Here is a 115677-nt window from a genome sequence, read left to right as displayed (position 1 = left end):
AAAGTCATTCCGAACATAATTGTGTGTGGGCACGGTGAATATGTAGTTTACTAATATAGCTGAGTAGAAGGGTTTCAGTTACCAGCATATATAAATATGGATTCCATGTCTGCAAAACATTTTAATCTAAATACTGATAACTAATCGATGTTGAATCGAATCAAAATCTAAATTGAATCGAAGCGAAACCATCTAAATAAGAATCGAATCGAATCGAATCGAATCACCAATTTGGTCGCAAAACCCAGCCCTACAAAATATATTTAAAAATGTTTTTTTTTTCATTTTAAAGTATCATAGTAATGTTGTATTATGTCTTTAATACCATGTTTTTTGACATTATCCTATATTCACTGCACTATCTGTTAGATCATCACTGTACATGGTACCCTGATCAGATCAGAAGGCAAAAATGAACAAAAATAACCTAAATATTAAGACAAGACCAAGATCTGTATTGAAAAAATAAGCCTTTTAGCCTCACCTGCAGGTCAGAGCTGTCCTGGTATATCAATAGCAGGTTGTAATAGTGTAGCAGGACTGAAGATAACACAGCTATGTTTATGCATGTATCTTAAAGGGGTCATATGGCGCGAATACGTGTTTTTCTGTGTCTTTGGTGTGTTGCCCATGCATGTATTAGACATGTAAAATTGCAAAAATGAAAGTGTCAGAACAAAAGATGCATTATATCTAAAAGCGAGTGCCCACCCAGACCTGCCTGAAACGCCTCGTGTAACCACACCCCCACAAATCTACGTCAGTTTGTGGTATGATTTGACTAAGACCGCCCAAATGTATACTCAAGTAAGGTGGGCGTACCTGTCAGTACAATTGCTTTGGAACCTGATGTTCCAAATATGGTAAGAGGCGTTACAATTCTGTCACACGCTTGCAGTATTCGACCAATCACTACGCACTGGTTAACTGGCCATTTTCAGAGCGATGAACATTGTAAAAAATCTGTCCGTTTCAGAGAGGCGGGGCAAAGAGGAGATACAAACACGCACGGTGTGTGGAAAATACAGCGTTTTTGAACCTTAAATCGTGTATACACATTGTATTACATCTAAAACAAACGATAATATTCGTTTTAGCCGTGTCACCCCTTTAACTATAAAGGGAATAGTCGTTCTGCACTGCAGCAGAGACAATAGGCAGGTGGTCTGCATTAAACCATATTCTCACAGCACGGTTGGGTGGTGCGAGGAGCAAACCACTGCGATAAAGCTTTAAAGAAATTGAGCAAAAGTTGTAACAGTTGTTTTTAATCATGGTGGAAGAAATCACAGGGGAGCTGCTATAGTAGAATTTCAATTTAAACTTAAAATAAAGGAGCTAATCCGATTTTATCTTTCTTAACGCAGTTTAATGGATTCATTAATGGTGTTTGCTGCATGAGGCAAGCATCACTAATACTATTGTTCACATTTAAGCTTTGGGATACAACATTTTTAATATATTTAATTTATTATAGTATTTCTTATTGTTCCATTAACCATATGTTTCTTTCTTAAATTATAGAGGCTGTTATATGTGAATGACTTCGTTTAGGTAAGTAACTCATCCTGTGCTGTTTGTGCTACAGACGTAAATGATACAACGTAACATCTGTACTCCATTTCCTATTCCTTTGCAGTGGCCTTCATTTCCTTCTTGCTTGGCAAACACATTTTTTCTTAGAAACATTTCAGGAATACACTGCCGCTGAAATCGGGGCTTCGACATGACATTTCTGTGCCACTTACAGGACTTGTTCTGTTTTGTGTGCCTCCATAACCACTTTGGCTATCTCCGATTTGTATCTCCCACCACACAAACCGCACAACAACCAAACAGTGATTAGCCTTATGAATATTTATGATAACAAAGACTTATGTTAAATTGCATATTAAGTGACCACTTAGCGAGTAGCGACCACAACATCCAGCATTGTGATGGTTAGGGCTGTCACGATTATTACAGACTATAATCATCTGATCGCAATTATTTGACCCGACCGCATTTATTTCAGATAGATGCAATTATTGTGCACCTTCAGAAGACAAAAGTAGAATCTGTAGTATGTACAGCAGCCCTACATTGACCATCCCTTACTGTTGGCTTCAAATGATATTTCTCAGTTTTTTAAGTCATATCAGCTTTGTATTTTTGTGATGATGAGTATCAGTATGATCAGGTATAGTGATTGTTTGGGTTATTTACAGAACTTTCACATTTTAAAAAGATGTATTTTTTCATTGAATCAATACTGTAATATTTTAAAGATAAGTGTGTTAATCTGATACTGCAAGTGAAAATTGACAAAGGATTCAATTCGTGACAAATATATATTGAATGAAGCGCACAAAGTATTTATTTCTACAATTAATTGTTTGCCACATTTCATAATTGTGGTTGAGCAATGGACTAGTTCCATATTCGTTTTTCGATCAGCAAGTGTGGGCAGGATTATTTCCGGTCGTATTACACTGTGTGGGAAAATACATTTCTTATTTTTATCTAAAAAACACCCATATTTGCCGGCCAAAAATACTTATTTTCCCACACAGTGTAATACGACCGGAAATACTCCTGCCCACACTTGCTGATCGAAAATCTAATATGGCAGCTTCATGCAACTAGTACATATCACTCACCCCGCTGAACAACAACAATAGAAACCATCACAGTTCTATTGGTTTCCATTAATTACCATTATGAACCATTAGCTTTTTCCATTAAAACCATTTACAAAATTCCTTTTTGTAGTGTGTTGTGTGCATTATTTCTTTAGGATTAAATGGTGTTCTATTGGTTTCCATCTGCCAGATAACATCCCACCAATAGAATTCATCACATAACAGTAGAAACCATAATAGTTTCCATTAAAACCAACACAATTCCCATTATAACCATTGAATCCATTATATTTGTTATTGTAATTTTGTGCAGGGTTCTATTGTTATTTTCAGCTTCAAACAGTTACACATACTCTACACAAGTTAGACTATAACACCTAATACCTGTAATGCAGTGTGCCTTAATTCTTTCATCCAGCTGTCTATCGCTCTTCCTTTCCTATTCTTTCGGCCCTTTGCCTCCCGTTTCTCCTTCTCTCTACGTCTTTCTTGACCTTGGAGAGCACTCATGATTGATGGATTGGGGAAAATGTTATGGCAGGTTCTGCACGCTCTAGATTAATGGTGTAAAGGTTTGGATTTACAAGTATACGGGTGTAAAACAGCCTCTGCTGAGTGGATATTATAGATTTCAGTGCAATTTTTAAAGTAAAAACTGTGGAAAGCTTATTTAGGATGGAGGGCAGAATGGGTTCCTTTGTGTTTTTTCTGCCCCCTTCTGGATAGATGTAGATATGACAGATGCCTAATTGGAGTTACCGCCCCCAAAGTGAAGCCCACCCTGTTTGTAAGTCAATTGGTTGTCGCAGTACCCAGACAACACTTCACAGACAAAAAAGGCCGGTCTGGGAACAGGCGTGCATTGTCGACAATTTACCTTATCAGCTTGGCCTGCAACCCAAAACTGAACCAGGAACTGCAGTTGTAGTCTGACAGGCAGCAGGGGGCATGACTCCAGACCTTATTTACAGTCTGCTTCAGACAGGGTGCTGTGTGTTGTGACGGACGGCATGATCTGGGCTGAGGCGGGTGGGGGGATGCACCAAATGATATTTGTCTCTAAATATCCAAGAAAGCACAAAAAAATCAAGTCATTAGTATTTGTCTTCTGTGTGGACATAATTTGTTTGGGAGACCTGATTGTGAGCGCCTCAGTTTTCATAAAAAAATCTAACATACATAATTCTATTATATTTTATTAAAAGTAAAAACATTTTTACTAGGAAATTCATATTTTTTCATGCAAATCTTCTTCCGAACAAAGCATTTGTTGTAGGGAAGTTGGGATCATGCACTATTTACAGTGTTTATTTATGGAAATTGCTTAATTTTCTACCGTATTGTGCAATACAGTAAATGCATGTTAATAAAGGCAAAAACATAAAATAAGTACATAATAAATCAAAACAGAAAAGTATGAAATAGAATAAAATATAGATCTATAAAAATTGTATTATAGCCATTTTTCATAAGATATATAATTGGGGTACTGTTAAAAGAATTCTGTAGATTGCTGTAATGCATTCTTTCTTCACTAGATGGCGCCACTCCGAAGCATTTCATGCCGTGGAATGGGACGTGTGCGACTCTGATACAGTGAACCTGTAGTCATGAATGTCATGTCCAGTAAGTCATTGCTTACACTAGCCCAAACTGTAATATGGCAAAATCTGCACAAATCTGCAAATGTATATGTATTAGGTCTAGAGGCTTTCGTTCCTGAGAGTTTCTATAGCTTATTCGGTACAGCGTTGTGTTAGTGGTTGTGGATTTGATTCACTTTGGACAAAAGTTTCTTAAAAATGTGTCAATGTGAGTAAATAAAGCAAGGCTGAAGAAATATAAAACTCTAGATAATATAAAACGCTATGCTGCTGCTATAAAACACAATATAAATATTTTCGCACCTAAAAAAATTAGACTGAAAACAGTACAGACTCAAACGGGTTTTTTAACATTAATGCATTTGTTCCATTAGCAAAAATATTAGTACAATGGCTACAAAGCAGTGTCGATCCTTTCTTAAGAAAAAGTGTCACACCGATTTGCACAGACCGTGAACCGCTGGCCATTGTGTGCCGTGTGTTTGTGAGTTTGTGTGTGTATTGTTTAAAACAGACTGTCCAAGATATTGACGTGAATGGATGACACGAATGCTTGATATCATATACTGTATGTTTCCTGATGTGTGTTTTGTCCACACACAGAGGGGACAGTAGAGCAGATGAACGGAGGAAGGAAAGCAAAAATAATAGGGGTGTGTTTCTCATGCTGTTTAATCTCCAGACATTCCCTAATTTCTCTAATTATCAAGCGGCTAAGCAAACAGAGGCAAGCGGGCAGGAATTGGCCGTCTCCTGCGGCTTACACTTCGGGGGGTCGTGTCTAATTTGAGCGAAGACCCGGTACGTCTCTTGCAAAAACACATCTAGGCTAACGTACTCCTACCAGCACGGCCCCTCCCTATCGACCCCTGCCCAAATGCACCAGCTTTATGGCAGATGGCGTAAATTCACCCTCCCTCTGAACTTCCACTCCACCCCCATCCTCGGCAGCTTTTGTGCCCCTGTGCGTGCGGTGTTAGGGGGCTGCGATAACAACAGCCCCCCCCAATGCTTCCTCCCGCCTTGCCCTGCTATTGTAAATGGGGTTCAGGCTTTACGCGCGATCAGGTGCCCTAACAGGGTTGTCAGCACCCGAAAAATCATTTTAATCCCAACAGTGATGCGTCATGGCCGCTGGAGTCCATAGTACTGTCTTGTCACACTTGACCGGGTTTGATCTCAAGGCCCGTTGTAGAAGCTTGCTTCGCTAGAGGGGCCACGCTAAATCTTTCAGTTCACTTGTTATTGACTTGTTTGTTTAGTTGTTGAGCATAGGGATGATAAAACACGACTGAAGGTCTTAACAAGTCACAGAGTTTTACTCGTCAATGTTTTCGATTGAAGTTTGGTTGCCTTGTGTTTCAGTAAACAATCCTCCTTCAGCACCTGCTTACATCTATGAACCCAGAGGATAATTATTGCTCAGAGGTTTCTCTTTCATAGCTCTGGAGATTTACATTTTCAGATATGCTTTTTTTCAAATGTGTTTCAGATTTGTTTCTCTTGAAATTGCAGGATAAATAGAAAAACATACAGAAGACAATCAATTAAATAAAGAATATGAATGTGAAGCTTTAGAATTAAGCTATTCTGTAGATTAGATCACTGGTAATTGCATGAGTTTGAGTTTATAAATAGGGTTGTTCTGATACCGATACTATCAGAAATGCCACCGATACCACATAAAATTCTGGTATCGGCGAGTACTTGAATCAATGTACCGATCCAATACCGTTTTCTTAAACAGGACCTAGTTACGCCTGCTAGCTTTGCTTAACGCTGCAAATGGGAAATCACTTCTTCTTCGTAGACACAGGAAGTCGTGCTGTGTCGTCACAAGCAACCACTGTTTAGAGAAGAAGAAATGAAGACGTGCTTGCAGTATCTTCGGCAGTATTTCAGAGTGAACCAACCAGCCAGTAAAACTGCGACTTAAGAAAAATAAATAATATTACTGTGAAATGTCTGTCATATAATAAAAATACTCTAGTTTACTGTACTGTATGTATTTGTTCATGTTTTATTAAGGGATACATCTGAAACACACCATAAAATAATTTTATCAATTCATATAGGACTAGTAGTATATACAGCTGTACACAGATACACACCCAGGTATCGGATCAGTATCGGCCGATACCCTGAGCCCATGTATCGGATCGGTATCGGGAAGGGGAAAAGGGTATCGGAACATCTCTATTTATAAATTGTAAATAATATTGACTTTTAAATACATACTTTGAATTGCAGATCTGAGCATAATTTGTGACATTGTTAAGATATCTCTTGAAGCTTTTGTGGAGACAAAAAAAAGTATCTGTAGGATACTATAGAGTAGGCCTGTGTATCGCCAACCACTTCACGATACGATACGCATCCCGATACAAGTCCACGATGCGATACGTATCCCGATACGGGTCAATTTTTTATTACATATCTCATATAACAGGTTTACAGCAAAATATACTTGCAGATAATTGCCATTCATAACTACTTATCAGTTAATCTGACAAATCAATGCATAAAGTAGTTTTGAGAATGAGTATTAAGTTGCAAAGATACAGAGTTATACAGTTATACAGAGACCGTCGTTTCTAAAACAGTGTTTCTTGGCTACATCATATGTACAGTATGCATGTGTTTTACAATTAGACAATATGTATAACGAATAAATATGAAAATATGGATAAACGTGCAGTCAGAGTGAATAGATTTAATTAAAAAAAGACATGTGTTGAATTGAAATAGATGACAGATTTCTAGATGTTGGATTTCTAGATATAATAATATAAATGTGACAGATGCTGTAAGATTTAAGCAGGTCTTTGTTCTTCACTTTCTATTACACGCATATTTACTGTGGCTCTTCCACGTCTCACTTTTCAAACGCGTTACTGTAGCGGCGGGAGTTTCATTGATGTTAATCGCGTGCAATCGTTTTACAGTGGAAATGCAGAAGCAGTGCACTTTGCCTTAAACGCAACCGTTTAAGTGAATGATACGAGAATGCACTTGCATGTATACTGCGCTCACGGATGCAGAGAGAAGGTAAGAGAGCGCGCTCTTAAACTTTAACTTTATGATGGTGAAACTTTTCAGTTAATCGGCAGGTCACATGCATATAGAATCGTGAGGGGCGTAAGGAACACGGATACACTCTGATCAGATCCTTTACAACACTAATAATTGTTACACAACATTTTTGCATAATAATTGGCTCATTTCAAAAGTGCTGCAGAATCGATAGGGAGGCAGGTGTATCGATGCGCGCATCATCAGGAGCTCATGACGATGTATCGCCGTATCGATATTTTGAACACTAGAGTATGTGAGATTTCTGGGATGCATTGCATGCAATGAAGTCGTTTACAGTGTTACATCATATTTGTTGTAAATGATCCTCCGCCGAAAAATGAAAATTTAAAAACCAGAAAGCTCCCGGATTTAATTTGTGTTCTGAAGATAAATGGAGGTCCTCGGGTTGTCGAACAGCTTGAGGATGAGTAATTCATGACAGAATTTTCTTTTTTCGGTGGAGTATCCTTTTAAGGTTGCTTAAGATTTTAATCTACACTCTATTGAAATCTAATCGCTGTCTTAAAAAAATATTAGAGATCTCATGTGTGTTCTTTCTAAAGGAAAAGCCTGGTCAAAACATCAACTAAAACAGACAAAGATTCTGATGAAATAATAATACAGTACATTTTAGAAAACATATATTTTTTAAAGGTTTTAAAAGTTTCAAAAATGAAAATAAGAAAATGATTTCATAATTTACTCAACCTCACCTGTATTTCATTCTTCTTCAAATATTTTGCAGAACGCTGGTAACCAAACAACACTGGAGCCCATTGACTTCCATTGTATATGAACCCAAAACCACAGAGACATTTCTCAAAATATCATCTTTTGTGTTCCACAGAAGAAATAGTCATATACAGATTTTGAACCACGTTGAATGTGAAAAAAAATGATGACATTTTTTTAATTTGGGGTGAACTATCCCTTTAATCGAAGAAAAATCTATTGTTTGGAATATGCCTTGGTTTGCCGTTTTACATGTAATTTAGTCTAGCTTTAGCCTCATAATCATGACACTACATTATATTACAGGTTGCTTATGTATTACAGATATGTCGACAAATATCTACTTATTATTAGTAAGTAAACTGAATTGAAATGACATCTCCTATTTACAAATCTAAAGAAAAGAAGAGAAACTGATTTGTCCTTTTGAAATAGAAACCCACCTCATAAAATGATGCTAATGTATTTTTATGATATTTTATGATTTTAAAGAAACTGTCCATCATTTGAAAAGGGGAGTGTAAGGATGGTAACAGGATTGACATACGGGAACATAACCTGGGAACACAACTTTCAAATCTTGCAAATCTAGAGAATTAAAATCTAAATCTAAAAATACTACTGTATACAGAACGATAATATATGATCGATTCTAGCTTCTATTTCAATTTTCCTACTTGAAGAGAAGTTAAAACTCAAGATGGAGACAGAGCTAAAACACAAAAGAACGGACTTAAAAGTTATTGTGGAACAATCCCTCTCAGCTCTTCCTTAAAGCTTAAAACTTGATTAAAATGTCAATTGCACAAGGCAAGATTTTGCTTGGTCATGAGTGTTATGTAACCGCTAAGGGAGTTCTGTATCCCTTAGGTTATCTCCATGACAACAGGGTTCGAGTCTCTTGGGACCCCTGGCACACGCGACCCTTCCGCAGGGCAAGACCCCTGGGACCTGGGGGTGGGGACACGTGTGGGTTAAAGGTCGCTGGACACCGCGGACACTGAAAGCGAATTGGGGAAGGGTTATGGCGACACGGGCCGAGGTCATCTTAAAGAAAGCCTCGCATCTCCATGCCATTAGTTGCGGTCACAGACTCAAAGAAGTGCTTTCTGACTATCAAAAACGTGATGACCCTTAGAGCGGATGACACACGCCGCCAATTTAATCTGATGGACAGCTGATTCACAATCAAGTTTCACCCTCAGTTTAGTTTGAGTATGTTTTCTTTGGCTACTTTGCGTCCTAAATTTATAATCGGCTTCTTTTGCCAATTGGGTGAATCGCAAGTTCAGATATTTCTTTTCATATCTGACGGTGGTTGTAACCATCGTCGATCACTATGAGCTTTTCAATGAACAATTTCTAAACCAAGTTGGTCAATCTTGAACATTGTCCCTTATTTTTGCAGTTTTAACTGCTTTTTATGGTTCTGTCCTCACATTGTAGGCAACAGAGCAAGGAAGCAAATAGACGCTGGACAGAAAAAATCAATACTTTGCGTGTCCAGTGGCGTACACGGATGACAAATGCAGCGACCGAGGACGCCAAGATCAGTTGGCCAGTGCAGGGAGAGAAAGAAAAAAGACGAGGTGGGGGCGAGTTGAGAAAGGAGTTAGCGAGGACCGTTTTCGTAAAAGGGCCTCGCTCCCTCCTCCTTCCTCCTCCTATTGTTTTTTTCTTCTCTTTTTCTCTTTTTGTGAACTGTAACACGTTCCTCGGTACGCTTTATGGCGTTATGGCGTGACAACCTGCTGACAAACTCGCTGAAATTTGAACCCTCTCCCGTTTCTCTTCCCTTCATATTTCTTGCTTGCGATATCATATTGTATGGTTACAATGTATTACTTCTTCTACAAGTTAAACGAGTCCAGGACACATTAAAGAAAGAGCAGATCAAATAAAAAAGCGTCGGGGTGAGATTTGTGGCCATTCCGCCAGCTCTTGCCCCACCTGCCATCCGTCCATGATGGAGGGGGTGAAAGAAGAGTAGAGCGGGGAGCTGCATCTCTCTTTCCCTCGGCTAACTCACCCTGACAGGCCGGGAACGCAGACTGCAGAGAGGAGGCGGATGAGGAGGCGGGGTCTCTGCCCCCAACCACCAATCACACGCTACCCTCGCTCTCAGCCACTGGCAGCAGGGCAAAAACAGTAGCAGGGCTAAAGCTAGTGGTCCTCTCTTCTCCTCTCCTCTTCTGCCTTCTCTCTTTCCAACACTCTAGGCATGGAGTACTATTCCTCCATCTCCCGGGCGTCACGCCTCTCTCCTCCACCCTGGCTGACCACTGCAGTGCAACCACGAGGTACTCTTCTTCCCTCTCTCCTTCTTATTTCCTTGTCTCTTCTTTAGGCTGTCGCTCACGTATATTGTGTGGCTTGTTGCTATCGTAGATTGTCCAAAAGAACTTTTCCGTGAACGTGCAGCTGTGTGCGATCTTGTTCTGTTACACCCAACAGGACGTCTAAATGTTGGAAAGATTGCCGATGACTATAGTCAAATTTTGTTAATGGCATGTAACTTTTTTAAAATGCCTTCGTTCTAAATGAATCATGTTTATTTATTGTTTTGCATATTTAATACACTGCATGGCACTCTGGGTCGTAAACGCATGTTTATGTTTTGATCCCACTATGAACAGCAGGGTGCAAAATTCTACATTTACGAAACACTCATTCTCATCAACTTATTTAGTTGCACAACTTTACTATTTTCGATTTCATATAATGCTTATGTTTTTAAACAATTTAATCCACGTTCTAAAGAAACCTCTTTCTTGTGATAGAAATAAGCAGAAGGAGCATTATGCAGATTTTTATTTACAAACGCATCTTCTTATTCAACAGGGCGCAAATATTTACGTCCCTTATACGATAAAAAGCAAATTCCACTCGCTAATCAAAGTTAAGCTTTGATATCAAGATATTAGATCAGCATGGCACACTTCTGTAGGGCGAACCCGTTTCCACCGAGCACGTTTCTAAAACCAGTGTGTCCACCCCCTCTCCTGTCTCTTGTATTGATTGGTTAATGGCATTATTTGTGGAGTGTGCCTCTCTGGACATAAGCCCGTTTCGGCCCCCTCGCTGCATTTGTGTATATGTGGTTGGTCAACAGAAGGCCATTGAGACCTGACCAATGGTCATCTTTCAGCATTATTCGCTTTCACACCGAAGGTCAGGGGGGTCACAAGAAGTCAGGGGGTAATAAGTTTAACCCTGATAGGGGCAAGGTCACTCGTGGCGTGACTCCAACGATATCTAATCAATACACCCCTCACGCAATCCTCTTCCTCGAATTCGGAACAGGACTGTTTGCCCATTCACTATAAAGGTGCTAGAAATAAACAAGTATGTCGTCTCACCACGTGCAGACCTAAATGCATTCAAAACGTTTCCTGAGATGTGTTTTATATGTGTTATTTTCAGTGCTAAGTCATTAATTGGGAAATCTCAGTGTTTTGTGAATGCACATTGCAGAAATTCGCGTTTAATCCAAAGTATCTGTGTAGATGCTCTTGGGTGCAACCAACCAATTGTTGGTGGCAGCGCAGGGCAACACCCACCCGACAGATTTGTGAACCTTCTGGAAATTATTCACTCTGCGCATTTGCACCTACATGCCTCTATGTTTCTAAAGTTTTCTGTGTATTTTCAATTATTATTTCTAACAAAATATAAAAACACTGTTTGAATTTATTCGTGTTCCTATAAGGGGTGGAGTGAAAAAAACGATATTTTCAAATGTCGCCTCACAATACTCTATTGATATTCCCATTCCAACATTTCTCATAGAAATTTTTGTGAAAAAGGAGATTAACCGCCATTGAGAGCAAGAGCTTCGAGAATGCGAAACGCACTGTAACTGGTTACCGTTGGACAATGCACACTTTAATATTTTACTTCAACCAAAATCCAAACTCAGAATGAGTTACGAATATAATAGAGCAAACCACCAAAGTCAAATGCGGTGGTAGACGGACAACAGAAAAAGCATATAACACAAGATTGAATAACTATAAACATAGTCATATTGATCGTGACCCAGATATAAATTTAATATCGTTGTTGGTTTTTCACACATCGAGTTCCTATTTGAACAAAGCCAGTGGAAATTGAGTTGCATTGCAGTTCAGCAAAGAAGATTTCAAAATTCCTGGGTGAAAAACAGCAGGTGTGGCTGCGCCGTACCTTGCGATAGAGACAGCCTGAATGTTTAATCATGAACGAACGGCAGTGTGGGAAGGCCACCGGCTGGGCCGCCTCACGTGATAAGAACCTCCATCTTCAATGAGTCAGCCATTTTACTACTAATCTCTTTCACTACATTTTACAATTAAGATGGTTGTCTGGCGTTCGGTACACACCCTGACAGTAATCTTTGCATTTTTTTTTTATTTACTAAATTTCTCGCTAAAATATGCAAATGCAAAAAGTAAAATACTTTCTTAATTACGCACAAAAACAAAACACACAGCATGACCACGAATGTCGATATATCTCAATTTAAATTCGGTTTTGCATCAAATTCGTGAGAAATACAGTAATAAATGTAATGTACAGCAGTATATCGTAAAGGTTGAACCCTTCCCACAACCCCCTTGTGCCGATTGTTCATCATTTGCGAATTTAATGAAAATTCAGTCTTTTAGATTAATTTATAGCTTTTCTGAATTTGTTTTGCAGATGCAATTCGATATGGGTTGACGAACAGGTTGACGCACATCAACGATTAAAAAAAACGAACTATTGCGCATTGCGTTGCAAAAATAACTCCAAATTTTACTTCATGTTTGTTTGCGTACACCAGGCTGGAACTCTATGTCTTGCTAAGGAAAAATTTAGAAGAGCTGCGTTTCGATATAAGCTGTGTAGGGTTAAACATCCATAAGCAGAACCCTGCTAGACAGTGTCACCCATTTAACCAGGCCGCGTACACTCAGGGCTCTTTAACATGCAGATACTACATTCCTTCCGTCCCACTGGAGAGAACGGGGGGAAGAGGCGAAAGGGATGAGCAAAAATCCTTCTTAGGATTGCATCTTGGTAAAGAAACCCAAGCAACGGTTAAACAGTAAGAAAGTGACCTGAATGGTGGAACGCCATCGGGTAAGCAGGAGGGAGCGAGATAGATCAATGAAGGGGGTGCTTTGGAAGGGGGAGTTTGCTGCTTTACAGGCAGAGAGATAGGGTGGGATTTCGCAGACTGGGAGCACATGCTCTCTCCACAGCAAGAGCCAAGATACGCTTATGTATAGTACACGTGTATATGTGTTTGCATTGGAAGGCCCAGGGCAGGCATCCTGAGACGGTTTAAATGTGAGGAAAAGGCAAGGTAAGACGCCTTTAAACGCTATACTAAAATTGCACGTTGAGGTTTTGGATAGGGATCGGCATGTGGAGCGATTTTATTTGGTGCCTTCTTTTCGAGAGCAAACTGTTTTTTTTTCAGGCGACATTATTTATATGTGGATTGTGCATTTTGCCGATTAGTTATTTTATGATGAGTTTATATTTCTCAAAAAATGTGCTTTGTCATCACGGGCAACTGGCCCATATGGCACCATCAGTTATTCAGTTGATTGCAGTAATGCATTCATTCATTGATCAGTGAAACCACTACTGTACTTGCACATCTGCTCCTTTTCACAATGAGCTCGACCAACTTTAATAACTGAATTAGTAGGCTTTATTTAGTTATCAAAAATAAAAATATATATTTTTAAAAATTGTATTAAAAACATTTTTAAAAGCAGTCTTTTAATAATTTTTGTATAGATGCGGGCATATCATTTATTAATTTATATCAATGCAAAATATATTAATTAATAATTCGAGTAATAAGTCATATTTTCATAAAAATGGCAGTGCATGGTCATGTGTGTGAATGTGCAAGTTTGCATTGTAATATGTACAATATACATACAGTACAATACAACACACTACCATATGCAGTTTATTGTCCAATATAAAATATAGGCCTATGTTGTCATATTGTATGTCAGAGGAGGAGCTGAATATGGTTCAAATGAGGCAGGGGGTTCATCACGTTAGGCTTCTCATGTGCGTGAGCGATCACTAATTGAAGATGACTATTACTCTAATTACAGAGTATAGTCCAAGACGTCCAGGGTAAGAGAGTAACAAAACCTAAGAGAACACAATATAACAGCCCTCATTAATGAGACAAGTGCAACATCAGAGATCCTTCTTTCAAGGTCTGGCCATATTGTCTTTTTTGTTTTCAATTCTCTACCAGACAATATAACGACCGAGGGGGTCCCCGGCCACATCCACTGCCAGTCAGGCTGTTCCACTTTTTTGATTGTTTTTTTGTCCTTCGATCCCTCTACCCCTGGTGGGAAAGTATTTAGACTTTGGGTCTGTGACAAATAAAATGTCATCCTCGTTCAAGTCCACCGGGATTATTCGTGGGCAAGCTGGTGCTCGGATGTCTTGAGATGTTGCCTTACGGTGAGAGGAGATCCTGGGATGGGTCCCCTTTGCACGCCAACTCTGGTCGAACACCGCTGGTCTTTTCTAACAATGCCGTTTGCAGCGCAGGGGTCCCCCAACCCAAAGCTCACGCAAATTTACATAGAAACACCATTGTACAGTCTTCTGAATATGGCCACCAACTGACACATCTCATCTCAGTTTAATGGGGTAGGAATGTGGAAAAAAGATAATTACACAAACCAAAAGCACAAATAAAAACGGACTTTGAAGTGTAAATGTGTAATAGTGTAGATTCAAAAAGATGGATAATTTGGCAAATGGCGAAACAAGAAAAAACAGAACGAAACTTTTTAGTAGAAGTATTCCAAAACTAAAAATTCAATAGATTTTTTTAATTCAAATATTACGCTGGACATCTAAAAATAATTGAGTTGCAGGAGTAAGTTGGAATATAAACATAATATAAAACAAAGCCTTATGATAGTAAATGGGAGAGGGATGTTTTTATTTTAACTCAATATGATGCTCATTTATTTCATTAAAAATCAATAATTTCATTATAAGTCAAGTAGACGTCAAGCTGTGGATTCACATTGTAAAATTTCCTTCTGTTTCACTGTGTTGCTTCAGTAGGTTGAAAAACAGCCACATTTACACTCATGTGAAGTTTGCGATCTTTGAAGACAAACCCAAAATTGTATTAAGCACAGGACAGATGAAATACATTTTTACTAAAATATGTAAATGATATATAAAATATGTGTACAGATATTCATAGCACATAAGACACTGAGAGTAAATGGGAGGGGCATTGTTTTTGTTTTGAAATGACCCAATGTGAAATACGACTTTTAACATTTGAATGGCCTCCTTTATAAATCAAGTAAAAAATTAGTTGTAGATTAAAATGGCTATATTTCTTTTAATTTCATTACATTCATTCATTAAGTTTAAAAAGAGCCACATTAACCCCCACTGCAAAGTTTCGGATCTTTGCCAACAAACCATAAATTCATAAAGCGCAAGGCAGAACGGAGACAAAAAAACACAATATTTTCGAATGAGCAATGTAATTTCAGTTTATCAAGACTGACAGTAAAAATGGACAGTAAAAAACATCACTGTTTTTGCAGACAGCCTCATCACAGTAAAATGAAAACAAGGGCAGATGTTGTTCCTCCATTGAACTCTTTTGTTCCCAGCATGGGCATTCGCTGACCCAGTTTCAACTGTCAACATTATCCTAAATGTAAACTAGATATTGAATAAAAATGAAGTTGAACAATCGAGGTGATTCTGTTATCATTTGCCCTATATTAAACTGCATAACTGTCGTCCATGTAAGACATGAGAAGAAATTCTGCAGAATGTTGATGCAGCTCTCAACCATTTTGCCAAACATCTCTTTTTGTGTTCAACAAGATAAACGTATTCATGAGGTTGAGGAAATAAGCAAATTGTGCAAGACAAATTAAAGATTTGGAAATGTATAATGATAATTTTTACACAATAATTATATTTTACACAATTGCAAAAACATGTAATTAAACTTAATGAAAACATGCATACAAACTGGAACACACTGTAACGCTCATGTTTTCTTTTTGTTGTTTCGTATCAGGTGCTCAAGTAGTAAATCACTTTTTTAGCCATGGTTCGAATGGTCAGTATACATAACTCTCACAAAAGCTAAGGCCATCAAGCTTTGTAAAAGGTCTGCTAGTTTTGGAAGAACTGGCCTTTGATCTGGTCTACAAGACTTAGTCTAACAAACACAGAACTTGCCACTCTCTCTCTCTCTCTCTCTCTCTCTCTCTCTCTCTCTCTCTCTCTCTCTCTTTCTCTCTCTCTCTCTCTCTCTCTCTCCTTTCTTCTAAGCTTTGACGCCGTCTTTCTCAATTTGTTGCAGCGTTCAGAGGTGTCAAAGAACCCGAGCCGTGACTCTAAAGAAGAGACAGCAAGTGGGACATACACATCGGACGCTTGGACAATGCAGGCACAGGTTCCTGTGGGTTTGCCATGGCGACCGGTGGGCCCTGATGACAGCGGGGATTACAGCCTCGCCGAGCAAGGGTGTGTGTGAGTGCTGTATTTTGGGGGGGGGTGAGGGGTTATTGGGGGACACACGCCAGATGCCTTGGGGAGACGCCCTGCCCCTTGCCATCGGATCTCTGCCTTAATGGATTAGAGTTGTTGTTTACGACACACTTCGCATGCGATTTTGACAAAACACACACATAAGCATGTATGCATGTGCAAACTCAAACCAATTTTTTTTATCATTTAGCGACCACGCGACTAAAGATACAATGAGCTGACTGGGTAATCTCTGCAGGCAACTGTGATGTGATTACAGTCTCACATTGACCTGTAGGGGTTGAGTAGTCTGTTTACACCTAAAACCTGACCCGCAGACAGAGAAAACAACTTGATCTTGATTTACCGCAGGAGTAGATTGATGCTAATCTGTTGATGCTAAAGTGCTAATCTGCTGGTTTACAATAACAGCTTCAAATTCCACTAAACCCAAACATTGTTTTTTTTAACCGTACCAATGAACTAAAGTTCTTAAATCAACTACCCTCCCCGAGACGTGACCATCTTTGCGCCCCCTGCTGATAGACTGTGATACCGAACGGCTGATTTTTGGCATAATCTCAGCTGGCAACTGTGAGTAGCGTGTCGCCCCTCTCACAGGTGCTGCTGGGGTTTTGTCACGTGCAGCGACCTGCTACCTTCATTCACAGCTGGCAAACACCTTCACTGGCAACAACGACTTCACTGGACGGGGGAGAGGAACGTAACGAAAGAAATTCTCATATTTAATCAAATCCAACTGAAAGAAATGTAAAGTAATAGAATCTTCCTTTTTTGGCTACACAGGGTGTAGCTGTGCTGCAAGGGAAGTTTTTAAAGTGCTTGAGTTATTCAATTATTCATCGATTTACAACTCAAAGAATCACTCATTTTCAGTTCTTCCATCAATCCATTCATCACCAAATGACCACACTTGGTAAAGCGTATCTGATGTGATGATACTGGAGGAAGTTGAGTGGGTCTGATGTCTGAGAACTTTCTGATGTTGGTGTTACTGCATCAGGAACTGATTGGATGATATATGGGAGCCATCAGTTCTTGATGCACTGCCTTCAGCATCGAAAGAGACGCCCCATCAGCCAGTCTTTACTGTTACAATCTAGGTCTTGACCCCGTAGGTCTTGACCCCGTAATTGCTGCTTGCAGCTATATTTTGTTTTGAGTGCCATGCAGTGAAATTATAAGCACACTGTGTACTGTTTTATTACATATTATATTTTAATAAAGTTTTTATTATGGTCTATCTTTCTTTGAATACAAATTATTTTAAACAACTTGTTTTTAAATAAAATGATATTATAATACTTCCAGTGTTTGGAAATGCACAAAAGAAAAAATGAAATGTGATACAGCGCCCACTATTGATTAACTTCATTTTGATTGCCAAGTCATTGCCACAGTTTGAGATGTAAATGTTGTAAGATGAGAAAACAAAAATGTAGAAAATAATTGCAATAATAATACGTTATATCAGTGAGATAAAACGATACACGAGAAAAACAAAGAACTGTTTATATCTCTCGAGAAAAACTAACAACGTGATAGAAACGAGCGCTACAAGTGTCTTGTGTTGAATGTCGCCCTCTGGTGGTCATCATATGCCACCGCCACCTATCAGCACTAGGCTCGTGATTGTGAAACGACTTGCAGTGTGTCAGTCTCAGGATTGAAGCTTTGTTGTTCAAGTATCACCAGATATATATTTTAGGAGCTAAAAATACCGACAGCTCATATGAGCTCGAAGGGAGGCAGACATAAACGCACGAAAAATGTGCGCAAACTGGATGCGCACGATGCGCCCTCATTAGATCAATCAATCATCGACAAACGTCTGAATATTATACCTGAGGGACGACAGTTAGAGCGAACACCTCCATCCAAAATTGAAAGCGTCTCAGACCAAATAACTAAAGCAGAAGATTCAACAATATCACAGCAGGTGATCAAAGACGAGCCGTGCACACAGGTAAACAAACTTTGAGCCTTTGTGTCCATCATATGCGTAACTTATGTGTAAACTTAACTTTCATTGTGATGTTTTGCTAAACACAAACAAAAGTCCAGCATATTGATGTAGGCCTACCCTTATTTTACTTAAATTGATTTATTCTTAACATATTTTATTGTGTTCGTCTGCTGCTTACTATTTTAAGTATACACACTTATAAAACAAAGGTATTTGAAAACGAAAGTGAGCATTTTGTCTTCATTATCTCCATTTGACGTATATTTGATACGCATTTTAAAAAGGAAAGTTGTGTCCTCAAGTCAGGTCAAGGATCCTGTTACCCTTATATTAAGTATTTTACCACTTTAACATTTATTTTGACATCATCTTAATATGACAACCTTTATTTTGTATAGTAAATAATCGAAGAGTGGATTTTAGCACAAAAAAACAGTAATTTCCTTAAGAAGCACCTTGAAATTTGATGACCAAAGTTCAGGCCCGGATTAAGAATTCGGAGGTCTCGCGGGGCAACACTGGCGACATCCCACTGAATAAAAGCTAAGGTCTAGTCAAGAAGTCGCTAGCTTTGTCGCTATGCGCTTCTTCGGAAACAAAAGCCTCGTAAAAGTGACTAAATCAAAAGACAGACTAACTAATTTAGAAACAATGTTTTGTTTTTCGCGGGCCAGAATGAATATAGCGGAAACGCTGTTATGTGAAAATTTCTTCCCTTGCTTGGGGCCCCTGGGCCTGTGCCCATAATGCCCATTGGATAATCCGGCCCTGCCAAAGTTAAAGGCAGGGTAGGTGATCCTGTCCAGAAACATTTTTTATCATGTTGGTTGGAAATCTCTTTACATCCTGATAGCAATCAAGAAGTATAGTGGTCAAATAATATTTGTATAATTATTTTTCGTCTGTGAAAGGCGTAGAACCAAAAAATGTTTGCCCAATCAAAACGTTCTGGCCGAACGCTGTGACTGGTCATGTGTACATTTTCAGCCAACGTATTTTGCATCCCACTGCGCACCCTGTTCACGCAGACATCATGCGTCATCAGCGCGCTCACGTCCGCTGTGTCAAGGCAGGGAGAATGGCGGACAATCAGCAACAATCTAACTTTACTGCGGAACCGAAAACAAGTAAATCTTCCAAACGAAAGTCAGTTTTTGAAAAAGCAGTGACGAAAAATCTTCTGGATCATGAAAGAGGAAAAACTCGAATTAACATCGGTTCAGTTTTTACACGATGCAGACAGCTCCGGCAGGCAAAGGCATGGTTGCTCTCTTTCTTTAGGACAGGTATGTACATGCTTCTAGAAGAATTTAATGGATTTAGTTTGTAATTCGTTAAGTGGATTTACGAAAGGAGTTTGGAGGAGGTGTGGCTTTGGATGGCGAATCGCATAGAGGGTGGGTGCTAGCAGGCTAAAGTTAGCACCTTTCCACATCAACCACCCCACCTTTAAATTTAAGTTCAATTAAGCCCTGTATTATACAAAAAAATATATAGATACGTAACGTAAAGAAACAAAAACAAAGCATAGTACATTTTTTAACACCTGAACATGTTTTGGCTGATATAATGCTTAGTTTTGTACAGAAATGTTTTTGTAAAATCACTATAAACGAAAAAAAACCCACCAATTTAATGTATAATTCTTTCTTTTCAAGGAAATGACTATAAACAGTTCCTTCAATGGATCAAGTGAAGTTCTCAAGCAAGCTAACGTTAAAGACGAAAGGAAGTCCGTCAGAAGGTCCAGTTTAACAGCTGCAACAGGTGTCGATATGTGAATCTAAACTTGCTTATATATTTGTATTATATATCGTTGGTTTAAAGTCTCATTTACGCATTGACTGATGGAATTAATATTCACTTTGTGTTTGTGGATGTCAAGCGACATCTGGGAATGCAGATCCGGAAACCTTCATCCAGGGAATGCAGGGTTACCAGTGGACAGACACGGACCTGGAATTTGTCTATCAAACTAAATGCAAGAAGAAGGTTCAGAAGCTTCAGGTGAACAATTATGCCTGGAATAAAATACTTATGCATTCTCAAAAAATATATAATATGTAGGGATGTAACGATTCACCGTGAGCCGGTTGAAAATCGGTTATAATGAGTGACGATTCAATTCGGTTGAGGCTTGAACTGAATCGCAATACATTCTTTGAACAGCAGGGGCCGCTATTTTCACTGCAAACCTAAACGTGGATGCTGATATTTCTTAAATGCAAAAAAATCCAAGAAAAGCACAGACAGTATTAGTTTGTTTATATTAAAGAGACTTTTTCTATTATTAATTTGTTATAAAATCGCAGTTTACTTTTGTTATTTGAAATAAAACATTATTTTATTATGCAAAGAAACGTAAAGCATTTAAGAAATAATGCAAGGGAAGTTGTTCATTTCTAATTTGTTTCAACTCATTTTTTAAAAATAAATCGTGAGTAAATCGTGAATAAATCGCATCGTGAGATCAGAATCGCATCGCATCGTGAGCTGAGTGAATCGTTACATCCCTAATAATATGTATTGCTTAAGATTCGCTTGTCGCACTGGAAATGGAAGATCGGACGCATTGCACATATTATTTCAGTATTGTGTTTGTCTGTGTACTGCTTTAAAAAAATGCATGCTGGGGCAGTAAGCAATTTTTATGACACTGTTGGTTACAGCAAGAGATAAGTGATGTGCTGAATGCTCTCAAAAGCACTAGGCAAGTGCGGGACGTGGCTGTTGCTGCCCATGAAAAAATACAAGAAGAGCTTTCGAAGGTGATACGAGATCATAATGCCAGCACACACGTTTCTTACACATTCGTAATTTGAAATTTTCGCACAGACTTTTGTGCATTTTCGTAATGCAATGATCACCCAACGCATATATTTTTTGAATGGATATTTCAGATGTCGTCGTGCGAACGGGTGCAGGAAATGTCTAAGGAGACACTCCTCAAGTCACAAAGCTCCGTTGAGCTCGAAGGGCTCGATTTCAAAGGTCTTCTAGCTCAACTGAAGGTGTCCGATGTGCAGCATTTTACTTCTGAAGAGAGGACGAACATCAGCAAGCTCAACCCAGAGGTGACGAAAGCACAAGCAATGAGGTATGAATCCAACAGATCCCGACACGGTTTCTGTTTTTGAACTTTGAACGGGAAAGTTTGTCCGTGATGTTTCAGATTCAGTTCACTAGTTTCATTTGGTTACAGAGAAAATCAGGAGCAATTCACAAAGGACATTGACACCTGTAAAGTGAACATCGACCAAATCAAGGTGATTAGCTGGATCATTGTGTGAAATCGATCTCATTGTAACACGTTGCACTTAAAATGATCTTCTCTTTCGATTAAAAAGGTAAACATACAGACAATGACTGCGGCTGTAGCTGCTCTGGAGTCCCAGCTGTCGGTTAAGGAGGTAAGCGTCCATCATGTGTCTGCTGTTGGCGCTTTAGTACTTAAGGCCCCGGTTTCAAAGACAAGGCTTAAGACTAGTCCCAGACTAAAAGGAATTTTGAGCTGTCTTAACTGAAAATATCTTGCCCTGACATATCTTAAAATATGTCAGTGCCATTGTTTTGTCTCAAGATGCACATCGGTAATATTGTTTCTAAGGCATTTTAATAAAAGCGACTTAAATAGCCTAAATTAACCAAGGCATAGTCCTGACTTAGGCTAAGCCTTGTCTATGAAACCGGCCGAGATGTTTTTTTAATTCAAATTAAAATGCTATTTTTGACCTGTAGGCGGCGGCACTCTCTGCCAAACCACGAAAAAAAGTCCAGAGAGGTCCTAAACCAACCACCGCCCCATCTGCCCCAAAACCTTCTACTAATGCCTCTTTCGCTCCAAAACGTTCTGCTGACTCCAAACCCTCCTCTGTCCCAAAACCCCCTTCTGCTCGATCTGCTCCAAATGGATCAACTGCCCCCAAACCGCCTACATCTGCCCCAAAAGCTTCCACTGCCCCTAAACCCTCCTCTGTCCCAAAACCCCCTTCTGCTCGATCTGCTCCAAAAGGATCAACTGCCCCCAAACCGCCTACATCTGCCCCAAAAGCTTCCACTGCCCCTAAACCCTCCTCTGTCCCAAAACCCCCTTCTGCTCGATCTGCTCCAAAAGGATCAACTGACCCCAAACCGCCAACATCTCGATCAGCCCCAAAAGGATTACTTTCCCCCAAACCGCTGACATCTCGATCAGCCCCAAAAGCCTCAAAAGCTACCACCGCCCCAAATGTCCCGGAGGGTGATGTCGGGGGTCTCCGGCGCTCTAAAAGAATCGCTGCCAAACAAGACAAGTGAGGTATCTTCTCAGAAAATACTTTAAATCGCAAATATTTCTTTTTTTTTTCACCTCATGTTCATATTGTTAAAGGTGTTTATTTTATAACGAGTGTTGATTAAAGGTCCTATCTAGGACAGACTTCTTTTTGAAAACTTGTTTTAATTCATAGCAGTAACTTTGTTTAGACTTTAGAGGAACCCAGTTTAGACTTTTAGACTTTGTTTGCTGCCCTCTTGTGGATATTTGGAGTTTTGCGTTTATGGACACTGAATGGTGGTATTCACAAATCAAGCGCAATTATGTTAGTTTACCCAGCAGTTTACGGTAATACGTAAAAGCGTATTACTGTAAAAAGCGTCTGTTCTGCACGTTGTATAATGTATTATTTTTTCAGGACACCTCATGGTGAGAGTGTTTTGCTAAGCACCCTCTTGTAATGGTTTTCTTGTGGTCTGTTCAGTCCTGACATTAATGTTGGCTTTGGTTTTGTGTTTTTGTCTGGAGATGAATAAATGTTTTTCAACTGCTCCTACATGTATCTGGGTTTGTGTTGTGCAGTGTTTAGTCTTTTCAGTAATATCTATGAATTGCCACAGTGTATGTTTGGTATAATGTGTGGTTGAACTGTGCAACCCAGCAGCCACTCTGGAACAGTGTTGTTTTCCATATTTAGTGATGTTGGGTTAAACAAGCTCCTTTTGTGTTTCATCAACAGATTTTGTTGATTTAGGTATTTATTACTTAAATTAGAGAGATCTGATGTGTTTATCAAAACATTTCCCCTGGTTTCTTTTAACACTGTGTACAATACAAGGTTGTTTTCACAAGGTTGTTTCATCCTCAAGTTGTTCCAAATCTTTGAAAATGTCCTTGTTCTAATAAACACAGAAAGATATTTTGAAGAATGTAGGACAGCAAACAGTTGGCGCAATTTTGACTACTTTTGTAATTCTTCCTACTATGGTAGTCAGTGGTGGCATTCTTCAAAATATCTTTCTCTGTGCTCATCAATGTTGTTGGGGATAACTGTGGAGATTATTAGGGTTTTTAGTGGAATGTAACGCACAAATGACTGCTACAAGGTTTGAATTTTGGTGAAAGAGAGAGAGCACATTAACACTTTGCTGAATCACAGCTTCTAGTTATCATTGGCGTGGAAACAGTGGTTGAGACTGTGAGAGACTCCAAATGTGGTTAACAAATTATCCAAGCCTATGTGATTTTATACGACGGGTAACAACCTCCCTCGGGCTTACATCAACAGATTTCTGCTGGATCTGATAGAATCGGTGTTGAAGCTGGTTACACTTTCAAAACAGTTGATTTTGGAAATTTTGTTTAAATTTTCTCAGTCATAATGTCTTTCAGACCCTTTCTGAGGAAATGCTTTCAGACTGTACTGCACACTCATACAGAGTAAAGACAAGATCATGTCCCACCATTGTTTACCAAAAATGTGTTATCAAGTATTAGAGCATTTGCAAGTATTTCAATAAGTCGTACATTTTAGTGTTTTAAAGGTCCAGTATGTCATTTTTGGAGGATCTATTGACAAAAATGCAATAAAATATACATAAAGACCTTGCATAATAAAGTGTTATGTTTTTATTATCTTAGAATGAGCTAGGGCTGGGCGCTATATATCGTACGATTCTTTTGCTCTGTTTCTCAATGACTTACGGTTAAATGCCGCCACATCCGAAAGCCAGAGGGCGCTCTTGTGCAAAAACTCCGAATATGGGAAACAGAAGAAGAACAATTCCAAGAAATGCCTGTGGTCATATTCTATCGCTGTTCTTCAAACCTTTTCAGGTATTTTAATGATAATAAAGTTGATTTATAGTAATGATGATAGACGAGTGTTGCTTTTTCAAATACACGTTATAAACGATTCAATCTCGTAGTGATTTTAGATCGAGCAGTACTTCCTATTGATCAAACAGATAAAACATCGAATCGATTTCAGAATCGATTTAGAAATGTATAATTAGCGTGAATCGCGATATATATCGCCCAGCATGAGTTATTTCTATCTACAAGCACCGCGGGTCCCCTTACATGGAATTCAACGGGTTGTTTCTACAGTAGCCATAAACGGACAAACTGCTCTACAGAACGTGTTTCGTAAATATGTTATCTTCCTTCAGCAAAGAAGCGAAAACGTGACAACATCTTAGTCCTGTATCAGCCACCGTAGTGCTTCAAAATGGAGGGGAAGGGGTGAAGTGAGCCGTTGGTTGCAATTCGCGACCTCACCACTAGATACTGCTAAATTTCATACACTGGACCTTTAAAGAAATGTATAAAATTTACTAGCGCTATTTACTAAAGCAATAAGAGTGCTGTGAGACTGGAGCGTGGTTGTGATTCGGCTGCAGGAATGTTTGTGCAATGTGTCACTGGCACAGTTCTTTTATTGTGTAAATAATAGAAGTCAATGCATAATAATGAAAAGTCCTGTTTGTGACCATTATGTATTTCAGCCATAGGGTAGAAAAAAACAGCAATTAAAAATGTATTTGTTGTTATTGCCCTAAGGCACCATAAACTGCACAAAAATCATTTCACATTGTTGTTTTTATCATACACTCAATAGAGAGAAAACCAGCTCTATCTATCTAAAGAAATACCTTGCTGATAAAAGTCGATATCTGGATAAACCATTTGTGAATCTCAAAGATCTAGATCACATTTGGCCTCAAACTTCGAATGAACTTTTTAATGGTTTAAAGAGGCCAGGATGTGAAATTTAGCCTTGATTGTTTTTCTAGTGGACAGACGTTGCTTTGGAACAGAAAGTCTTTGCATGTTAGACCAAGATGGGAGCCTTAAATATTTGAACCAGTTTGGTGATGCCTGGAAAAGTCATCCAGCTGTACCAACAAGTTTGTTTCCAGTGTCCACAGCTATCAAAGGCCTTTATAGAAACACAGGACTGTGGCGTTGAATCATACACCTTCCTCTATGATGTAACTTGCATGGCATAGCCGTCACACGTGACTCGGTCGAGCAGATGTGTCCCGATGACCTCATGACTGAGATGGAAAGATTTTTGTGTTATCACCAACCATCTGCTATTTGCTTTTAATTTTATCGATTGAACTGCGTGACAGACCCATAGAAAAGTTGAATTCCTGGTCCAAGTGTAGAGCAGAGCTTCGGTTTACGACAGATCTTTTGATTAAATCCGAAAACGCTGCGATACAACAGATTTTAATATGGTAAAGTAAAGAATGAAGGCAATTTAAAGAGGTAGTTTAGACACATTTCTTAATGATGTGACTTTATTCTGTGAAACACGAAAGAAGATATTTTGAGAAATGTGGTTTTGTGTCCATACAGTGGATGTCAATGTAGTTGGGTTACCAACATTCTTCAAAATATCTTCTGTTGTGTTCTGCAGAAGAAAGTCACACAGGTTTAGAATGACAAGAGGGTGAATAAATGATGAAAGAATTTTCATTTTGGGTGAACTGTCCCTTTAAAAACTCTTTAACATTCTGTCCAAATACAGTACAGTAACGGTGAGATTCAGGAAGAAATCCATCTCTCCGCTTCCAAGCCAAGCCGACGCTGCACATTCCGCCGCAATGAACTGTGGGAAACGTTGAATTGATCAGAGTTTGCTTCGTTCCAGATTTCTCGGATGTTTGACCATGCCTCGTTCATTACTCGGTCAGGCGGGTTTCATACTATCCTTGTTCTGAACCTGAGAAATATATGTCCGAACAAACACCTTCTGTCAAGGCCGGTATTGTGTGAGGCCCAATAACTCGACCTTGTATTTGCATTTTCTGTCTTTTTCCGTGATTTTCAGTTTAGCTCTATAACAGGAAGATATTCATTTGAGTGCAAAAATAAATTGAGAAAACATACCCGAACTTTATAAAGGCTGAGTCGGTTTAGGGTGCAGTTGCATGCTGGGATATTATGAAAGGGTATTATTATGATGATGAATGTGTAGAGCTGGTAGCCACTTATGTTAGCGTAGCAGATTAGCTTGTGTTTTTCTAGCATTAGCGGTAAGTCTTAAGACACGCTCGGCACAGGAGATCGGCAGTAAACGCAGAAAGCCAATGGTCTTGTCCAACAGATACCACGGATCTCATTTAAAACCCATCGCGCCATTGCGAGCACGACTCGTTTATTATTGAGGTTACTCTTGTTTAATCGACCACAGATTTAGATTCTCTTCCAGTCCAAATAATCACATTCCATTGTGTTGCATAGCGAAACTGATAGGTGACTGTCGAAACCAAGTTTTTATCTCACACGCTGATCCTTTTATTAGAGTTTTTATGCTCTAGGATTCCAAACCGCATTGCATTTCCCATTGCCGCCACTAGAGGCCACTGCTGCGTATGAAGACACCCATATAAACTTCCACCAGAGCAGACATACAACTGCACAAAGTCTGCCAGTCTCACCATGTAATGTTTGTCGGTTTGGAGGCGGTCTGTGGTCGTCTACCTAAGCCAAGTAAAATCTCATAAAACTGCATTAGAGCGACAAAGAGTGTTTGAAATGTGGCACCGGTCGTGCAAAGTCTAGCCAGAAGGTGCAAAGTGTGAAACCAGCCATTCCAAAAATGAAAGCCCTGGTCGTGAAAAACCGTCTGACAGCGCTATTTGATGGCCCCTTAAATTCCTTGCCGAAATTAAAGCGATATTCCTCTGGAACTGGTTTGAGGTGGCTTTATACTAGCCAGGCGCACTACTGGTATTACACAGATACAGCATTAAATCCACGCTAGTCCTCTGGCGGCGCTGAAAACATTGTTTTGCGTGAGTTTTATTTTTGCTTTAAATCAGGATGGGCGTTTATAATGGGGATTCTGCTGCGGGACATTTATCGCTCCTGTATTTATACGCCAGGAAACAGACTGACTGATATGTCAATAGAAATACTCGTTTTTACTGCGATAAAGCAATTTTGACTTCTGTTTTTATTATAGGCTGAGTTATAGCGCACGCACACCGAGTTGGAGAATCATTTGAAAGTCTGTTTGCTGTGAGGAACTCCAGAACATGCGAATCATGTTTACGCAGTTCATTCCTCATTTGAACTATTATATGTTTTATTTTTACGTTAAGTGGGGGATTGGAACAAAGATGTTTTACAAAAACACCACAATTTTGACACGCATGACTCTGTGGAAGATATTTTGAAAAATGTGTCGGTGGTTTTGTGTTCATACAATAGAGGTCAATGGGGTCCAATGCTGTTTGGTTACCAACATTCTTCAAAATATCTTCTTTTCTGTTCTGCAGAAGAAATAAAGTCGTGGTGACATGAGGGGCGTGTAAATGATGGCCGGATTTTCATTTTCATATATCGAATGTTCCTGTATTTTTTTTATTTACCCCCTTCACACACCTGTTTTTCTCTTCCATACACGCAATGTAGATTTGTATTTTTTCTGTGTTTTTAATATGGTGAGATATACTGCTAAGCCTTACAAAAATATTTTTTCTGAAAAGATTTTCTGAATGAATCTAATGAAAACAGAGCTAAATTTAAGTTGCTCAGATCATCTTCTGTGCCACTCATTTTGGTCCATTTTAGAGCTTAAAAATAGAAACCACAATCTATTCTTTCAAATTTAAAGTGCTTTATCACACAATCGTGCTTATCAAATAATGTAAGCGAATAGTCTTGCGTGATGGGCTTCTCGCATGCAAGGCCTAAAAGCAAGGCTGCAGGAAAACCCCTGAAGTCATTTGTTTTACTACTTCACGAGGAATGCTTTTCAGGAAGAAAGCGGTTTCGGGGGAAAAGGCAAAAAAAGGGCGTTGAACGAATGCTTTAAGGTGCACTGCCAACAAATAATGAAGGCAGCAGAATAAAACATCTGAGACTAAACATTTGAGTACACGCTCTCCGGCGTACAATGAGGTGACGGGGGTCACATCTGAGAAACTCTTAGACCCCTGCATTCTTCAAATCTCAGCTGCAGAATTCACGAGGTGAAATTTTGTTGTGTTGTGGATAATTTGCTTCCCAGTTATTCTGGAAAAGTGTATCGTTACATACCAAGCAACGAAAGCCTCTATCAGACTAAACATTTTGAACGGTTGGCCTTTAAGAGGTACACACACCAGTTTGTATTAGGTGAGAGTGTGAACATTGTTCTTTACAGGTTTTCTCATCATGCGTAGAGCCTACTGTATCTGCCACCCTAGTATCAAATGTAAACTCCATCTTATGCTGCCGTTTAATACTAACACTGGCCCATTGTTTTCAACGTGTGTTATAGGCTAGTGAATTGGATAATGTTTTTTTCATATTTATAAAATGCCAGTGGCTAGGTGGTAATGTATTGCTTAAAGGGATGGTACACCCAGAAATTAAAATTCTGTTATCATTTACTCACCCTCTTGTCAATTTAAACCTGTATGACTTTATTTTTTCTGCAGAACACAAAAGAAGATATTTCGATGAATGGTGGTAACCGAACAACGGCGGTACCCGTTTACTTCTATTGTATGGACACAAAACCATCGCAAATCAATGGATACCACTGTTGTTCGGTTATCAACATTCTTTGAAATATCATCTGTCAAATGCATAAATGAATAAAAATGTCCATTTAAAAAATATGTAATGGTATGTAATTGTGTAATTTTACATTTTGATAAAACTATTCAATTTGTTAATTTCAATGTAATTTTAATAGGGAAGTTTTACATTTTGTAACGTGAAAAACGTTTTCATCAATAACAGTGGCTACATAAAGTTCTCGTAATTTGTTGTCTTTTTATGGTGACATTTATTGTCGGCAAAGAGCGTGCACTTACCATTAAATGTTTAAATTAAAGCCAAAAATAATTACTATTTCAAATCGGATCCAAAACACTCCCACCGTCTACCATTGTTGATAACAAAACAGAAACCAATAAACTAAACTCAAAATTTGGTTTGACTGGCTGCTTGGGACACTAATGTAAAGCGTTAGTTTGAGCAAAAATAAATATATACACGTTCAATTTTTGTTTGCTTAAGTATGTGTTAATCGTGAATAAACATTAAGCCTAAACTATAATACGTAACTTTTTATGGTTAAATAAACAAATTCAATCACTGAGCAAGAACATAAAAAAATAATAATGATTTATAATTTGAATGGAAATATATAATTCGACTGGAAATGTCAGTTTGAAGTCATTTGATTTCAACGTGGAAAAAGATGAGGACTAACCTGCAATTGAATGTTTCAAACAGAGAAGGCGATATAGAAGGAAAAAGTGACTCATTTCAGCTTTAATGTAATATACTGTAATTCATTGATCTTGTAAAAATACTGTTTTTTTACTTGTTCGGCCTTATGTGCATATAAACAATATGCCATGCAAATAATTCACTCTATATTGTAACAAATTGTACTTTAGTGTGATGGGCTGTATTTTGTTTCAGAATATCAATAATAATTTCATTTTCCTAGTTGCTGTAAAAAAAACCCCATCCACCTCTAGTTCTACAAAACATACAGTATGTACAAACTGAGAGACTGAGCTCATAAAACATACATCGAAAATGGTATGGAATCAGTATTGTGACAAAAAAATAAAATTAAACACTGTGTGAATCCAGCGGTGAGGTTTCGCAAGGAGACGGATTGTGTCTGCTTCTGCTGAAGAAGCTGTATGAGTCCCTGTAGACTTCTCCATCACTGTTGTTAACCCTCCCCATACAGTTCCAGATCGGCCAAGATGGACTTCAATGATCATAAATCTCCTGCGGCACAGTGAACCTTCCAGGGAGGCTAGAGAGTGAAGAGCTGTGTGATGTGTACACTGGAATGTGACTAAACTAGTATGTGTGCAGTGTGTTTGCGGAGCAGTCTGATGTTCTCACGGCCTCGGGATTCTAAAATAAGCGTGCAGCAAAGAGACAGAGTGCTGATGAGGAAAGGACTGTGACACCAAAGATATTTACGCTTAAAGTGAATGTCGAAATAAAAAGCTTTTGACGCTGTGTCTGTCTGAGTGCCTGCTTTCGTTTACAGTGTCTGTGTGTGATCTCATGCCGGAGGTTGTGCGAGCGAAAACACACACGCTGTCCAGTTCACACTGCCAGGATAAATGTGTTGCATGGAGAAGAAACCTAATTCATCACATGCTTGGTAAATAGTGCCTCTCTGTGATTCTCAACCATTTCCTCCTGAGGGCCTTTGACTGATGACCAACTGCGTTTGCAATCCGGCTAAAAGCACAAAGCTGGTGCAGTTTGAAATGGTTGATTACGTTCATGTAAATTGATTCAAGTTCATTTACAGCGCTTAACAAATTCATTAGACCACCATCCAATGAAAGATTTGTGCCGCAGCTTCCCTGAATTTAACAGTATCGGTGGATTACCAAATCATTTTTTTGTTAATGGTTAATCCACCTGTATGTGTAAACTCTTTAGTCACAGTAGTATTTCTAATACTAAAATATATTTTTTATATATAATATTTATTAAATATTTAATATTAATATTAAACATATTAAAATATACCGTTTTACAAAAAAGGGAGAAAAAAATTGTAAACCACTCTTTTTTTATTCAGATGCCCAATTACAGTTACTTACAGTTCTTAACATAAAAAATATGTTTTAATGGCTGAATGCTCTGCTGGATTGATTTTCGACTTCTGAGAGCTCAAATTTGGGTCTAAAAATCTGAATAAAGACTTTTTTGTTATTTTAGGTTTTTGACCTTAAATTTTTAACAAATCAAAAATATTTCTTATATATTTATATATAATAAATATACACTAGGTCCTTGAAAATACAGATATTACAATATTCTTAATGAAAGCACATAGACAAAATGTGGAGATGTATTGTTTGTTTTATTTTCATATTAGTAAACATAAACCTAAAATTTGCAATCGAGACAATTTCTCCTTCTGTTGACCTGTGGTTGCTGTGTCTGAGTTGGGGATGATTTAGCTTTTTTTTCTCTATATTTAAAAAGATGACCTCTAACTCTCCATTTGTTGGGTATTATTGCTTCTGGTTTGTGCATTTTAGTTCACAGAAATCCTAAAGTATGTTGTCTGTCAAAAACGTGCGTCCTTTTTTGTCACATCCATAACGCTAATCCATAATGTTAATTTTTCACATTTTTCACATTTTTATTAAAAAAAGTTTTTCTGATGTCTTAAAAAGAGGTTTTGAAAAAAATAAAAACATGGTTATATATTGGTAATAAATATGGTACAGTCTCCGAGACTTTATATTTCAAGTTTTGATGAATAATGTCATATCCATAACGCCATATTGCTCTGAATGTTTATATATGCTAGGCAAACATGATCCTTTCTATATTAATCTAAATTAATCTAATTGCTTGAAAATGCAAAAACACATCATCTCATAATTCTGTGAGGTAAAGTTTCTTTCATGTGCAAAAATAGTTCAATTTTATTAACATTTTATTGGGATTACTAGTCTCTCTGTCCTACATGAACATCAACACACACTCTGTCATCACACAAGCATCAGTGTTTTAATTTCCATGTTTTGTGTAAACATACATCATCAAACTGATGGCCGAGTCACTTGTGTTTGTTCAGATGGAGCCGGGCTATGATACTGAAATTAAAGTTCTTCAAGTTCTTAAGCCAAACTTTTCTACACAACATGGGGATATGACAGAACTTTGGTTCGGTATCAAAGCGACATCTGTTCGGACCATTAAACACTTGCAATTACTGAAAAGGCCAATATAGAACAGACCTTTACAAGTGACATTTATACAAACCTGTTTGCATAAAGTGGAACCGTTTTTAGTATTTTCTTAAGTGTTTTAATCAGTTGAGACAGGCGGTGGGTGGTGAAATGCTAAACATGTTTGTATGTGTAATTGTCTGTGAATGTAGTGAGACGTGTAGTTCGTAAATGCGTTGAACTTGTCTCTTTACTAATCTCTTCAGTACCTCTTTAGCAGTGTGCAGTAATCACATTTTCTATCCAGATGCAGTTTATTTTCATTTCCACCCACAATCAATTCTTTTGACGAATCAGACGTGTTAGATGCAGTGGTTTTAGGATCCGTGCCGTCATGAATATTTTTGACCTTTGATATTGCAGGTTTGTTTGAATCGGTCTGTTGAAAGTTTTGAATGTCTTGTGTTTTTGTTTACATTTATGGGTCATTGGCGAGGAAAAGACCAGATTCAAGACATTCGGCCATCGGTCAGTGCAGTAAAACACACTCTTGATGGTTTATTGAGTAGGTAATGCTTGCATTAATATCTGGGGATTCCTGTAGCTCAGTTGGTAGAGCATTGTGTTAGCGACGCAGAAATCGTGGAATCTTTCCCAGAGCAGCACACATTGACCAGTTGTTCCTTGCCAAATGCATCCAGTCAATGTAAATCTCTTATATGTGTAACTGTGTGATTTTATTATGCAACTGAGGCCTGCACATTGAGCCTTGATGCTTACAGTATTTGGGCAATGCCAGTTTGAATCCAGCTGTTTTGTCTCCAAATCCCATTCCTTTGGTGAGAAAAGTTGTCCACTTTCCTATATGGGAAAGTGGCACAAAGGCCAACGTTTCTCTATCGACTCTCGAATGGAAACAATTGAAATGTTCTAATTGTTTGGCTGTTGGAATGAAAGTTTTTGTAAAGATAACTAGAATTTTTTTATATTTCCAGACATAAAATTGTAAAACAACCCTTGACAGGGTTATAAAGACTCAACCTGATGAAGACTACATATCATTTAGTCATTTAGCAGACGCTTTTATCCAAAGCGACTTACAAAGAGTTCAGGGAGCAATAAGCGATATCACCCTGAAAGGTAACTTGACATGATATGGTATGTTATGTTAACCTGGTTATTTTATGAATACCAAATTGTTGAATAAATAAATGTTTTAAACATTCAATCTGAGTTTAAATCATTTTAAGGCTGCAGTGTATTGTTTGACCCTATAACATCGCCACCTGTTTGAAAAATAAAACCACAGGTTAAGCATTTATCTTAATATGAGTTGAAGCAAAACCTGCACCTGACAGCTAAAGCTATCATTTTTAAAATGATAATCATTAATCATTTTTAGAAGCTGAGTTATAAATAAGACTTCAACACAAACATTACGAACTGGCTCAACTATTTTTTGTTTATTTTTAACCAAAAAAAGTTATGGAGTGAATGAATAGACACTATGTACTGCTAATACGTATAATATGACCTTGGTGTCATTACGTCAGGTGTTTTCCTAAGGCTGTTATGCCTGTGCGTTTTCATATCTAATGGCTTGTCCACATCGCCAGCGTTTATCGTCAACGTTTAATGCCTCGTGACTAAACAAAGGCCGAGAATGTGAGTGTGCACACCGACGCGCAAAACGGCAGGCGTAAAAGCATCATTTGTTTTAAACGCCTTGGGCAGCGTTAAAAACTGGCCGACCAATGAGATTTTTTCACGTGCATGGAGCTGCTGAAGTTACAATAAAACACAACTTTGCACACATTGACAAAGAGGAAGCAAGATGAATTCTTCTTCTGAGTGACAAGCGAGTGTCAGAAGCATAAAGTTGCGCAGTGCCACCTTGTGGACCGGGGTATTTCTATTTTTCATTAAGAGTCATCTCCAGTGAAAATCGTTTGGGTAAATGCCGAAAAACGTCTAGAAAAATGCTGGAGAATCGCATGTGCGATTATCATCCCGGTGTGGACAGGCCTTGAGGTGTTGCCAGATAGGCTTTCCTCATCGTCATGGTAAAGGTTTATGAACAGTCAGATGACATCAGGGTTTGTTGGAAGAATACTACACTACTCAAAAATTCCAAGTCACAACAAACTCATGATCACACAAAACCCAACAACTAGACCTTAAACACGTGTTCCTTTCGGTTTTCAAAACAGATAAAACACACTAAATACTTTGGTTATCTCCTCCCTACAGGTTTCCATATTTGCCCAAGCATTTTGACCTCACAAAATGGAATTCACAAAACCAAAAAAGGAATTCACAGAACCAACAATCTAGTTTATATTGCGTCTTCTTGGTCCATTTCCATGGGCAAATACTTTGGAGAAAAGCACAGGAGATGAACGCTCTTTATATGTGACCGTCTGTACGATGCTGTTAGTTAAAACGACTGCAGGGGATTTGGCCAGACAGCCATCAAATGAACAGACAGTGACTCAGCAGTCGTTGACTTCATGGGGCTCCGCACCAAACACCTCCAAATATCCATTTCATTTAAGCAAACAAGAAACTCCGGTCAAAATAACCCCACGCTGCCACTGCTTCCAGCCCACAATGAAATAAGATACCAGCTGCATGTGCAAGCCAAACAAATAAGAGGCATTTAATAGAGAAAAACAGATGCCAAGGTAGTCTGGCTGTAATTTTCGCATGGCAGCAATGTTCCCATGATATTAGGCACGAGTTATTTCCCAAGAGTACAACTGGATCTGAAGTTTTTCTGAGACAGTTCTCAAGAACGGTTAGTCATAGCTTCTCTGTATTTAATCCTCGTCAAATCAAATTATTCAGATTTTAATAATAACAATAATCAGACATGCTTCAAAAACATGTGCGCGTTTTTTTGAAGCGTCTACATTTGCTTGTTTAATTTGCGTCATTCAGCCAAAATTAAACCCGGGCTTCTGTCTTTCCAAAACCAAACAAAACATACATTTTCTTAAGACTTGGCACCAACGTCCCTCTAATTTTCATTTTGCTGAGCAATCCTGAAACTGATGTTAGAACGTTACGGGCAGAGTGTTATCCTGGAAAAGCAATCAGAAATGAATTTCGATATGCTGTTTGTAGTCATAAATACACACATCATGCTTAAAGCTACGTATAAGGACTTAAGATGTCTTATAATTATTAATTTCTTCATAATAATATGTGTGAGAGCCAGTCATTGAGCCAGGACAGCAGATAGCCGGTGAACACATGGACAGGCCCAGGGGCGTTTTGATGGATCATCAGTTTCCTTAGTGTCTCTAATATCTTCAGCGTTTCATAAATAATGGTTGTACTTTGTTGAGATGCCTTAAAAAAAAACTCCATCACTTCCTTCCTACTTAAGAGAGCTTCTGAGTGTATTAACAGATGTTGTTTTTATACACCGCACAAAGCGCTTAAGAGCTTAACCCTCAAATTCAATCAAAATAGATTTCATCAAGCACTTCCAACCAGCAGTTTGAACCTTTGCGTGCACCCCTATCCCTTTATCGTGTTCTCCCGTCAGCTGACCTGCGTTCGATCCGCTCTCGTCAGCACATGTGTTGACTTTCCGCCATTAAACTGCCACTCGGTCTCAAATTTAAAGGTCCGGAGGGGAGTGCATTTCGGTAATAGACTCGACACAAGTTCACCTCGAAGCGTTGCTGGATTCAGGACGGCGTATTCCAGCTCATTTTTCATTTCTTGTCACCTTCATCCACTATGGCTGACATTAGCGTGCACTCCTGCTGCTCCCGTCTGGTTTTAACATTCGACGTCGTGATTTGAAGAGCCCGCAGGCGCTATAAAACAACTGCGAATGTTTCTTCGTGAAGGAAAACGTCTTCCATTTCGCGAACTTGAAGTTTGTGATTGAATAAACTACCAAAATGCTGACTTTTATTCTGTGGGCGAGTTTTGGGGAAGGTGGAAAATCTACAGAATGATATGTAGCTTGTCTGATATAGTAATTCAGTATTATGACATGACTGTCCTATAGCATCTCTCAAAGTATGCTGAAGATATATGAAAAGACAAATATATGGGTAGTTGACAAATGAATTTATGAGTGTAAATATTTAGAATATAAAATAATATTTTATGAACAGTTTGATTTCTTAATATTTATCATAATCATAAAATGTATTAAGGACACACACGGTCTACAAAAAAAACAAAACACAATCAATACAAACAGACAGAATCCACAATATCACTTGTGTATACATACACTGTAAAAACTGTAATTTTACAGAATTTTACTGTATTTTTTCTGTATTCACGTATTTTTGAAATACGGTATAAAAACAGCGAATTACAGAAAAAGCCTGCAAATTTACAAGGAAACCATAAAAACATGTAATTTTACATTACATTTTTTTTTATTTTACAGTATTTTCTGGTGCCCCCACTGCCAAAAAAGACCGAACTTAGTGCCGGGTTCGTCAATTAATTATGTCTTGGCTGTTATTGCCTTTGTAATGCCATTGAATACGGTTTAACGTTTTGAAGGTCCAAAAAGCACATCCATCCATCATGAAAGTAATCCTTAAAACTCCAGCTGGTTTATAAATGTGAAGCGAAATGGTAGGTTTGTGTAAAGACCATATTCCAAATTTTTTTTACATTTGCTTTCTAGTACTATTGACATTTTCAATTACTAACTTTTGAAACCTCTGTTACGTTTCATCAATGTACATTTATTGAGAAAAATGACAATAATTTGATGTATTATAATACTATGTATTCCGTCTCCTTTATCTTTCATAATTAGATTATTTTATTTTCATTATTATAATTTCACATGTTTTCATAATTTACAACAGTATCTAATGAACGTAAAGCTTTAATTAATTAAATACCTATTTTATTGAATACTATATCACTCTAAACAGTTTGGTCTATTAATGACCTCAATATTTGTGTGATCCACATTGTTCGGATCAACTAAGCATAAAAATATTCAAATCAATTATAAGTGGAGTCTCCAGTGCACTTGAGACTATTTGAATGAAACACTTGTTGACCATGTAGATTATTCCAAATTAGTCACTTACAAGGTTCCATTTCAGTTCACATGCTCCATCAGAAGGCGGCTGCCCATGTACAGGTCACCTTAATAATGGCTCATTGAGAACCTCCTCTATGACTCTTACGTTACATGTAATGGATAGTTTTCCAAAGCGTTTCCTGTTTTGAAGTACAAACAGAGCACTACGTTTTGGATGTCAGCGGAGGGGAACAGTCCGCAATTACGTACTGAAAAAATCCATTCAAGTATGTCTGACGGGAAAATTGGTCATGAGTTTGGTTTGCAGCTCGGTAAAGTTTTTTTTGTTTTGTTATTATAATACTTACGCTGTAAATATACAGGATGTGACACGTGCTCTTACAGTATAAGAGCGCTCACAACCAAGATAATACGACCTCTGTAGTGTTTAACTAATACTAAATACTAAATGTGCTTTTCTGTAATATGTGGCTTGTGTCAGTATCAGTTCACCCAAAAGTCAAAATTCTGTCATCATTTATTCACCCTCAAAACCTGTATGTGACTCTTTCTTTAATGGAACACAAAAGAAGATATTTTGAGAAATGTGGTTTTGTGCCCATACAGTGGAAGCCAATGGGGTCAATGTTGTTTGGTTACCAGCATACCTCGAAATATCTTTTTTTTGTTCTGCAGAAGAAAGAAAGTCACACAGGTTTGAAATGACATGAGGGTGAATAAATGACAAAAAATGACTATCCCTGTTTTCAATTTAATGTATGTGAAACTGTGTCTTTGGTGGGCGGGGCTCCGTAAAACCATTTGCGGACGGTAATAATGTGTTTGCTTTCAAATGCTGTGTTTTGTTTTACTGTAACTGGTCCTGGCCTCCTTTACCTCGGCGGAGGTAGACCTATTCAACACAGTGATCTTGTTCTGTTTTCAAACACTTCACGTCCATTATCACGTGCGCTGGCTCATGAGCGGAGTATAAATGCTCCACGGTGACAACATTTATTATGTTTACGGATTCAGAGGCCGGAGAGAAACATCAGTATGCTACCAAAAACTGACAGGGAGACGGAAAATAAATAAGGATGTTGTGACAGACTCATTTTCCCGAAAACATGGCCTGACGCCGACACGTTAATGTTCGCCGTGGACGTCTGGAAGGGAACATTCGTACGATTTCAGAATGTGTGAACTACTGATTTATATAACCTGTAAATGACTTTACTCAGACAGGTCTTTATTCACAGGAGAGACTGAACAGTAATTTCACACCGGGAGCCCTCAACGTCGTTGAGTGGAAATATTTTTTTGTGTGACAAAGTCTGAATATAATTTTTTGCAAAAGGCCTCTGGAGATCATCACATGTTATATTGTGTCATATTAACAAAAATTTGACCACAGGCCACATTCCTCTCTAGATATTGTATTGTTTTGTGTAGAATAGTTGTAGAATGACAAACAAAAATCTGTTTTTGAGCAACATAAAAACTGTGCTGATAACTGTCTTCTTACCTTACGCACAAACAGCAAAATCGCCAGTGTTAAAAAGGGTCAAATTAACACTCACAGTGTTTATATAATTCACACTTTGAGAGTGTGGATTATATATACACTGCGTGTGTCACGATTCTGCTCTGTGTTTCCGTGTTATGTTGGACTTTTACTTTATTTCCTGTTGTGTGCCATGTTTGTAGTCCTTTGTAGTTTTTCTTGTTAATTAGTTTCCCCAGGTGTTTCTTGTTTCCTTGTTATCCCAGTGTGTATATAAGCCCTAGTGTTTCCTTTGTTTGGTGTCGGTCTTTGTTTCATGCTTTGTTTTTGTGCCGCCTATGGTCTGTGGAATACCTTGGTTTGTGTTTGGCTTTGTTTATTTAATATAAATCTACACTGCGCTTGGATCTACTCTCTGCCTGGTTTCCTCTGATGTTACAGCGTGTTAATTCGACTTTTTTTAACACTGGCGATTTCACTGTTTAAGATTAAAAGTAGGTTTATTAGTTGGTAATGGGAACATTATTTTATGGAATCCTCGTAAAGATAAGTACAATTGTAACCTGCAGTTTTATGTTTTAAACAGAGATGGTGATATAGAGGCAAAAGTTGCTGCTTTATGTAAATGGTTCACCCAAAAAATACAAATTCTGTCATATTTTTTTCACTCTCTTGTGGTTCAAAATCCATATACTCTTTCGTCAGTGGCGCACAATTAAAAAAGATGTTTAAGAGATGTCCCAGTGGTTTTGTGTCCGCACAATGGATGTCAATGGGGTCCAACGATGAATGGTTACCAGCATTCTTTTCTTTAGAGTATCTTATTTTGTGTTCTGCAGATGAAAGAAAGTCATACATGTTTGAAACGACATGAGGATGAATAAATGATGAAATAAATTTTTTTAACATTTTTGGGTGAATTATCATAACATGAGATTAGTAACCCCAAAAATATTTCAAACCCCTATCATGTTTCCAAGGAAAAAACGTAGACTTTGGCAAAAATCTTTTGGTTTTACCGGCGGTTTGAGGAAGCTTTATCCAAAATAGATTAAACTCAGATAAAAGTTGTAATGAAAACAAGTGAATTTAAATTAAAAAATCAATGACTGTGGGTGGTCTTAGACGAACCCCAACCCAAATGAACCCAGACCGACCCTTTATTGGTTTATTGGCTCTCTTTACGCTCCAAGAATGCTCTGTCTGCTCTACAAACTGGATCTCAGGAGGCCTGCAGACAGAACTGCTTTATAGACATCAGAAGGGAGATAAAACATTTCTGTCCAAACTTCTCTGATGAATCATTTCCCAGGGTGAAGAAGAATAGGTTTGCTCATCGTGTTTTTGGGTGCTTGTGGCATTACATCAGATGAGAGATCCTCCAAACATTCCCCTAGAATAAAACATCAACCTGTGACATTGCTCTCTGTGGAGCTTTTTGTACGCAATAAACAAATATAACAAAATAACCCGTGTCCCAAAAGCATGGAATTATTCATTTTGGCAGTGTTTGGGTGAATATAATTTTATCATAAATCTAACTGAGCTTGATAAATTGATGAAACATTTACGGCAATCTGAGTTCTAAACAAAATTTGGTTTATAAAGGCAAAAAAATATGAATGCGAGCCTCAGTTAAGGCAAAGCGTGCCAAACAGTAGTGACGCATCATGTCTAGTTCAAACCAATAATATACAGATTGCTTACATACATAAGCCTGTGGCTACCATCAAATGTTGCGTTTCAATGTCCACAAGTCAAAGAGTAATGATGTCATCTAGTTTTGGTGTTTGTGCAGTAGTCCACGGTCTGGTTCTTAGTAACAGTGACATCATGAGTGTATAACATGAGCTGCGTTTAAGTGGCTGATGACAGACACATCCTTTCAACTTAAAATTACCCCCGAAATATGTTCCACATGATTTCTCCTCAGCTGGGACATAAACCAGAGGCCGGCCGTGATAGCAAACACCGCTAAACTAATATGAGCCTTCGGAGAATCTCAGACTCAGGCTATTTACAGAAACCTGCATGAAAGCTTCTCTTTGTTGTGTTTCGTTTAAATATGTTTCTCACATTCACAAAGCGAGATCTGTTTTTTACAACTTTTGGTCGTTTTGTCATTTGAGGCACTTTTTGTAGTGTAATTTTGAGCATGTTCAGCCATTAAATATGAAATATAGTGAAATGATATCCCAATTGAAATCTAGCAAAAGCTGGTTATTGCCCATCCAAGATGGTCATTGGCTGATTTAAACCGGCCATTCGTTAATCCAGATTTGTCATTTCCTGGTTAAAACAGGTCATTAGTCGGTTCAAACGGGTCATTGGCTGGTTCAAACAGGTTATTATGTGGTTTAAACTGGTAATTAGCTGGTTCAAATGAACATAAAATTAACATTTATTTCTCTTAAGACGTGTAATCATTGTAGTTTCATTCTTACCTTGAAATATAACGGTTGCTTTTCTGAAATAAAAACAAATGCAACCTCCGGACAAATGCAACCTCCGGAGGTCGCACCCGAAATCCTAAAAATTGTATGTTACACCTTACATTAGTTGGTTCAAACAGGTCTTTCACTGGTTCAAACGGATCACTGGCCGTTTCTCAATTCAAAGAACGGACTTGTGTTCATGTGGAGACCGGTCTTGCGAGGCGGCCTCGGAAGAACGAACTTGGATGGATACGCCGCAGTGACTTCGGGGACTTCAAGCGGGTCCCGTAAGCATAAGGCTGCATTCAATGCATCCTTGATATCGAGAACATGTCCGGGAACTTTCATGCGTTCTCTGTTCTTGTGTTCTTGAGTATTGGAACGGACTTTGACGGTTAGAACACGACGATACAAGACCGCTGAAGAACGCATATTGAGAAAGGCCACAAGCTGGTTACAAACCAAATAGGTTATTAGCTTGTTCAGATGGGTCATTAACTAGTTCAGACGGGTAATTAGCTGGTTTAAACTGGTCATTCATTAGCTCGGGTTACCATACGTGCCATTTTTCCCAGACACGTCCTGGCCAGGAATTCAGGTGCGTCCTCCGGAGGTTGCATTGGTCGAGTTAAAAAAACATAAAATTATAATTTATTTCTCTGAAGACGTATAATCATTGTAGTTTCATTCTTACCTTGAAAAAACAATTGCTTTCTGAAAAAAACCCTGAGATGACAAACCTCGATGACGTATGCAATTTCGTAGACGTGTCCGGGAACGTGTCCGGGAAGACTAGCACATAGCTCACCCTACATTAGCTGTTTCAAACGGGTCATTAACAGATTCAAACAGGTTGTTAGGTGGTTTAGACTGGTTATTTGCTGGTTCAAACTGGTTATTAGCAGGTTTAAACAGGTCTTTTGCTGGTTCAAACGGGTTAGCTGGTCTAACCTGACAAGTTCTTGAAAGTAAACGGTGGTTGCAGAATTATACATGTTTGAGTGGTGACACTTTTGGAAAGTCATATTAAAAACCCCATCAAAATAGACTTCCTCTCGCCAGCTGGGAGAACGACTACGCTGCTTTAAAAAACAGCTTAATCCAGCCAAAGGTGGTTAACTGGTTTCTCAGCCTAGCAATGTTGGTCAGGTGGTCTGTTTGATGGTTTAAATAGGGTTTTGGCCACTTTTCAACTGGTCACACTTGGCGACCAACAAAACCAGTTAAAGAAACAGAGCCATAGGCTTGTTTTCATTAGGAAGAAATAACACTTCCAGTTGATTTCAGAGTATGAAGTTATACATGTTGGTATACGTAAGAACTTGATTATTTAATAAGCACTATATATAAACAAACACAAAGTGGGGTGAATATTATTTGTCACAGCCATTATTCAGTACATAAAACACATTTTTATGATTTTGATTCAATTAGTTATCAAATAAATTGATGTACCACAACTGAAGTATATATCTAAATTTGTAGCATTGGAAGATCGAGACTCTGTTTGGTTACCCTTTGAAAAGTAAAAGAAGACCTTAAAGGGATAGTTCAACAAAAATGAGAATTCTTTCATCATTTACTCAGCCTCACGTCCAACCACTTTCTTAATTCTGCAGAACCCAAAGCTTTTTTGCCTTTCTTTGACTTTCATTGTATGGACACAAAACCACTGAGACATCTTTTGTGTTCCGCAGAAGGTTTTGAATGACACAAGGGTGAATAAATGATGACAGAATTTATTATGTGAGTGAACTGTCCCTTTAAGAGAAAGCAACTCTGGGACAAATGTGCTGTTGTTAGCAGATGTTTTCTGTTGGGTTTGTTCATTTACAGATGTCTGTTTACCTCTCCGAGTCACTGGCTATCTGAAAATACCTTGCAGACATTTTCTGACTTGGAAAAGTGGTTCAATATTTCACTAATGGTCCAGTTGAGAGTGTCATTATGTTTTTATCTGAGCTTGTTTTATGGACTTTCTTCAGGTCTCTGTTTGTACCGAGGAAGTAAATATTGCAAAAAACTGAACTAGGAAATGATCTCCGATATTTCCACAGCCGCACTGCTGCCAAAGTCAAGCATTTTTCACAGTTTTATGAGACAATTCTACAATTTCTATTATTTTACACCCCATATTGGTGTAAACAGCATAGTGTGTTTACTGCCTCACAGAAGTGGACTAAGTGTAGGCTATTACCACAGAATCAAAGAATGCAGGAAACAAGTGAGAGGATTTGGGCGTGCCACCAATCTGGCATACTCAATCATCTTAATTGTGATTCGTGGCCCTCTGAAAGAGACTTTGTTTAGGAAATATGACTAATATGTGCCTCTCAGTTTATAAAAGTTTCTCACAGGCAAACTGAACGTTGCCTACAGGTCAGCCACATGGTTAAGATGCATTATTATTTGTTGGGGCTGTAGACTGTACATACTGAACAGAAGTGACACAAGGAACACTTCAAAGTTTGACTTACCACAAGACATGTTAAATTTGATGTGTATGTTTTTATTAATGTTTTTTTGTCCATGTCTTTATTTTTTTATTATTGCAAATTTTTAGATATAGATCATTGTCAATTTTCTGGCTATAGATTTTAGAATCAGGAATGTAGTTAAGGCTGGTTGAGTTTGGCGCCAACAATTCCCATCGTCATTTTCATGTCCAATGAATGAAAGAACTGATCAATTACCCACCGTTGCACTCTAAGTTGATTTAAATAAAAGCATCTGGCAAAAATTCTTGCGTGTACTGTGGAGTGTCACTTTTAGAAAAAAATCTGTGAAATGTAAAAAAAAAAATGATGCATTTATTGCGCCGCTACTTATTTGCAAAACACACAATGAACAAAATAAACCTAATTGTACTTTTTTAGATCTAACTAACAGTGATAGTTCACCCAAAAATAAAAATTCTGTCATCATTTATTCACCCTCATGTCATTTCAAACCTGTATGACTTTCTTCCTTCCGCAGAACACTAAAGATATTTTGAAGAATGTTGTTAACCGGCACCCATTCACTTGCATTGGTTGCATTGGACAGTGCTGTTCGGTTACCAACTGTCTTCAAAATATCTTCTTTTGTGTTCTGCAGAAGAAAGAAAGTCAGAAAAGTTTGAAATGATAAGAGGGTGAGTAAATGATGACAGAATTTTCATTTTTGGGTGAACTGTCCCTTTAATACAGTAAACTAAATTCTAGTTTATTCTGCTTGTTTGAAGCTCAAACTGACTTAATTTTGATAGTTAGTTTTAAAAAATCAAGACTAAAAATCTTGTCATTCATCTTCTCAAGTAAATGTATCTTGATTTAAGATTTTTGTACAAAAATACTACGGAATTTTTTTTTGCTGTGTGCCAACAGTCCTTCGCACTCTTAATTGCGGTTTCGTCAACTCTCACTATTCGTTGCTTTCTCGCTTCAAATCGTTGTATGTACGGACACCTCTTGACTCACGCTAAATGACATCTTTTTTAAACACAGCTATGCGGTGTCTCAGCATCTTAACATTTAAATCCAACACATTGACTCGAAAGAGCCCACATTCTTGTATTTACTTGTAAGAGTTGTTGAAACAGTGAATAAACAGTGAATTTTGAGAATGTGAACTACCGTCATTTTAAAATACTTTCAGCACATAAGAATGATTCCTAACTTGTTCGCTTGTGTATTCACACATAGACTGCGAACTGTTTAGCTATAATGAATTCAAACAATGTGATTAAAATCTGAGTGTTTTTAGAAGCGTATGGTAACTCCAAATAATATCCGGCCATACAAGGCAACATTCCAAAATGCAATAGCACAAGCTCCTTAAAGGGAATATTGTTTTCTTTCAAATCTGGCACTTTGTTTTGCCAAAAGGATGATTTTTGGCCACCCAGCTTTTGGGAAACACATGGTTTGGTGTTTGAAAACACTGTTCTCTTGTTTCTGGATTTTAGGACGGATGGTCCTTTAGGATATGTTCATTCACCCGTCTGCAACTACAAAGAAACAAATTTCATCTCGGTCAAATATTTCGAAGTTGTTTTTGAACCAATGTCAAGAAATCTCGCCCCACAATTTGTTCCCGGCCTCTTGAAGGTTCATGTTTTCCGTCGTATCGCAGGAACAGTCCAAAGCCTTCACAGCAGACGTTGACTCATCCAACATCAGGAACAAGCGGAGGTTTATATCCACCTGTTAACATGAGTCACCGGATTGAACTGCCAGTCTTAAAGCCGTTTCATCACAGGAAGCAGAACTTTAATAACAACACAGTTTCTGGAGCAGCTTTGTGTGGCTTAGATCAAACAAATTGAATGTAAAGCTCACATAACTAAAGCTTGTCACCCTATACACATTTAAAGTGATAGTTCACCTAAAAATGAAAACTATCATTTATTCACCCTCATGTCCTTCTAAACCTGTATGACTTTCTTCTGCAGAACACAAAGGAAGATATTTGCAAGAATGTCAGCAACATTTACTGCCATAATAGGTATAAAATAAATACTATGGGAATCAATGGGGGATAAGAGCTGTTTGGTTACTGACATTCTTCCAAATATCTTCCTTTGTGTACAGTATAGCAGAACAAAGACATTTATACAGGTTTGGAACAACCTGAAGATAAGGTCATTTTTGGATGAACTGTCCCTTTAAGACAGTGGTTCTCAAACTTTTTCGTTGTAAGACCCCCTTTGTGTAGAGTGCTTCGCTTTGCGGCCCCCCGAATAAAGACTTATCATCTTAAATTTAACATTTTTATTTAAACAAAAACATATTCGGTTATACAATGCTGAAACATCAATTCTTTTGTCTGGTGGTCTTATTTTTCTGATGTTTGCATAAAATCTATGATCAATTTCTGTATTTCATAAAATGCCACAAAATCTGTGGCCCCCTGGATCCATCTCGGGGCCCCCCCAGGGGCCACGGCCCCCAGTTTGAGAACTACTGCTTTAAGACATTACTCATCGGTTTTTCTCTCAAAAATGTGAAGTATTTTACTTGGAATGAATTCGTAACATACATTTAAAGCAGCAAATTACAGTATAAACAATCATAACTGAACATAATAGCTACTGCATCAACGCCCTGGGTGGAGGACTATTTGATCATCTCCCTCCCTCCCTCCCTCTCTCGCTCGCTCGCCTTCTCACTGCCCACCTCCTTTGAGAACGTTGCCCCTCCTAGCTGTCCATAAAAGTGGAAAGCATGTTGCCTTAAGCCTTTAACTACTCTTCTCTGACTTCTAAATATTCGTTCTTTTACTTTTCACTCAGAGAGATAAACAGAAGGCGGAGAGACCTTGTAAAGGAGAGAGTGCGAGAAAAAGAGAGAGAGGTGAGTGCTGTACATATTTAATACACGAGTCTGAAACCTGTTTGGCTATTTGAATATCTGTGAATATTGATCCAGCAGTGGTTGTCTCCAGCTGAATATATAAATGCAATTTGAAACATACTAATTTGCGTGTCAGTGCAATTTTGAATGGGTTGGAAAGAAAAATATATAAGCAAAATGAAAATGTGCATGATAGACATATGTTTCATTTATTGTCTGCTTGCTGGATTGATGCTTGAAGATGCACTTTTCTGGCTTATTCGTAATCTTGAATTTGTGTAGATTGTATTTTGGGTTTATGGAAAATGTAATAGAAATGAATCACATTTTAAAAAGTAATTGAATTTATTATAGAAAATATATATTTTTATAGTAATGCTCTGCCTTAAAACATTCAATTGACTATCAATTTGAATTTTCTATATATATTTTTCTCAATGTAATATAGATGTAATATGTATATGTATGTATATTTACAGTATATATACATATACAGTACACACACGCACGCACGCACACATTTTCTACTGTACATACTGTATATTTTATCCCCTAACCCAACCCCTAAACCTAAAGATCATAGAAAACTTTTTGCATTTTTAAGATTTAAAAAAAATATTGTTCTGTACAATTTATAAGCTTTTTTGCCCATGGGCACCTCAATTTTGGTCCCCACGGTGACACGATTCCCATGTGTTGGTGTGCATTCAGGTTTAGGTCCCCACCGGGATATAAAACATGAACACACACACACACACACACACACACACACAAACGAACATACACATGCATATATACATATAAATTGTTCTTCATCAGCTGTTTTGCTAATTTTAATCTTAATGGTAAATATACTTTAAAAAAATCTAATAACGCATAGCACTTCAACTCATTATATATATTGTATGTATATATATATATATCTATATCTAATCACAAATGACTAGAAGTGTTATTGAAATGAATCAAAAAATGAAGTGAAAAGTGAGACCTTGTTTTATAGAATTTCTGTTTATTTAATAAACTTCTTCATAGGATAATAAAAAGTTAAATACTGTATGCGTAAGAATATGTAATAGTAAACCCTACTGGCTGTTAGATTCTTTACACAACATTTGACTTTGATTTTGGATTATAGAGAAATCTCGAGTCAGACACCAGATTCGAGCAAACTCATTTCCTGCCGCATACCACACCTGCTGTTGTGCGCGAGTCTTTACCGAGCTTTGCTCAAGGGGTTTGTATGCTTCCAGAGTCATATTTACTCTAGTTTCACTTTGATTTCTTGACACGGGGCATTATTGAGGGCCGGAGGGCAGCTGTACGACCAGCGCTGACTGTTATGTCTCTAAGGTTCAAAAGATCCATCCCTGAGGGCATTCAGTCAAAGCTGGGGTGTTTGGATCCTCCTTCTTGTTTTCTCCCGTTACATCTCTTCCGTCTCTGCTTCAGATGGATTTGGTTGTTTGGATTTTTTTATCAAGATCTCCTTGTTTTTGTTTACGCTGGGTTTGATATATCTAGACAGATGACATTGTGGCTGCAATTTAATTTGTGACTTCGTCTTTATCTAGAAATCATACTGTTATTTGTTTGACTTTCTCTTATTTGTTTGGCATTTGCTTTTTACGTTATAGTAAACAAAATTGTGTTTTGTTTCCATTTAAAAAAAAAAAAGTTTTTTCTTAGGCGTAGTATCTATTTTTGGTTTTATTTGATTGAAGTTTATAGTAAAAATCTTCTATTGACCTACTTCTTTAGAATGGTCACCATTCCGATTAAGTGTAACTTTGGCCTCTCTATCGCCATCTCTGTTTGAAACATAACATTGCAGGTCACTTTATGTAAATATAACTATACATTTGTCGAAGTCAAAGGATGTCAAAGTGACATTTCCGCAAAATCACACCCAACAATTCAACTTATAAATCATTATTATAAGCTTTGCATTGTGTAGCAATGAGACCACTTGAATGGTTAGGTTTATGTACTTGCTCAATAACAGATTTTCTTTATTTGATAAAGAATAAAGAATTCTAATTGTGATTGGTCCAAATGGTTTGGTCGTGGATTCGTTGTAAAGCGAAAAAAGTGATTTAAACACCAACAATTTTGTGTTGGCATGTATGCAGCAAAGGGGAATTTCCATTGCAGAAATCTGTTTGTGCCCTTTTGAGCCTTTTAGGTACGGCGTATTTCTCCTTTCCACGCAACCTGATGTTGATTAGAAGACTGATCCCGCTGCTTATGTTGATGCTGTGATGAACTTTGTGAACTTTGCTATCTTATCATTCAGAAGTTTCCTAAGCAGATTTATGCTTCTCCAGCTTTTCCTCTATTAACAGATCGATGTTTTATAACTCAGCCAATTTTTATCTAAATGGAAGACATATGCTCTCTCACAAACAGGAACAGATCACACAAAAGCGAGAAGGCGAGGCTTGCTCAAGATTTTGTCAGGTTTATGGTAGATTGGGCTGCTTCATTCTGCAGAATTTGTGACAGACAGGATTTGAAAAAAATATGGATAATACGTTTTTATGCCACGTAGTTTGGATGCATGAATGCAGCTATTGTCCTGACCTCTGTCCTGAGGGCCAAAAACGGTGTACAGTACAAATCTTCTCCATCGTAGACTATAGAATTACAGGTCTTCTCTGGCAGCAGTTTCTCATGTCAAATCAGCGTCGTTCTGAAACGAGAACACCAAACTGCGGTGGGCCAGGGGTCCTCTGTTTAAAGAGAGGTTTGGCTGAGCGCCCCCTTTTGGCTTCTAAGACGCCAGATATTTGCGAGACTGACAAAGCTCAGGGTTAATCACAAATGTATGCATTTATTATATAGGCTTTCCCCAGGATGACTGGAAAAGACCAGTTTTGCTTGTCACAGACGAAAAGAAAAACAGGAAAGAGTTTGATCGTTGAGAACTTAGTTAGCTGCCTCCGTAGGCAGAAATGCTGAGGCATCATAGGCGCTCTTCCAATGCTTAAGCTTTTCCAAAAGGTTGGCCTTCTGAGGTACTTTATTTTGGCCAAATTCTGAGGCTGTATCCTTAGTGAAAAAGGCAATCCCATAATGCAAGAGGTTGGTGGAAAAACAAATCCAAATGACCAAAAGAATGATACAAAGGAAGCAACATCAGATGTTGGAGCAAAAGTTTTATTTTGTTCATGTTATTTAGGAGTGATAGTCTTTTGCTGGAATGAGTTATTTTTAATGTTTAGTAGTGTGGTTGTCATAATGGCGAAAATCCAACCTGTTACTTTTGTGTGGGTTATTACACTCCGGGTATTTTCAAGCCAGCATTGGGTCGAAAAGAGACAAACACAATTGTTGGATTGTAAATTAACCAAAGCTCGGTTGTTTAACCCATTGTTGGGTCAAATATGAACATTTTATGGGTTAATTTAACGCTGAGTAAAAAATAACCCAGCATTGTTTAGGCCACATCCACACGAAGCCAGAGCTTTTCCTGTCCGATCTTTTGGTAACACTTTACATTAAGGTTCCCTTTATAAAGCACTTGTAAATATGTTCATTAATGATTAATATGTCATTTACAAATGCATTATAAAGCTGTTATACAAATAGTGAGCCATTTTTAACTCACATGTTATTAATGCTTAATAAATGTATTTATTAATTATTTATTTGACTCAAAAGCAGATTCATTATTATCTTGATATTGTTTGACATTCGGAATAGGATCAGGTAAGCAACATGGTTTGAAAAGTGACATAAGATATGAAATATACAATAATAAGAAAAACCAACATAACACCCTACAGTCTCCCGTCTGACAGCCTATTTTGCAAACAACATCACGATAATAATGAATCTGCTTTCGATTCAAATAAATAATGAATAAATACATTTATTAAGCATTTATAACATGTGAGTTAAAAACATGGCTTACTTTGGTATTTCGTTCGAATCCCCCTTTTTTATTTATGCAGTTATAACAGCTTTATAATGCATTTGTAAATGACTTATTAATCATTAATGAACACATTTATAAATGCTTTATGAAGGGAACCTTAATGTAAAGTGTTACCGATCTTTTTTTTTCCTTTTCACGGCGTCGTCTCAAGAAATACCTGCGTACACACGAAACCGCTAAACCGACTCAAAACGATGTAGTATACACGCCAAATCAGTATGTGGCGCTGTAATTCTGCAACAGAGATGCACTGCAAACGGAGAAAAAGATTTGTAGCATGCGCATAAACTTACGCGCTGGGGTGATGACATCATCGTTTTAGAAAATATACGGATTGGCTGTACACACGAAAACGCAAGGGTGGCGTTTTCAGATTTATCCACTCTGGGACCCGGTTTTAAAAAATAGCGGTTTCAGGCTCCCAAAACGTCGGATCTGTGTGGACGAAACGCTGATACGATACAAAATCTTTACGTATACAGCTAAATGCATCTCTGTGTGGATGGCCTCTTAGACTGTATCAAAACCAGTGAAATCGCAAAAAGTAAAGAAATGTGTTGCATCTTCTTATATACAACCATTGATATAGTGGCAGATTTTTTTTTAAATAGCCACTCAATGTGCTATTGTTCTTTTAATAATTTCTTAAAATTAATATTTTACATCTCAGTATGAGAAAACACTCAAGATCAACAAATCAAATAGACTAGAATCAACAGATGATCCGGCAAAATATTTAAGACCAATTTTTCATGAGCTCCTTACTTTTGTGATGTAATGTCAGCATCGTCCTCATCACTTTAAAACAAAACGATGCACATGATGGTGAGATACGAAAATGTCGGGGATGTACTATCTCCAGTACTTCACCCTACTGATTTAGGGTCAGTTGTGTCTCATCTACCTTTCGGGGTCAAGCCGAGTTGATCTCAGCACAAAAAGCAGTGAATGGACGAGGAATGCTTGGAATTGGTGCGGGTAATTGGTTTGAAGACTGTAAGGCCCTCGCCTCTGAACACGTGGGAGACTGTTAGCTTGGAATCTGACACATACACTCACAAATACACCAGCGCACCTCTAACCCTGGCACATGTCTGGAGTGCTGTAAATCAACAGCATCAGTGTCCAGCTGGAACAAAAGATAAAAAGATGTATGGGTCATTCAAGGTCAATGGTGCTGATAAAGTATGAATATTCAGATGAAACCTAAAAGTGGAGGTGTACCATAGACTAGACCTTAAATAGTTTGTTTGTGGTGGTATGTTTTGTGTATGCAAAAGAAGGTATGAAAGTATTTGTGTTTTATTGGAACTCTGGGTCTCCAATCGTCACTAACATATGTTTGTAATGGGAATAAGTCAAATGATTGAATTACAGTTTAAACAGGGTAGCAGTATTGTTTCAAATTAATAATGAAAATAACTATTGTCTCTCATTTTTTTCAACTCCTTGAATAAAGATGAATTATTGTTTTCCTCAGTGTCACTTTGCATAAAAGCATCTGCTAAATGCCTAAATGTGAATGCAATTGCTTGTACAGCCTAATGCGGAAGGATATTAGTTCGTTAAAGTGTAGCAATGACCTTTTAAATGGTGAAATGAAATGAAAGTAATAAATACAGTTTTTTTCTCTGACAACCAGCCATGCATCCATGCATTTTTTTCAGAGCTGGATAAAGTCTCTCATGGTTTAAATGCTGCCCAAAACCTCATTTTCCTCATGGAGAAAAACATATGCTTACATGAAAATCTTCCGCGAGAGAGAGAGAGAGAGAGAGAGAGAGAGAATATGTTTTACTGTCTCGGGCTGTTCTGGCTCACGGTCAGTTTTGTCAGCTGATTCTACATTCCTCCGTCCTGAGGAATAACTGCATGCTCCATCTCAGTGTATACATGATTATAAAATATATATAAATACATCATCCCCCACATCATTCCCAAACATTCCTTTGTCTTTAGAAGGTCATTGTGATTTTTAAAATAAAGGGATTTGATTATATTGTCCTGTTGCAAATAGAATGTCCAATATCTTGTCAAGTATGTCCATTTAGTGTTTGTGTATGGGTTTACAGGCCCTCACTATTCTTTGGGACTGATTTGCTAGATATGTTAAAGGGACAGTTGACCCAAAAATGAAAATTCTGTCATCATTTACTCACCCTCAGGTTGTTCCAAACCTGTATAAATGTCTTTGTTCTGCTAAATACAAAACAAGATATTTGGAAGAATGTCAGTAACCAAACAGATGCCATTCCCCATTTACTGCCATAGTAGGGAAAATAAATATATGGGAGTCAAAGGGGGATGAGATCTGTTTGGTTACTGACATTCTTGCAAATTTCCTCCTTTGTGTTTAGCAGAACAACGACATGTATACAGGTTTGAGATGATAAGAGGGTAATAAGTAAATCAGGGATGCACCGATACCATTTTTTTAAAGACCGAGTACGAGTACCGATGTTTTTTTTTGGTACTCGCCGATACCGATACCTATAACCGATGCCTGTATAATGTACAATGATGTTAATAAACTAGTATCTTACTGGTACATTTTCTTTTTTCTTTTGTTTTTAGGTCTACTTAAATTTAAGTAATATTTTTTAATCAAGTTCTATTTTTTAAGATAAGCAGCACAATTTTACTAGCACATTTACTTCAGTTTACTAAAGTAAACAATATACTCTGTGGTCAAATTATAAAAAAATTAAGGGGGGTGGTGTGGTAAAATGTGAGTGTATTATAACTTGTTCAAGTCAACTTTTATTTTGACGGGACGCCGCAAAGAGCGTTTGTTTAAGTTAACCGGACTTTTATTTTGACGGATTGCCGCAAATGGTGTTTATGTGTTCGTGTCCTCGTGCAGTGAAACGCTGGCGCTGAAAGCTCCACAAGCACAATGCGTTCAGTACACGCAACCGCACCATTCTTTCACACACAGTCACGCAAAACAAGCAGAATACATATTTAAACAGTATCTGAATATTTCGTTAACTGTTACGTTAGCTGTTAGCTGTTCAGCGCTAATTTCTTGTTAGGAAATGCCTGGATTCCTCGATTCCGTCCGCGTTTTCCGCATTGCGGAAATCATAGGGCTCTATGTATGTCATGTGAGGTATCGGTGTGTCATTACGAGTACGAGTACGAGTACATGAGCTTGGTATCGGGCCGATACTGGTATCGGTATCCGTGCATCCCTAAAGTAAATGATGACAGAATTTTCGCTTTTGGGTGAACTATCCCTTTAACATAACTAGCAAATCAGTCCCAAATAGTCAGGGACTGTAAACCCATACACAAACACTAAATGGACTTACTTGACAAGATATTGGAAAATCAGACAAAAATATCTCATCCCAGCCTATATATAATAAAAACAAACCGAAATATGTCATTTTTAATAAAAAAGTCTAAGTTTCTCTTATAAGATTATGGTTCGTCAGTAATATTTACAGCATAATTTGCTGTATATGAAAAAATAGACATGTGTTATTGGATCTGTCCATTTTAATAGGTAAACATGTTTGTGTGTCTATATTTCATAGGGGAAATGTCTCACTTTCAGCCTTCACTTTTAAACATGATTGTTATTTCTGAGTTTGGGAGAAAGTTGTGAAATAGCTGTAGGGTGGGAACATGGAATCATGTGTCCGTGTCCACGTGTCTCTGTATTTTGGCATCTGCTGCTGCTGTTTACTGTCAGCACCTCATTATCACCGGTTTGCAGATTGTAAAACACAGTAAAGTTTTTCTAATTACCCAGAGCTGAAACAGCAGTCTCAACACACAGAATCATGAATACAGCATTTTTAGAGAAAAACACTCACCCCAGACTGACCTCTGTTTACTGGAGTTTGGTATAACTGTGACATCTGTATTTCAGTAAGAGATAGATTACGTATATAGCCCACAAACTTAATGCTTTGTGCCGCAGTGCTGATCTTTTTGCTTTTTCATTACCTAATCTTTCACTGTTTATTCTTTTTTCAGACTTTATAAAATCATATCTTGATATAAAAACCTGCATCCAATCCATCTTCACAAATTTGTAATGAAAATAGCCAAGGGAAAGAAACAGATTCTCTGCAATGTTACACACAACATTGGGTCACTTGACATGTTTTAGATGCGTTTTTATCATAGGCCAGACAGGTATAAAAGCCTTATAGGATTTTTTAATGTGTTTTTCTTGAAATAGTGCATTTACGACCCGATTACAATCTTGCAGACACGTTTTCAAAATGTTTCATTTAATCAGCATTTCTAGATGTTTTGTGGTCATTTCAGTCTCTTGAATTTCAACAAAATCAATCCTCAGGAGTGACATCAAGTCATCCAACGGCAAGACTGACAGCATGACAAAACACATGAAAACTGTGATAAAAATATTTTGTTTACTTTTCCTAAATCAGTGTTCAAATATGACTGTTGTGTTGCTTAAAAGTGAATCTGAACTTGTTTTCTTTGCCGTATTTGAGGGCTGAAAAAATACAGAGCATCTTTTCTGTTATTTTGACCTGTTTCTCCAGTTTTCTTTTTCTGCAAATAAATGCAAATAGAAACAGTTTTATCTGACATTTGAGAGAAATATTGTTTGTAGTTCACAGAATTCAACAAAAATATCATTTTACCTAAACACATACCTATAAATAGTAAATTCAGAAAAACGGTCTCTTAATTCTTTCCACGGCTATGTCTTTTGAAACAATGTGATAAATTTGCCTCGATCAGAGGCTAAGCAATCTTCTTCTCATGCCACCCCATGCATCAATTGTATGGTGGACACCCAACTTGTTCATTCGTTTATTGTGAATTGAACTTAACCATCTGGAAGCAGTCAGAGAAGTTGAAATGGAAAATTTATTATTTTAGAATCAAGGCGATAACAGAGCTGCGGCGTGAAACCAAGCAGACAAGCACTGCGGTTGTAAATTTTGGCAAAAACCACAGAAACACCAGGGGGAAACATTGGTTCCTGCTTTTTCCAGTGGACGTGTATAGGGTTGCTGTTGTTCCATCATGCTTGTCTTTGTGGTTGTGACCCTTGTCTGTTAACACACTTCTTGTCTTTTAAAGAGATGTGCAGGTTTGTGCCTTCAGCACTGAAAACTATAGTTTCTACCGGCATGCTTGTACGTCTAATGTAGGCCACAGGGAACAAAGTGAGAAGCTTATTTCGGCTTTGTGAATTTGGTAAATAAGCATGGAGAATTACACTGGGCTAGGTTAAATTCTGCATTTTGGACAAACCTTCAGTTTTTACGAGGCATGTTTTTCCCGTGACCTCCCCTAAACACCATCTCCTTGATGCTTTATGCAGGATGGGGATCTTATAAGAGTGTGCAATTGTTTTTGATGTTCTGTGTCATCTAAAATGACTCAGACATGGCTGCCGAAAAATGAGAAATTTTGTCTATGAATGAGATCTCACAAGATAGTTCACCTAAAAATATTATAATATTATTCACCTTCATATCATTCCAAACCTGAAGATGTTTTTCTTCTGCAGAACACAAAAGAAGATATTTTGAAGAATGTCGGTAATCAAACAACATTGAACGCTATTGACTTCCATTGTATAGACACAACACCACTGAGACATTTCTCCAAATATCTTTTGTGTTCTACTAAAGAAAGAAGTGTTACATTGCCTCTTCCCTTTATAATTTCTAGTTCAAGCAAGATCTCTTTTTCAGTCGCTCAAGAAAGAGAATCAGGGATCCGACAACCCAGCCTCACACTGATCTCAATATGTCTTTATGTATTACAATCAAAAACGATTCTGTAAAAATAATTCAAGCTTTCACGATTTTTCCATCACAGGAGGAGGATGCCGCCTCATTGAGGTTGGTCTTTCAGCATAGTTTATCGGCTGGGCGCTAAAGCACCAACGCTCTAAGAAACTAAGTGAGAGGCTGGTTTTACCATTCATCACTGTTTCACACGGCCACAGTAAAGAGGACAGAACCGAGAGGACGTGGCTCTCATATATCAAGACAACAGAAAGACGTAGACACAGAAGTAAGGAACCGATCAATGTTTTCTTGAAACTAGGCAATTGTACCATTGCAGTGCAATTACACGATGTGCAACGATGCTGTGGCAGTTGAATCTTGGGATTTTTGATAGTGCTCTGCAACATTCAATTTGCTTTTATAATTGTCATGTTTAAATGAAACAAATTGAATTTGATTTGATAGTTTTTCATTGTTGCTGGCTCGAATTGTGTGTGGTTTTTGAAGTTTATACTTCGTATACGCAATGGACCTTCTTCACAAGCCTGTGATGATGCGTTCCAACGGTCATCGGCATCGTAAATCCTCCAAAGTTTTTTACATTTTCATTTAAAAAAATGTACGTATGTTTATAACACGATAGTTTGTATTATATACCTTTGCATCAAATTACAAAATAAAAAACACCAATGCGAGGGTGTTCCCTATACAGTGTCTGTGGAAGTCATGGTAAATTTGACATCATTCTCTCTTTTGACTGCCGTTATCAGACTCTCACTATTATTTTTATTTTGTTGAAAGTAGTGAGAACACTATTATTGAGTTTTTTTTTTTGCTACTTCAGCAAATGAGAATGCCAAAAATATGTTTGTGGTAGTCTCCCATTCACCGCTATAGAAGTTTACCCAACTATGATGAGTTCCGCTGCTTATAACACGGGAATGTGAAAAGGTCTATACAGTGCTATAAAATTGTGCAATAAGAAACTAAACAAAACTCTCAATACTACCTGATAAGCATGTGTGTGTAAAGTATGAGTGTATTTGCACCTGTTTTTTTTAAGTGGGGAGTTTTGAGAATGCCAAAATAGACTAATGAATTATGAATTACGTGTTGTGTCTATTAGAAAACTGATCTAGCTGCTTTCTGTATGAAACAAACAGTAAGACGATAGCGAACACATTTACATGTGCTCATCCATAACCATGCAAAAACTTGCAAATTTTCCAAACTTCTTGCTTTACGGGTAGGTACTGCCCTCTAGTTGTCAAATGTCTCTTCAAATACTATGAACTTTTTAAAGAAATGTTACATGTTTTATATTTTAATTATTTGTATGTGTTGACTAAAAATAAGGTCTATAGTTTGCAACAGGAATACATCAGGCATACAGTGAGACGGTCATTATTACAAATACTTTGTACTACTCAGAACCTTTGTGAAAACAGAAATCATACCACACAAACATCATATTCGTTCCTGTGCCTCCAGGTCACATACGACATTCAAGGATACCTATAAAATACCCTGACAACATCATAAAAAGAACGGATGTTATTAAAAATGGTAGAATTCAATAAAACCCATGCATGCAATCTAATATTTACAAATGCTATTTCTCAAATCTCAAATACAATTTACTGTATAAAAAACTTTGTGCCTTAAGAATAAACAAACCAGAAGACATGATGGTCCGTGTATGATGATGCTGACAGTACAGTTTTGCTGTTGCTGGTTTTCATTTACCTTTCAATTTAGTTATTTTATTTACTCCCCTGTGGTCATGCTTTTAAAAGTCACAAGATCCAAAAAAATTCTTAATTAAAATTTTAATTCATAATCCATTAATAATGGTTTTCTATTCATGCATTAACTAAAATATTTGAGATTTTAAGTTTTTTATATTTATAGTTATTTTGTTATGAGTGCTTAATCCAGCTACAGTGATATGATGCTAATTCTGTCATAAAGTGACATGCATATTTATTATTGGCATAACTATTTCAAAACCAGATAACACGTTTTAGCAATAAGCGAATTGATTACGCAGTGTAACAAATTTTGGTTTATTTTTATAGTTCTTGTACAATTCTGTGGTGCTAATTATAGTGGTAATATTTATTTTCATGTAGCATCAATGTTTAGTGTATTTTTAGCTCAAGTAAATTTTGAGCTTATATTATTAATTACGATATATTTTTAATTTTTCCAATTGTAACAGTCTGTAGCAATTCTAGAAATGTCTGTAGCACAGGGAAGATGGGATGAAGCGATGATGCATGACTACGTCTGGAACTTGGTTCGTGAGGACAGTATTAGTCATAAAAGACAAAAACGGTCAAATGTACACTTCTGAAGTTTTGGACGACTCATTTTTATTAACTGTTAAACTGTTGGTTTGAGCTCAGTGTAATTCCAGTACCTTGTAATTTTTGCGTATGAGTAATAATATAAAAAATGTATAAATGTGTGAAAATATTTTAGTACTGTCGATGGTAAAAAATTGTATGTGATTTTCGTATTCAGCGTGTTACACTTCATGAAGAAACAGTAAAAATTAAAGCGAAACAATTAAACTGAAAATTAAACCGAAACAAAGCGAAAAAATGTGTTACTATGCATTGTGTTATTGGTGAGTCCTGGTAGGAACTGTATCCAAATGATCTCTATATCTCTAAATTTAGTCTCTGTATCCAGAAGTCTCTAAAACAATGTGCTGCTTGTGCAAAGAAGGGGTTTGTGTTTTTATGTCTATGTCAATGAGCACCAACTTCCTCTTCTCTGCTCCATTCCACAGGACATGGCTGGGCCTCTCCTCTCTGCCTGCTTGTTTGTACTAGTGGAGCATCTTTGTCTGCTACATCATATCCATGCAGGGGCATTTTATAGGCACCAGCCATTGCCGCAACAGCACCAACCTCTGCCACAACTGCATCTCATGCCACATGGCAATGAGGGGATACCCCAACACCATTACTATGGAAAAGAAATGCCACAACTGTCATATGGAAATGAGATGCCTTTGCTTCCACATTATGGAAAAGGAAAAGAACGTCTACAGATTCCCATGCACCTGGGTAAACCCAATATAGGAAAAGGTAGGTTTAAAAAGTTGCTTGAAACACATTCTAAGAAATGTATCAGCTAAGGAATGCTTTAATTTATTAAATATTTATTATACTTATTAATATATTATTATATTTATTTAATGCAGGTGAAACAATTCCAAGGGGAGAGAAAGGTATCACTGGTGAGCCTGGTCCAATCGGGCCTCCGGGGCCTCAAGGTCCACCAGGACTTCCTGGCAATGGTATGCCGGGACCTCCTGGAAAACCTGGTCCCCAAGGTCCACCAGGATTCCCTGGGATTGGAAAGCCTGGAATGTCAGGATTGCCAGGAAAACCTGGAGGCTTTGGTTTACCAGGACCAAAGGGCGAGATGGGACCAATTGGTAGTAAAGGATCAATAGGATTACCAGGAGCTCCAGGTCTTCCGGGGCCCCATGGCCTACCAGCTGTGTCAAAACCGGGTGGACAAGGACTTCCAGGACAACCTGGGCCCCGTGGCGAACCTGGACAAAAAGGCCTCCCTGGGATCCCTGGCCTCCAAGGGCCACAAGGTAGCAATGGGAATGGTCATCCAGGGCCGCCAGGTTTAAGGGGACCTTCTGGGCCTCCAGGGCCACCAGGACAGCAAGGACCACCAGGGGTTGGCAAGCCAGGACAGAATGGACTACGCGGTGCTCCTGCAGAGCCAGGTAAACCTGGTGCTCCTGGAGAACGAGGGCTGGCAGGAGTACCAGGGGAAAGGGGACAAACTGGGCCACCAGGACTACCAGGTCTGGGTAAGCCTGGGTCAGATGGGTTCCCAGGGAAACCAGGTGTACCAGGTGGAAGAGGTGAGCCAGGTTCCCCTGGTTTACCTGGGGGTCCAGGACTGCCTGGATTCGGAAAGCCTGGTTTTCCTGGCCCTAAAGGTGAAAAGGGGTATGGTGGCTTGCCTGGGCCTCAAGGTCCAAAAGGTGAGAAGGGTCACGGTGGTCTTCCCGGAATTAAGGGACCACCAGGTCCAAATGGCCTTCCGGGTGCTCCAGGTTCAATTGGATTTCCTGGAGGGAATGGTTTCACTGGTCCAAAAGGAGAGGGCGGTGCAGTAGGCCCTAAAGGACCAATAGGTCAAAATGGTGAACCAGGGCCTCCAGGACTTCCAGGAAAACCAGGATTCCCAGGTGAAATAGGTCAACCAGGACCTAGAGGCGTACCTGGCTCCATGGGGCCTAAAGGTGAAAATGGACAGAGAGGCCTACCTGGCACACCTGGTGTCCATGGAAAGCCAGGCACAAAAGGAGAAGTTGGATTTCCAGGTGAGAAAGGTCAACCAGGGCCCATGGGAATCCCAGGATTAGTGGGTCCAGCAGGACCATTAGGCCCACCTGGTCTCCCAGGGCCAAAAGGGGATTATGGGTTGCCAGGAAAACCAGGACCACCGGGTGAGGGAAAACCAGGATTTCCAGGCCCAATAGGTCCCTCTGGTAATTCTGGACCTGGTGGGCTACCTGGTCAACCTGGAATACCTGGTCCTCCTGGCCCACCTGGTCCACCTGGACCTCCTGCTCAGTCTCCTGGTTTTGGGCAAATCCTTCCTGACACAGGTGCTGGGTTAGATGGTTATAAGAAAGAAAAGCCTGGAGGAGCCATAATTGGTTTGGACGGCCAAGAGATGCCTGCATTTACTGCACAACTAACAACACCATTCCCTTCAGTTGGGCAACCTGTTGTCTTCAGCAAGATTCTGTATAATGGCAACCAGAATTACAATCCTCAAACAGGCATCTTCACTTGCAAAATACCTGGAATTTACTACTTTGCCTACCATGTTCACTGTAAAGGAAGCAACGTATGGGTGGCCTTGTACAAGAACAATGAGCCAGTTATGTATACGTATGATGAATACAAAAAAGGTTACTTGGATCAGGCATCAGGGAGTGCAGTGCTTCCCTTACGAGCTGGAGACACTGTTTATGTCCAGCTGCCATCAGACCAAGCTGCTGGACTTTATGCTGGTCCATATGTACACTCATCATTCTCTGGGTATTTATTATATCCTATATAAATATGTGAAAAATCTTTCAAACATCAACTGTGTATGTGCCATAATTGCTGAGACATTTCTTTTTCTTATATGTTAAAATGTTTAAAAACACAGTTAGACATTAAAATACCTTTTTCAGTCAACCTGAACTGAAACATCATTTTGATGTGGAATAGACACAGCACATATAAAACAGACATGGTTTTGGATGAGTTGATTTAATGTGTTCTTTGTAGCATATTGTGCTAAAGTGGAATTGCAAATATACTGAGACTATTGTATATGTGTTGAGCATACACAACTACATAATTTCAAGCAGGCTTACCATATTTTACAACATTCAGTATTCCATTCAAATTGTAAGCACTTTGATAGATCTCTTATTACATTATTTATTTGCATATTTCTTATTGTTTGGTACTATATTGGTTGAATATAGCTGGGGTCATATTGACTACATATCAGTATAAAATGATACAGTATTCAGTTTGTGAGGATGTTTTCTTAGCTAGATTGTTATTGTTGGATATGCACTATGTTTCTGCTGTCTTTGATTTTTCATTGTACCATCTCAATGAATTTCATTAGAGTATATGGGCACTTAAGGGGGTTGTTTGTTTTTGTTTGTTTATTTAATGTAGCCTACTTTTTTTTAAATGATCACGTAACCTAACACCATCAGAAATGTTTCTTTCACACCACATTGTTTTAACATTCAAGGTCATTGTTTATAAAAACAAACTCGAGGATGTTTATTGTTAATACAGTAGGTACTGTGCAAACACACACACGCCAAGTTACAATGAATTTTTCTTAGAGTGTAGACACTTTTTTGTAATTTATTTTTACTTTTACTACTGAATCACTAAATTTGTTTATGTTCAAAGTGATGGTGATGCACAAAATGAAGGAATTTATTTTTGTGTTTTTAATTTCTGACAATGGTGCTAAACTGTTAAACAAATATGGAGTAACGTTGTATGCATTTGTAAAACAAATAAAGAATGCTGACCGTCTAAATGTTGTGTTATTTTGGGGAGTTTGCATCAATGAATTCTATACATTTGACCAGACACGGCGATAATGTTCACAATTCAAAGTTTATTAAAGTGTATTTAATAAAGTCAGTGGATGACAACCTGGATGCCATTAATTCAACCCATTTGGGGTTCACTGTTTTTGATCATATTATTGACTGGGATGTTTTTATTTAATTCCTTAAATTTAATTTTAACCTTTAATTCCAATGTTCAGTCTATAGTTTCAGTTTGAGATTTTTACTTTTCTTAATGATATATATTAACCTTATTTTTTTCATTTATATATTTAAGTTTTGTTTGCACAGTCTGCAGAGATGATCAAAATAACCTTTAGCATTTATACGTGTATAACTGTTCTTGTAACATACAATCTTGAACCTTGAACTTGCAGTTACTAGAAGTTTATTCGATGTCGTTTCCTCTCCACACCAGGGTTGGCGGTAGTGAAGTCTAATGTCAAGACGAATGCGCTTGTAGAATAAAAGCTGCTGTAGCTCACGTAGCTGACGCTACTGACGCTACTACTGTATGTATGAAAGAAGTTGGCTGGTTCATGTCAAAATAAGGTATGTTTTTGTTATCTTAATCTGACACATAACAATGCGCTTCTCATTATATATTAAGTCGATTATGAATAATTGCACTGGAATTTGTACAGAAATGTGTTTCTCATATACAAATATTTCTGCTATGAGACGTCAGCAAAATCTAAAGTTGCCATGAAGATCAGACTCTTAATTTGACCGATTTTTGTTGTTTTAGGAACGAAAGATACATTGTTGATCTGTAAAAGAGTGTAAAGAATCGTACTGTGGGTGAATTAGTTTGTTTACCAGGTGGTTAGTAACGTTAGTTCAGGAACTACAGCGAAATGTATTAGTTAACGTTCGTTTTAAAATTGAGAAAATATGTTTCATTAAAGTACTTTGTTTTAATATTTATATTTGGTAAATTTGCTCAAATCATTTATGAGAACAATTTACGAGATTCTATATAAGGGCAAACGTTTTAACTTCTTACAGTATATAAACAATAATGTTACTAATGATTTACTAGCATTAAAACATTACAAGTATCTGCTAACTTTAAAAGAGTACCATTCCATAAATTATTTCCGGGTTGAAGTGGGAATTAATGAATTTCCGAGAGCACGTGATGGCAGCATAAGGATAACGTTACTACCCACCTCAACCAGAGTTATTATAGTTTTGATTTTAGTTTTATTTAGTTTTATTGTTATTTTAAATTAGCTTTTATTTGTAGATTTTTAGTTTTTGTGTTAATTTTGTGTTTTGTGTTCCAGTTTTAGCAATTTTGGTGTATGCTTTTGTCATTTTATAATTTATTGGTTTATTTTTAATGTTGCTATGTAAGATTAATTAATTTTTATTTTAGTTTTTGCTTTAAACTTACTTCAGTTTATTTTTGAGGCAACATTTCACATTTTCCTTGAGTTAAGTTTTCCAATAATTTTTAGGTCAATATTTTATTTGATTTCAATGTACAGGAACGTTCAATTTAAACCGTGGTTAATGTTCTTAGGGGAAGATAGTTTGCATTCAGGTTGTAAAGTATAAATTTAATGTGGGTTTGGGTGAACCTTTGCCATTTGTGATTTAACAATTTATTTTATATCCGTCTGTAACACTTGTATGGTCGTAGTTTAAATGTGTATCTTTTCAACGATGTTCTTTGGATCTCAAGGATTTTATACATACTTTGTAATTTAACTTGTACAGCTTTACCTCAGGTTAAAGGTAGTTGGTTGCCATGGCATCACGATCAGGACCGCGAGCTGCAGGAACTGATGGCGGCGACTATCAGCATCGCGAGCGTGTGGCGCTGCACTATCAGATGAGGTAACGTTGCGTGTCCGTTGTCCTTTGGTGTGTTTTGTGTTCAGATAAATAATATGATTCATAGGGATATTTTAAGCTTTATTTACTGTGTACTGTAAGCTTCATCTCTTCAAGTTTTTCCAGTTTTTTGCAGTACATTTTAAACTTTCAAAACGTAGGATATTTATGAAGATACACCCAGAATATATAATATAAGTATTTTCTATATTTCTTTTTAAACGTTAGTTCATAGAAATTGGAAAAAGCTAAAAACGGCCATATTCCGCAATCAAACCAAAGTAATAATGATTCAATGGTTTTAAATTGATTTGCATTTCAGTAGGCCAGTATGAAATGTTTTTATGTATAAAACTTATTTTTTTTATTAACAAACATATGGAAAATTGTGTAAGCACATTTCAATGCATTATCCATATTTTGTGCGCACGCATCTCCTTAACTTCCATCTTCATAAATTTTTCCATATTTTTTAGTGTTTAATATTTTGGCATAATGGAGAAATGTTCAGCATAGTTAGAAACGAGCTCATAACACTTTAAAAAGGTGACTTCAAATCCTTTACAGGATTAAGTTCTGAGGTTGCAAAATCGCTCTAATCTCGTTCATCCGACCCTCTGTATCCCTTCCTCCCAGTGTGGTGCTGAAGTCTGAGATCAAGAAGTTGAACATCGCTCAAGCAGTGCTCTGGTTGCTTGTAGCGGCACAGGTGGTGGTGAGCCAGCTAAACCTAGTACCGCATAAAGTGGTGGCCACTCCGTACCAATGGGAATACTTTTATCTCCTGAGCATCATACCAACTCTCTTCAGCTTCATGGCTCTGCCCAAAAACAACATCAGCTACCTTGTCATCTCAATGATCAGTGCTGGGCTATTCAGTGTCGCTCCTGTTCTTTATGGAGGAATGGAGATGTTCCCCATCGCTCAACAGCTTTATCGACACGGCAAGGCTTATAGGTTCATCTTTGGCTTCTCAGCCGTGTCTGTGATGTACTTAGTCATGATAATTGCAGTTCAAGTGCATGGCTGGCAGATCTACTACAGCAAAAAGCTGCTGGATGCGTGGTTCACCAACACACAGGACAAAAAGAAGAAATAAAAGACTGCAGAATTATTGTGACATGGTTTTGTGTCTACATCCTCTTTTTGAGGGCTCTTTGATGACATACATTTTGATTATTACCTAAATAACTAATTGGAGCCTTGGAGGAGATCAAAATCCTTGAATTATTTTCTCACATTGACTCTGAGCCAACATCAAGACCTCAGTGATTTGCATTTGCTTCCAGGCTTAGATGTCACTTGCCATTGTAATCACTGATTTCACAAATCTGATTTTACTGCCACACGTCAGTGTCTGTTTTCTACCGGATACCTCAGGTCTGTCCCACAAGGGAGTCGATGGGATAGAAGCATCCCTGGGAAATATGTTCAATGATGAGGAACCAGGGAGTGCATAAGACCAACACCTGTCAATGTAGTAAAATAGTATGCAATGATATTTTGCGCTCTCATTTGTCTATGTTGATTAATAAAATCTTGACTTTAAACACAAAATATAACAGTGTTTGAATATTTTTAATTCATTAATTATTTATAGAGATGCACCAATACTAAATTTCCACCCATATAGCCGATTATTCAGAGTGATGTCTGCCAATACCAATTCTGAAGATTAAATGAAATTTTCTTAACTTTCTGAATGTTATTAATTCATATAATGACTATTAGTATTGAACATAAAAATGGTGATGATTCTTAACATTGTCTGTTTACAGAGCACAAATTCATTGCATTTTCCTGTCATCTTTTGATTGACAGGATAAATCAGCCCTGATCATCGGCTGTTTTTAGACTATCGGCCGATTTGTGGCTTTTATCGACCGTTAACGATTATTTTCCGATATAATCGGTGCATCTCTAATTATTTATAAGTCGAAACTATGCATGAGTTAGTATATTAGTTATATAGTTGTATATTGATTACACAATTTGTCATAATTATAAAAGTGATATCTAAACATTTTTTGCTGTTTTAAATGTGTTGCATACTGTGCTATAGTATGCAAGTATGCAATGCTTCAAAAACTGTCATATTAGTATAACTTTGAATTTTGTGCGCTGCTTAGTGGCTCTTAAATCTGACATGAGTTACTTAGTATATCGATTACAAAAATTGTAGTAAAATATTTTTAGATGCTTATAAAAAAGCTTTGCATACTGTGCTTCAGTAACTTTAGCACATTATGCAATGCTTTAAAAACAAAAATATAAATATAAACCATTGAATTTTGTGAGCTGCTTGATGTCTCTTAAAATTTAACATGTTCGAGTAAATACTGACAAAATGTATCTGTATTTGAAAGAAGATCTGTTTTGATCTGTAAAGTATGAATGTTACACATGTTTTGACCTGTAATGTACTTGTGCTTTGAGTCAGACATTAACAAGAGAGCAAATAAACCTAAGGCTGTGTTTTTAATAGAAATATTGAGCAGATAATTAACTAAGGGTGAGGTTTTTTAATGTCTCAAAAGACAAACTGATTTTAGTAAGTCATTAATATGAACTGAAAATGAAACCTGAATCAAAGGGTAATTGAACGTTGGGTTTGGGGTAAATAAAGGCTGGTTCACTACCTCAAGAAACACCCCATTTCAACCGTTGTTTGGTTTTGTTGGCTCGAACAGTGTGAACCAGTCCGGTTTAGAATGTCTAGTTCTTTTGGTCTCACTATTTTAACCCCCTTTAGCCGTCAGGATACCAGTGATGTCTGCCAACTAGGTGGAAGGGAACAGGTGCTTTGGAGGTTACAAGGTACGTGCATCCTCCATCACTCTCACAAGTTTCCAAAGCTTTATTAGCTTACACAGATTAAGGTGTTTAACCTTTGCTCTTGTCTTGTTCAGCTTTATTCGTGTCCTTTGAAAGTTCTTGAGGTATATGTTTACCTTGATGTCATTTCATATATGCTGTCACTAATGTTACTTTGTAGACTTGGAGATGGAGCTATTCACACTTGTATTTCAAAGCCATTCACATTATTATAGCTATTATATCTTGATTTGTTTGTGGAATGGGGCAATCCACATGCGAAAGATAGAAGTTCAGTATAGAAAAGTTATGACTTTTATTTGTGAACTGGAGTTGTTTAGGGTAGGAAAGCCGCTGGCCTGTGTGTATGAAAATATTTCTTAGAATTCTCACAAAAGCAAACAGGTGTCCGGCATAGTGCAACCCATGAAGGAACCTCATGTCAACCTCATTTTGGCCATTAGTGAGCATTAGCCGTATAGAGATGAGCAGTTTGCATGTTCAGATGGTGGATGTCATTTATATTCAAATGGATTGTCATTTACAGCGATGCCATAGAAGAACCAGTTCCCCAGTACTATATTATTTTATATTATTAATATTTATAATATACAATTGCATAAGATACATTTTATTTGACAACATTTACAATTTTGAAGGTGGAACTTTCAAATTTAGAAAAACACAAAAGTAAGCAAGAGCATGATGCTTAACTCATTTTCCACCAAAATACCATGTAGTTACAAATAGCAGGACATATTTAGTCTGCAGTGATTTTCCTTTAACATTAAATAAGTGCTTAAAGTTTAACATCAAACAGTGACATCACTTTGACGTCAAATTGCACCACTATAAAATCGAATTTTTACCTTTCTCGTGATGAATTATATGTAATAGCCTACTATCAGCCAAATACAGGCAAAGGATGTGACCTGCCTAGCCATATCTGTTTCATGTCATATTTGGTTTTTGCAATACATTGCCTAGTACCATGTCCATATTGTGTCCATTTCCCTTTTTAAATGCAAATATATATGTCAAACAGGACATTTGAGATCCTCCTATACATAAGTTAACAAACATGCTGAGGTGGAGACCCAGATTTGGATCATTAACAGATGCATGATGCATATGTTGGTGCACGTATTGGTTTCAGGTAAGGGTGTTTTTGTTACATTATAGATCCATACAGAGGAAGGTAACGAAAGAAAAATATTTTAGGGCAGGGTCCAGCCCACCCAAACTCTTAGCCATTTCAGGGTCTCCTAAGTTATTTTAATGGTGAAACGATATGATAACTTTTATTAATAATATTGACAAATATTTTTAACAAACTTTATTTAATTGTAATGGCGCATTTAGTAAAATAATATATATTATTGAACACAGAACCCTAGGGGTCCACAGGCCTCTGGTTAAACCCTCCAGGTTTGAAAAATACATGTAATTGAATTAATTTATTAACCTATTGATAATTTAATAGCTAATGTCTAAAACACTTGAACTCTTCCATTCTCACTAAAACGTTATGTACGAATGTCTTAGTGCAGTTCAAAACATTTAGCAATTTTTCTGTTTCGCTGTTGACTATGTTTGTTTGTTTTATTGCTTAAATATGAATTATTAATCCTAGAAACCGGCGTGGTTAATTCTTTAGTTTCCTGATTTATTAAATATAAAATCAAAAAAGAAAAAAAAAACGGATTTATTTATTTTTTAAATTATGCATCAATATAACGTTACAAATTGTATAGGTAGTACTGACTAGGTAGTCAGTGCGTGTGTATATTGTGCTCTGTGCATGTGGAGTTGTGTGTTATCTACAGTATGTGGGAGTGTATGGACCTGTGTGCGTGTCTTTATTCTGTGTGTGTTCACTTTTTTTTGTTTTAACTTGTATAACTTTAATGTTTTGCATATAGTCAATATGTTTCATGTACAGCTGCTTTGTAACAATGAAAATAGTAAAAAGCGCTATATAAAAAAAGTTGACTTGACTTGACTTGACTATGTTCATATTGCATGTTAAATTGTACTATCATGAATAAAAACATCCTGTATGTACTGTAATGACATATAAATACAGTCATATGGAATTATGAGTAATGTCAAAGAAAATCACCAATGGTGTGTTGGGTGCAATAATGCAGTTCAGTTCTTAATTGATCAATTTACAACATCAATTAAGGAATGACAAAAAATACAGCAAAGATCTTAATTTTTTTAAATTCATTTTTTCTGGTTTCTTAAATCAGATGTTACTCTCTGATGTAATAAAAACATCAGCACAGGTTGTAACAACCTCAGAACCTCTGAAAGTTGGAAACAATCAATGGTGTCTAAATGTTCTCCAGTTTTTACAAGTAAATTAAATGTTCATTCTGTTTCTAATCTCTGTTGTGTTTCTCTGTGTTGTTTAGGTAGCGTCCCACAGGCATCAGCTGTCTGTCTGAACTCCACTCGCTCATTTGATGAACTTTAACTTATGAACTGTCTCTCTACACTGGAGAACCTTCAAGACATAGTCAATGCAAGTCATCATTCCTTCTTTATATTACAGCATGTGCCCGGCAATGTTCTCTCTATGACTGAAAAAAATTGTGTATTCAGCCAGTTGAATAAAAACTGTAATTATGTAGGATAGGTAGATGTTAAAGGCATGTTCACCCAAAAATAAAAATGATGACATCATTTGGTTTTGATTGTTTCATTTAGGTGACTGGCACCCCTATGGAGGACAACTGGTTCATTGCCTCCACCGCCCAGATGCTCACATCCGAACCAGAGGAACTAGCAAGAATTCCTGAATGATATATTATTGACTTTTAACAGCAATGTACAAATGTAGCTAACACTTCAGGGTAATATTTGACTATATTTGTTAACAAATACACTAATTATAGATTTCCTGAATAGACCCCGTTTAGTTTGACAGTCAATGTGCACCTCTTAAAACCTGCTTATGCATTTGTTATGAAACAGGGTTTATTTGTCAATGGCACTTGTTTAAATGTTGTCACGGTTTCCCTATGTTTCTCCCCCTGTTTTCCCCTGGACTACATTTCCCACGATCCCTCACGCTCCCGCACCTGTGTCCCATTTGTAATCCCCACACCTGTCCGTCATCAACCTTATCACCTATGGACTATGGGCATTCTGTTTACCCCATCATGGTCCGGTATTGTTAATGTTGAACGTGTTATTCCGTGCCTGTTCTCCCAGTGGATTTAATAAATACCCTTTTTGTTTGTACTCCTTGGTCATGCGTGTCTCTTCCGTAGCCGCACTTGACAAATGTATTAAAACCATATTTTTTTGTGGAGACGATTGCATTCTCAGTGGTGGCCACCATTAGTCAACTGATGGAATACTCTGAAGACTCTTACACAGCTATTGAGAAGTATTTACACTCTACACACTACACAAACGCACACCTTCCCCACACAAACAGAACAAATGGATGTGTTTATGTCTGTTATGACTGCACAGTGGTGGCAAATACCATGTTAATGTTGTGCTATTTTGGCAACTGAAATCAATTCTGAATCAGTGACTCCGATAATACTCGCACAGTGTTTTTGTTAGTATGAAATGTTCAGTCTACTGGTCATCATCACCAAGTAAAAATAAGCAGCCTGACACTAAGCATCTGTATAGTTATTATTGCATGTCTGCTATACCAAATAAATACATTGAATACAAAACATTGAAACCACAGAGAGACATGAAACTAGCTCAGCTATGTTAGGAATCATTATAATATGCACTCTACATTTGCATCAATCATTAAAAAAAAAATATTTGACCGCAAAATGCAATTATCGGCCAAAGTTAACTGAATCAATTTCAGTGAGGCATGTAGAAAAATGTGTTTTCTTTGATCTTAAATATCTTGAGAGCCAAGCAAAATAAATAAATACAAATGTATTTAATTGAGTTATTTATGTGGAATTTATTCCTGATCTGACCGTTTAAGTTCTTTAAAAAGTACAAGCATGCAATTCAGTAATATTATCAACGTCTAAATGTGTATATCTTATGTATATTGTGTATATACACTGTCCATATGTGGGAAGGGGCAGGCTTGGCTGCCGGCTGGAATGCCGACTGGACTGGACAGGGTGCCGGACAGGATGCAGGGCTGGGTGCCGGCTGAACTGCCGGCAGGGACGGCGGCTGGAGTGCCGGCTGGACAGGACTGGGTGCCGGCTGGATCGCCGGCTGGTCTGAAGTACACTTAATCTTCAAACTGAGCAGATAAAAAGATGTTCATGGTTCAAACCAAATTCAAATGTATCCATGATATTTGTGGGAAAGTAAACTCAAGACATTCTGTACTAATGCCAATGTCATTCTGTACCAGCTGAGAAACATTGTGCATAAATGCTTCATGTCAATAATACAGTGCAAGCATATGTTGCAGTAATGTAAACATTATGTATGTTTCTTAAGTTCACGGATGACTCCTTTGATGAAGAAGATTCTGAGAAGTTTCTCTCTGGCTGTGGTACTCGGTTTGTCTTGGGTCATTGGATACTTTGTGCTTTACATAATTCTGAGTGCGCTCTTCTGTCTCTGTAATACAACACAGGTGTTAATGCACTTTTATTTCCTCATTTTCAATTTACATTAATGTCGACTTTTTATGCTGACTGACTGTTCGTTTTGGTCTTTTAAAGGGTGTTCACATTTTAATTTTTTTCACACTGCAGTCTTTTCTGAAAAAGAAATCTTGCAATAAGCATCGGACCTGTTCCATGAAGCTCAAGATGGATTTTATGGCAAACATTTCATATTTTCGTTTTTTGGGGAGGTTTGTCGAGTAAATGTAAATCTGATTTAATTCTTTCATTTTAAATGATGCTTTCTTCATCTCTCGATTGATGCTTATTTTCCCATCTACAGGTGGCTCAAATGCTCAACTTTGCCCAACTAATAAGAATTCCCAATGCATATTATGTACATAAGCACAGCAAAAAAAAGATAAATGTACTTGTAATTTTCTGTTCATTATTTGTCCATTTTATGGACATTTCTGTTCTGTAATTATTTTGTGCGCATTAGAAATAAATTGTGTCTTATTAATAACTCAACTTTCTTTTCTTTAAATTAAGACCGATTACTTTTTTATTATTAAATAAGGAGAAATTTAATTGGTAAATAACTCAAAGTCTTTATTATGTTGAAACATTATAAGCTGTGCTTGTTATTCTTGAAATGTCCAGTGTGTAATTTTTTGGAGGATCTATTGACAGAAATGCAATATAATATACATAACTATGTCTTCAGAGGAGTATAAAGACCTTACATTATGAAACTTTTTATGTTTTTATTACCTCAGAATGAGCTATTTCTATCTACATACAATACACACCATGTTGTTTCTACAGTAGCCCTAAACGGACAAACTGAAGTGCATTTCGTAAATACATTATCTCCTTCAGCAAAGAAGTAAAGTCAGCCACCATAGTGCTTCAAATGGGAGGGGTGGAGTGAGCCTAACACTGGACTGGTCTAGGGACAGTGTGTTCACAGATGTTTTCAGACTGTAAAACAAAAAGAGCAAAAAAAGCAAAAGTTCTTTATACTTTCCCAAGCCACAATATTTATTTTTCATGTCACACCTGTAATATTTAAGCTGAGTTGAGCTGTTTCAATGCATTCCTGAACTGCATGAATACATAAATTCGGTGATACAAAAACTCGGTGACATGCTTTAATCCTGTACACAACTCTATTTTTTAACATTAATTAAAGTGGGCGATACATTATTATAATGTTCGCTAAAAGTACAAATCATATTTTGAAGTTTTATTAGTCAAGTTTTTGTTAATTTATTTAATGATTTATAATAGTTTCCTGTGTAGTTTTAGGATTGGCATTTTAACAATTTGGACAATTTAATTATGCATCTCATGTGATTTATACTAAAGATTGTAGTAATACTGAAAAAATAGGAAAAGATGAATTAACCTTTAAAACCTTTAAAAAGAATTTAGAAAAATATTGTTGTATAGTTCCAAATATATTCATTAGTCATTAAAAAAGTGTAAACTTTTTTGAGTTATGATGTTCCCAATTTTAAGTAAGCAAAACTAGTAAGTTTTGAGTTTGTTGTACTGTTGTTGACTCCTTTTAATTTTGAACAATTTTAAGTAAGCAAAACTAGTCAGTTTTGAGTTTGTTGTACTGTTGTTGACTCCTTTTAATTTTGAACATTTAGCAAAGTAACTTTTTTTATTTACAGCTAAATAAATGAAAGGTCTTAAGACAACCTAAACAGTTCAGCTGCATCAACAATTAACAAACAGCCTTCACAGAGAGTGATGCAACACACACGCGCACGCACACACACACGCACACACACACGACTGCTATTGCACCTCCCACAACCTAAGCATAAGCACCACTCTTCTGAACGATGGTAACCCCAAAAGTCAAAAACACAACAAACTCTTCTAAATATCCAAGATAATTGAACATTCATCATTAACAAGGCTTTTTCCTTTCTAAAAACTCATAAAATAACACTTCATTTCAAAATTTACTTACAGTCTCACGCAAAGCATGCTGGGAACTGAATTTCATTCTCAACAAATCATCTTGAATTAACTTGTTGAAATTAAGTTAAACTAACTCAAAAGTAAGAATTAGTTACAGGAACTCAAAACATTTAAGTTAGGAATTTTTTTATATAAAATTAAGTTTACACTACTTAAACTGTTTAATTTCTTTGAACATTCGGGTTTACAGTGTGTAAAGTGGCAGTAAATGTCAAATTCCATCAGATGCAATTGCGTGATAAATTATACTCCCAGCCAAATAGAAGCAAAGGCTATAATCCGTTTCTTTACATGTATGGTTCTTGCAAAACATTGCCCATTTACGCCCATTTTTAAAAAAAATGCAAATATGTCAAACTAAACATGTGAGATCCTCCTACAGAAGTCAATAACAGACATGCTTAGGAAGAGAACCAAACTTTGACCATTAACAGGAACACGATGCATATGTTGCTGCTCATATTTGTTTCAGGTAAGTGTGTTATTGTTACATTATAGATCCATACAGAAGTTAACCGACAAATAGTGTAATATTTAGAGAAGAGGTTTCTACTTTTACAGATCTAGAGACCCTTGAATTGCAAAACGTCCTTTTTATTGGTGAATACAGTATTTCTATCATTATAATTCCACATTTAAATCAACTTTATATTTTAGAAAAAAAATGTTTTATATATATTCCATAGAATCCAAATTGTGTGTTTTATTTCTTTAAATGTGAGTTATCTTTTTTTGGTTTTATGGTTATGTTATCTATTTTTCCCATTTATTTTAATAATAATTTTTAGAATGTTGTTATTTTCTTATTTTCTAGAATCTTGTTATTTAAAAAGAAAATGGAAATATTCCATTCTTTAAAAAAACTGCCTATTAGTGGTCTATTTCATTATTTTTATCCGGAACACAAGGCTTATAGATATAATATCTGTCCTTTATAGTGAACAACATCCAACAAATGTTTATGTAAAAAATGTCTGCATGCATTTCTATTTAAATTCCATTTATCCATTCATGTGGAGAGATTGATGGGGCATGTACATAAATATAATTTTCCAAAATTTGACAGCCTACTTTAAATGTACCTAAACCGCACAGATTCTCTTAATATGAAATATAACACTCTACTTTGCATGCGCGGAAAAGTCTATGCCATTTACAATTATTGGTTGTAGTTATAATATGGATAGTCCTAAATTCGTGCAATTTGCATGTGTCACTGCCATTTAAAACATATGTGCATTCGTATGAGTTTCGTGCAATGGGCCCAGTAGAAGTGGAGCCCACCCATAATTATGAATGAAATCAGTCCAGTTTAATCATGTATTTTATAGATGACTTCGGATGATGTTATCAACGCTGGTCAGCAGAACTTCCTGTTTCCGTTTTTTAACACTACACAAACGTTTGAACAAAATTCAACCAACAGAACATTTTTAATCGAATCAAAATGTTAAACGATATATTTATGATTTGTGAAAGTAATATTTTAAAAAACAATAAATAAAAATGAATCCGCGGAAGTGCCTCTGGGCCAGTGTTTACACATCTTGCGAAGTGGTCTATACAGAATGTATGGGATAATGTACACACAGCCGGTTTAATAAACCCATCAATGATCTAAATCCATTTTTTTTCTTTTTCAACAGCTTTTTTAAACCAGATGTCGCTCTATAATATTATAATAACATCAGCACAGGTTATGACAACCTCAGGTTATAACACAACACTTACTACATTTAACGTCGGAAATGAGTCAGTTACGATTGACGGCCAAAACACAACCTCAGAAACTGTTAGCATCACAATAGCTACTACCTTTGATGCAGGAAGCGAGTCCGTTGCGACCGAGGGCCAAAATACTACATGGCTTAACATCACTGCCAACACAGTGCTTGATTTAACCAGCATGTCAACCACTTTGGTCAGCCCGTCACCTGCCACAACTACACAATCAACATCGTCCATTGTCACCACCCTTGACCTGGTCTCAACAGCACCCCAGCCCACCTTACAGTGCCTGGTAGGGTTTTTGTCAGACACTGGTGTCTGTCTCTGTCCTGATGAATGGACCGGGGATACCTGTAATATAAGTAAGATCATTTCACAATAACATGAAAGCAATGCTTGATGTCCTGCAGAGTTTCAGTTTATCTCTCTTTAATCCTATTGATGCTCTAGAGAAACTTTCGAGATAATAAATAGTTTTTCATGTGTGGTGTATCTTTTTAAGAATGACTCATGTACAGGTCATTGCTTGCTTATTAAGGCGTACTTTTTCTAAAAAATTCTAAACAATTTATAAAATTGTTGCAGGTCATTTCTGTCAGGAGGAAACAGTAAATGGTTTCACATTTCCAATTTCGGTGGTTGGTCAGCTTACTTATTCAACACAGTTGTGTCCTCAAGGAACAATCAATGGTATCTAATGTTCTCCAGTTTTTTTACATACAGTATAAAACAAATGTTCACAAACCTTTTTAATCTCTGTTGTGTTTCTCTGTGTTGTTTAGGTAGCGTCCCACAGGCATCAGCTGTCTGTCTGAACTCCACTCGCTCATTTGGTGAACTTCAATTTATGAACTGTGTCTGGACACTGGAGAACCTGCAAGACATAGTCAATGTAAGTCATCATTCCTTTGGCTAGGGCTAGAAGGGATACAGCTACGGCCAAATACCGCAAGATTTTAGGTTTAGGGGTAGGATTAATATGAAAACAGCGCTCATCTGGCGATATTTCACGAGATTTGGGGCCGTAGTTGTATCCCTTCTAGCCACAACTCAATCCTTCTTATTATAGCACATGCCTGGCAATGTTCATTCTCTATCTTGATGAAGATGTCGAAGCCAGTTTTAGCCCTAGTTAATAACATTTTAATAAATGACCGATGTACAGGTAGCCACCAAACTCTGAGCTTGATTTTTACGTTTTGTTTGTTAAATTTAGGCATCTGACACCTCTGTGGACAAGAACTGGTTAATTGCTTCCAGTGTACAGATGCTTACATCCAGACCAGAACAATTAACCCACGAGAACATCACCTCAGCTGCTACTATTGCCCGTAGACTGCTGTCCTCCAATCTGTTAAATAAGGCAAGAAATTATGAATTATACTGAATTATACCATTGTATTATATAACGTTGTTTAATCAGCAATGAACAAAGGTAAAATAAATGCCATAGTTGCCAGGGATCACAAATACTGGCACTTTGCAAAACTCTACAGCGTAGCCTTTTAAAGGGGTCCTATTTTGCCTATTTTTTAAAGTCGTTATTATGTTTATGATGTGCGAATAAATAGGTGTTTATGTTTTGATTTTCAAAATAATAAAGCCTTATGCTTTATATATTACACATTTCACCTGTGTTTTATCTCTGATTCTCAGAAAACAGGCTGTTGAGCTCCTGGTTCTAAGAAGTCCCTCCTTCCGAAACGCTCTGATTGGTCAAGCTGAGCCAGTCTTTTGTGATTGGTAGCACTTAGAGGCCGTTTACATGAGACCGTTTTCAACTAAAAACGGAAAACTTTGTATGCGTTTTGGCTGTTCATTTACACGAGAACTGCGTTTTGGGGGACTGAAAATGCAAACTTTTGAAAACAAATCTCAAAGTGCAAGTTTTTGAAAATGACGGCATTATCGTTTCCATGTAAACTCTGAAGGCAGCATTTTCAAAAAACGATGACGTCATACACATGCTTATTACGTGTTCAGTCTCTAAGCATGCGTGAGTATTGCCCAAACAATAATGGCGGCCTCCATGGTGCATGTTTGTGCCGCGTGACATACTTACTATCATTACTCCAGCAAAAAGTAGATTTACTGCATCACTACAACCAGTGGAGACATAGCATTTATATGCACTACTATAAACACACATACACGCCGACAAAGTGTATTAAAAGCGCTTTTAGATTTAAACCGTGCATGCGGATGTCTGCAAGCACGTAGGGTTTCTTTATTGGGCAACAGCACCATCCACCGGCCTGGCATGCATAATACATAGTTTTATTCGTTTTCCCCGATCCGTGTAAATGCAGATCGTTTTGATAACGCTGTCGTGTGTACGTGAAACTTTTAAAAAACGCAAAGGAAAAACTTTTCAGTTTTTTATCGTGTAAACATACTCGTAGAGTGTGTGTTGAGATGTCCCGCCCATTACCCTATCTGTGTTTCAGGAGGCAGGGTTTATGTAAAATTTGGCTGTCATTGTCATGTGGGGTGAGAGGAAGAACCCAGATGCAGGCAGCCAGTAAAGGGTTAACACAGAACTTTATTATAAATATAAAACAAAAACCCACGGTGGGGTAACAAAAACACTATAAACAAAAGACATTTCAAAAAGACAAACAAAAACTTCCCTCAAGGGGGCAAAACGAGAACTAAAATCACAAACAAACAAAACTCACTCGCAGGGCAGGGCAAGGCAAGGACACGGGCAACATGAACAACAGTCATGATGTGACTTCTACAGGAAGTAGCTCGTTGTAGTCCCACGGAGTCGTTCATTGTAGTCTTTAAAATGTGATTTGTGTTGTAGAAAATATTTTCTTTTTCTGTGAACTTTGAGCGTTGCAACTATACTGCTCACTAACAAAATTTCAAGTAGTGAAATTCCATCAGACCTCCCCTTTAATATGCTTGCCAACATAAACGTGTTCCTCCTAAAATGTGCCTTTGCATGGATTGTAAGACAGGCTTCACTTGATTTTACTTGTTAAAAATGTAACAATGTAATCGTACAATACAAATCTTTATTTTTATTGTATAGACGATTGCATTGGCAGTGGTGACCACCATTAGTCAACTGATGGATGCTGCTCATAGCCAATACTCTGAAGACTCTTACACAGCTATTGAGAAGTATTTACACACTATAACACACACTTGACCCAAATGAAAATGTGTTAATAAACAACTGCTGTTCAAACAAGAACTACCTAGACCACTGATACATAAATAAAAACATAAATAACTTTTGTTATAACTTTTTGTAAGTGTTTTGTAAGGGACAATAACTCAAGCAGTAAAATCTAATTTTAGTCAGGATAGAAAAATGTGTTTTTCACCTTTGCATGTTATACTTTTAGTCTTACTAAGACTTTGGAGGATTTTGCTTTGCACATGAGTATGAACGATACGACGTCTGGTGGCCTGGTGCAGCCAAACCTGGCAATACAATACATTAAAGTGCCGAGCGGGACACCACAAGTGCGATTCTACACACTAACAGGTCAGTCTACATAGTCTAAAAAATACATCTTTTAAGATTTTTCTCTTTTAGTTTTTAAATATTCCAAGATTCTGCGAGAGGTATTGATGCTGGGTTGATTTCAACTCATGGTTGTTATATGGACAGAACCAACCAGCAGTGGGTAATACGTAATGGGTTGTTTTAAGCCATGGTTGGGTTAAAACAATTGAGCATAGGCTAATTCATACAGAAGGTTGGTTCTGTCTACACATTTAACCAACATGCATGCATTGAAAAAAAAACATGAAAACGGCAATATTCCGTCAGCTGGGGCACCAACAGAAAACATAAAATAACATTTATGTTATGAAATTTACATGTTATTTTACTCCTATGTAAATTTACAGTGTATTTCGGTAATTTCACATTTTTACCGCATTTCAAAAATACGTGAAAATTTTGTAAAATAAAACTGTAACATTCCATAAAATTACAGTTATTTTACAGTGTGGGATGAAAAGCCATACGAGCATTTATAGAGTGTACATCTGCCTCTTTATAGTTGTTGATGTTAGAAAGACGTTTTTACAGCAACTCTTTAGCAAATACCATGCTTATTATATATGTTGCATTTCTCTAGGACCTCCAGAGACGTTTTTAGGCCTAGGCACAGAAGCTGCTGACACAAGATCCTCTTCAGGATACCCCGCTGAGATCCAGTTAACTCTTCACCTGCAAAAAGATGTCCAGAAAAACTGGGGTACCATTAATTTTTCTGTTGTTCTTGCAGTTATTTTCATAAACATCTCGAGGACATAACTGAGAAACACTGGTTTCAGTACACCTGCCCCTTTTTCTCTCGGTAGAGAACCGAAATGTAGGTATTGGAGTGGTGATGTATAAAAATGATCACTTCTTCAAGTCGAAAAGCTTTAATATGCAAATAGGCACCAAGAGAAGAGTGGTGTCAGCCAGTCTCACGGACAAACGAATACTTGATCATATAAAATTCAACATCATGCCAAAGGTAAATGACCACATGTGTTTATGATATCTAACAGTGAGTTCAAACAATGACTTCAAACAAATGACATGGGGTATATGCATACGGGTCGATGACGTACTTCTCAGCCAGGCTGTTACATCCGGAGCCATAGGGTTCAATGGCGTTTCGCTTCAGGATGCACATAGGATTACCATCAACAACGTGAGTCTAATTATTCAAACACTTCGCCATACGTCGACAACCAAAAAGGAGAAGCACTTTATCCGCTTCATCAAATATGAAAAAAAGCAAAGTGAACTTTTGCACATATTAGAGGCATGATCACCGAGGCACTTAACAATGCTCAACCGTAATGCTTTCGGTTCGCCAAATTTTGAATGTTTTCTTACTAAACACATCGTTATCACTTGGTGAAAATCCCCTTAGTGCTATGAGAGAGAAAGTGACCTAGCTGGCTGAGATTTTAGCGGAAGTACGTACGTCATCGTCCCATGTGCATATACCCCATTCCCAGCTTTCTATATTAAACAAAGCACATGATGTTTGTTTACGTATAGACACATGAAGACACTGTCTTTTGTTTGAAACTGTTTTTTTCAGAACATATCCGGCGTAACGCCTCACAGCTCGGCATGTGTGTTTTGGGACTACACTGAGAGACACTGGAGCACAGAGGGATGCAATAAAATACTCACTCCCTCTGGAGGCGTGGAGTGTAAATGCAACCACACCACCAACTTTGCAGTTCTAATGGTTAGTTTATCATCTACTCATCTACCTCCCTGCAAATAACGATTACTTTCTGAGACTTGGAATCTAGAAGAATTTAGATTTAAACAGACCAGTTCTACAAGCCACTATTAGATCAAGAAAAATAAATGCAAAACTCATGCAAAACTTAATTAATGTTTCCTGCAGAGCTATAAAGCAGACTATCAATATTCTGAGGCGTTAAACTGGATAAGCATTCTTGGATGCAGTATGTCTCTTGTGGGATTGGTGCTCACTGTACTTTATCAAATTCAAACCAGGTATGTACAGATAATGCCAATTCAAGAATCATGTCCATTTCTTGGACAGGTTTACGAAACATGCTCTGATGTTTTAATTCAACTCATAATTTAAGGGAAAACCATTAAAGCAAAAGTTCAAACAAAGATGAAAATGATCTTATAATTTACTGTCCCTAATACCATACTTTGTATATATATAATGCCAGATGCACTGTATATGAGTTACGTTTTCAGCTTAACACGAAGATTTCTTTTATATAAAAATGTCATCATATAATATACAATATACAATACTGTTAATCGTGGTTTTAAATGTCACAGTTATTGTCAATACAGATATATTGTGACACCCCTAATCTGAACAGCATGCTATCGTCCTGATCCCATGTCTAAAACTGTACTTTTTGAAAGTAAAGAATTTTTTTAAACCCTAAAACTTGCTTTTAAATGGAAATGTTTAAAAATGTACATGACCCACTTTCTCTACAGGAAATCAAGAGGAACCAATTCCACCGTGGTCTTAGTAAACATCTGTGTGTGCATGACCGTCTTCTACCTGATCTTCATGTTTGCAATCAACAACCCCGTCCAGCACAAGGATCAGTCAAAATCATTGAAGAACGTTGTTCCTGCTTCAGATTGGTATCAGGAGCTGGATGAGGGTCCATGTACACCAGTCACAGCTCTGCTTCAATACTTCCTGCTCGCCACCTTTACCTGGAACATCATGTATGCCGCTCACGTGTTCTTCCTCATTAGAAATGCCGTAAATGGTCCACCAGCGGGTTTCCTTGCCTTTGCCATTACAGCCGGCTGGGGTAGGTTACATTTCATTCTTAAAGGGAACCCGGTGTATAGAGAGATGTATGGCTTAATGCGTTGTAATAGCGTTACACTACTAGCATTTGTCGTTAGAAACACATCAAATATTTTCAGTTCTTAAAAAAACCCTAAATGTAATACTCATTTTAACCTAAGGAGGCCGCCATGTTCTTTTTCGGTGACGTAAACTGGTTGCAAGCACAGCTAGGCAGCCAAACTAAACACCGACACACTAATCAGTTCTTCAGTAAATATAAGGTTCTGTAGGATAATATATATATATATATATATATATATATATATATATGTGTGTAACAATGTTCACAGCAAGGAAGAAGGAGGAGGGAACTGGCGAATGTTGAACAACAAAACTTTAATAAAATAAACAAACAACAAACGAAAGTAAAATGCCGGCAGCTGCCTCACGGTCACACATAATAAAACATAACGTAAAGTCCAGGCCTGGTTCTCTCTCGTCCTTTACTGTTGTCGCTCCTGCTTTTATATAATGCTAAAAGAAGAAAGAAAGAAAATAAAGACGCTATTTGGTGTATTTTCCTACATTTTAATATTGTTTGTCAGAAACAACATAAACATGCATATAACCAAAATCATTTCAAATTGATCATATACACGATGTTTTAGCCATTATACAATGCATTTGATCCAGATTTTGACTTTTTAGTAGCCTAATGTTATTGTCTTCTCTTCTCTCCCTCGGTCATTAGCTGATGGGGGCTAATATTCACGTGTGCTCTAATACAGAATAAATAACCAAACCACAAGCATTATTATTGTGTTTATCAGTATATTCTCATAATGTATAAAGTATACGATTATGGTGGATGCTGATGTCTTAAATAGTCTTAAATGTCTCAAAGGCGGTAGTTTAAAGCTATGATTTAATGCACGCTCACCTTGAACAGACGTCTAATACTGAACGCGTTCTTCTTTTATGGCTGGCAGGCTGGCTTGTGTCAAGAGGACATACCGCCACCTACTGTCCCTGTGTGTTTGTATATCTGATCTTATGTTTTAGGTGTCATATTTTACTGTTAGATATGGAAAACGTGTGTGCTTCGCTGTTGTGAAAGAGAACAGGTTTAGGTCGCAACCGTCACGACATCACGGATTCTGACGCAAAAAAATGGCGGCCTCCAAGTAAAAATATTTTTTCAAAGTTTATGAATACTGTGACAGTTACACTGTTTTTTATTTCACAATTATAAAGTCAATGCCATTGTTCATATATTAAGCCATACATCGCTCTATACCCAGGGATCCTTTTAAGTGTGTCAATTTGACTGAGAATCATTGAGATCGTCTCAACTTAAGTTTTTGATTCCATGTCTTAGGTCTGCCTGCTCTTATTGTTGGCATCTCACTGGGCACAACTTACAGTTTCAAAGACCCTTTAGGCTATAGACAAGAAGAATTGTAAGTTGACTGTACAGTAATTCTCTACAATTCAACCAATTCAAACATTTTATTTCTTTTATCCGTTTTGTCTGTTGCAGTTGTTGGCTGGCGTCTCTGGATAAGGAGGGGAGGTTTGATCCTAAGCGGCCCATGTTGTGGGGTTTCTTGCTCCCTCTTGCTGTCATGCTCAGTTTTAACATCGTAGTTCTGGTGTACTTCTCTCTCACCATCTGCTGTGCAAAGCCCAACCTGAAGAGGTACATGTGGCAAAAAACAAGGCTTAAAAAGTTGTATCATAAACGAAACATTTCCAATTAACACGTGCTCCTTTTATTAAAATTGTTATGGTAGACAAAATGCTTGTTTTTACAAACTGAGGGACCTGTGGTAACTAACAGCATTTTCTATATTAAGTTCACGGATGACTCCTTTAAAGAAGAAGATTCTGAGTAGTTTCTCTCTGGCTGTGGTACTCGGTTTGTCTTGGGTCATTGGATACTTTGTGCTCATCACTCACGATAAAACACTTTACATCATTCTGAGTGCGCTCTTCTGTCTCTGCAACACAACACAGGTGTGGTAATGCACCTTTATTCCCTCATGTTCAATTTACATGAATGTCAATAAAAGACAATACAACTGAGATGTATGTGATGATAGCTGATGGAGTGGGTGATATTTTAATATCTTGTTAGACTTTTTATGTTTGCATGACTGACTATTCTTTTTGGTCTTTTAAAGGGTGTTCAGATTTGTGTTTTCTTCACACTAAAGCCATTTCTCCAGAAGAAAGCTCACTATAATACGGATTTAAAGACTGAATCAAAGATGGTTCCTTAAAAATAGTTCTGTTTCTGGACACATAAAACAGGGACCAAACGCAGCAATTGGCCTACACTGTATAAGAAATCCTGTAAAATACTGTAAAATAACAGTTTTGTCATGTTTTTTATGTTAGCAGTCTTTTTCTGATAGGGGTTTAACCATGTTTCAAAAATACATTAAACATCTATTAAAAAAACAGTAAAATTCGGTTAAATAACAGCTTAAAAAATATATTTGTGAAAAACCTGTAAAAAAACAGTAAAATTGTGTAAAAGTACAGTTTTTACAAAGTATCTCACGCTGTTTTTTGCCATCATTTTCCCCTTTATTTAGGGGTAGTAAAGCAGTTGCCTGGTAACTCAACCTGTACTTTCTCTCATGTGTTTAGACGTTTTAGAACAGTCTAGTGTTAAAATGTTATTGTTTCTACTGTAGAAGAGTAAATGCCCTTTTCTTCTTCATCAAAACATGTTTTCCAAATATGTTTATTCTTCTGACTATTCTGAAAAAACATGACAATACAATAACACTCTAGTCAAATTATAATATTGTTAGGTATAGCATGATATTCACAGAGAAAGGTTTATACTGTCTTCTCATAATCTTTAAAACAGATAATAGGTAAATGATTCGCAGAAATTATAGGAACAATGCCAATGAAACCACTCCTTTTTATGATTATTTTATTTTTACTTATCTGAGCTTGACATTAATAGCCACCATAATACTGCTATCGTATGAAAAATGGCTGTGTTAAAATTCTGAAGTTTGCGTCAGATAACATATTTCACATGCATATTAGTTTGGATTGACATGAGAATAAGTCAACAATAAAATGTTGTTATTTATTAATTATGTATTAGTTATTATTAATTATTTGTATTGTTTAATTATCGATAAACTATTTCTTTTAACAGCAAAAGACAGAACGGCAACACGTTAGTCATTTTGAACTTTGTTTGGTCTTAGTCTTACGCTGCTTCCGAAATTGCATACTATGACAGCACGTACTGATTTAAATGAAGTACCTATCGACCGTTTAAACAGTATGTTCTATATAGTATGTGTGGGGGTATGAATAGATTTCGGACGTACTGCATCCGCCATGTTTTATTGTCATGTGACGCGTATGCTCTTTGACTTATGACGTATTAACATCAACCTGTATCTAGGCGTAGGTACAAACATGATTTATTTATTATTATTTCGAGAACACCCGCTTTGAAGTTTTCCACTATTTTTATTTGATTAAATTTTGAAATTTGACCATTGCTCAGCTCCCGTTGCATCATGTGATAGAGAAGTGTCCATCTGATGCACACTAACAAATCTCGGTATCCCTACTGTTTTGAGCATACTGAGGTTTCAGACATACTACACATGACTCATACTAATTTTCACCTACTATATAGTATGGAAGTAGGCAATTTTGGATGCACGGTTAGCCTTTTTTGTACAAAGTGTGAATCCAAACACATTACACACACACATATTATACGGAGTTAGACAGAGTTTCACTTTCGTGCTGAGAGCACCTACCACAGAGCTGTGGTTTTATCCAAAAAGGCACTAGGTTTGTCATTATGCGCTTCTTTATTAAATGTATACAGGTTTGGAACAACTTGAGGATGAGTGAATGATGACAGAATTTTATTTTTGTTTTGGTGAACTATCCCTTTAAAATTATTTTACTATTTACTATTATCAATGGAATACACAATGTAAAACATCAATAATGAGGCAGTTTGCCTATGATTATACTGTTCACTCCTGTTTTTAATTATGGATTGGAGACTATAGTAAAAATACCACGTAAATGAAGTGTGACATTTGTTTTCTTGCTATAGTGTCTCAATTTAGCTATTTATTCTCCACCTGTTATGTTTGTAAATTTGATATTTCCTCCATTGATGTACTGCCCCCTATATACAGCAGACAGTGATAAGAATCGTTCAGTTGTTCAGTAGTTGTTAGGCTTGTACTAGTTTGATGTTATCAATCGTGTTTGCAATGGACATCTGTATGTTCTTGATCTTTACCTTGGGTAAGACTCATTTTTGAAAATGTTAAAAATGATTATACAAATTAATTAATACAATGATAGTCATATTTTTTTAGAATTTTATAATGATTAATGATTAAAGTAATATTATTACTTTTATGAGGTTGAGTTGTTTTGTTGGTTCATCGGTATGTGTTTGTAGTACACCATAGTAAAACACTTTACTCTTGTTCATATCTTTTTCTATTCTCTTATTAGTCTGTTGGTGTGACTTGTGAGTTCTTTGCATATTACCATAGTATTTACACAGTGTTCCCATTCTGCATCTTTGCGTATTTTCCAAGTTCACACGAACACAGTTACGTAAACTAATTTGACTACCCCAGGTACACTACAGACTACTGTTCAGACAATGCAGTAAACTCATTTGAATTTGATTAAATTGTGCAATCTGATACATACCGTACAAAAAAACCTTTTTTGAAGATTTATTCAGATTACCTGGGGCTGCATTATTGTACAGCAGATGGTATTGTAAGTCTCTGTAAAAATTTAAAATAAAATTGTATTTGTTAACATTATAGTTAATAAACATGAGCCAACAATGAGCAATATAGTTTTTAATCATTTATTAATCAGTTAATGTTGGTTAATGCCAATAGTTGTTCATGTCAGTGTGCATTAACTAAAGTTCACATAAACAATGTTTTAAAAATGTATTAGTATATGCTGAAATGAGCTTGAACTCAGATTAATAAATGCCTTTGTAGTATTCTTTATTGTTAGTTCATGTTAGCTAATGCATTAACTAATGTTAACAAATACAATATTGTAAAGTCTCACTTACAGACAGATTTACAAAGCTAATAAAATAAACATTAAAGATTTGCTGAGATAATTTTTTGCTTTAATATATTTATTTTAATGGCTATTGCCATTAAAACTTCATTTTGAGATGCAGAAAGAATCAAAAAGAAATTATCATCCAAAAGCAACAAGTTCTATATTTAGACACTGTTCAACAAAACTTAAGGTAATGTAGGCAGACTTTATGGCAGTGCTTGTCCAATATGGGCTGCAAGCTGAACAGACTTTATGCTGATAATTATAAATCTGGCTAGTCGAGATTAATAATGATTTTTCTCTGTAAACAGCTGTTCTTGAACAGGGTTGGTCTCAAAACATCACAGTTAACGGCACCACAGCAACACCACTCCAGAACACAACAGTCATGGGTTCAACACTCCAAGACACAACAGTCATGGGTTCAACACTCCAAGACACAACAGTCATGGGTTCAACACTCCAAGACACAACAGTCATGGGTTCAACACTCCAGAACACAACAGTCATGGGTTCAACACTCCAAGACACAACAGTCATGGGTTCAACACTCCAAGACACAACAGTCATGGGTTCAACACTCCAGAACACAACAGTCATGGGTTCAACACTCCAAGACACAACAGTCATGGGTTCAACACTCCAAGACACAACAGTCATGGGTTCAACACTCCAGAACACAACAGTCATGGGTTCAACACTCCAAGACACAACAGTCATGGGTTCAACACTCCAAGACACAACAGTCATGGGTTCAACACTCCAGAACACAACAGTCATGGGTTCAACACTCCAAGACACAACAGTCATGGGTTCAACACTCCAAGACACAACAGTCATGGGTTCAACACTCCAGAACACAACAGTCATGGGTTCAACACTCCAAGACACAACAGTCATGGGTTCAACACTCCAGAACACAACAGTCATGGGTTCAACACTCCAAGACACAACAGTCATGGGTTCAACACTCCAAGACACAACAGTCATGGGTTCAACACTCAAAGACACAACAGTCAGCAGTTCAACACTCAAAGACACAACAGTCAACAGTTCAACACTCAACGATACAACTACTCCGGTGTGCCAAAATGGGGTGCCCATACATGGATTTTGTCTCTGCTCAGATGGTTGGAGTGGACCTACCTGCGACATTCGTAAAACCATAAATTTATATTTAAATGTTGATATGATGTAAAGTCAGTATTATCTCTATCCTTAATCAATATTTCTGTATACATATTTGATCACATTTAACACTGCAAATTTATGTAAAGATGTATTTAGTATATTTGTCTGTAGAATGTGTATAGACTAAAGATTTTTTATAGATTGACAGCTTATGTTGTACATGTACTTATAGGGACAGTTTATCTAAAATAACATGTTAAAGGTCCAGTGTATGAAATTTAGCGGCATCTAACGGTGAGGTTACAAATAGCAACCAACGGCTCACTCCACCCCTCCTTTTCGAAGCACTACAGTGGCTGACACAGGACAAAGATGTCGTCACGTTTTCACTTCTTTGCCAAAGGAGATAACGTATTTACGAAACGCGCTCTGTAGAGCTGTTTGGCTGTTTAGGGCTACTGTAGAAACAACATGGCCAATTCCATGTAAGGGGACCCGTGGTGTATGTAGCTAGAAATAGCTCATTCTAAGGTAAAAAAAAACATAAGGCTTCATTATGTAAGGTCTTTATACACCTCTGAAGACATAGTTGTGTATATTATATTGCATTTCTGTTAATAGATCCTAAAAAAATTCACACATTGGACCTTTAAAATATTGCAGAATTTACATTTATGTTGAACTATAAGCTATTTTAAATTTAATGCAGAATTCATAAGATTATCAACAGCCATATGTTTTTACAGCAAATTTCTGCCCTGAACAAAGACCTACAAACAATTTTACCTTCCCCAAAACTGTCCTGGGCCGGTTTGCTTCCTCTAGAGAGCTATGTCCTGTGGATACACCAAATGGTACTCATCCTCGTTAAATGTTGTTTTCATGATATACACACTAGGAATTTATGTTTTTCTGAATGTCTTTTCATTCCGAGTTCATACTTTTCAGCTGGGATTCCACAGGCATCAGCCCTCTGTAACATAACTACTCGCACGTTAGATTATCCAAAAACTCTAAAGTGTGATTTGACCTTGGACACCATTCTTGGAGAGGTAAGCAATCAATGTCTCTTGATTACAATATTCAATCAGATAAAACTCAGAAAAAATAAAATAAAGACTGTTTGCTTACATTTTTTTCCAATTAAGATTTCTGGGGCTTCTTTGACAGACAAAATTAATTTGGCATCCAGCACCCAGATCCTCACATCCAAACCAGAAAATCTAACTCCTCAAGGCATCACAAACGCAGTGAGGATAGCCAACATTCTGCTCTCTGCTGATAAACCCCTAGAATCAATGGTAATGTAACATCTGTCATAAAAAATATTGTAAATCAGAAATTCACTCAAATATGAAAATTCTCTCATAATTTACTCCGGACTTCAGCAAACTCAAACAAATTAGTTTATATTAAAATGCCATCATGTTCATTTTCTTCCCACTTTATGGTATATGGGGCTCATAAATGGTGAAGCTCCAAGAAGCACATCCACATCACTAAAGTAATCCAAGTGAGTCCAGTGAGCTGAATGTCTTTAGAAGCAAAACTATATTTTAATATCACTAAATGAATAGCTTATTTGGTGATATTAAAATGTTTACCGGCAGGTGCACTGTAAAACCTAATAGTGAAATTCACTAAATGTAAATAAGTTCATAACTAAAATAAAAGTTAAGTTCACAAAGAAAAAAATGTCAACTCAATAGTTGAATATTAAGCAGAACTTTATCTGCATGAGTTTTTAGAATTGACATGTTATGTTAACTCCATTGATTTAAGATCCAGCAATTAATTTTATCAAGAGTGCTGGACTTCAATAAGACAGCATGTCAATAACTTCATATCACATTCATATCACACTAGTTGTCATATGCGTGTTTTTTTCACAAGCACTGTGTATGAAGATAGCACAACGGCACATAAAAATCATTTGTTCTTGTTTAACTGAAAAGAAGAATTCATGTACATGTAGGATAACATGAGCATGAGTAAATGACACATAATCTTTTGCGACCAAAAACTTGACATGAAATTGAGTTGGCATTAAATAATTAAAGTAATTTATACAGCAATTAAGAAATATAGCAAGCTAGTGCTTTATAAAAAAATACCTAGAAAAAAGTTGAGGGTTGAGGTATCATTTTAATTTATTTTGTTGGTTTCCCTGTCTATGTCTATTTATTGCAGTATATGGGACAGTGCTGGGTTGTTTTAACCCATTGTCGACAAAACATACACAAAACCAACCTTTGGGTTATAAACTAACCTATTGTCACGACTGGTGTGTAAAGAACCCAAGCACAGGCAGGCAGTGACGGAGTTAACAAAACAAGACTTTAATAATAAATACAAAAGACTAAACAAAAACCCACGATGGGGTGCAAAACAGAACAATAACTAGGACATGGAAACAGAACAAGAAATCAAAACAAAACACTTCCCATAAGAGGGCAAAAACTGAACTAAATCAAAAACGAGACACAACGTATAAACACTTACGGGGACCACAGGCAACATAGCAAACATGGTCAAAAAGGCACACGACTGTGAAAGCAAACAGAACACCAGCATACACACGTAATCCACGAACACAAGACAAAGAAACAAGAGGGTATTTATAGAGAGAGACAAACGAGGGATAATGACACGGGGCAGGTGTAGGTAATTAAACACTCAGGGGAAGATGACAAGGAAACGAGAGGAATGGGGCCAATGACAAGACACTGGAGAGAACGTATATTATTGTCAAACGGACAATAATATGTTTCTCTCCACACATAACCTAAGGACTCCGCCCCGATCCCACCACACGACTAGAATTTCATAAACAAGACGGAGGGACCGTGACAGAGCCCCCCCCTTAATGAACACCTCCAGGTGTTTACCAAGGGGTTGACAAACAAGACATGACAGACTGGGAGACAGACAGGACAAGGCAAAACAAAGAAAACAAAATCAAGGGCAAACATGACAAGACAACAACAGGACTTGGGTGGGACATCAAAAATAACAAACATGGGAGGGGGGGAGGAACCAAACAAGAGCCCATAGGGGGCAGTCCATAGGGGTGGGGAAAAGTCCCAGTCCCCGGCTGCGCCTGAGGGCGCGGAGTCCTGGGGGACTTAGGGGGAGTCCTGGAGGGGACAGTCTTTGGCCCTGGCAGTTTCCCAGGGGCCGGCTGGACAGGGCTTGACGCCGGCTGGAAGGCCGGCTGGACATGGCTTGACGCCGGCTGGAAGGCCGGCTGGACATGGCTTGACGCCGGCTGGAAGGCCGGCTGGACATGGCTTGACGCCGGCTGGAAGGCCGGCTGGACATGGCTTGACGCCGGCTGGAAGGCCGGCTGGACATGGCTTGACGCCGGCTGGAAGGCCGGCTGGACATGGCTTGACGCCGGCTGGAAGGCCGGCTGGACATGGCTTGACGCCGGCTGGAAGGCCGGCTGGACATGGCTTGACGCCGGCTGGAAGGCCGGCTGGACATGGCTTGACGCCGGCTGGAAGGCCGGCTGGACATGGCTTGACGCCGGCTGGAAGGCCGGCTGGACATGGCTTGACGCCGGCTGGAAGGCCGGCTGGACATGGCTTGACGCCGGCTGGAAGGCCGGCTGGACATGGCTTGACGCCGGCTGGAAGGCCGGCTGGACATGGCTTGACGCCGGCTGGAAGGCCGGCTGGACATGGCTTGACGCCGGCTGGAAGGCCGGCTGGACATGGCTTGACGCCGGCTGGAAGGCCGGCTGGACATGGCTTGACGCCGGCTGGAAGGCCGGCTGGACATGGCTTGACGCCGGCTGGAAGGCCGGCTGGACATGGCTTGACGCCGGCTGGAAGGCCGGCTGGACATGGCTTGACGCCGGCTGGAAGGCCGGCTGGACATGGCTTGACGCCGGCTGGAAGGCCGGCTGGACATGGCTTGACGCCGGCTGGAAGGCCGGCTGGACATGGCTTGACGCCGGCTGGAAGGCCGGCTGGACATGGCTTGACGCCGGCTGGAAGGCCGGCTGGACATGGCTTGACGCCGGCTGGAAGGCCGGCTGGACATGGCTTGACGCCGGCTGGAAGGCCGGCTGGACATGGCTTGACGCCGGCTGGAAGGCCGGCTGGACATGGCTTGACGCCGGCTGGAAGGCCGGCTGGACATGGCTTGACGCCGGCTGGAAGGCCGGCTGGACATGGCTTGACGCCGGCTGGAAGGCCGGCTGGACATGGCTTGACGCCGGCTGGAAGGCCGGCTGGACATGGCTTGACGCCGGCTGGAAGGCCGGCTGGACATGGCTTGACGCCGGCTGGAAGGCCGGCTGGACATGGCTTGACGCCGGCTGGAAGGCCGGCTGGACATGGCTTGACGCCGGCTGGAAGGCCGGCTGGACATGGCTTGACGCCGGCTGGAAGGCCGGCTGGACATGGCTTGACGCCGGCTGGAAGGCCGGCTGGACATGGCTTGACGCCGGCTGGAAGGCCGGCTGGACATGGCTTGACGCCGGCTGGAAGGCCGGCTGGACATGGCTTGACGCCGGCTGGAAGGCCGGCTGGANTAGCAAGTGAGCCAGGCCGGATTGGGGAGACGACGCCTTGCCGTCCTTGGGAGCCGCCTGCTGGGTTCGACTGGGTTCGGTCATTCTGTCAAGAAAACACTAGGGAGAACCCAATTGCAGGCAGCGGGGATGAAGGGGTTAACAAAATACTTTATTTAACAGAAAATAAACACAAAACAAAGACCCACGATGGGGTATAATAACACAACAGGATAATAACAGGACGTAGAATAACTAAAACTAAACTGAGATAAACAACACTAGATATAAACTAAACCGAACACTTACTTGACTGAGACAGGGGAATCTACAACAGGACCACAAACAAGAGAAGACGATAAGCACGACATGAAACCATATAGCAAACACAATGACCGAACACAGGACAAAGAAACATGAGGGTATATATAGGTAAGACAAACGAGGGATAATGACAAGGGGCAGGTGTGGGTAATTAAACACTCAGGGGAAGATGACAAGGAAACGAGAGGAATGGGGCCAATGACAAGACACTGGAGAGAACGTATATTATTGTCAAACGGACAACAATATGTTTCTCTCCACACATAACCTAAGGACTCTGCCCCGATCCCACCACACGACTAGAATTTCATAAACAAGAAGGTGGGACCGTGACACCTATGTTGGGTTGATGTTACCATTCATAGGTTAAAACAATCCAGCATTTTAAAATGCACGTTTTACTTGTTCTTATCTTTAAATTTGTTCTATATGTGGATGGTATTTTGTGTTTTGTTTTCATGGAGGTAGTTTGCATATTGGTATTTTGATCTCACATTGCAGTGTAACCTTGTCTGCTTAATTTGCCAAGGTTCAGATGAAACAGATAGATAAACTTGGTAATTTGACTATCCCAGGTACAATACACAACTTTTTGGCCCCACCAAAGACATGACGGATGGAACAGTGGCTCTGTGGTTGGCACTGTTGTCTCACAGCAAGAAGGTCCCTGGTTTAACCCTGGCTGGGACGGGAGACATTTCTGTGTGGAGTTTGAATGTTCTCCCTGTGTCAGAGTGGGTTTACTCCGGATATTCCGGTTTCCTCCCACAGACCAAAAACATGTTGGTTAGGTTAATTGAAGAATCTAAATTGTCCCTCCTCCAACTTGTGTAGACTAACATCTGTATGGATGGTTCATGCCATTAATATAGCCATAGATGCTGGAATGGCGTAAGAAATGAATAAATAAATATCGCCCTCTGAGCACCAGAAATACAGGTTGTAACCTTTAAAGCTCTTTGTTTGTTGTGCAGGATATTGCTGTGTCTACAGTAGCTGTGGTCAGTCAGCTCATGAACACCAGTCATGTGCAGTTCTCTAACGTCGACCATGATGCTATTTCTGAGTATTAAAAATGTCACACACACTCCATCGCTAGGGCTGGGAATCATGAACAGTATCAATTACTGTGTTAAAATATTGCACCAATGAATATACAGTGCCATGGCGAAAAAGTATATGCTAGTGAAAGTAATTTTTATGTATTTGCTCAACAACTGATTTTTCTTTACCGTATTGTTCCCAATATAAGACGAGCCTGGTGATAAGACGACCCCCATGTTCAAGATTTAGCTTTTAGAAAAAGGCTTTTTAAAGACTAAAAATCTTGTCTTATATAAATAAAATGCATTTACCTGTATTTTATAGTATCGACACTTATGTGGATAAACAAACAGTGAAGTTTTTCTTTGTAGTTAGGGATAATTATTTTCTCAGAAGTACTTCTGAGAGTATAGTTTTGAAAAAAAACAAAAGAAGATATTTTGAAAAATGTTGCTAAACTAAACAATAAAGGCCCCAATTGACTTGCATACAATTGAACACAAAACCACTGAGACATTTCTCAAGATATGTTTAACAGAATAAAGAAAGAATTTTAATAATGGGTGAACTATCCCTTTCAGGAGTTAAATTCTTTATGATTCCCATCTCTATGTTCTCTTACAAATCTCACAACGTATAAACACTGTGCCAGCATTATGCTTGCGTGTACCGTAGATCTGAATTTGTATTGTGTTTGTGCAGACTAACAAAGACTCTGCAAAAAGTCTCATTGCTTGAGGACTTGAATACATTGCTGGTGCAGCCAAATTTGGCAGTGCAGTCTTTCAAGGGGACAACTGCCATTCGACAAGTGCAGTTAACCTTGTTTAAGGGCAAGTACACAACAATTTAAGACAAACTTTGGCTGATACTTTTAATATGTGACCTGTAAATATATCCATATAGCCAGGACTAAAAACAAATAGGCAAATTAAATTTAATGTAATTGTGAAAATGTAAAAAATTGTAAAGTAAAAATGAATTCCTTACCCCCTACATTGTAAAAAAAATGTGGTGCTTGCACAATTGGCATTACTATTGGTTGTCATTTTAACTTGCTATTGCGGTAACTTGTAAAAAGTTATCTCCTGATTATTTTCTCATCTACAGAACAGAGTGATACTTTTTTACCTGACAGAATTAAACTGAATTCGAGCCAGAATGTTCCTAAAGGTAATGTTGACAGTCATATGAATATGGCATTTAATAAAGGTATTAAAATGTTTTAAAAAATTCTTCCACATGCAATATTCTGCTTAACGTTAAGAAAGCAAGACCTATTTTCATAACAATATAAAAAGGAGCTTTTTATATCATTTTCTTTCTTGGGTGGCAGTGGAGATGGTCTTTTTGTATGGAGTTTGCATACGTCGTGCAACATGTTTATTATTGTAATGCAATAAAATTCTAATTTGTTTCTCTCTCTCTCTCTCTCTCTCTCTCTCTCTCTCTCTCACACACACACACACACACACACACACACCCACACTCCCTCTAGAGTCTGTGCCTGAGCATTTGCCTATTCCAAAAGATCAGGCTGACCTGCAGATGAATATTACATTCAATGAAGGTAGATCTTTTAAACACATTTTAAACACAACATTCTGTTGAAAATGTAGATATTACGTTAATAAAGCTATATTAATAACCAGATGTTGTACATGCAGTAAAAGGCAGGATTTTGTCAGTAAAGCACTCTCTCTCTCTCTCTCTCTCTCTCTCTCTCTCTCTCTCTCTCTCTCTCTCTTTCTCTCTCGCTCGCTCTAGGTTTTGATCAAATTGCTGGGTTTGTTCTCTATGATAGTGATCATTTTTTTCAGTCACAAAGCTTTAAATCTTCCCTGAATACCAAGAGAAGAGTGATCTCTCCTATACTGTCAAAATATCAAGACATGGAGCTTCAGTTTGCAGTTATATCATTGGTGAGCAATCTTCTCTCTGTGTGTATTTATATATAGATAATAATTTCCAACCTTATCAGTTTTGTTGTACTGTTGGAGTGAGTTTCTTTTTCAGCCCCCAGAAGAGAGCTCTTCAATATCTTAAGTATTTCTCCTCGACATGAATGAGATTTAATGGAGAGCAAATAGAAACTTTCGCTTAAATCCTGTGTGATATTTTTCCATGAGAAATAGGAAATCTCACAAATGTCTCCATTAAAGTTTCAGAAGAGATTGCAACAATGTCACAAACTGAGCTTAAATATGGCTAGTCAAAAGTCAATATTGTTGAAGATCTCAATATGAACTGAAACATTTCTCATCAAATCTATCCAAATTCAGATGATTTTACCTCTACATTTATTGTGCATCTTCATGGTCTTTTAGTATTTGAACAATTGTCTCATTTGTTTCTGTTTTTATTTCTCCTAACAATTTAGGAGAAACACATGAGGTTCTTATACACAGCTGAAAACTCCATAAAATCTTCTGATCAAAAATGTTTCTATTGGCGATTACAGTCCTGTCAGACATAAAAAATGACTAAGAAATTGGGGCAGTCCTTCAATTGGTGGTGTTTTTTATTAAACATTTCACTGGCTAACAATATTTACATGCATCCACTCATTAAAAAAAGAAATGTGAAAGTATGGACAAAGGTGACCTTATTTATTTACATTTCATCTAACTGTCTTTCAGAATGATTCCACGGTGTCCCTCCACAACTTTGCATGTGTGTTTTGGAGTTACTCCAAAAAAGACTGGAGTACAGAAGGCTGCACGAAAACACAGAGCTTCTCGGGCCATGTACAGTGCAGCTGTAAATCTAATCGGCGTGAAAATCATTTGAACTTTGCCATCCTCATGGTAAGCTTTACATTTACAACAAAATCACATTCATTCATTTATTCATTCATTTATTATATATATGAAGAGTTAATTTGCAAAATCCTTTTTTTTTCAAAAATCATGTTATTTATTGTGCATTCAAATAAATATCAATCAAACTGCAGCTGGGTTTTTTGTAAGTAATAATAACTTAAAAAAATTCAGCTAACTAACACAATAAAACTCCATAAAACATGATAACACAATAAAAAGAGAGTAAGGGAAGTTGATCCGAGTCAGTGGGTAAGTTGAGCCATAAGGGGATAAAAGGCCATTAGTGACTACAGTTGTAAAGATAGAAAGTATACTGTATGAGTAAAATCTTTTGTAAAAAATGCTTTTCTTAATCAGAGAATATTTAATGTACTTTGATGTGCATTGTCCAGAAACTCTAACTAAACAGCTATGTAATGTTACACTGAAATTATACAAGTTTCAAATTTAACCACCAACATGCATCATAAATATTTTTAGACCTGGATAAATTTACTTACAATGATTTGCTTTCAAATGCTTTTACTTACAATGCTTTCCAACTATCCCATGTGCTTCACTTTTCACTTTCTGGCTCACTGTAAAAAATGATTCGCCAGAAACCTGGTCGCCTTAAAATTTTAAGTTAGTTCAACTTAAAAATATTAGTAAACTTAATGAATTTGATGCGAACTCGTTGTGTTAACTAATATTTTTGAGTTGAATTAACTCAAAATATTAAAGCAACCTTATTTGAGTTGAAACAAAACAAAAACAAGAACAACAAGAAAAACAAGAAACAAGAAAAAATGGTCAAATAGCAACAAAACGTGTTTAGTAGCTGATATGATAAATTATTTATGTAGTATATTATTTATGTATAGTAGTGCAGTGATTTACTGGTATAAAAGCCTTAAATAAAATGAAATGTTTTAAAAAGTGTCCTTTTGCAGACTTTCAATACAAACTATCGATATTCAGAAGCATTACATTGGATCAGCGTTACCGGCTGTTCTGTGTCTATAGTGGGTCTGGCTGTCACAGTGGTTTATCAAATTGCGACCAGGTAAAACAAAGTTTTATACAGCTGACAATCAGAGCTGTTATACTTTTCAGCCCCTATCACTAAGACAAACTGAGGCATTTTTTTTCCAGTTGACCTGCAGTTTATATATTCATATGTTTTCCGGCACAGGAAGTCACGAGGGTGCAGCCCTACCCTGCTTTCGGTGAACATCTGCTTGAGCATGACGATTTTCTACCTTCTCTTCATGTTTGGCATAAACAATCGTGTCCAACATGCAAAAGAAGCAAATGTTTTTGCAGAAAATAAAGTTCCTGAGTCAGATCACAAGCGGTACTCAGACGAGGGTCCCTGCACCATATTTACAGCCTTGATTCATTACTTTTTGTTGGCCACGTTCACTTGGAATTTTCTGTATGGGATTCATGTGTTCCTCCTCTTCAAAGCGACTATTTCTGGACCACCTCCATGGTTTCTGAAGGTGTCCATAGCATTTGGCTGGGGTAGGAGACATTAAAAGTTAATATAACCTGAATTTATTTGAAAAAACATATTTTTTAGATATTTAATAGCCAAATAGTGTCTAGCTAATGCTAGAGTATTTTTATTGTAAGGAAAAATGTAAAGGGGTGGTTTTACAACAGAAAACAAAAATTTGTCATCATTTATTCACCCTAATGTCCTTCAAAACATGTGTGACTCTTTTTTTTTCTGCGGAAACAAAAGAAGATATTTTGTCCATACAATGGAAGTCAATGGGGGCCAATGTTGTTTGGTTACCAACATATATCTTCTTTTATGTTCTGCAGAAGAAAGAAAGTCATACAGGTTTGAAATGACATGAGGGTGAGTAAATGATGAAACTATTTGCATTCAGAAGAATACTGCCTAAACGTTCATGTACTATATATTATAACTGTCAATATAAATGATCTTGTCTCAGGGTTTCCAGCTATCATTGTTGGTATCTCATTGGGTTTCACTTACAGAATGGATGAGCCTTTAGGTTATCGACAAGAAGAGTTGTAAGTACTAAATATAGGGTTTTTGACACTACTATAGTAACATAATATGTTATTCTTTAATGTAAGTTCTCAGTACTTAGTTCACTTGTAACCCTTCTTTTCTAAAGTTGCTGGCTGGCTTCTTTGAACCACAAACAGCAGTTTGATATGAGAAAGCCAATGTTCTGGGCATTTCTGCTTCCTCTGGTAATCATGCTCATCTCCAACACCGCAATGTTGCTGCATTTCTCTCACAACATCTGTAAGACCAACCCTAATTTAAACAGGTACCTAAACCAATTCATACTTGAGCAATCTTGTTGGTGTCACCCAAAAAGGCTTAAGTGCTCTTGTCCTCTAGATCACGACAAACTCCTCTGAGGAAGAAGCTTTTGAATAGCTTTTCTCTGGCTGTGATGCTTGGTCTGACCTGGGTCACCGGCTACATTATGCTCATCACCCATGAAAAAACTCTCAACCTCATCCTGAGCATAGTTTTCTGTGTCTGCAACACAACACAGGTGTGAGAAGTGTTTCCCAACCGTTTTCTTCATGTGTTGCACCCCTACAGGACCATCAGCCAGCCTGTTATTAAAAATAGAGTCGTGTTGCTAATTTCAACTCATATCGCTAAACTTTATGGATTGTAAACATGCAGCGCTTCTATATTCATTACACATTTTCTTTCCATTCTCAAAGGGCATACAGATATTCGTATTATTCACACTGAAGTCTATATTAAAATCAAATCCAGCTGTTCTGAATGCTGTGAATGCACCAGACATTGGCCTTCGCACGAGAAACTTCTTTCTATGGAAGGTTAAGTCACCGGAAAGCAGAGAAACCTACACACCCACAAATCCTGACTCTGTCAGACCACCCCATGTCATCAAAGGTAAATAAACAGTTATTTTTAACTGGACATTTACTGGACATACATTATTATATATTTATGGTAATGTATCACATATATTGAATTGACATATATAAAATAGATATTCTGCTGTTTTGTGAGAGTTACAGGCAAATAAAAATGTGTTTTTGTTTATCATTATAGAGAGCTCGAGATCATTGGATGTTGAAACTGCTGATCACATCAGCATTAAGGAACAATGTAATGAATAACCCAGGTCTATTAAATTAACTGTGTATCTAAAACAAAAAACGGTTATTTAAAGTTGCATCCATGGTAAACAAATTTTTTGTGTGTTCTGAGTAAGGGATAAATGCAGAAATAAGCCCCGACAGTGTGATCGTGGAGGGTCTTGTATCACACTGAAGGGGCTTATTTTGAGATAACAGCCGGCTGCTTGTACATTATCATATTATTATTACATGGCTACTTGGCACATAAGAAAAATCTGGACATGAAATATGAAATATTTTATTAGCTCATTTTACCGAATGCAGACCTTCCGCAAGGAATAGCGGTTTACTTTTTTATATAGCGGTTTTAAGGTAAGAAACGATATTCAAATGTCACGAACAGGCAATTTGGTTTAATCATTTGTAAATATAATGTCATATATTTAAAAGACATATTTATATTTAATTTGTCAAAAAAACCTGTCAAAATGATTTGCTGCATCCGAGTTACCATGTGTTATTAGTTTTGAGATGTTGTTATCTGGGATTATTACACGGCTCATTTGAATGCTTGATTCTGATTGGCCAGTTGCGACATTGGAAGGGTTGTTATTTTCAAATAACAACCACTCAAAACTAATAAAACTAAATAATTTTGAGAGGGGCAGTTTAATATTACACAAAAATAAATTATAAATGTCTTTTAATAACATATATGATATTATATTTTCAAATGATTAAACCAATGCCTGTTCATGACGTTTGAATGTCGTTTCTTACTTTAAAACCGAAAGTAAACGGCTTTTCCTCGCGGAAGGTCTGCATTCGGTAAAAATGAGCTAATAAAATATTTCAAATTCACATTTTATGTCCATGTGGCAAGTAGCCATAAGCGGGATAATGTACAGGCAGCCGGTTATTATCGCAGAAATAAGCCCAGACAGTGTGATCAGGACCCGACGCGAACCTGCAAATGTCGCGACTGGCCAATCAGAATCAAGCATTCCAACGAGCCGTGTAATAAATTACCTTGTAAAACTGCAATGTTAAATATTTCTGTAAAATACACGTTATCCTGTAATATTAATATTTTTTAATAGTAATATTTTTTATGTTCATTTATGGTGTATCTTGATAATAGCTCTTGTTAAAACTTAAATAAAACAAATCGTCTGCAATACAAATTCAGACTGAGTTTGCTAATTCATTACAGCCCCTTACATTACAAACAAACATAAACAAAATGGAAAAGACACAGAGTAAAGAATTTAGGACAATACGTACTAATACATCAAGTTACACTGGTTGTGTGTCAGGTGTGTTGACTGTAATGTTCATACAATTTCTTTCCCGTTTAAATGTTTGTGATAAACTAAAAACGTGTTCCCTTATGGGTGGAGATATTGTACATCTTAAGAAAAATAAACCTAAATTTAACATCCCTCTTGGATTAGTTTCAAATGTTGTCACAAAGCTGAAAACTCTCAGCTAAAAATGTGGGAGTAGTGGTCTGGGACACGGCTCTGAGCTTGGAGGCGGGGCCTCCACACCTGTAACGCCTCTTCACGCTAGTCCACCAATAAAAACGGGCATTAATGGACAGGCTTTCTGCACATTAGCTAGAGGTGAACTGTCAATCATCTGTGGTGAAACCAATCACCGTTTTAAAGTATGGAGGACTAAACCTGCAAAAATTATAAATAAATAAATGTATAAATAAATAAATATATAAACGAATAAATGTAATAATATGAAAATAAATACAGGAATGAATGGTTTGATAAAACAAAATAATTCGTTTTAGCTATTATTGATCTTAGCTTTAACTTTTCTTTTCATTTTTTAAATTGATTTATTATTTTTTTGTGTCCATTTTTAATAATTTAAATTTTTTTTTTTTTAATTTTTAGATTATTTTATTTATCATTTCCTTTTATTTTTACATTTATTTATTTATACGTTTATTTATTTTTATATTTATTTATTATCGCATGTATTTATTTCCACTTTTATTTATTTATTCTTGAATTTATTCTTACTTTTCTGTGTCTTGTATGATAATTAGATGGGTTGGTCTTGCCTACTATTGGTTCAGCGTAGATTGAAGCGTTTGATCGATTACTCTTGACTTGTTTTGGACTAACGTCACGTCACTCACTGATCGTTTGCTTCGTGTATAACGTTAAGTAACTATGGCGGGCGCACAATTAGCTAGAGAGTTACAGCATTTAGCCAATGAAGTCGATAACCATGCATCAAATGACTATGTGTCATTCAGATTAGATGCACTTATTGATGATTTATTACAGATTGACGGCGAGATAAATGACAAAGTTCTTCCTCGGTTGTTAGCCTCTTTGCAGCACATTCAAAGTCTGTGCGAGTCAGAGGGTGCTATGGTGGTGTTACAGTTCAACTGGTGAAAATCATAAAGCACAAAATGTAATAAGGTTTAACTACACAGATGAGCTTGTAAACCGAAGTCGCAAGCTAACGCTTTGTCAAAGTGATAGTTATAAGCAGCCTTTCGGTTAGAAAAAGCGTAAAGATTTAATGTAACATGATGTAACATAATGTAAATGAATTGAGACATAGTGAACTTAAGTCACAAGTTAACACGGTAGTAATGAGCATCGTTCTTTCACTACAGGGGCCATCAAATGGAAACCATTCCTTCTAAAAAGACGTGGTTACTAAACGGTACTCGTAAACTACATTCCATAAGAGATAAATAACACAGAGGTCACAAGTTAAGACGGGCATATTCCCTTGATTCATCCAGCTGCATATTGTTGTGTGACATCTTGATATTATTGCAAAGATCCGCAGCAGCTAGCATTGCGAAATAGCTTAGTGTGATTGTTACCGTAGTGACACGCTGCCTCGCTTTATTGTATGGGTACGAATCCCGTGTCAAATCGCTTTATTTATTTTTTCACCTCGCTTCAGCCGTTACGGGCGATCATACCAATAATTTGCAATCTTAACAAGAATGTCAAAATCATGTAACAAGAAAGTCTGTGTTTATTAGACATCTTAATATCAAGTCGTCTTGTGCTTTCAGAATCGACGAATCTGCTGAGGTCGTTCATGCACCTCTTTGGCAGAGGACCTGTAACCGGAACTTGGTCACCACCTTAGCACCCCCTGACTCGCACAGATTTTGAAGAACTTTGTCATTTATCTCTCCGTCAATCTGTAATAAATCCTCAATAAGTGCATCTAATCTGAATGACACATAGTCATTTGATGCATGGTTATCGACTTCATTGGCTAAATGCTGTAACTCTCTAGCTAATTGTGCGCACGCCATAAACGTTATACACGAAGCAAACGATCAGTGAGTGACGTGACGTTAGTCCAAAACAAGTCAAGAGTAATCGATCAAACGCTTCAATCTACGCTGAACCAATAGTAGGCAAGACCAACCCATCTAATTATCATACAAGACACAGAAAAGTAAGAATAAATACAAGAATAAATAAATAAAAGTGGAAATAAATACATGCGATAATAAATAAATATAAAAATAAATAAACGTATAAATAAATAAATGTAAAAATAAAAGGAAATGATAAATAAAATAATCTAAAAATAAAAAATAATAATAATTAAAAATAATTAAAAATGGACACAAAAAATAATAAATCAATTTAAAAAATGAAAAGAAAAGTTAAAGCTAAGATCAATAATAGCTAAAACGAATTATTTTGTTTTATCAAACCATTCATTCCTGTATTTATTTTCATATTATTACATTTATTCGTTTATATATTTATTTATTTATACATTTATTTATTTATAATTTTTGCAGGTTTAGTCCTCCATATTAAAGGACTGTAAATTGTTCGCCAGTAAAGAAGATACTGAACATACGGTATCCTTCAGAGGCTGCTAGAAAAAGGCAAAACGGACACGTGAAGATGTGTAGCTCGCCATGCAGGTAAATTATGGAGCGATCATTTATTGCAGGGCTTGACATTAACGCTTGTCCGGGACAAGTGAATGTTTTGTATGGGCAAGTAAGAGAGAATTTTACTTGCCTGACCGGACAAGTAACTTGAAAAAAAACAGTGCGACATATGTAGAATAATAAGAATATGTGCATTAGACAGAGCTGCGTGTTTGTTTGTGTGTGACAATAATAAATGGCGGAATCCTGTTATTTAAATGTCATCTAGCTGTTCTGCGTGAATTATGTGCACAGTTTAACATACAACACGAGTGACGGTCGAGGATTGATCTGCGCTGCACTGTATGAAGATATGAACACATGAACTTCATCTCCAGAGTTGCTCTGAGAGTTTATTTTACGAGCGTTCTACTGTTTGAGTGAAGATATCGGCAAACACACAAAAACTCAAGCGTCTTCCCGAAGACCCGTCAAAATAAAAGTCGCGTTAAATTGAACACTCAGACAAAAAATACTGCAGTGTACTATAGTATTTGCTATTGAAAATTGAAGTGCCCTTGTAGTAAATTGATAAACACTGTACACTATAGTTAAGTTCAAAAACAATATAGTAAGAATTTTACTGCAGTTTACTATAGTAAATACTATAGTATACTACAGTAATTTATGTGGTCAAATATACCACTATTGTATAGTAAAAAAGGAGAAACACAGAACTTAGAAATATTAAAACAAATTTAGGTAATCTAAAAATAATATGGCCCTAATTTATCCATCTGTATGTAACATGAATGTCTTTTGTCAGTTATCTGCCAATTAATAGTGAACTACACTTGCACATTTCTGCCTGTGCTACCAAACTTTAAACCTCTCTAGCACCAGTGCTATGTGCAAAAAAAGTTAACTTACAGCCTTAAAACTAATAATAATTACTGCTTGCCTTTGTTTTATAGCAGTCACAGAGAGTAGGCCTATAACCAAATTCAGGCGGCCAAAGCGGACACTAGTTAAAAATCTAAATCTAAAATCTAAATCCGAAACAATTATATTTATTATATTATATTATAATTCAAATGAAATATCATTTAAGTAATTTTTGTACTCTGACAAGTGAATGACAAATTTAGGATAACCACATGACAATGCTTAAAGGGGTCATATGGCGGAAGTAAGTGTTTTTCTGTGTATTTGGTGTGTTATAAGTTGCCCATGCATGTATTAGACACATAAAATTGCACAAATGAAAGTGTGGGAACAAAAGATGCATTCTATCTAAAAGCGAATGCTCAACCAGACTTGCCTGAAACGCCTCGTGTAACCACACCCCGGCGAATCTACGTAACTTCGTAACATGATTTGACTAAGACCGCCCAAATCTACACGTAGTTAAGGTGGGCGTAATTGTAAATCTCATTGTATCGGCTGTCAGTACAATTGCTTTGGAACCTGATGTTCCAAATATGGTAAGAGGCGTTACATTTCCATCACACGCTTGCAGTATTCGACCAATCACTACACACTGGTTAACTGGCCAATCATAGCACACCTCGCTTTTCAGAGCCACGAGCTTTGTAAAAAATCTGAGTGTTTCAGAGAGGCGGAGCAAAGAGGAGATACAAACATGCACGGAATTTGGAAAATACAACGTTTTTAAACTTTAAATGGTGTATACACATTGCGTTACATCTAAAACAAACAATAATATTCGTTTTAGCCGTGTCATATGACTCCTTTAAGCATTGCTACTTAAAAAGCCTTTAACGCATGTGTATTTAAGCAGTTTTCTACAATCCATCACACTCTTTATGATGGCAAAACTCTGGATGTTTAAAAAATTTAGATTGAAAAAATTGTCACATAATGCATATTGTAACCTTGTACTTCAATTATATTAGATCAAATTCAAATTTTTTTTCCTTCAGAAAAGTTATGAACAGCAGCTACGCTCATTTTTCTCCATTTTCTTTTCTGACATTATGCCAGCTCCAGTTTGGATCCATATAAATCCTGTGCGAAGACTTCAGACGACCCAACACCTGTGGAGAGATGATGTGAACCCCTGTGATGACTTCAGATGACGTAAGCTTTGAATCTACATATAAAAATGCCAGTTTTTACACATTGTAATCATTATGATCACAACATGTATTTTTTTTATTGCTTTAATGTGTTCACTGTTTTTGCTTCTGCATACACGATATTAGCCAACAGACTGGATCTTTCACAGAAACAGCAGGATACTTTAAAATAAATATTCAAAACTGTAGTTAAATAAAAGCATGTGTTCCGCAGAAAACAGTCCTTGTCAGTGTTTTACAGAAAGATCAACAGCATGAGAATGAGGAGGCATGCACAGATGTATCGCTGGTGAATAAGCAGGTGACTAGCCACACACATAAACAAAGTCATTGAATCTGAATTTTAATGTGATACTTTTTCAATGTCTTTGCTGGTATTCGCAGGAGGAACCAGAGGATAATACAGAGATGAAGAGCAATGGAGACGTCAACAGAGAATCAGGATGAGCAGGTAAGTAATCCACAGGTAAGCAGTGTAGTAGTGCTTCAGCAGCTGTGGTAGTCATGGATGAGACCAGACTGTGTATGTGAGAGAAATCCTTTTCTACTGTACTAGTTACAGTACTTGGAGCAACCAGTTCCAACCTGTTACTTTTAGAAAAATTCAATTAAACCATCGGCCATTAAGCTGTGTTCAGTAATGTCTAAACATGCCATTAATCTCAGTAAATTACGGTGGGATCATTGGGCAGAATATTGACAAGACACCTTGTTTGCACCTGGAGTATGGCAGATATTAAATCAGGATAGCTTTATGAAACTGTAGTCTTATGAGATATTGCATTAACGCTAATTTATTAATCGACTATTTCTGATTTGTACAAAATCATGTCTGTGATGTACTGCTCTCTTCTGCTCCTGTATGTAGTTGAATATGATCAGAGCTGTCCATGGTGCTGATGTAAGCACTCAAGCGGCTTTCCTTTAACTCCATATAAACTGATAGAAATACAATAAGGTGTGTTACACTAAACAGCATAACACAGATTATTACTATCGTTTTACATGGAGTGAAAAAAAATGCGATCGAAGAATTTGTTTTTAATCATTTGATTTGTTTACTTTACAGATTGAGTAAGTAAATAAATTGTGTTGTGTAAATCATAAATGGCTGCATTTTGTTTAAATATTTAAATAATATATAAACTGGCCTGTGGTAATATACGTGAAGTATACCTGAAACCTCTTTCTGTGGTTGTAAGTAGGGTTGGGAATCGAAAATCAATTCCAATTTGGAATCAGAATTGAAAGGCTAGGAATCGGATCGGAATCGAAAGGAATAGGAATCGGATACTTGAGATTAAAATTTGAATTCCTTTTATCAATTCCTGTGTGCATATTTTCAGAAAAGTACATGCGTTGCATGATCTGCTGAAATCTCAATAAAAGCCCTTATGAAAATAATCGATATTTTTTACTATAGTAAGCATTGTTTAGCTATAGAATTTGCATTAAAGCACAGGAATCACAAATTAACTATAGTTGCATTATAGTAACTGCAGTTTAACCATGATGTAGTTCAACTATGATAATACAAATTGTAATAAATCAGAAAAGGTGTGTTTCTATGTTTAAATATACACAAAACGGTGCTGATAAATATATATATTTTGCAAACAAGTCAATAAGCAGGCTAAATGACCATACAGGTTGATATCTAAATGTTTTACTTCAACTGTGGAATCGAAACTGGGAATCGATAAGAATCGAAATCGATAAGCAGAATCAGAATTAGAATCGGAATCGATAAAATTGAAACGATTCCCAACCCTAGTTGTAAGGGATTCTGTGTTCAGTTCAGTGTCGTGTCTTTTATTTTGAAGTTGAGTTTTGTAGTCCTTGTCCATGGTCTTTGTAGTTCTTTATGTTGGCCCAGTATACCTGTGTGTGCCTCTGGTTTAGCTTTGTTTGTGTCAATCTGCTGTTAGGTGAGTCTTATGTTTGTCAGGTCATCACTCATTTATATTTGTTACAGATGGAGAAGTGCTCCAATAATGTAGAAATTTTGAAAAATAAAGCTTGAAAAACAAAATCAAGGCTTTGTAAAACGCCATAATAGAACTTTAATTTTAAAATTTTAGCTATAAATAAAAGTTAGCCTACAGTGTGGTATGTTATAGCACATTATGTTATAAGTAAAACAACCACATACGTATGTGTTGTGTTCAACGACTGAACTGTAGATGATAGGCTCATTTCATGGTGTATTTATAATTCATTTGTTGTTTTGACTGCTGTTGTGTGCAGTTTTTGAACCAGGGAGGAGGTCATTTGGCATGTGCTCACATTTTGATGTTTTTATATCATTTTGATTGAATGTGAGGTTAAATGTATGTGGTGTTCAATTACTGTTAAGTCTCTGAACCCAAACTAAGTCAGAAGTTGTTTATATCCACCAGGGGGAGCCATTTACAAGAAAAAACATCTATGATCATTTTAGATAGACCTACACTGGTCAATTTACACCATTAAAACCTGCCAATATACTCTGTCTCAAAAGAAGATATTTTGAAAAATGTCTCTGTGGTTTTGTGTCCATACAGTGGAAGTCAATTAGGGTTCAATGTAGTTTGGTTACCAGCATTCTTCAAAATATAATTTGTTTTCTGCAGAAGAAAGTCGTACATGTTTGGAATGACAATTTTATTTTTGGGTAAACTATCCCTTTAATGCCATATTCTCGTTTTACGGATATTTGACCTTTCAAGGGTCTGTTTTCTTTTTTAATACCAAACTACAAACAACAAAGATATTTATACAGATTTCGAACATTTTGAGGGTGAGTAAATGAAGACAAATTTGTTATTTTAGGGTGAACTATCCCTTTAATCCTTCTAATTATGCTTTCTTTGTTGCTTGCCTTATTGGAAGCTAGTTGGATGTATTTTATGTTGAAATATTTTTTTACAGTAATTTTTATAATTTTATAATTGGCTAATGCAAATTTTCTTACTGAAATTCATGGTTATTCAAGTCCTGGGCCCGGTTGCATAAAGCACCTTAAGTGTAATTTTCCCTTAAGTGTGTCCTTAAGTATACCTTAAGTTTTACTTAAGTTATTCTCCTATTGTCTTTGGTAAAGGAAAATCACCCCTTAAGTGTCATACTTAAGGGAAAAACTTAAGGTGCTTTATGCAACCGGGCCCTGATGTTTAGGACCAGGTGCCAGACCACTTTTGTTGTTGTTTTCCGTTTTTTCCACATGTCCAGTACTGCTGTCCTACAGTTTAGCAGTTAATTGAGACTGTTCTGTATAACTCATAATTCACTATTTATAGTTTATCGTCCTCACAGACTGAGGCGTTTTCTCTTCCGCTGTAGACAATGACCTCAATAACGGTCATTTTAGCAGTTTTGACCTGTTCAGTCATGTGTGTGTGTGTGTGTGTGTGTGTGGATTTGTGATCCCTAATCCAGTTAATTTCATCTTTTTTGCCCCCCATTGTCCACAATAATGTTTGAAGACCCCAACGCACAGCTTCTACCCATTCATATTCCAGAGCTTAGCATAAAGAGAGGAAGGTATTTTTGTTGTAAAATACAAACTATTACAACTATTTTGCTTTTTAGCTGTTTCGGCTCCCTTGTTAAGTCTTATTTTAGATCATCTTGAGACCCCCTAGTGGGCCACGTCCACTTGGTTGAGAAACACTGCACTAGTCCTAATGTTATATTGTCATTGATTTGCATCAATGTTGCTAAATTGTAATGATCTCACCTGCAGCAAGAGGGCGCAAACATTCCTTTACAGCCTACAGCGAAAGAAATCTTCGTTTTGACTGAGAAGGAACTTCATAAACTATTTGTTTGTCATAAATGTGCTGTTTGGACAAACAGGTAAACACAGAGACAAGTTGATTGAAAAAGTTATGAATTACATTTACAGAGAACAGACTTTCTTCCTCTTGAGTTTCAAAACTCAATTCTTTTCTTTCTCTCCAGGTTTTTATAGCCTAAATGTTTTAAGGGTGTTTTTGAAGAACCTAGTGGCTAAGAACCCCAATTATGTGAAATGGTTGTTTAATGGTAAATACTGCCTGGGATATCTGGATGCGAGTACAAAGCTTTGGGTTCTCCATCCTGGCCTTCTGATTTGCATGGAACATACTTTAGGGGAACGTACCGGCCAAAAGGTTTCCGAGAACGGCTGACAACACAAATTTGCCTGTTTTATTCACACCTTAACTGCTAAGGTAATTAGATTTTCGACTATTTTTCAACCCGCTCCTGAACCGGAATGTCTCGGAATCAGCACCGTGTTCTGGGAATTCCTGGCTATCACGTGTCTCTGTGATGTCGATCCATGATGGTAAGTAACCAGTTAGTGTCACACTTAACAGTCAAACGCACAGTCACACAAAAACAAAGGCCTGTGATGGTGCTGAGGGATTTGTGTTGACGCACATTTGAGCTACTTATAAGAGGGCTGAGATTTCCTGTCTGTACCGTGGCTCTATTGATGGTCTTTGAGTTATTCCAATCTGAATCAACCAGTTTTATTCTATAGAAAAAAAAGATTGATTTTTATGACATGGGAATGCGTATGTTAGTAGTGTTCATTTTCTCTGCGACAAGCGTGAACGAAAAGGTTGTAATTGTTAACGTTAGTAAATGCATTAGCTAACATAAACTAAAAACGAGCAATATTGTTTTCCAGCATTTATCAATGTAAGTTAATGTATAAATAATGTATTTGTAAATACTGAAATTAACATGAACTAATATGAATAAAAGCTGTAGAAGTTTTGTTCAGTGTTAGTTCATGTCAGCTAATGCACTAACTCAGTGGTTCTATAACTGGGGGCCCCAAGATGGATCCAGGGGGGCCACAGATTCTGTGGCATTTTATAAAATATATTTTATGTAATCAAACATGAGAAAAATAAGACCACCAACCAAAACAACTGATGTGTATAACTGAATATGTTTTTGGTTTAATTAAAATTTTAGGTTTGAGATTGTAAGTCTTTATTTGGGGGGGCCGCAAAGTGATGCACCCTTCACAAAGGGGACCTTACAACGAAAACGTTTGAGAACCCCTGCATTAACTAATGTTAACAACTACAACCCATTATTAAGTGTTACTGAAAATGTTGACTTTTTAAATCTCGAGCTGCATCGGGTTGGTTAAATTGAATGTCCTTTCACTCATTGAGCCAACGTTACTGTGTTGGACATGTCAGGATGCTCAAGGAGACCCTTGTTTTGATATCCCAGAGAGCCACAGTGTTTACATTTTTGGGCTAATAAATCAATGCATGGCTTGCAGTAGTCTTTGCTGGCATATGAAGATATTTTAATGTCAGAAAATTGACATTGACAAGTTAGATGATTGGGTTCCTTTTTCACATGCAATCTTGTGTTCTGTTTCCAAATCTCTCAAGGTCATTGGAGAAAGTTGCGTTTTCCAGAAATGCTGTGACATTTCTCTCTGTCTCCCTCTTGTTTGTTTCAGACCATGACTAGACGAGTAAAATAACACGATAAAATGCTATTAGGTGAATGATTGTGAGGCAAAGAAGAGCTACTCCAAAAAATGCTTAAAGGAATAGTTTTCCCAAAAATTATAGTTCTGTTATTATTTACCCCTTTCTTGTGTCTTTTCAAACCTGTATGACTTTCTTTCTTTTTTAGAACACAAAAGATGCTCTTTCAAAGAATGTTGGCAATCAAACAATGGCGGTACCCATTCACGTCAATTGTATAGATACAGAACCAATGCAAGTCAATGGGTACCGCTGTTGTTCGGATACCAACATTCTTCAAATGTTTAAAAAGTTATTTCTCTAGTGTTTGTTCAAAAATGCAGTTTATAGCCAGAGAGGTACATTACCTATATCAGTTATAAGGTGTTTGTGTTGTTTTGGGTTTGTCTGAGGTGGTTTAAATCGAAGCGAATGTGTCAAGCTAAACAATGTTTGAGAATTCAGGGTCAGAGCTGAGTCATTCAGTCCTCTTTGCCAAAGATTCCCGTGTTTGTTTTGGTTGCTCAGTAGGGGGCCGAGGTCTGGGCTCAGAACCAGGTCCCCTCCCAAGATTTAGAGTTTGAAGGAATATACAGACCTATATGTCTGTGTGCATGTGTCTGACTACGTTTCAACATGTTGTTCCAATATTTTGTGGCTGTTAAAGAACTAAATGTTGAGCTTTGTAGGTCACGAGAAGCTTGGGAATATATGGAAAGGCAATCTTTGTTGATTTGTTTCCATGTTCTCTCAGCCCATGTTCTCTCTCTCATCCTATTTCCTTGTTATAGAATAAACAATGCATGTACATTACATGTTTAATCATCCATAATGCCATGAACATAAAGTTGTTGGAATGGGAAAAGTGCATGACATCCTAGCAAAAGGTGTTTGATATCAGCTTCCAAACAAGAAATCGTTGGAAAAGTTGTGTTTGATAAGATGTCATTGGGAAAAGTTTTGACCTGATGTAATTATAATGCCTTTCTCTGCTCGCAATTACAGACCCAGCGTCTTGGCTAATATTAGAACGAGTGGTAAAATAGAAAAGCAAAAAGAAAACAGATGATATTTATTTTTAATCACTCGTTTTCCAAGGAATCAGGTTTGACCCAGAAGTGTGTTCTGTAGTCGCAGGTTTGTTAGCGATTGGCGGCACGTGGAGGGAAGATGACCTCACGTGGGCTCGTAGCAGACAAAACGTGTGTGCCTTAGAGAGACCACCACGCCTCTGTCAGGGCGCAGAGAGAGAACCAGAGACTGTGACGTGATATGATATTTGTGAAATTAAATCTTGGACTGTGGTTTGGCCTGGAATGCTTGTAAGAACATACTTGCTTATGTGTTTGTGTTTAAGCGTAAACAACTTTATTGGTACCAAACCACATTTGCTAACTACTCTATAAGTATATTAAAACCAATAGCTTAGCCAGAAAAGAGACCTCACTAATTGTCAGATGAATGTGAATAAAAACCGACTCTGCGTATCACTAACATTACAGAGTAGACTGGGTGTAAAACTGATGTGTCAAATTATACTTGAGGCTATTTGCCGAATAAATTCGGATGTAGCAAACATTAAACCCATGTATTTCATTGTGGTCAAGCCAGCAGTTACTCGGAACACGACGGTCAAACTAGCACTCCTGCTGTTTTGTTACGTGTGCATATACAGTCCAATTTCATTTTTACATTTTACATTAACATTTTTATGCATTTGCCAGACGCTTTTATCCAAAGCGACTTACATCGCATTACACTATACACTTGTTTCCGAGTATGTGCAATCCCTGGGATCGAACCATGACCTTGGCGTTGCTAGCGCCATGCTCTAACCACTGAGCTACAGGAAAGCTTTTTAAGTGTTTTTATTTAGCAAATTTGGTGCTTCCATCACTTGTTTCTGATGCGAAACGTCAAAATGCACAGCTGAAAACAAGCGCTTCACAGAACAGATTGTAACAGGCAATGTGAGCAAAACACGCAGTGAACTGTTCATGTTAGAAAAATGTCTTTATCGTATCAGTCGAAACGTTTGAGCAGTTGCACAAATACTGTAAATTCAGGACCTAGTCTATAGTGCTTGCTCGGTACAAGGAGCAGCAGGCAGCAGCCTTCATTATTCTGTAGGAGTCACTCTGAAAACGGTCGTTATTGCTAGATAGCAAGATTTAGTCAAAGATTCTCCATTTATTAAAGGAGTCATATGCCACGGCTAAAACGAATATTATCATTTGTTTTAGATGGAATGCGATGTGTGTACACGATTTAAGGTTCAAAAACGCTGTATTTTCCACATACTGTGCATGTTTGTATCTCCTCTTTGCTCCGCCTCTCTGAAACACGCAGATGTTTTACAAAGCTCATCGCTCTGAAAAGCGAGGTGTGCTGTGATTGGCCAGTTAACCAGTGTGTAGTGATTGGTCGAATACTGCAAGCGTGTGATGGAAATGTAACGCCTCTTACCATATTTGGAACATCATGTTCCAAAGCAATTGTACTGACAGGTACGCCCACCTTACTTGCGTGTGCATTTGGGCGTTCTTAGTCAAATCATACCACGAACTGACGTAGATTTGTGGGGGTGTGGTCACACGGGGGCGTTTCAGGCAGGTCTGGGTGAGCATTCGCTTTTAGGTAGAATGCATCTTTTCTTTCCGACATTTTAATATTGGCAATTTTACGTATCTAATACATGCATGGGCAACTTCTAACACACCAAAAACACAGAAAAACACGTATTCGCACCACATGACCCCTTTAAAATGCGCAGCAAAAGTCCCTCAAGATACCGGCGGTCACGTCAGAGTCAGCGGCTGTTTGCAGATTTGTTGGCAGCCCGAATGTCGGCAGATATTTCTTTAACAAAAGTAATTTAAAATTTAAATGACATTTTAAATAAACAAATGTATTAAGTAAACAATAGCCCAAGTTTAGAAAAACATGTTTATTAGGACTAAAAAAAATAATTCTGCATCTATTTTTTAGGTGTGGCTATGCCACTGCTTACAAAAGGTCTTAACAACTTCATTGGACTCTTTCTTTTGCTGAACACAACAGAAGATATTTTCAGAAATGTCCCGGTGGTTTTGTGTCCATACTATGGAAGTCAATGGAGGTCAATGGTTACTAACATTATTTAAAATATATTCTTTTGTGTTCTGCAGCTCTGCAACGTTTTGCACCAATTTGTAATTCTGGTTATGTTGGTATAACAGGTGGACTAGCATAGCTTTGCTGCTCACCAGAAACCAGCATGGTCTTTGTGGTGAAGCTGGTTGACCAATGAAGTATTTCTGGTTAAGCTTGGCCTGGACATCATAGCATCCAATGATGGGGACCAGCAACTAAACAAAACGTTTTCAGAAGTGTTGGTGAGCACATCCAGATCCAGTTTAACGTTTGCATTCCTCGAAATCAGACCTCCCTGAACTCGGCGTGTTTTCATCCAGCTGTTCTACACATCAACATAAAATGTTAAAAATAATGGAGATGATGAAGTGTTACACTTGTTATTATTGGATGCTGTTGCCGAGGACATGCCGACTCCCCCATTGGCGTCCTCGTGATTGACACGTCCTCCTGCTTCATCCCAGTTAGTGATACGTTTAGTTTGTTTGGAGCTCCTGTCCCTGCGGACCTCCGCTTGAGGCACGGGCTGATGAATGGCATTTCACGGCCAGTTGCTGAGGAATAGAGAGAGTGAGAGGAAAAACCTTGGAGCATTTCTAGCCTAGTGAGGATTGACATTTACCACATAACTGTGCATTGTTTTAGCTTTCAAGCTGCATTTTGATTCAGAATGCTGTTATATTACCAAAAACAGGCATGTTTATTCAGTCTTCTTGGTTGTTGTAAGACGTGATGATTAAGAGATGATGGTTACTGCAAGATTAGGCTCCGATTTTTGTCGGTGTTGTACTTTATCATGTTCTGAAACTGAAATGTCTTTACATTGGCACAGAAAATCTCCCAATATGGACTCCCCTCCAGTCTTGCCTCAACAAGGTCTGTTTAAGCAAAGGATAATCTCTCTCTCAAACAGAGATCCAGTTCATGGTGCCTCATAAGGAGACAGAGGTGAACAAGTGTTATTTATTCTGATCAGGACTGCTTCCCATTTTCATAAATAAACCTTCTGTAAGCTCATCTGTGGGATTTCATTGTGCACTGTAGAGATGATGGATCATCCTTCTATTTTAATTTCGTCCCTTGATTTGATGTTAAGGCCTCCGGGACTCGGTACGGTACGTGCGGCACAGTGAAAAAAAGCTTCTGGCTCACTAAAAATGTTGTCACTTAAAATATATTCCATTATTCAATGACGCATGGTCATTCGAGAAGCTAGTTTATGTGAAG

At 37.5% G+C, this 115677-nt stretch overlaps 5 protein-coding genes across 7 annotated transcripts; all 5 read left to right on the top strand.

Moving 5' to 3' along the window:
* Positions 1-17244: 17244 nt before the first annotated feature.
* Positions 17245-24388, top strand: si:dkeyp-34c12.1 (uncharacterized protein LOC570187 homolog). Its single transcript, XM_057326301.1, has 8 exons — positions 17245-18548; positions 20207-20315; positions 20434-20555; positions 21218-21316; positions 21449-21645; positions 21751-21814; positions 21896-21958; positions 22287-24388. Exons 1-8 carry the CDS (start codon positions 18315-18317, stop codon positions 22842-22844), a joined length of 1446 nt encoding a protein of 481 aa, XP_057182284.1. The 5' UTR covers positions 17245-18314; the 3' UTR covers positions 22845-24388.
* col8a1b (collagen, type VIII, alpha 1b) lies at positions 22829-62549 on the top strand. 2 transcript variants are annotated; one of them, XM_057326300.1, is made up of 4 exons: positions 22829-22845; positions 46712-46772; positions 59242-59542; positions 59659-62549. In XM_057326300.1, the coding sequence occupies exons 3-4, from the start codon at positions 59245-59247 to the stop codon at positions 61554-61556; spliced, it is 2196 nt and encodes a 731-aa protein (XP_057182283.1). In that variant the 5' UTR covers positions 22829-22845; positions 46712-46772; positions 59242-59244; the 3' UTR covers positions 61557-62549. The 2 variants fall into 2 exon arrangements, with proteins under 2 accessions (XP_057182283.1, XP_057182282.1); XM_057326299.1 differs by lacking the exon at positions 22829-22845 and adding an exon at positions 56533-56730 and having other exon boundaries at positions 46655-46772.
* A 469-nt stretch (positions 62550-63018) lies between these two features.
* Positions 63019-66004, top strand: jagn1b (jagunal homolog 1b). Of its 2 annotated transcripts, none has more exons than XM_057325787.1 (3): positions 63019-63141; positions 64326-64434; positions 65068-66004. In XM_057325787.1, exons 2-3 carry the CDS (start codon positions 64346-64348, stop codon positions 65528-65530), a joined length of 552 nt encoding a protein of 183 aa, XP_057181770.1. In that variant the 5' UTR covers positions 63019-63141; positions 64326-64345; the 3' UTR covers positions 65531-66004. The 2 variants fall into 2 exon arrangements, with proteins under 2 accessions (XP_057181770.1, XP_057181769.1); XM_057325786.1 differs by having other exon boundaries at positions 64315-64434; positions 65068-66003.
* A 5341-nt stretch (positions 66005-71345) lies between these two features.
* On the top strand, positions 71346-84099 carry LOC130549241 (adhesion G-protein coupled receptor G7-like). Its single transcript, XM_057326461.1, has 15 exons — positions 71346-71447; positions 71698-71752; positions 76319-76428; positions 76753-76899; positions 78577-78668; positions 78896-79038; positions 79640-79759; positions 79866-80026; positions 80606-80758; positions 80924-81036; positions 81508-81836; positions 83196-83277; positions 83358-83516; positions 83674-83833; positions 84001-84099. The coding sequence occupies exons 1-15, from the start codon at positions 71346-71348 to the stop codon at positions 84097-84099; spliced, it is 2025 nt and encodes a 674-aa protein (XP_057182444.1).
* A 10963-nt stretch (positions 84100-95062) lies between these two features.
* Positions 95063-100130, top strand: adgrg7.1 (adhesion G protein-coupled receptor G7, tandem duplicate 1). Its single transcript, XM_057326460.1, has 11 exons — positions 95063-95120; positions 95446-95517; positions 95715-95869; positions 96587-96754; positions 97702-97814; positions 97944-98275; positions 98716-98797; positions 98905-99063; positions 99138-99297; positions 99476-99671; positions 99834-100130. The coding sequence occupies exons 2-11, from the start codon at positions 95496-95498 to the stop codon at positions 99899-99901; spliced, it is 1455 nt and encodes a 484-aa protein (XP_057182443.1). The 5' UTR covers positions 95063-95120; positions 95446-95495; the 3' UTR covers positions 99902-100130.
* The last annotated feature ends 15547 nt before the right edge of the window (positions 100131-115677 follow it).

Source organism: Triplophysa rosa, linkage group LG25, assembly GCF_024868665.1.
Source record: "Triplophysa rosa linkage group LG25, Trosa_1v2, whole genome shotgun sequence".
Lineage (NCBI taxonomy): Eukaryota > Metazoa > Chordata > Actinopteri > Cypriniformes > Nemacheilidae > Triplophysa > Triplophysa rosa.
Note: the sequence above shows the minus strand (reverse complement) of the source record. Positions and strands in the feature narration are given on the sequence as shown.

Coding starts and splice junctions, on each gene's coding strand:
- adgrg7.1 (XM_057326460.1), top strand. CDS start 95,496: ATGAATATTACATTCAATGAAG. Junction 95,518..95,714: donor GAATATTACATTCAATGAAG/GTAGATCTTTTA, acceptor CGCTCGCTCTAG/GTTTTGATCAAATTGCTGGG. Junction 98,798..98,904: donor GGTTATCGACAAGAAGAGTT/GTAAGTACTAAA, acceptor TCTTTTCTAAAG/TTGCTGGCTGGCTTCTTTGA.
- col8a1b (XM_057326300.1), top strand. CDS start 59,245: ATGGCTGGGCCTCTCCTCTCTGCCTGCTTGTTTGTACTAGTGGAGCAT. Junction 59,543..59,658: donor TAAACCCAATATAGGAAAAG/GTAGGTTTAAAA, acceptor TATTTAATGCAG/GTGAAACAATTCCAAGGGGA.
- LOC130549241 (XM_057326461.1), top strand. CDS start 71,346: ATGCCGACTGGACTGGACAGGGTGCCGGACAGGATGCAGGGCTGGGTG. Junction 79,039..79,639: donor GCGATTCTACACACTAACAG/GTCAGTCTACAT, acceptor GCATTTCTCTAG/GACCTCCAGAGACGTTTTTA. Junction 80,027..80,605: donor AATTCAACATCATGCCAAAG/GTAAATGACCAC, acceptor TGTTTTTTTCAG/AACATATCCGGCGTAACGCC.
- jagn1b (XM_057325787.1), top strand. CDS start 64,346: ATGGCATCACGATCAGGACCGCGAGCTGCAGGAACTGATGGCGGCGAC. Junction 64,435..65,067: donor GCGCTGCACTATCAGATGAG/GTAACGTTGCGT, acceptor CCTTCCTCCCAG/TGTGGTGCTGAAGTCTGAGA.
- si:dkeyp-34c12.1 (XM_057326301.1), top strand. CDS start 18,315: ATGAGCTCGAAGGGAGGCAGACATAAACGCACGAAAAATGTGCGCAAA. Junction 21,646..21,750: donor ACGAAAGCACAAGCAATGAG/GTATGAATCCAA, acceptor ATTTGGTTACAG/AGAAAATCAGGAGCAATTCA. Junction 21,815..21,895: donor TGAACATCGACCAAATCAAG/GTGATTAGCTGG, acceptor TCGATTAAAAAG/GTAAACATACAGACAATGAC.